Genomic DNA, 138,729 nt, shown 5'->3' on the forward strand with positions numbered 1-138,729 from the left:
CCCACGGGGTTGTTTCTGGTGGGCTAGGAGGGCTGGGGTGGGGGGTGTCTGCTGCTGCAGCCGGTGCGTGTGCGTGAGCGCGCGTGTCTGGGAGTGCGTGTGAGCGCGTGGGCCGGCCCCGAGCGCCCGCTCCAAGCAGACCCAGCCCTGCGCTCCCTGCCCGGGCCGGCGGGCCGTGCGCCCGGGTGTCTGTCCACCGCCGCCGGGCGGATCGCCAGGGCCCAGCGGGGCGGGGGCGGCGCACGGGGCGGCGCACGGGGCGGTGCCGGACTTCGCGGGCTGCGGGCTCCGGAGAAGCCGCTCCGCCCCGAGGAGCCCGCGGCCAGGCGAGCAGAGCGGCGGCCCCGACTGCGGCCCGGAGGTAAAGCTGCGCGCGCCGTGGAGCGGGGTCTGCGCCGGAGGGTCGCGGGGCAGAAGCGGGGCCTGCGGAAGAGCAGGAGGTCTACACCCGGGACGGTGGCGACGGGAGCGGGGAGGGAGGGTCTACAAGGGAGGGTTCCCGGCAGGAGCAGGGACAAGGGGGCGCGGCACGGGGGACAGGTCTACACTGGAGTCTCTCCGGGCCAGAGCGGGGCGGGGGGCGGGGGTGTCTACACCGAAGGGGCCGGGGCGGAGCACGGCAAGGGGGTGCAGGCGCCCGTCCCCACGCGGCGCTGCTCCCGCGCGCACAGTTGCTCCTCGGTTGCGCCGTGGAGGTGGGGGCGGTTGAAGCGCCCTCCGGACGCCCGGGCCACCCGAGGCGGGGCGGGGCTGTGCGGGGCGCCGCCCGCAGCCCCCCGCCGAGATCCGAGACCCCCGCAGGCCGGCGGGCGCCCTGGGGGAGGCGCGCTCGGGCCGCTCGGTGCGCTTCCGCGGAGGTCGGGGCGGCGGCGGCCAGAGCCTTCCTGCCTCCGACCGTCCGTCCGCGTCGGGTCTGCGGGAGCCCGGGTGAGAGGAGGCGCGGGAGGGCCAAAGCGGCGACCAACCCGCGGGGGTGACCCGGGCTCCCCGTGCGCTCGTCCCTGCTTGGCCCGTGGGCGCACCCGGCTCGCGCGAGAAGGAGGCGGGACCGGCGAGTGCCGGCTCGTGGGGGCCCTTCCCTCGCCGCCCCTCACGCACCCCTGCGCACGCACCTGGCGCGCATACACCTTCCACGGGCACCGCCCTCCTCCCCGCCGGCCTTCCCGGCTCCCGGGCGCAGACCTGACCGGTGAGGGGGTCCCGGCGCCGTCAGCCGCGAGTTCTGCAAACTCGGGAGCCGCCGAGGGGCCTCCCACACCGGCGCGGGGAGAGCAGAGCCCGGGAGGGGGAGGGGACGGGGGGGGCGCGGGGGAGCCACGCGGGGTCCCTCTGACCAGCAGCGCCGGGGAGGGGAGTTCCGGAGAGTTCCCTGCGCCTGGGCGTGGTTGTGCTCTGGCGGTTTGGGGGTCACGGTGGAGCCCCCCTCCCCGACTGCCTTGTTCCACAGGGTTCGGTTTCTGGTTTCTGGCTGTGGGAGTGGGGCCACTGTCGGGACGCTTACTCCCTTTGTCACCTGGACGGAAACCCCAGCCCAGAGCTGGGCCCCTGTGAATTCTTGGTCTTTAGGATTCCAGAAAGTACTTCTTTTACCTGTCCCAGGCCTCCCTTTCTCCTCCTCCTTCCCTGGGCTATAAAAACAGATGGTTTCCTCGAGTGTGTGCTCCAGGCCAGCGTCTGGACCAAGTAGCAGGTGCGAGAGGGGTTCTGACTCCGCGGGTGTGAGTCAGAATGGCTGGCTTCCCCCAAGGCGCAGCGCAAGAGGGGTTGGGTCCCAGCCCTGACGAGGGGCGGCTGCTGGAAAGGTTAGTTGGGTGAGCCCTCCGAGGTCGTCCTGTGCACAAGGCACAAGGCGTGAACGCGCAGTGGAGGGAGTCATGAGATCCCTGAAACCCAGGAGGGATCCCACGAACCCCGCACTGGCTGAAGCAGAAGAGAGGCGTCTGGCCAGGGGTGGAGGACCCCGCCGCGGCTCGGCTGCCCTCCGGAGCATTCATAATTCCCAGCTGGTCAAGGATGCTCTGGCTCTGGGTACTTTTCAACTGGGAATTGGGGGAGGGGTGCATTAGGGCCCATTCGGGGGACGAAATCCCCTTGACTGTGGTTCCCTGGTGCGTACCGGCCACAAACATACAAAGAATGATGCGCTACGGCTAAGGAAAGACACGTTTGTTTCTGTCGGAGACAGGTTAGGAGAACAGTTTTGAGATTCTTTCCAAGGCCAGTGCCGTCCAGTGTTCTGGTCTCTTTCCTTTTACAATGTATATATTCCCCTTGGCAAAAGTTTTTTTAATACCTTGAGATTTCCATAATTCAAGAAAAATTGCGAGTTTTTGCATGGGAAGAAAAGAAGAGGACACGCGTTGTCAGCAGCTCCGAAGCGGGAGGCTGTGTGGATTTTCTCTTCCGTGCTTGGCACCGAGGCCCGTGCGTGGCAGATGCTCCGAGGACATGAGCTGGCTGTGGGTCGTTGGCGCTCTAGCGAGGAGTTTGTACCCAGTGTGTGGTGGGCGCTGCATGGTTGCAGGTGCACGCCCCGACCCGCAGTCCGCGTGGAGCGCAGCGGCCGGGAGCCGACGGTGAAACGCCGGGGTTTGCCCGGCAGAAGCAGGTGGGGTCTGAGTGCCTTGGGGGGGTTCGGCAGCCTCTTCCTCCTCTTCCTCCTCCTGTCCCACGTTCCACGGCTCTTCCGCAAGCCCCGCCGCTCGCTCAGGCGCTGGGAGGGTGTCCTCAGCGCGGCTGCGAGCACGGATACGTGCGGGTGGGAGGGAAGGGGAGCAGATGGGTGCGACCAGGGTGTGTGTGTGCGCGCCAGCCCTCAGCTCGGCCTCCCTCGGACAAGCTGCACCGTGAGGAAGGCAGATGTTGGCCGGAGCCCAGGATGACAGTTCCTGGAATTTAATGAAATTCCTGAGTATTTTTAGCCTTTTCAGATGTTTGAACAAGGAGGGTGAAGTCTCAGACTCGAGTGGTGTTGGGCACAGGAAATCGAAGGCGAGGGCCTTCCGGGGCCCCCGCAGAAGCTCAGAGGCCGTCGGGCTGATCTGAACAGCACAGTGGTTCTCACTCAGTTCTGTCCCGAAGAGGCCGATTTGTTTCCGCCCACGATTAGTGCTGGCGGAGAGGCTGTGTGATGCGCAGGCGCCTGCCTGGCCCTAGTGGGACTCGGGGTGCGGGGCATGAACAGAGGTCCGCCCCTGGCTGGCTGTCCCCATACGTGCCCTTGCCCCTCGGCTGCTGTGAAATCAAGGCCTTGGGTTGACCCCTGATCCGGGCCACACCCCCATGGGTTTGGTTTGGTGGGTCGGGTGGGGCCCAGGGATCCGCAAGTCTCTTCGTTTTGAAGGTTGGAAATGCTGTTTTGGGTTGGAACTGGCATCAGTGTGGCAAGCAGAGAAGAGAAAGGATCAGGGTTTCCTGTCTCACCTTCATTTGACTGGTTTACATTTCCTTCAAGAAGTGGACAGTTTCTGACTGTGACCAAATTCCCTGATTATTTCCGCCAGAAGAAAAAGGCATCTTTTAGGCGAGGACGGTAGTAAATACAGGGACGGCTTCTCCATTACGCGACACACTACGAGTTGAAGAACCCAGGTCTGGAGAAGACGCAGGCGTCAGAGCTGGCGGGGCGGCATCAGGACCCGCGAGTCCTTGCTTCTCCTCCGGGCGGTCGCGACCTATCGTTTTCCCAAGGATCCCACAACACTGGTGGGCGTGCGGAGTGTGGGGCTTCTGTGGGGCCCTCCGACCCGGCTGGAGGCCGAGACGGGCCACGACCCCCATGCTCCGTGCCCGGCACTGCCCTGGGGCCGAGCTGCGATCAGACGCCCCAGCTGGTGGGAGAGCCACGTCCCGGGTCTGGCGGGAGTGTAAGGACAGGGCCACCCTTCCAGCGGGGCTGGCCCGTGGGTCACGTCTGGGCTGACGCCCGTTTCCGGGGCTGTGAGGACATGACTTCGCAGCAAAGGGCATGTGGCATGGGAAACCGCCGGCGCTGAGCCCAACGGACATGAGGAAGGTGGTTTCTCGTGTTTCCAGAAGCAACACGTGCAATTTGAAAATCCCTGTGATTGCTTCTCCCTCGTTATTAAGCGAGTCCACGGCTACCATGGCAGACTGGGGGACGAGGTTAAAGAGAGGCACAGATTTTTAGGATCCTGTGTGATTTCCACACTCTGGACGTGGTGGCTCCGGATTCACTCGGACGTGTTCTCTGTCGCTCCGTGTCGGACACGCCTGTCGCTCCGTGTCCCACGCATCGGCACGGACGCCCGCAGTCACGCACACACTGGCAATCGCTGTATGTCCTCACACTTTCTTATGTTCTACTGAGAAGATTTTGCATGGAATTGTCAGTCTGTCCACGTGTCCTTCTGTGGTTGGCCACGTGGATCGTTTCTAAGTCTAAATACCACTCTTTATCTTTGTAGGTAAATGCTTGAAAACTTGGCGTTTGGTCAAAAGGGATGAACGCTTGAAGCTCTTGATACGCAATGTCAAGTAGTTTCACGGGAGAACCTGGGGGGCGCGGTCGGTTGGCGCCCCACCCTTGGTCTCGGCTCAGGTCGTGATCTCGGGGTCGTGGGATCAAGCTCTGCACTGGGCTCCATGCTCAAGGTGGAGTCTGCTCGAACGTCTCTCTCTCTCGCCCTCACCGCTCCCCCACGCTCTCAAACAAAAAAATAAATTTTAAAGAATCAAATCGCTTCTTGGGGAAGTTGTGGGGCTGGTCCCCGTCATAGCCTCCTCGTCGTCACAGTGGGTGTCTTCACCGTCCTCTCTCTACAGATTTCCAAAGTGTCCTTTTGTTGTAAAAGCAGTACGTGGTGGTCATGAACCATTCTTGCAGGAGGGAGTTGTGAGTGAGAATATGTGCCGCTGGCCGGCCTTCGGCCACGTGTGCGCACGGGAGCGTCGGCCGTGAGCCGGGTCTGCGGGAGGTGAGACTGTGTCTCTGAAGACCGAGGCGTGGTCACGGGGCAGGAGGAGCTGTGGACAGAGACAGAGGGACACGCGTCATACGCACACACACACGCAGGCATGGGTGCACGTGTCTGCAGACGCACACGTGGGTGCGTGAAACGTGTGCACACGTGCACGGACACGCAAGGGTGCGCGCATGGATAATGTGCATGTACACCCGAGTGCACATCGGCACACACGTGCGTGGACACAGACACGTGTGTGAACACGTGTGTGCACGAACACATTGTGCACGTATGCCTGCACCACATAATGCAAGAACGCACACACATGCACACGGGTGCACGCACGTACACGTAATGCGCGTGTGAACAGACGTGTGCATTTGCACATGCGAACGTTTGTGTGTGTACACGCGCACACACACAATGCACGCACGAATGCACACACGTACGATGCGCACATGAATAGATGCATAGATGTGCACACTGCGTGTTTGCACGCACGAACACGCGCACACGGGTGCACACACAATGCACGCACGAACACGCGCACACGGGTGCACACAGGTGGCATGCGTGCGAGCACAGGCGTGTGGGCACCTGTGTGTCTCTTCGAGCGCGTGCGTGTATACCCATGTGCACACAAGCCTGGTGGCCAGGGAGAGCTTCGAAGAGTCACCAGGCATATCCTGTCAAGCCAATGCTGATCCAGAGCTGACTCGGGGCTGAGGAGACGCCTGGATGATGGTCTGCGTGTTGGTGTCTCGCTCACACCCCTCTTCCAGATGTCTGTGTGACAGAGGGACGTAAGGGCCCTGAGAACACCTCCCAGGGTGACTTCAGGCCTTGTCTCCGCTGAGTGGCAGGAGCCTGTCTCCCAGGACACAGCTGCCTCTGCAGGCTCAGCCGGCTCCCGAGATGAAGGGCGGCCTGAGGAAGCTGTCCATCGGAGCTCAGAGGGCCTGGTGGCCTCTCCCGGATGCTGCCCGTGGTGGCTGTGCCCCAAGCCAGTGTGGCCGGCGGCCTGGCCCACCTCATTCGTGGGCCGGGCCTGTCGCCCTTTCATGACCTCAGGGGAGTCTCCTGATATGGGTTCTGCCAGCCCCTCTCTCGTTGCCCACAGCCCTGGGCAAGGGGCATTGTTGTGGGGACCTTCAGATGTGCCCTGTGCCCGCAGTCAGGCCTGGAGAAGAGCCCCTTTGGAGTCGGGGCCGTCTGTTAGCTCTCGGAACACGGGGCTGCTGGGGAGAGGCTCCGGGACGTGGGTTCTGACTGGTCCTTATGGCGTTTCCAGCCACCCGTGGAGTGACCTCTGGCTCCACTTTCTGGGGCCAGCACCTCCCCTGGGACTGCGTGGTGACCCCCGTTCAGGCTGTGGCCAGAAACGAGGGCATGGGAGCCTCCTGAGGCAAATGCGGATGAGAACCGCGCTCTTTTCTCGTCACCAGCCGACTGACAGGTCCCCACGCGTGTGCTGCTTCGGGTCTGGAGTTAGAAATTCGTAATAAATGGGGGGTCTTGCGCCATTTACTTTTCTCTCGTCCCTCCCCACGGCCCGATCCTCCGTGTGGGAAGCCCCCAGAGCTGCCTCCCTCGTCTGTTTTTTTTTTTTTAAGATTTTTATTTTTTATTTATTTATTTGACAGACAGAGATCACAAGTAGGCAGAGAGGCAGGCAGAGAGAGAAACAGATGGATAGAGAGAGTCAGGCTCCCCGCCGAGCAGAGAGCCCGATGTGGGACTCGATCCCAGGACCCTGAGACCATGACCTGAGCCACAGGCAGAGGCTTAACCCACTGAGCCACCCAGGCGCCCCTCCCTTGTCTGTTTTTAAGTGTAACATCAGGATTAGCCCCAGACCTGGGCCACCTGGAAGGGACTTTGGAGAGACTGTCCCAGCTTGCGTTTTAAGGCTGGGGAAGACAAGGAGAGCAGCTCAGAGCCCTCCGCCTCACCCGGCTTCCTCTGTGCGGCGGCTCCTAGGCAGACACAGAGGCACGGGCTCTCGGTCCATATTCTTCCTCAAGAAGGGCCTCCGAGAGGTGTGTTTTGTAGGGACTCTATGCATGGGGGCTTCCAATGGGCCCCCGGTCTTCCCTCACATCCCGTGGGACACTTCTAGAACTTCCCCAGCATCTCCATTTGCCCACAGGCGTAGTCACCTGCATGAGCACGGGTCTCCCTCGCCAGGGACCCATTACGGGGCTTCTGAGCCTTATAGCCTCTTTGCACATGTCACACACTTAATGTGAAGCAGTTGTGTTCACATCTTGAGTGATGAGCTCAAGGACACACTCTCCTAAGCAAATGACTAGGACACATTCCCTGACTCAGTATCCCTTCCCCAGCTTGCCCCAGGCCCAGACAGCCCCCTTCCCTCCGACTGTTCTCCATCTTCTCCTCCGTGGCAGCACTTGGGGTGTCGGGGCCACAGCCCCTCACGTGGCTGGCCCTCCTCACATCACACCTAGAAAAGCTGATCCTGGTTGCGGTGCCCCAGATCGAGTCCTGAGCTGCACGGGAGAGCCTGGGGTCATCAGCCTTCAGCTGCACGCGGATTCCGTTCTGCCAATCTATGACGTTCTGTCCTAAGCCTCAGCCCAGCAGGGAGGGTACTTGTGTCCACTGAGTCATCCTCTTCAGACAGCACTCCAGGGCACCCAACCTGAGAAGAGAGGCTGTTCACCTCTTCTAGAAAACACAAGATCTTCACCCAAGGATACTAATGGCTCTGGCCCACCCAGGTCATGGGATTTCACCAAAGCCTTCCTCCCTGTCTCCTTCACTACTCTGGGTTTCAGACTTCTCCTCTGCCACTGTGGGGACCCAGCCTGCAGGGCTGGCAGGGCCCTGAGCCCGTGGCCAGTGTCTGTGCCCCAGGCCAGCACGGGCATTCCGGCCAACCCTGTCCTATGATGCCGGCTCAGTCAGCCTCACATGCTGTCCTGTTCCTGGGCTGAAACAAGCCCCCACCAGTCTCAAATCAATAGAACTTAGAAAATGTATTAATTCTTTTAAAACTCCTAAGAAAAGAAATCTCCAGGCTGAGGCAATTTCACTAGAAAATTCTACCAAGCATTCAAAGAAGAGTTAATCCAACCAAACATTCAACAGAAAGGAGGGAACTCCTAACTCACTTTATGAGGTTAGCTTTACCTGGAGACCACACTGGAAAGCACAAAAAGGAACTACAGATCAAAATTTTTGTGAACGTAGACAGAAAATCCTAAATAAAAAATTAGCAAATTGAATCCAGTGATGTATAGACTTGCAGACCAAGTGAGATTGACTCCAGGCGTGCAAGTCCGGCTCAACATTAAAAAATCTATCAATATGATCCACATCCACAGAACAGGCATAGCGTCATACCAACTGATGCAAAAAAAAAAAAAAAAAGCACTTGATAAGATCCAACACCCACCCATATGAAAACTCTCAGAAAACTAGAAATAGATATTCAACTAGACAAAGAGCATCTACAAAAAACCTCAAACTACTGACCCATATCAGTGAAAGACTGAATGTTTTCCCCCTAAGATCAGGAATAAGACAAAGCTGTCCACCCTCATTGCTGTTACTCAACCTAGTACTAGAAGTTAGATAAAACCAGGGAAGGACATAAAAGAGGTACAGGTCAGGAAGGAAGAAGTACAGCTGCCCTATATGCAGATAGCATGAATAGCTATGGGAGAGTCCAAGGAACGTACCCCAAACGTCCGAAACAAACGGAAAGACATACCATGTTCATGGATTGGAAGACTCCATGTAGCTTAGCTGTTTTTTCTCCTCAAATTGATCTGTGGATTTAATAAAATGTCTATCAAAATCCCAACAAGAATATTTGTGGATACAGACAGCTTATTCTGAAACTCATATGGAAAGGCATGACCTGTAACATAGCTAAGACGATCTTGAAAAACAAGAATAAATCGTGAGGTCTCACAACCCGGTATTCGTGTTCATTATAGAGATCCAGGAGCCGGGACCCCATGATGCTGGCAGGAGGATAGACAGATGCACAGAACAATGGAACAGAACACAGATCCACACCAGTATATCCAACTATTTTTTTTAAGGTTTATTTACTTATTTGACAGAGATCACAAATGGGCAGAGAGGCAGGCTCCCTGCTGAGCAGAGAGCCTGACGCGGGGCTCGATCCCAGGACTCTGAGATCATGACCCGAGCTGAAGGCAGAGGCTTAACCCACTGAGCCACCCAGGTGCCCCTCCAACTAATTTTTAACAAATTTGCAAAACCAGTTCGGTGGAGGAAGCAGAGCCTCTACAACAAATGACATTTGAGCAACTGGTCATCCATAAGTGGGAAAAAAAGAACCTTATCCTTAACCTCACACCTTGTGTAAAAATTGAATTAAAAATGGATCACATTTTACGTGCAAAATGCACAGCTGTAAAACTTTAAGGAAAAAAAAGAGAAACCCCTTTGGATTTGGGGTTAAGCAAATAGTTCTTAGACTTAACACCAAAAGTATGATCCATAATATCTGGCTTGACAAATTTGAGCTCATCAGAATTAAAACCTGCTCTTCAAAGGACCATTTAACAGCATGAAGGGAAAAGCTGAAGTGAGAGAATGTGTTAAGACACTGACAGTTTGGAGGAATCTTCAGGGACTTGTTCTGTGTCAAATAAGCCAATCTCTAGGTCATCATCCTAATCTAATCTCTAGGTAACCATTCTATGTAATATTCTGAAATGACAAAAACACAGACTGTTCTGTTTCTGTGACCCTGAATCACCCCCAGGAGGGTGAGCACGGCCCGGACGTGCTGAGTCACCCCCGAGAGGCAGACGTTCGTTAATGAGGAGGACACGTCCCAGGCACCGACTGCCCAGACCGCTGGCTCTGGAGGGGCGGGCAGATCGCCGGGGCTGGTGGCTGTGTCCCTAACGGGGTCTCGGTCGCCCGGGTCCTCTCACAGCTGCGAGGGGTCCGCCAGGGCGGGCCACGGCTCGTCGGAGCCAGACGGTCGTCTTGCCGGTGGGGACGCTTGCAGGGGGATGGCGGAACGGCCAGGAGCAGAGCCACAGGGGCCGTCCTGGCCTGCTGAGCCCGACTCCGTCTTCCTGGGCCTGCGCTTCAGGACTCGGGGTCCAGCCATAGTTGGCTCCGGCCGATTCTTCAGGGGAAATCATGTGGCCCCCGACCAGTTGCACCAGAAACCTCCTATGTGCTGGGCCACGGGCCAGACCACACGCCCACCGTGCTCATGCCGGCCGTGCCACCATTCGGGGACACACGACGTGTGGGGCAGACAGGCTGGCGGCATCCGGGGCCCGTCTGAGGCTCATTCGTCCCCAGCTTGTCCCTTCGGTGAGGACTTCCTGACCACCCGCCACACTCCGGGGACCGTGTTGGGGTGTTTGATACATCTGCGGGCACGAGATGGCAGCCATTCCCTCGTGGAGCCCCCGTCCCAGCAGGAGCAGAAAGAAGACAATCGGTCGATCAAACAAGCGAGCCCACGGCCTGCGCGCCTAGGAGCAGAGCGCTAGGCCGGAGGGAAGCCCGCCGCAGGCAGAGGCTGGGGAAGGCGGGGAGTTCGCCGTGGTGAGAGCTGAGGGCCGGAGGCAGATCTCAAGGGAGGAGAGGGGCCGGAGGTCGGTGGCAGGTGGCGAGGACACTGCACGGGCCAGACCTCCGTCCGGGAAGCAGACACCAGAGCAGATGTGGTCGGAGGGACGACTGCCAGGCCTCGGGAGCCTCCCTGGTTGCAGCGCTGGGTGCAGGGGACAAGCAGGGAGACAGGCCAGTGAGGATGAGGCTCAGACCAGAGGCATTCAGCGGTGGACCCTGCCCCCATCCACACGAGCCGGGAATTCCCCAGAACATCAGACATGGGCGTCAGCCTGGAGGGGTTCAGAATTTGCAAGATTGGCACCACCGGCCGGCGCAGAGCTGCTGCGGGCTCTGTGCCGACGGCAAGGAGGTCGGGGACAAGTGTGCACTCGTTCCCTTCTGCGCCCAGATGTGGCATTCCTTCAGGGACACTGCTCCGGGGTAAGCCGGGCTGGCCTCGCTGTGAGCCTCCTGACAGATGGGGGGCCCGGTGTCCTCTTCATCCAGCTCCCGACCTTGTGTGTCTGGTCATACAAAATGCCCTAAGAGGACGACTCAGACCTCATTCCTCGGGAATCTGTGAGCTGCACACAGTGAGCAAACGGCATCCGGTTCCAAAGTCAGTCTTGGGAGTGTGTGTGTGGACATGGGCGGAAAGTCGCGGGTGCTGGTTCTTCGCGTGACATCGCAGAGCGCCGCACCAGCACCAGGGTTAGGGTTAGGGTGTGGCAGAGCGCCCCTGACCAAGCACCTCCCGAGGATGGCCACCGAGCACCCCAGCAGCGCCCGCCATCTGGGCCTCACCCAGAGCCCAGCCCCCACTGTCCCGTGGCCCCAGACGCACCAGCTAGGAGCCCTGTGATGCGGGATCCGAAATACACGTGGACTTCAAGGTGAGGAGGTAGAGGTCGTCTTACCCGTCCCACGACACACACAGAAAGCCAGGGGCGCGCTCTCCGGTCTCAGAAGCACTCAAATGAGGAGTCAGATTCCCATCACCTCGAGGAACACCGGTGGGAGCCTCGAGGACGGTCGGGCTCTCTAGGTCCGGGAGGAACCCGAGGTGTCTGCCTGCCAAGCCACCGCGAGCAGCAGGCACACCCCGGCCGGAGAGGAGGGCTTGCGGCTGCACGAGGGGACGGTGGCGAGCGAAGCCCCTGTGAACACAGAAGTGCCAGGACCCCGAGAACGGGGCTCTCCCTCGCATCCCGATGGTGCTTTGGGGAGACATGGCTCTGCCTGCTGGCGCTGTGGGCTCCCACTTCACCCAAGGAGCACAGCCCAGCCAAACACCGTCCCAGACCGGCTGATCCGGCAAACGGATGGAGGCAGACAGGTTAGCAGGACCTATGATGTCCTGGGTGAATCAGCAGGAATTGGAAGGGAAGGGGTGCGGGGGACTGGCAAGCACCCCGGCTCCTTGACCCCGCAGCACAGCCACACCCTGCCCTGGGATACGCGGTTTGCAATCTGCAAAGTGAGCCCGAACCTGCCCCCGAGGGTCGGCGTCACCCGTGACAGAGGAATCCTGGCAACCCTGGACCCCGCAGGCCCTTGGACGGTCCCCGAGCGGCTGTCCAGTCCGCAGACACCCCGCCCCAGCGCCTAGTGCCCCCGGTCAGGCTTCCTCCCCCTTCCGCACCCCACCCTGCTCTTCTGTTCCTGGTTTCTGTTGGCCAGGAAAGGTGCTTAGGGACTCTGAGAGCCGTCACGCCGGCTGTCCCCGGATGAGCTGGGAGACGGACCGCGGGGGCGTGAAGGCCAGTGGGTGCCAGCCCCCCACTCAGGGCCCCCTGCGGGACCCCGCTTCTGCCCTTCTGGGGCAGGATAACGTCCCTCTCAGTTGACTCTGGTCCCCTGTCCTCATTCACAGCAACCTGTGCCTTCTCAGAGTCCCAGTTTGGATGACAAGTTACGTGGGGGAGGAAGGTGACCGCCAGGGCAGAAGTGGGCCCTGTGAGGTTCAGAGACCAGTCAAGGGACGTCTGGGGGGCGCGGTCGGTGAAGTGTCTGCCTTGGATCTCAGGGTCCTGGGAACGAGTCCCACATGGGGCTCTGCTCGGCAGGGAGCCTGCTCCTGCCTCTGCACCGTCTCCTGCTTGCGCTCACTCTCTGTCCCTCTCCAGCAAATAACATCTTTTTTAAAAAAAGAAAGAAAAACTCAGTCAAGCAGCCCAAGATAATGGCTCTACGTCCTTTTTCTCCCTACAGGAAGCAGGCGGCTCCGTTCTAGAATTAAGAGCCTGATGCGTCAGAGGCTTTGAGTAATCGTGGTGACACGGACGTGCACTCACGCGTGAAGCCGCCGACAACGTTCTCTGCTAGGCCCTGTTCCTTGCATCTTCCTGTCTCTTTAAAGTCCCAGGAACCGCGGGTTCCACACACAGAGCCTCACGGTCCCCAGATGTCTGAGCTCAGTTCCTCGGGCACATCAGAGGAAGGGATGCGGAAGCCTCCCCAGGAGCACCAGCCCGAGAGAGGAGAGGAGAGCGAGCGGGTCAGCCAGGGAGGCCCCTCGCAGGACTGGAGAGCTCTGGGGGCCTCTCACCCCGGCCTCTCTGCCCTAGCGAGAGGTGCCCCTGCAGATGCTGAGCCTCAAGCATCTTTGGTCTGCGCTGGGCAGGCAGGGCGGCCAGGGGGACGCAGGCACAGAGACCCAGGCAGGGGCAGCTAGAAGTCCACCCAGCGTGGGCACAGACCCGTGGGAGGTGGGGTCCAGGCGAACATGAGACCAGGGAGACCCAGGGCCCAGGGGAACATGGGTCCCCAGGGATGTGGGCCCAGGGAGACTTGGGGACCAGGAGAGAGAGGTCCAGGGGGATGTGGGCCCAGGGCGGCTGTTTCTTGTTCCGCTCCGCCAGGCCTCTTTGAGGAGGTCTTTTCTCCGTGACGTGTCTAAGCCCTTCCTTCACGTCTTTGTGTGTCTGGAAGCTCCATCCTCTAAACACCTTGGGCCCTCCCTGACCCCTAATGCGCCTGCTGCTCCTTGCTCTGGCGGCCATAGCCCTGTGTGTTTCAGAAGTTTGCTTTGTGACTTCATCGTCACTGGGGCTCCCTCTGTAGGAATCCCACAAGGCTGGACGTGAGAGCTGGTCCCACCAGAGCCATGGACTGTGCACATCTGGGTTCTGCGGACGTCCCGTGCATCCCAGGGTCAGCAGCCCGCATGCTCTTGGCCCGCGGCTGTCCGTCACCCCCACAAACAGCGGCCACAGCCCCTCCAAACACCGCCCGTGTCAGGTTGAGAACCGCGGCTGTGGACGGAGGGTGTGCGGCTCTAACACGGGCCGCGGGGACAGTGCCGACCCGAAGCCACCTTCTGTGAGCGATCGTGTCTGCGCTTCGAGTTTCACAGACCGAAATCCCAGCCGCAAACCACTATGACGGCGGGTGTTGAGATCCACGCTCTCAGTCCGCACCCAGAGCCAGGCCAGGAAATCTCGTGGTCTTCCCACGGCAGCAAATGGGTTTTTTCTAGTTTACCCTTTTCCTGAGCGTGTGGCCCAGCTAAGGTCCCCGGAGTTCACACCGTCCGCTGCCGCCGTAACAGTGGGACCAAGTGACGGTCCGTGAGAAGGGAACGAGTCTGACGGACCCCACACCTTGACAGCAGAGAGATCAGACTTCATCCGTTCCCACACGCTGCCTCGTGGGGACCGGACGGCTCTCGGCGGTGTCATGAATGAAGCTGCATCTCTTCACATGTGGCTCTTTTCCCCTTTCCTGTACACTTTGTGACTTTTGCTCACTTTTCTGTTGAGCCGTCCGTCCTCTTAAAACCAGCCGCGCTGACAGGACTCTTGCATTTGTGTTGGGAGTGGGGATGTGTTCCCGGTGCTGGGAAGTGACCGTGTGGCCTCCTGAGCGAGCAAGAAGTCGACTGAGAACACTTTCGAAGCGAGGGGTGATTTATACTTCTATGTCTACACATACGTTCTGGAGGGGACATGTTCTGTAGCACGTGTGTTCTGTGGAGCATGCGTGTTCTGGAAACACGGTTTCCAGAGTCCCGGGGCCTGGCGGATTACCCAGTTCTTTCAACGACTGCGCATGCCCTGACGGACACTTGGGAGCACGCACCTGATTTAGCTACAAAAGGACTCCCTCATCCCGTTCATCCCATTCCCTGGACTTAGTGTGTGACTCAAAAGGGTTGTGGGGGGGTGAAGGGGAGGGACCGAAGCCCCGGGCAGCCCAGACAGGCTTCTGCACGTGCGTGTCACGTAAGCCGGGTTAGTTCTCTGTCCCTCGTGGTGAGACCCGACGCCGGTATTCCCAGCAGAAACTGCCGTCCCGTCTTCGGGTTCCGCAGCCCGGGGGGAGGGTGTGCGGTGCTTCCCCCCGGAGTGTGGGACCTTCAGCGCCTTCCCAGGAGCTGCAGCCTCTGGTCCTCGCCCGTCAGCCTCACAGGGCTCCGGGCACTCGGGACGGTGACTCCGTGAGGGCCACACGCCGCCCCTGCAAGTCTTCCCTGACAAATGCTGCTGTTTCCTGCCATTTCGAGTGCAGATGCCTTGTGACCTCATGAAGGAGGTTCTGTCTGTGAGCCCGGCGGGGGGGGGGGACGGGGGGGAGGTGCGACCGGGAACTCTCAGAGCTCCGCACCCCTCTGAGTCTTCGGATCTGAGGGAGCAGCAGGAAATCTTGGCAGCAAGTGGCCGTGACTCAGACGACGACTGCTTTCCGGGGGGGGGGGGGGGGGAGTCTCAGACGACGACTGCTTTCCGGGGGGGGAAGTCTCGCTCCTTCAGCTCAACTGCCACCTTTGCCCCAACTCTTTGCTTCCGAGAGGCTCCCCGGCTCTCCCAGACCTTTCGGGTGCCCTCCAGAGCACCGTCTTGTTTCTCCTATAGACCTCGCCTTGCAGCTGGGGTGCTGGGCTCCCTGTCCCCCAAACTGGAGCTCCGAGGAGCCACGTCCTCCGTGTCAGGTGTCGGGCACACGTGCTCCCCCCGTGCCCCTGATGGCCGGCCCGAGCACACCCAAGATTCGACCTCGGTCACTGTCTCCCTTCCAGCCACCAGCTCACCTTCCAGAGCCCAAGAGCTCCACGAAAACTCATTCCCGGGGTGCCTGGGTGGCTCAGTTGGTTGAGCCTCTGCCTTCGGTTCAGGTCATGATCTCAGGGTCCTGGGATCGAGTCCCGCATCGGGCTCCCTGCTCAGCAGGGAGCCTGCTTCTCCCTCTCTCTCTGCCTGCCTCTCTGCCTACTTCTGATCTGTCTGCCAAATAAATAAATAAAATCTTTAAAATAAATAAATAAATAAAACTCATTCCCTCCGTCTTTCCCCCTCGACCTTTATTCGAGCAGCCCGTGAGCCTGGCCAGGGTCCCCTGCGGGGCATCAGCTCGGTGGCGCACCCTTGGCCGCTGCCCTCCTCCGGGGCGGTGCACTGACCGTAGGGCACCACCTCAGCGGGGCTGCGGGGGCTGAAGGGGCCGGCTGTGGGGTTCGTGCAGGGGGACAACCGGCTTCTTCCCAGGCCGGATCCCCACACGTCCTGACCCTCTGTTCCTTCGCAGGCGCTGCATCCAGAACCCGCCGGGCGCCCGGGGCCATGGCACGGCTCCCCGAACCTGCGGGCGACCGGCGCGTGGTCATCATCAACGTGGGCGGCTGCAGGGTGCGCCTGGCCTGGGCGGCGCTGGCACGCTGTCCCCTTGCGCGCCTGGAGCGCCTGCGGGCCTGCCGCGGCCGCGACGAGGTCCTGCGCGTGTGCGACGACTACGACGCGGGCCGCGACGAGTTCTTCTTCGACCGCAGCCCGTGCGCCTTCCGCGCCATCGTGGCGCTGCTGCGAGCCGGCAAGCTGCGGCTGCTGTGCGGCCCGTGCGCCCTGGCCTTCCGCGACGAGCTGGCCTACTGGGGCATCGACGAGGCCCGGCTGGAGCGCTGCTGCCTGCGCCGTCTGCGCCGCCGCGAGGAGGAGGCGGCCGAGGCGCGCGCGGGGCCGGGGAGCCCGGGGGGCGCGGGGCCCCGCCAGCGCCTGCGGGACCTGCTGGACGACCCGCGCTCCGGCCCGGCCGGCAAGCTCTTCGCCTGCGTGTCCGTCGCCTTCGTGGCTGCCACGGCGGTCGGCCTCTGCCTGAGCACCATGCCGGACGTCCGCGCGGAGGAGGAGCGGGTAAGCGGGGCGGCCGCGGGGACAGCGGTGCGGGATGGGGGCGCGGGGAGGGTGCAGTGGGGATGGGGCGGGGCGGGGGCAGACTCCGAGGCTGCGGGGCGTGGGGGCGGAGCTGGGCCTGAGCAGGGGCTGCTGGCCCCCGCGGAGCTGGTTGTGGCCAGGCAGAGGGTGGGGACAGCTGGGACCTGGAGGCAGCGAGGCCAAGGGGGAGCCAGCCGAGTGCTGGTCTCGGAGCCCCTCCCCCGTCGGGGGCTGACCCCGATCCGATCGGGGCCCACCGCCTCCTGCTCTGGTCCAGAGCCCCAGTGAGCCTTCCGGAGGAGGCTCTGGCAGCAGCCACATGGCACCAGCCGCGTGGCCGGGCCCGGATCAGACGGCCAGAGAGCGTCAGGCTGCGTCTCCTCTGCGGCAGCCCCTCCAGCCCGCGGGCCAGCAGCCCCCAGACGACTCACTGCCAAACGCGCCGCATCATGATGGTCTAGGGAGTCGCATGCTCTAATCTCTGGTCCTGGGTCTTGAACCAAGGGGACACGACCTCATTCAGGAGGGACACCAGAGCCAGGCCCGGCATCTGCACAGACAGACTTGGGGTTGGCTGTGTTGAGGGGCTGGGCGCATGGTACGCTGTCCCTGTTTGGTCCCTGAGAACGCCCGCCCCTGTGACCAGAAATGTTCCCAGTCTGGATGTTGCCCACCACGCGTCAGCATTTATGCACTGAATGCACCGTGGAAGACCCAGGGGACATTCCGGAAAGGCCCAGAGCGTGTGCTGTCTGGGGCCGCAGGGCCAGGAGACGAGAGGATCCTGCCATGTTTGGAGGGCGGAGCCGAGCATTCCAGCCTTCCTCCTCGGGGCTGTAACCCTCCACAGTCTCCTGCTTCCCCATGGCAGGGCTGGGCCGAGGCTTCGGAGCACCTTCCTTGGGCAGAGAGCTCGAGATCGAAGCCTCGGAGCCCCTCGGAGGTCAGGAGGTCAGCCTGGAGCACAGGTGGTGGGGTCACCCCTTATCCAGAGGCAGTGACGAGCTGAAGGCCAAGGTGCTTCCCCCCGAACCAGTAGCCGGCTGACCGGGAGCGTGGCGACCCTGACGGCAGAGTCCGTTTCACTGTGAGTTTTAGGAGGTCGGTTCCCTTGGCCGTTGCGCGTCTGATCCCCGAGCCGTCGTTTCCAGAGGTCTTAGCTCCGGTTTCGGATTCTGCTTCAAAAAGCCACTTGCCGCGTTTGGATTTTCTAAACCGTAGTAACACCAGGCAGTACGCAGACGGGAACCACATATACAGTAGAGTCGGGACACCGGAGAGGTCGGGGTTGCCTCGTTCCTGACGTCTCTCGGGAGTCAAGCTGGCCCCCGCGCAGTCTTCGAGCGCCTGCCGGCCCCCCACGTCCTGGGCACCACCCCGTCCCGTCAGTTGTGGGATTACAGGGGAAGAACCCCAGCGTTGGTGAGCACATGCCGGACTGTGTTGTGTGCGCCCCTTGCCTGGGGACAGACACCTGGGGGGCGCCGGGTCCCCCGCACAGACCAGGAGCCGAGTCAAGAGCAGGTGTCGCTCATCGCCATCTCAGGTGAAACCTGCCCGGAGCCGACCAGCATCTCGCCGAAGTGCGCGCACATTGTCATGACCGCCGCCGCCGCATCCGGAACCTTTTCTCTTCCCAAACTGGAAGTCTGCCCCGGTAAACGGGACCCCTCCTCCCCCAGCGCCCAGCACCCACCGTCTACCCTCTGTCTTTATGACTGCGGCTCCTTCAGGACCTCCAAGCGGAATGGAACCGGATTTGTGCTTGTGGCCGACTCACGTCACCGAGCAGACGTCCTTCAGGTGTGCCCGTGTGCCAGCGGGTGCAGAATTTCCTTCCTGCTTGAGGCTGAGTGGATTTCACTGTTACGCACACACATTTTCTCATTCGTCCGTCTGTCTGTGGACGCTCGGGTTGCTAACCCTCCGGGCTATGGCGCAGGATGCTGGCGTGACCCATATCAAAACCCCTGCTCGAGTCCTTGTCCTTCGTTATTTTGGGTAAACATCCAGGCTTGCAGGATCATACGGTAACTCTGTTTGGGAAACCTCCTCTCTGGTTTCTGCGCTGGCTACACCACTGACTCTTTCCAGGAACGAGGCAGATGGGGTGGAGAGCAGAGGGAAAGAAACTTGGGAGCCTTTTAGTGCTTCCTTGTTGGGGTTTTTCCAGTAGAATTTGACTTGAAAGTCACAGGGCTGCGGTATTTGCTGTACGTGATTTCCGATTTTACAAGTGGCTAAAAGATTTCTTTTTGAGTTTGAGTATCGTTCTCCCCACGGGGTGTGCCCCCACCTGACCCCCCGGGCTGTGAATGCCCTCAGGGACCCGAGGGCCGTTCTCTGGCCCCTCCAGCATGGAGCCGTGGGGCTGGAGCACCCTCAGGGCTGAGCGCAGGCCACGGAAACCCGCCCCTCTGAGGGTCACCGTGTGCATGGTTAGGCCGCTCGCAGGAGCCTGGCAGGTGCCGTCCCCGTGAGCTCCTGACCGCTGACTCCGGCGGGAGCAGCTTCGTGGGTCACTGTGTTCCCGGCGCCACTGGAACAAACGCCACGGACTGCCTGGTGCAGGCTCCCACGCGTCTGCCTGCACAATCCCGGCGCCGGGCCCCCGGGAGGGCACCGTGCTCTGCCTGCCAGCCGTCAGGGCTCCCAGCCCTGGTGTTCTGCCCTCCCTGTGGCTCCTTCCTCTGCCCACAGCTCTCCAGCCTCCCTCTCCCGAGGACACAGATGACTATGGGCCCCTGGTCCAGGGCCGTCCCCAGGGGACTGGGAGCCTGTGTGCCACGATCTCAGGCCAACCCGTCGTAAGACGTCTCCTCCTGTGAGGGGATCCCCCTCCTGTGAGGGCTTCTGGGCCTGAAACCGTGAGACGTGGCATGTCGGCGCCGTATCGGCACACCTGCCCCCCGCGGCGTCTCCAGGGAGGAACCGTGGTCGCGCTCGGGGGGTGACGGTCCGCATGTAGGGAGTGGAGACCTTGTGTCGGGCGCCTGTGTCTGTAACGGGAAGACAGAGCTGCCTAGAACACTGGGGAACACGCTCCAGTCCGCAATCGTCCGTGGGCAGCACGTGCCCTGTGTCTCCAGCAGCTCTCGAGAACCCAAGAAAGGAGCTTCCCTGCTTCCAGGCGTCTCAGGGTGCGCCGGCCCCCTCCCCTCCGTGCCCCCTCAGGCCCATGGCTGCCAGCTTCTTGGTCCCCACCTGCAGGACCCACACTGCCTGGTCCCAGGAGGCCTGCTCCTCACAGTCGGCTCCCCCGAGCTCCCACCGTGAGCCGGGCTCATCCCAGCACCGCGTCTCGGTGGCATCCCGAACCCCAAACTTCTTGTGGCCAGGCCTCAGGCCAATCTGCTCAGTGGTCCCAGCTTGCCTGCAGGGACAAACGTTAACGATGTAGCCAACTGTGGCCACAGAAAGGTACAGTGAATTCTCTCATGACCAAAAAGTACTTTCTGAGCCAGAACACACCCAGGCACACCCGCTTCACCTCGGCTCCCGGAATGGTAACCAGCGGAGCCCCCGCCGCTTTGTGACCACGCCAGAGGGGCTCCACGCAGCAGATGGGTTGATGTCCGAATGCCAGGTGCTCGGACAGAGTGTGGGGTGTGTGCCCCACGGAGTGAGACGGGATCACCACTGTTTAGGGTGGAGACTCCCAGGCCCCCGGCGGGGGGTCATCTCCAAGCTCCCACTCCGTGTCGCTGTAGGAGCCCTGAGCCGGAGGCCAACTGTGGCCTTCACCTTTGGGGTGGGGGGGCTCTGGGAAGGAGAGGACAGCCCCTCGCTGCCCGGCCTCGCCCCTTGTCAGGCCCCAAGTGAGCACACGCCCCAGGTATTGTGGGATCATTAGGGCTCACCGGATCTGGAGCAAACAAGGCCACCACGGCCGCATGGCGTGTCCCTGGGGCCCAGCACCCTTGAGGTGGCCGGGAGAGGCCAAGGCCGTGCCCAGCTGCTGGCTGGTGTCTGACACCGAAGGGAGACATCCGTTCTAGCGACTCCGTGCTTCGTGGCGGGAGGACGGGGACAGGAACCATCTGCTGCATCCCTTCTGTGCGGCCGCCACTGGGGTGTTGCTGGGAGAAGGCGCTAGCAGCCACCCCACGGCTAGCAGCGGGGCCAGGTCTCACACACGGACTGTTGGAGGACAGGGTGTCCCAGGGAGGCTGCGCTTGTCACAGCCATCGCTTCCCCAAACGCGGGGCTGGTCCTGGCCTCAGTCAGTTTTTCTCCTCCAAGCCCGCAGGCCCGAATCGAGACCCGCATGATCAGCTCCAGATTTCGCCACTGTGAGCTCCGCCTGGAGTCCTCTAGGAACGCGTTGGGGACAGCATCACAAGCTGGGGAGCGAGCTTCTGCGGCATTTGGCCCCCGCACAAGGGTGGGGTCTCGCAGTTCTCAGAGCAAGAGCTTCGCTCGGGGGCTAGGCTTTTCCGGAGAAACAGAATCAGAACCGACGAAAGTGGGGGGCCCGTCTCCTGCTGGACAGAAATGTCTGTCCTGTGTCCAGCCCTCCACTGTACTTGGGGGAACACAACAGGTCCGGTTCCCTGGCTCACAGCGAGGCGACTTTGCCTCTGACGGGTCACACCAGGAGTATCACCCACGTCTCCTTCGTCAAGGTTCAGCGAGACTTTGGCCTTGGACGTCAGAGCTGCTGCTAGAACGTGTGGCATTTGGGCTGCGGATGGATGTGTCCTGCACGTCAGAAGGACAAGAATTGGGGTTGTCCCCCCAGATTCCCAAGTTGAAATGGAGGTGACGATGTTAGGAGGTCAGACCTTGGACGGTGATGAGGTCACAAGGGCGGAGCCCCTGTGAGGGGATCACGTCCTCATAGAAGAGACCCAGAGGAACCCTCAGGCCCTGGGCTGGGAGGACTCGGTGAGAAGACGCTGTCTGTGAACCAGGAGGCAGGTCCTCGCCACAGGCCAAAGCTGCTGGCTTGGACGTGCGGCCAGAGCTATGAGGGGTAACATGCACGGTTTCAGCCGCCACTGTGGGGTCCCTTGTGACAGCAAGTAGAGGTGTCCCCGGCCTGAGCACGGGCCTCACACACAGACAGCAGGTAAGGGTCCCCAGGTCTGAGCAGGGGACTTAGGTTCTCATCTTGAGCTCCTGGAGGAGCTTCTCCAGTCCATGGTGGCAGGAGAAAGCAGCATTGGTTAGGGCCGCGGAGCAGGAGTGGTCGGCAGGGGCCGCAGGCTACTGGGCACCTTGCACACGCAGTGTTCACCTCACCCCTGCAGGGCACAGCCGGGCTCCCTCTGGAAACAGTGAGCAGCCTGTGTTGCACCTGCCATGGCTCCCGCGGCTGCAGGGGCTGGGACAGCTCCCAAGCAGGCGGCCACAGGCCCAAGGGAAGCTTTGCTCGCTCCTTGCTGGAAGGAAGAAGGAGAGACAGTGCTCAGCAGGCTGACCTGACAACCGTTGGGGGCTTCCCCAGGGCTGCAGGGAAGATCAGGGGCTTCCAGGACCCCCCAAAAAGAGAATGGCTTTGGTTGGTTTATGTTCCTGTTCGCAAAGATGTGATCCAGTCATCAGCAAAATCCAGTGGCAAATTTTGTGCAGTAAGCCAAGCCTCATCCGGGAGCCAGCCGTGCCTGCCGCTCAGGCTCTCACTGCGTCCCCTTCCTCTCCTGCCGCTCAGGCTCTCACTGCGTCCCCTTCCTCTCCTGCCGCTCAGGCTCTCACTGCGTCCCCTTCCTCTCCTGTGAGATGAGGATGTCATTGCCCAGGACTGCTAGGAAGGGCCAGGTGAACCTCTGTGTGGGACGGGCACTCCAACGGGTTCGTCAGCAATGTGGCGGAGCTCCTCCCATCCCCCAGCCCGGCACCGGGCTCCGCCCCTCTGCCCGGAACAGCAGTCCAAGCCCCACGTCTGCGAGACCCTTTGGTGAGGCCATCACAGGCGCTGGAACAGCCAGCACGGCCAAGGGAGGAACTTAAAGGTCAGGATGTTCTCCCTCCGTTTCTGCACGGATTGGGCACGGAAAAAATGCCGGGGGTGTGTTTTAGATTTGTGTTTCAGTCTGAAAAAAAAGAAAAAAAGAGTTGTACTCAAATGGCCAGAATAGAGGCTACAGATTCTTCTTTTTTTAAGACCAGTTTTTAGAGTAGTTTCGGGTTCGCAGAAAAACTGGGAGGAAGGTGCAGAGATTTCCGTAGACCCCTGTCCTGACACGCACAGCCTCCGCCGGCCCCCGCGTGGTGCCCTTGTCTCTGTCGGTGAACTGACACGGACACGGCATCGTCAACCAAAGCCACAGCGGCATAAGGACTTGCTCTCGGTGCCGTCTGTTCTGTGGCTTGGGACAAGTGTGGGATGACGTGTCCACATTGGCGTCTTATGGTGCGGTTTCACTGCCCGGAAACTCCTGTGGTCCGCCACGCGGTCCACCTAGTCGTCCGATCCCCAGGTCCCGGCCACCACGGGTCTGTGCTGTGTCCGCGATTCTGCCTTTCCCGGAGCGCCGCACGCCTGGAGCCACGCAGGACGTAGCCTTTTCAGACTGGCTCCTTCTCTTTAGTGACACACAGTCAAGGTTTCTTTGTCTTCTCTTGGCTCGACCACGTGTTCCTTTTCACCGCGGAGGGCTGTCCCGTTGTCTGGGCCGACCAGTTTGTCCTTCGCCTCCTGGAGGGCACCGGCTGGCTTCGAGCTCTGGCGATTATGAGTCCAGCCGCTCTGTGTGTGCAGGCCTGTGAGATGGAAGGTTCCGGTCACGTGGATACGTAATGAGCAGGACTGTGAGATGGAACGATGGTACATTTGGTTTGTGAAGGACCGTCCAACGGTCCCCGTTCTGCGCCCCCACCCACGGCCGTCAGTAACCGTTTCTGCGGTTTCGCGTCCAGAACGTGGCGCTGTCGGCATGTTGGAGTTTGGTCTTCGGGTCGGTGCGCGGTGGGTCTGGTTGTTGCCTCAGTGTGCGTCTCCCTGAAGGCGGCAGAGTCGCGGAGCATCCGACGCGTGGTTCCAGCTCAGGGTTGCGGGATCGAGCCCCACATCGGGCCTCAGCTCAGCGGGGAGTCTGCTTGGATTCTCTCTCCCGCTGCCCCTCCCCTCACGCACTCACTCTCTCTCCGTCTCTCAACGACACAGATCTTTTTTCAAAAGTAGATTAGCATTTCCCGGTGACATAGAACTTGAGACATCCCGTCCTCGGCTTTTGGCCATCTGCGTGTCTTCTGGAGGACGCAGTCGAGCTCCTGGCGGTAAACCTGGACAGATGTTGGGGCCACACCATGGCTGGACCCTCTGGAATTTTACATCTCAGATGTGTCCACACCGAGCGTCCAGCAAGTGATCGACACAGTCCGGAATTTCCTGCCCCGGCGCTCGTTCCCAGCGCAGACGTGCTCCCGTTGGGGGGCTGCTGGGTCCGTGGTCCTTCCCACCTTGGGGGCAGCACGTGGCTGCGTCGTCCCCTCTCAGACTGGAGGAGAGTGGCTGGTTCTCAGTCTGTTCGGAGGCAGTGCTGACTCCCAAGCCCTTTGGTGCAGACCTGAGACCCGGTCCCAGGGTTCTGTTTGCCATCGTCTCTCCAAGGGCGCCGAAAGAGGCCAAACGGGGTGTTCGTTAAGTCCGCAACACTGCACACAGAGCAGGGCCCGGGGCCCGCCGCCTGCAGGACAGCCACAGGCCTGGAAACCCTCCTGTCTGCGCTCCCAGCCCGTTACCGCCTCTAGTGAAGGCAGACGCTTCAGAGCCGTTGAGAAGAAACTGGGCCATTCGAGTAAATTACTCTGGACGGTGCTTTGCCCTCGGAAGTCAATAAGCGGCGGCTCTTTTCACCTTCTTGCGCATGAGGAGGAAGCCGACATCGTGCAGGACGCGCCGGGTGGCGGGAGCGCAGTCGGGGGCTGAGGGCAACAGCCGGTGGGTTCTCCAAAACCCAGTTTCCGCAAACGGACGGCAGGGAAGCAGGGAGCGCCCGTCCAAAGAGGCCATTAGAGTCGGACGCCCGCCTCGCGTGCCGTCAGCAGAGACCGTGCCGTGCCGGATGCGGCCTCGGCCTCTGCCTCCCCTCGGAGTCCTCGGGGGACGGAGGCCACACCGCCGCGGGGAAGCCGCTGGCACGAGAAGCAGCCTCCCCCTCCCCCCTCGCCCTGCGGATCCGCGGGCCTGCTGCGGCGGGGGCACAGCTCGCGCAGGAGCCCCTCCAGCCTGCAGATGGGAGGCCGCCCCACGCGACACAAATGCCAACACGACACGTGCACACACGCGCCTGCACACGCACACGGACGCGCTCGTGCACGCGGGAGCACACACGTGCACACGCGCCCATGCGCCGCAGCCTGAGAAGGCTCCAGCAGAGAGGGAGAATGTGGGCTTCGTTCTTTGCGTTACTGTGAGCACATCCCGAAGGGTCCGGCTGTCCCTTCCTCCCCCCGAAGCCGCCTGTGTGGGAGCAGCTCTGAGAACAGTGAAGGTTGACGGAAGTAGTGGAGACAGGACGGTCTCCGCGTGTCCGCGTGTATGACCCCACGCCTCCCAGCATTTCCGTCCTAGGACGGAGCTATTTGACTGACAAGCGGTTTTTTAAGGGACCTAAATCCATCCAAGCACAAATTCATCAGGCACCACCCTGCCTGGGGGAAGAGACCTGAGATTCAGGTGATTTTAGGGTCCACGTAAGCCTGAAATATTAAGTAGTAATATTAGTATTACTAATAGTAATTAGTAATAGTAGTAGTAAGTAACCTGAAGGGACGTTTTCGGTAGTAAGACGTTAACTATCCCAACTCGGCAAACGGGCTTGTGCCATTTATTTTACCAAAGGGTTAGTTTGCGGGCACATGGGAATAGTTCGGGAGGGTTTGGAGTTAGGACACGGGCAGGAAATACATTATGAAATCCGTACGCTGAAGGGTCCTGGGCGCTCCAACGGGCGACAGCAACGTCCCGCGCCACCTGGGCTCGGCAGGGCTTCCGTGGAGGACTCATGGGGGTGGAGAGCTGCTCTTTTCCAAGCCGGCCTGGGAATGTCCATCCGGAGAAGAAGCTGGGTGCTTCCCTGAGAACGGGTTTGTGGCCTCGGCGTGCTGCAGAGCTGGGGGACGTACCCTCCAGCCTCGTGTCCAGGGGTGGGGTCAGCTCGGGCCCCCCCAACCCTGCCTCCCGCCAGCTGCCCCCCAGCCTCACCGGTCCAACGCCACCTGTCCCTCTGCCCCCAGCCAGCCCGGACGACATGCACGTCTTCAAAAGTGTCTTCCCAACCGTGAGTGGGACACTTGCTCCTTGGGAGCGGCACGCGCCATCCTGCCTGGCTTCCTGACGTGTCTCCATGACACCGCAAAGCCACGTGCCCTCTCCAGACCCTCGCGGCATCTAACCAACAGGCTCTTTCTAGCTTGAAGTCGTCCCTCCTCCTGCTGTGTTTGCGCTCCTGGCAGTGAGCCAGGCTGAGACGAACCCTCCTGCTCTGGATTATCTCCCGGGGTACGTCCACCCGGCGTGCGGCGGCGTCACCGGCCCCCTTCTGTGCCCAGAGGAGGCCGTGCGATCCACGTGAGCACAGACAGTCACAGACTGTCCCCGGCCATGGGCCATGTCCTTATAACAGTTTGCTCGACTCTTTTCTTTTTTTAAGACTATTTATTTGAAAGAGAGAGAATGAGAGAGAGAGAGCATGAGAAGGGGAGCGTGAGAAGGAGAAGCAGATGCCTGCCGAGCAGGGAGCCCATCAGACTCCATCCCAGGACTCCAGGGTCACAACCGGAGCCAAAGGCCGTCGCCCAACTAACTGAGCCACCCCGGCACCCCAGTCTGCCCGATTCTAACAGAAAGCCGTCTCCTGGCCTCCGATTCCACACCCTGTCAGCAGGAGGCTGACGTCTCTCCGCGTCGTCCTCGGCCGCTCGTCCCTCTGAGGACTTTCTTCCTCGGCCGCGTTCACTGGGCGGCTGCCCTGCCCTTCATCTGGGCGTCCAGCATTTTCCCAGACACTGCTCGAGGGGACCCACCGCCAGTATCGGCCCCACGAGGGTCCCGGCAGGGGCCTCACGCAGCCCCCTGCGTCCTCTGCTGCCCACATGTGTTCCCCTGCTGGCCCTCGGCAGCCCCAGGCTCAGCCTCCGTCGTCCTGCCCCTCCGTCGTCCTGCCCCTCCGTCGTCCTGCCCCTCTGTCGTCCTGCCCGTCCGTCCTCCTGCCCCTCCGTCCTCCTGCCCCTCCGTCCTCCTGCCCCTCCGTCGTCCTGCCCGTCCGTCCTCCTGCCCCTCCGTCCTCCTGCCCCTCCGTCGTCCTGCCCCTCCGTCCTCCTGCCCCTCCGTCCTCCTGCCCGTCTGTCCTTTGCTCTGTTGCTGCCTGTGCCCGAGGTGTCCTCTCCGTGGGGCTCCTGCTGCTCCCGCCAAGCCCCCACGGCCCCCTCCGTGCACGCCCTCCCACGCTGTCCCTGTCGGCCGCAGCCTCTTGTTCCGCAGCTGTTCGATGGCCTCGGGCGCTGGGTCTTGCCTGACGTGTGGCTGTGCCTCCCTCACACGGGGCCCCCGTGAAGAGGCGTTGCTGCACCCGTGGTGAGTACGACGCCCGGTGGGCCGTGCCGGGTGCTGCCGAGTTCCAGCTGCAGGAGGTCGCTGCAGAGTGAGCGAGAGAGAGAGAGCAGAGCCGCCGCCGTCCTCACCCAGCGGTCAGCCTGGGAATCTGCAAGCGGGCGTTTAGCCCAAGGAAACACACGGCCTGGGCAGGCAACGGCAAACCGCACCGCCGCGGCCCCAACAGACACAGAAGCGGCTGCAGGACGCGTTCGTGGGTCCCCGCCTCCAGGCGGTGCCCACGGTCCCACGTGCAGGGGCAGGGGAGGCGGGGCCAGCCCCTCAGCCAGGCGCACCGTGGGGGCAAGGCCCGGTGTGTGCTCCCGGCCTCTCGTGCCCCGTCGTCTGCGCGGCTCGTCTGACTTCCGGCTCTGCTCTCTGGCTTTGCCAGTCGCCGAGGTCACCTGTGGGTGCTGCCCCGCCCGGGCTCCCCAAGGCCTGGGTCCTTCCCGTCACCAGGCCCGGGCGTGCGGATTCTGTTCTTGTTCTCAGGTGACAGAAGGAAAACCGCAGAAGCCGTCTTCAAAATTTAGCATTTGGTTCCAAGAAGCTTTTGGTAAAACGGGCATCAACAAGTTCTTCATTTAAAAAATGGAAAATGTGAGTGAGAAAATAAATGCAGCAAGTCCGTAGGGCGTGCCGACCCCCTGAGGTCAGGAGTGGACTAGAAGCATTTCTGCTCCTGTAGCAAAGAGTTGGCACAGAACTCCGACCCCAGACCCGGACCACCTGGGGGCAGGGGCCTCCAGGAGCAACGAGCCCCAGGGCTGTGAGCTCCGGTTGCCATGGACGCCGTCGTGGGGGGACCGACAGACCAATGGGACAAGCAGACTCGGCCGCCGTCAGGCCGGAAGCTGCCATGCGCTGAGCTCTGCTCCCAGGTCTCCTAGGACACCAGCCCTAAGGAAATCAGCGGGAGCTGGCCTGGTCCCAAGGAACCTTCCAGAAGGAGGAGGGGCAGACGTCCCTGCTGCGCTTCTGCTGCCCAACTGCTGCCTCCCTGGCCGCGCACGGTCCTGTCGCCAGGCCTCGCCCTCAGGAGCCCTCCTGCTCGGCTCTGTGACCCGCCGGATGCCCCGGGGTGTGCGGAGCCGGCCCTCACAGTGGCCTCCACAGGGCCTGTCCCACGAAGAGCCGGGTGGGTGATGGCCCCATGTCACCAGCATTCCCCAGGGAACCCGGATTGGGAGGGGCGAGGGCAGGTGGGAAGAGGCCCAGGTAGCCCCGAGGGCACAGGTTGGGCAGGAGCCCAGAGTGCTCTGCGCACAGCAGCTCCTAACCCTTTGGGGACCCGGAGCCAGCTCTGGGACCGAGGGACAAAGGCACAGACTGGACACGCTCGGGACCCCAGGCCATGCCGCAGACCGGGCCCCTCTAATCAGGCTGCAGCCCCTGCTTGTCTGGGCATCGAGGGTAGCAGCGAGACCCCGGACTTTCTAGAACAGTCGCACCGCTGGGACCTGCAGCTGGGTGGGCTGGGTGACTGCTTCTGGACTGACCACACCACCCCCGACCCTGGGGGCATCGGGCCTTGTGGGAAGACGGGCCACTGAAGACTGTACAGCGGGTCGTGCGCAAGCCCCGGCAGAGGGTCTGGAGACCCTGGGCGGCGGCACCACGGCCTTTGTCCGGGGACAGACCTGCCGCCTTGTGTCCGGAGACCTGCAGCCGGGCCGCACGTGAGCACGTGGGATAAGCAGTGGCGCCTGCCCACTACTTCCAGGCACACAGCGGGCGATGGCCACTGCAGCCGAGGTCCTGGGCCCCAACGGCTCCTTTGTGGGGAGGCGCCACCGGACGGCGGCGCACGGTGGAGACAGGTCACGGGAGCCCCAGAGGCCCGGGCTCCTGAAGACCGAGATAAGTCAGCGTCTGGACATGCAGGACACACTTGGGGAGAAGCTCTGCGGGAGCAAACACTGACCGTAGTGCCGCGGTCGAAGCACCAGGCAGGTCTTTCAGCTGCTGTCCATGGGGATGGAGATGCAGCGCTGCCGGCCCCTCCCCAGAGCAGGCTCGGGAGCTGGGCAGGCGTGAGGGTCTGTCCCCACAGGCCAAGAGGGACGTGAGCACGGGGTGGGCCGTGCAAGGCCCCCAGGTCATCTCCCCTCCAGCGAGACAGGGTCTGCGAGGGCACGCCAGCGTCCGCTGAGTCTGGGGAGTTCGCTGAGCCCCCGGGAGGTTCAGGCCAGGTGGGTGCTCGGGGTCAAAGGCCGGACCAGGACTCGCCGGCAGCTAGGCACATGGAGGAGCCCGCATGTCCCACTCTCTTCCGTGGGTCGCTGCCCCCAAACGGCCCCGCATGGGGTTTCCCGCCGGCCGCTCGATTCGTCCCCCGCATGTCCCACTCTCTTCCGTGGGTCGCTGCCCCCAAACGGCCCCGCACTGGGGTTTCCCGCCGGCCGCTCGATTCGTCCCCCGCGTCAGACGGCGACGCTCACAGACGGGCCTGGAGAGTCCGTTAAAGTAGCTGCACCGATCTCTAGTTCACGTACCGGACAATCTGTCCGTTCAGAGTGAAGAGTCAGTGGTTTTTCGCATAATTACACGGTGGTGTGACCGGCACATTCCCTCCCCTGAGAGAGACTGTGCCGTTCACCCTCCCCCCCACCGGCCCTGTCCCCACCCCGTGCCCGCCAGGTGCGCGTTACACATCCCGGTGTTCGGGACGGTGAGAACGGGGCTGTGCGGCGGGCCCCCTGGGGCATCCTCCTCTCCGCGCCCAAACCGGCACTTTGTTCCTTTTCATGGCCCCGTGAGACCCCGCAGTGTGCATTTTTGCAAACCTGTGCTGATCCCTTAGCCCGTTAGCGGACACGTGGGGTGTTCCCAGCTTTCATTGTGAGCGTCTCGCGTGGTGAGCCCACGGGGCAGGTTTCCGTGGGGACGGCTGTGTTCGCTCCTCTCGGGTGCACCCCCGGGAGTGGGTCCCTGGGACGTGTGAGGAGCCGCCCAGCTCTCCTCCTACGCGGCCGGAGGGCCCAGCAGCTGTGGGCGAGGGTCCCACTTCTCCACACCCTCCCGCACTCCACTCCAGCCGCCCAGCGTGGGTGCGACGCAGCTCCTCTCGGTGGCTTGAGCCTGTGTTTCCCTGATGAATGAGGTTGGGCAGTCTCTTTCCATGGGCTTCTCGGCATTTGTGTATCTTTTTCACAGAAATGTCTCCTCCTTGCCCGTCTTTTCATGGGGTTTTAACTGCTGAGCTGTAGGAGTTCTATATATGTTCCAGATACAAGTCCCTTAGCAGATCGACAACTGCCGGTATCCCCATCCTGTGGACTGTCTTTTCCTTTCCCGATGCTGTCTGTATTAGTTCATCAGGGCTCCCACAACAAAGGGCCACAGACTGCGTGGCCTGAAGTTGAAATTTATTTTCTCAGGGTTCTGGAGACCACAAGTCGGAAGTAAGGCGTCAGGAGGGTCGGTTTCGCCCAAGACCTCTGTCTGCCGTACCGACGCCCTTGCCCTCATGCCTGTGTGTGTCTGTCTTGACACCCCAGTCCTGTTGGACCAGGGCCACCGTGTGACCTCACTGGGCCTGCGCCACCCCTTTAAACCCTGTCCAAACACTGTCCCCTTCTGAGGGGTCGCGGGTCAGGGCTCGAGTGTACGATTTTGAAGAAAAACAATTCAGACCTTACAGGGTCCTTTGAAGCACAGAAGTCTTAAATCTTGATTGAATTTATCTAGTTTATCTTGCATGTTTTTGGTGTCATCTCTAAGAATGTTTTGCCAAATCCGAGGTCAGGAAGATTCTGGGATCACTGCTTCCACCAAAGAGCTTCCTCTGGAACTTTTTGCAAGGCAGCTGCCCCGGAAACCAGTTCTTTCAGGTCTTGTTTCTCCGGGAAAGCGCTTCACCTTCCTGCGGGAACGATGGCTTTGCTGGAGACGGGATTCTCGGGAGACGTTTCTCTGACGTTCTGAGTCCGTGCCCCACAGCATTCTGGCCCATGCCGCTTCTGCTCGGGCGCATCCCTTCTCCGGCCGTGGGCCGTTCCCGCCTGTGGCACTTAGACCCTTCCTCGCCACCACGCACCTGAGTCTGCATTTGCCCTGCGCCCCCGGCTGAGCAGGTGACTGTGCGCCCGGCGATTTGGTGAGTTTCCGGCCATTGTTGCTCCGAACGTGTTTCTCCTCCTCCCTCTCCGGGCACCCCTGGCCCCGCTGCTTCACAAACACACCCCACATTCCGCTCAGACTCCTCGGCCTCCGTCTCTGGCCTCCTCACAGGATCGGCCTCTGGTCCCGCTCACCGGCTCGTGCTTCTGGCGGCATGGCTCCGCTGCAGAGCTCCCCCGGGGCTTCACTGGTTCTCAGTGACGTTTCAACTCCAAAAGCTCCATGTTTTAAAATGTTCTCTTTACTGCCCCTCCCCATCTGTGCAACGGGCTGCAGCCCCGAGTCTGCTCCTTCGGTCTTCCTCTGGTCTGTGAGCGCATTTCCACAGCGGTGCCTCTCCAGACTCCGGTATCTGGTCCTCGCAGACGTCGCTTCCGTTTCCTGATTCTTTTCTGAGGTCGGGACGTACTTTGCGGTTTCCGCGCCGCTCCAGGTTTCTTACTGGAAAGATGCAGGGCAGCCACGCTGGGTCATGGGGATCTTTCCTCCGAGCTTCGCTACTGTCCCCTGTTCCAGCGCAGGGGTCCTCGCTCTCCGTGCGCCGCACACATGTACACATACGTGCACACACACGTGCGCGCACACAGACACATGCGTGTGTACACACGCACATGCCTACACGTGTGCACGCGGACACACACGTGCACGCGCATGTACTCATGTGCACGCACACGCGCACCGGCAGACGCACGCACACATACGTGCGTGCACACACGCCTGCACGCACACATACACGGATACACACGTGCAGACACACACGTGCGCACCCACATCCGTACACCGGAATTAGCCCCGATGCTGCCCCTCAGGGACCCACAGCTTGGGCACACCCACAGTCGTCCTGGAACCGACTCCATGACCCCTCCCAGTTCCCTTCAGGACAGCCTCCAAGGCCGGGAACACCTTGAGGCTGAACAACTCCGAACTTAGTTACAAATGAACTCAGTTTCTTTGGCAAGAAACGAGCTATTCTAGGAGCCTGCTTCCCCCTCCCCCGGGGAAAACCTCGCCCCACGGGTTGTGGAACTGGGGGTGGGGACCGTGCCCGGCTTCTCTGGTGACCCCCGTTCTCTGAGCTGGCTGGGGGAAGGGGTCAGAGCAGCAGCTCAGGTCCTCTGGGTTGCCTCTCCTGGCGTGAAACCACCATAGGAGCCAGGGCCCGGGCGAGGCGGGGGCCCCAGTGATCTCAGAGCAGCGAGAGGCAGAGCCTCCAGCACGCGGCAGTGGGGACTGGGCAGGAGAAGGCGCCGCCCTTCTGAGCCGCAGTGTCCCGCGGAGCTGGGGGACGCGGCCTGGGTTCTGGAGCAGGGTCTCCTCGCCGAGCTGGGGGTGGTATTTCTCTCGCCTTTTTAAATGAATTTCGATAGCTTTTCTGAGTAGACGTCCGTTGGCCGCTTGCCCTTAGGCCTGCCTCCAGAGGCTTTACCGGCTGTTTTTAGTGACCTTCACCCGGTGCGCTGGAGCCCGGGGCTGCTCAGCTGAGCTCCCGGCTCCCAGGCAGAAACCAGACTCGGAGGGAAACGGGCCCCTGCAGTCGCGCATGGGGGAGGAGGGCGGGCGCGCGGGGAAGGGCAGCGCGGGCGTGACCCCACCCCAGCCCTCTCCTCCGCAGGGCGAGTGCTCCCGCAAGTGCCGTGGCCTCTTCGTGCTGGAGACGCTGTGCGTGGCCTGGTTCTCCTTCGAGTTCCTGCTGCGCTCGCTGCGCGCCGAGAGCAAGTGTGCCTTCCTGCGGACGCCGCTCAACGTCATCGACGTCCTGGCCATCCTGCCCTTCTACGTGTCGCTGCTCGCGGGGCTGGCGGCGGGGGGCGCGGGCGCGGGGGGCGCGGCGCTGCTGGAGCGCGCGGGGCTGGCGCTGCGGCTGCTGCGGGCGCTGCGCGTCCTCTACGTGATGCGCCTGGCGCGCCACTCGCTGGGGCTGCGCTCGCTCGGCCTGACCGTGCGCCGCTGCGCGCGCGAGTTCGGGCTCCTGCTGCTCTTCCTCTGCGTGGCCGCCGCGCTCTTCGCCCCGCTGGTGCACCTGGCCGAGCGCGAGCTGGGCGCGCGCCGCGACTTCTCCAGCGTGCCCGCCTGCTACTGGTGGGCCGTCATCTCCATGACCACCGTGGGCTACGGCGACATGGTGCCGCGCAGCCTGCCCGGGCAGGTGGTGGCGCTCGGCAGCATCCTCAGCGGCATCCTGCTCGTGGCCTTCCCGGTCACGTCCATCTTCCACACCTTCTCGCGCTCCTACTCCGAGCTCAGGGAGCAGCAGCGGCGGCGCGTCCCCGAACCGGCCCTGCGCGAGGACAGCGCGCGCTCGGCCCCGGCCACCGAGGACAGCCTGCAGGGGCCTGCCGCAGCCGCCCAAGCCGGGGGCCCCGCGCCTGGGCGTGGCCGCGACTGTGGCCCCCAAGAGGCCGCTCCTCCCGAGCTTCCTCGGGAATAGAAGCCCCCCGTCCCACGGGCAACCTCGGCGTGGGGGGGCCTGGATCCCTTGCGGTACCCACTGCATGTGCCTCCGGCGGCGCAGCCCTGACTCGGAGGGGCGGGGGTGGGGGGCTGGGGGGACTGCTCTTCCGCTTCCAGTCATTCCTCCCCTTTCCTCCTCCTCCACTTCGGAGTTCGGATTCCCTGGCCCAGAAATTCCAAGGCCGTAGCAAATGCCGGGAGGCCACCTGTGTCCGCGGGCCGCACCCTCTGCTTCCCTGCTCCTTGGCAGGGCAGCTCCTGGAGGAGCCTCTGCCGTAGGCAGTCTGGGGGGGGGGGGCTCCTGCTTCTGCAGGGTCATCCGTGGGCGTCCCACTGCGACATGCACGCAGGCACACATGCACACAGTTTCTTCTTGCCCAGCTGGAGACGGGCCAGCACAGGCAGCTCCGGCGTCACTGACAGCCTCCCATGGGCTCCAAGTTCTCGGAGGCTCCGCGGAGGGAGCCGCACCATCACTCACACCAGCAGCCAGGGCAGTCGCGCCACTATCCTGCTGAGGGGAAAAGCCACACAGCTTTATCGGAGGTCTAAGCCTGCGGAAAGGGACCTTCATCTACTCTGATTAGAGCCCGGGCCCCCCCGGCCGGTGTGACGACGGGGCCCCAGCTCCTTCCCACACCCCCGGCGGCTGTGAGTGGAACCAAAGAAAGAGGCTACAGGTGACTGTTCGAGAACCGAGATGGGCTCACGGAGAAAGACGCCTCTGCGTGTTTTACTGTTCGTTTCGCCCTCGGGATTTTCACTGCATGCAGAATTAGCAGCTAATTTTAATGAACTGATTATCAGAAAGAAAGTAAAAATCCACCCCCAGAGCAAGACAAGAGTCCAGGCTGGGGCTGCCGGAGAGATCGCGTGGGTGTCACCGACATGGAGCAGCTCTGGGTCAGACTCTCGGACCCTGGGGCCAGTGCGGGAGGGCGTGGGGGGTCATCCCAAAATGTAAAATATCACTTTCATGTATTTTCACTGTATCTGATATTTCTGGTACCTTGCCCCCAAATGTAAATTGTCTTCATGAAGAAAAATGCTCAGTACGCACAGCTCCATTCCTACAGGCTCGACAGAACTGTCCACGTTCCTTCCAACACTTCCCCTGGCCTTCTTTAAACAAGACACTTCTCACCCTTTCAAGGCATTCGGTGGTCAGGGCCTCCCCTGGCCTGGTCCTGCTGGCCTGTCTGGGGAGCTGGTCTGCCCCTAGGGGCCGGTCTGTCCTGGGGCACTGGTCTGTCTAGGGGGCTGGTCTTTCCTGGGGGATTGGTCTGTCGGGAAGGGGTTGGTCTGGTCTGTCCTGGGGAACTGGTCTGTGCTGAGGGGCTGATCTGGCCCAGGCTGGTCTGTCCCGGGAGACTAGTCTGTTTGGGGAGCTGGTCTGTCCTGGGGCGCTGGTCTGTGCTGAGGGGCTAGTCTGGTCTGTCCGGGGGGACTGGTCTGTCCAGGGGGCTGGTCTTTCCTAGCGAACTGGTCTGTCTGGGGGGAGGGGGTGGTCTGCCCTGTCCAGGGAGCTATTCTGCTAGTCTGGGTTAAGGTGTTGGTCTGGTCTGTCCTAGGGGACTGGTCTGTGCTGAGGAGGTGGTCTGGTCTTTCCCAGGGGACTGGTCTGTCTGGGGGGCTGGTATGTCCGTGTGGGGGGACCAAGAGAGCAGCCTGGTCTCACACGGGCAGAGCTGGACCCCAAGAAGAGGACACCCGTCCTTCCCTGAAGACCCGCACAGCGAAGGAAGGATGGGGACCCGTGGTCACTGTGTCCTGCGCGCCCGCTCGGACCTCATTCACGAGGCCACACGGATCCACAAGCAGTTTATTGGGTTAAAGTCAGAGCTCGGACAACCCCGAGGGCTCCCCCCACTGGGCACATGCCGCCACGGCCGCAGTCAGAGGGAGACACTTTAATCTGGCGGCAATTACGGCTACTGACATCCCCCGTGTTTAAAAATAAACATTTTCAAAGCATCTCACAGCCCAAGTGACTAAGCAGGACCTTCACTCAAACATTCGGGCGTTTGTGAGCAAAGCTCGGGAGGAGGCGGCCGCTGGAACAGCAGGACAAGCCGCGCCGCCCCCGCACAGCCGCCCCAGGGCCGGCCCTCCACCCCGCAGAGGGGAAGCCCCATGGCTGCTGGGACACTCGGCGCCGGGGCCTGGGGGCTCGCCCAGGGCTGCTGGCCACAGCGGAGATGCTCCTGTAAAACTGAGAGGGGGAAAACCAGGTGGCCAGGGACGCCCCGCCCTGGCACGTCCCCCCACGCCCAAGGAGCGTGGGGACACCTGCATCACACGTCCCCGCACCTGACTCGCAGGCCTTCCCCGTCCTGGAACACGGACGTCCAGGGCGGCAGGCTGCAAGCGCGTGCAATTCCCAGAACCCAGAGGGAACGCCCGTAAGTTACAGCCTGTCCTCGGCGGAGGGTGCGTTGCCCCCAGACCTGGTCCCAGGCCCCCAGCTTTCCTGGGGGCACACATAGGCCACCTGCCCCCCCCCCAGGACTCGTGGGGACTCCAGGTTCTGGTGCCAACACCCCTGAGCTCACTCTGGCAGCGTCCAGCCGGCACAGACACAGGCTCGCCCGCTCGCTGCCAGCGGCGTCCACACGGGCATCTCCCAGGAGGCGGCCAATGCAGAAATGAGGCACGTGGGCACACGGAACACTCTGGGCCCCGCTGCCAAGCTGAGGGCCAAGTCCGGAGTCCCGTGACCCGGCTGCACTGGAGGTGACCCTCCAGGGCCGACTCCGGCAGTCACCAAGAGCACCGGGAACGTGCGTCCCCGCGGCTTCCTTCCCACAAGCATCAGCTGTGTACAAACCCCAGGCCCTACTCGGAGTCACGCTCGCGCGCACGCTGTCACCAGGATGTCCACGTTTGGGCCGTTCTGAGACCAGGCTCTGGGCGCCGGGTGCGCGGGCTCTCCTGGTGCCACTGCTCACTCCTGCTCCCCAACCCGCCCAGGCCGAGGGTGGCCGAGAGCCCGGCTGCAGACCCCGGGGGCTCCCGGCAGGTCTGCGACCCAGAGGGGCTTCCTGGCGCCCTGTCCCGTAGCAGCCCGAGGTCAGCCATTTCCTGGGTCTGTGAGCACGTTCCGAGTTCCGGACAGGTGTTTCTTGAGAGGAAGGAAGAGAGCACTGGCTTCCCCATCACCTGCAAAACAGCCTCAGCCCAGCCCTCGGCTCCGGTACCCACTCACACTCGTCCTCAGGCTGGAGAACCATGTTGGCACCCAGGCCCCCGGCAGCCCACCCGCGACCCACGGAGCTGAGCGACACCCCCTGGGGCCCCGGTGCCCGCCTGCCCCACGACAGGTACCCCTGCAGGGATGACAGGTGGCCGGGCCACACAGCCGCGTCCTCCCCCGCCGCCTCAGAGGGCCTTGGCGCTGGCCGGGTGTGCCACGTGGGGGGCTGGCTTCTGGGGGTGCCGGGCGAAGGCGCAGGCCTGTCCCAGGATGGCCAGGTCCACCAGCACCTGCAGCAGGCCGCACACGGAGAACTGCAGGGGCGCGCCGTTGAGCAGGAAGTAGGCCGTCTTGAAGGTGTCGCCGCTGGTCCACATGAGCACCATCTTGATGCTGCGGAGACACACGCCAGCGGTCAGCGGCCACCCGGCCTCCCCGTCCCCCCGCCCTCCCGTCCTCACCGCGAGGCCACGGCGTGCACAGCCGTAGGGACAGGCAGGCCCTGCCGCGGCCAGGCAGGGACGCAGACATTGTGGCACGGCTCACGTGGCCTCACGAGCGTTCCGTCCCTTCTGACGGCAGGTGTGCGGCTGTGTCCCTCAAGAGATGCGCTGTGGCCTCCGACGGGACAGGAGAGACCACCCAGGGACCAGCAGGCAGGTGGGGACTGCAGGAGAACAGCACCTGGCCGTGGGGACGGGCAGGCTGGGCCGGGCTGGCCACGGGAGCCTTGCCCAAGGGGGAGGCCCTGTCGCCAGGAGCTTCCTCTTCCTGGCCGGGCTGCCCCCATCTGCACCCAGGCTGCTGAGGACGAAACCGGAGGCCGCAAGCAGCAGCAGAGCGAACCCTGGTCATGGGAGCCCCTGCCTGGCCAGACCCCCTCCCCGAAAACGTAACTGGAGGTGATCCCGTTTCTGGTCGCCGTCGCCAACCCCTCCAACGTTTCAGATCAGTCCCCAGGGAGGCAGGGACACTCAGTCCTCCATGGGTGACGAGGGAGCACCTGTCACTGCCCACCCCCCCCACCACATCGCCCACCCACGTCTCTCCCGGCAGCTTCGCACGCCCGGGCTTCCCAAGGCACAGGCAGGAGCACTGGTGTGTTTGCCGGTAACTTGCCGGAAGCTTGAATCAGACCCGCTTCCAGCAGCGCTTCAACCTCCCCCAGCTAAGGGAGCCCGACCAGAGTCTGGGGGGCTGCTGCCAGGCAGGGGAGTGAAGGGGCAGGAGGGGGCGGGGCGATCCCCAAGCAGACCCGGTGCCCTCTGCTGCCAGAGCCGCCAGCACCAGACCGAGGGCCACGCACCCAGGCACTGAGCTTGCAGACGACACGGTCCTCTGAGCCCCAGGCTGGCTCTCACTCCTAAAAGCAGGGTGAGGACCCCCATCTCCGGAACTCCCGCCTGAGGACGTGGCTCTGCTCCCCTCCTCCGCCGCGGCCGCACAGAGCGCAGACAGACACGGGGAGGCCTCCCAACCTGCTGCATAGGGCGGCCTGAGGCTTCTCGGGTGGTCACGGGGGAATGGCCCGCAGCCTGGCCGGCCCCGTGCAGCCTCTCCGTGGACGGGCGCCCCACGACCGGAAAGGCCCCCAGATGTGTCCCCTTCGGCCTGTGATTCTGGCTCACACGGTATTCTAAGGTTTTGTTGTGAGGGAGCTGGGAACGAATTCTACATTTTAAAAAACCACACGGTGTAGGACAGACCCTCTTTTCCTGGTTGCTTTCAACATCTGACTTCGGCTTTAGCAGACCGTGACGGGATCCGTGTTTAGGATCTGAGGAACTTCTCGCATCTGTAAGTTTATCTAACATCAAAGCTGGAAAGTTTTCAGACATTTTGTCAGTATTTTGTCTGCTCCACACCCCTTCTCTCCTCCGGACCCGGACGACATCAATGTTAGATTTTCTGGTACTTTCTCTGAAGCTTTTTTTCCCCGGTTTTTCTCTGCGGTTGAGAACGTTTTTTATTATCTGTCTTCAAGTTCACAGGCTCATTCCCGGGCCATCCGCGTTCCACTCCTGAACTCACGGAGTAAAAATATGGCTTACTGTGTTTTTTAATTTAAAATGTTCTGTTTGGTTCTTTTTAATTTTACAGCTTCCACGACTTCACTGAGATGTCCCGTTTTCCATTCATTTCGAGCGTGTTTCCTCTCCTCCCTGGACCAGTTTCCCAGGGGCCGCTCCCAGGCCCGGGTGCCCGCGCTGGTGGTGCATCGTCTGCTGGCCGGCTCCTCCTCTGAGCTGCAGAGCGGCTGATGCTCCCTCCGCTGTGTCCTGGGCACGGTCAGTGTTACGTAACGAGCCTCCGGGTCTCACCAAACCCCTTGGGAACGCCGGGTTTCTGCTGCAACAGGCACGGTCGCCGTCAAGCGGCACGTGGGTTGCAATGCGGTTCGGCTCCTGAAGACTGCGGCTTCAGGCCCGGGGCCTGCCTAGGATCCACGGCGGAAGGGCAAGGCCGGAACACCAACAGCCGTGTCCCGAGCTCACACTTCCCCACACACAGGAGCGCGTCCTGCTCGGCCCCGGGCACAGCGCTAAGCTCCAGGCAGGCGGGTCGGAAGGGAGACCAGCACCACCCACATCCGTCGTTCCCGGGCTCCTCCTGCTGCCGGGCGGCTCCGGTCCAGGCTCTCTGTGCCCCTCGAGGGCAGAGATGGGCTGGCCCCCGCGGCCCCGAACACACACCTGGCATGGGTGGTCTGGGTCAGCGTTCCACCACTGGCCACCCCAGACCGGCCCCTGGGGATAGCTGGCCTGGTCTGCCCCAGACGGGGCAGGAGAGACGGTGATTGTCGCTGTGATGTCCCCCAGGATCCGCTGCCTGCGGTGACCGAAAACCCCGCACTTGCCAAGCCTCTGCCTCCAGTTCGGTCCGGACCGCCTGGTCTGGGGCAGCAGCGGGGGACCTCGGCGCGTGGCAGAAGGGCCCGCGGGGGCTGGACAGCACGGGCTGTGGGAGCACGGGCAGGAGCTGGTGGGGGCCGCAGGAAGGACGCAGCAGAGCGACGAGTGGAGGGAAGGAAGCAGCTCAACCAGGGGACCTGGCCGGGGCCCCTACAGGCTGCAGGCACCACCGGGCCGAGATGGCCTGAACCGCCCCGCGGAGGGGCCCGCCTGCCTGAGGGGCTGCTCGCAGCTCCCACGCCCACCCGCTGCGCCCTTCCAAGGAAAGCCCACACCCACACAGCAAGCATTTCAAGGAGAAGCTCCGAGAGCAGCCCAGGTTTCTGAAAAAGGCATGAGGACAAGGAGAGAAGCAACAGGGCCCAGCAGAAGAGTCTGGTTCCGTCGAACAGAACTAACGGCGCAGGACACGGTCTGCCGGAGGCACCCACATTCTAGCAGGAGGTGGAGGGACGTCCCTCAAAACACAAAACCCAACAAGCCCCAGCGATGGTTCCAGGCCTGGCAGCAGGGTCTGTGAGGGGCCGGGCTGGAGCCTTCGCAGCGGACCTGGGCGGAACCAGCCAGCCTGGAAACGTCCTGCCTGTGTCTCCAGCTCCCCGGGGCCGGGCCGCTCCTGGGGTAAGGGTGCTCCCGGCCCCCCTGGAATGGCCACCTCGCAGGAAGCTGGCCCCTCCACGCAAGGTAGCACTCCACAGGAAGGCCTGGAGACAGCCAGGACCCCCGCCCGGTGCCCGGTCACAGCCCCTCCCCCCGGCCCTGAATGCACACGTGGCCTCTGCTCAGGGTCACAAATGTGACAGCCTCATATCAGGGGGCGGGCAGCTCGGGGCTGGGGCACGGCGGCCGGATCAAATACTAGCCAAGCGCAGGAAACCAACACCACCCTGCGTGGTCAGCTCGTCAGGAAGGAGCGCTCTAGTGCAGGAACAAGGGCGCGGGATATGCGAGCGCGAGCTGTGAATCCCCATCACCTGCGACAACTATGGGAGGGAGGAACGAGCCCCAGAAGCTGCGCCAGGGATGTCCTGGAGTCCCCACCCCAAGGGGGACCAGGATGGGGGAATCTTCTTTTTTTAGATTTTTTATTTATTCGACAGAGAGAGAGAGATCACAAGCAGGCAGAGAGGCAGGCAGAGAGAGGAGGAAGCAGGCTCCCTGCTGAGCAGAGAGCCCAATGCGGGGCTCGATCCCAGGACCCTGAGATCATGACCTGAGCCGAAGGCAGAGGCTTTAACCCACTGAGCTGCCCAGGCGCCCCTGGGATGGAAGAATCTTCACAGTCCAGAGCTCCAGCCCCACGGGAAGCCCCGACCACCCCTCCCAGGCCCCAGCTGTGGCTTCCTGGTCAGGCTGGCGGGCTGGGAGCTGGCTCCCTCTGCCCATCGCCAATCCAGCCGCTGCCTCCCGCACGCCCCGCCCCACCCTCCTCTACCGTTTCCGTCCAGGGTCCTATTTCCTCATTCCTGACTTCTGCATTTTTCCTCCCAAACTCTTCCTAAGATTCCTCTCACCGCCTCCTTGCCCTGTCCTGCGGTCCAGAACGCGTCTTTCCAGCTGGTGCCCAAGAAATGACGGCCACGCTCCTGTGCCCGCCTAGCCTCCTCCAGAGCCCAACTGGGCCGACTCCTGTGGACTCCCCGGCCCCCCTCACTGCTGCCCTCAGCCTAGACCTAGACCTTCTCCCTTCCACGAATCCAAGCTCTCCTGTAATTCAAAATCCACCCAAAACACATACCAAAGGAACAGGTTTTTGTGACCTTGGGTCAGACAGGGGTTTCGGGTATGACGACAAAGGCATGAGCAACAACCCCCCCTCTGCCACACACACAAATTCATTAACTTCAGCAAATTTAAAACCTTTTTTGCTGAAAAGGAAAATGTCAGGAAAGTGAAAAGACAGCCCACCGAATGGGAGAAAAAAATTAGGAATCATACGCCGGATAAGGCTGCAACGGCCCAGTGCACACAAGGAAGGCTCCAACTCAGTGGTAAAAAGACGGGCCACCGAGGACCGGAACAGACGTTTCTCCAAAGACACACGGATGGCCAAAAAGCACGTGAAAAGATGCTCAACCTCATTATCAGCGGGAAATGCAAACCGAAACCACATGGAGACCGGAGAGCCCACGTGACACCGCGAGGACGGCTAGAATCAACAGCCACAGGGTAACAGGTGTCGATGAGAGGCCGGGTCGGAACCCTCACGCCACTGTGGACCCAGCATGGCTGCGCCTCAAATCATTAAGCCCAGAGCCGCCGTGCGACCCAACAGTGCCCCTGCTGGTCTGCTCCAGAGAAAGGAGAGCCAGTGTCCAGCAGAAACTTGTACGTGACCTTCATTACCTGCATCACCTGTAACAGCCGAAAGATGCTGAACACCGGATGTCCGCCGACTGAAGAACAGACGCTGGTACACCCACAGGACCAGACCGTGGTCCAGCCTCCGGAGCCGAGCACCGATCTGTCATGCACGGCAGAGCCTGGGAGCGCCGTCCGCTTTCCCGCGGCTCCGTTTACATCCAGCGTCCTAGAGACAGCCGGTCCGGGGAGCCGAGGGCCGGAGGCGGGGGAGGCTGGGAGTGGATGAAGGGTGATGACCAGCGGGTGCGAAGTTCCTCTGTGGGGTGAGGAAAACGTTCTGACGTGACACGGAGGTGGCGGTCGCACGGCTCTGTGGGCACCGAACTCCCTCCCGGAGGTCCCGTGCCCTCTCCAGGCGCACCGCTCTCCCCACGTCTGCGTGTCTCCACTGGCCTGAAGCTCTCTGAAGAGCTCGTCTGAACGACCAAACAGATGTTTCCTGTAAATCATTACATTGCAATTCATTTATCCGGTTTTGCTGATCCACCCGTCCACATGGGGGCTGCTTCCAGTCACAGCTGCTGTGAACGGTCTGCGAGCAGCTCAGGACCCTGCTGTCCGCTCTCCTGGGTCGAGTCCCACAAGCAGAACTGCCGGATCACATGGTGATTCTCACCGTGCACTGCTCTGCACGGTGGCTGCACCAGGGCGCCAGCCCGGCCACAGGGCACAAGGGCTCATCTCCGCCCCCCCCCCCACCTGCTGCTCTTCGTCTTCTGGGAGCCGCCGCGCTCCTGGCATGAGGGGGCCTCAGTGTGGTTTGATCTGCAGGTCCCTGAGGGTCAGCGACGCTGAGCACCTTTCCTCACGCTTGTCACCCACTTGTACGTCGGCCTTGGGAAACGTTCTTCCGGGCTTGGCTCGTTTTTCAGTTGGGTTGTTTGGGTTTTTTGTCGTTGAGTTTTAGAAGCTCTTTTGTAGTCCTAATGTCAATCCCTCACTGGACGAGGCTCCGCGCGTATTTCCTCCCACTCTGTAGGCGGCTCGTGGACAACCTCCCGACGCGTGAGGCTCGTGGTTTTTAAGTCCAATTTGCCTTTTTGGTTTTCTTGTGCCTTCGGTGTCGTATCCAAGAAGAATCACTGCCAAGCCCAACGTCGCGATGCTTTTCTCCCACGTTTTCTCCTAAGAATCTTACTGTTCTAGGTGTTACATTTAGGTCTTTGTTCCATGTTGAGTTAATTTCTACGCATGGTGCCAGGGAAGGGTCTAACTTGGTTCTCTTGCACGTGGACGTCCCGTTTCCACAGCCCCACATGCTGAGAACACTTCTTTCTCCACTGAACGGTCTTGGCACCCCGCTGAAAGCCACTGGACCATACACGTGAGGGTCGTTTCTGGGCTCTCTGCTCTACCGCACGGGTCTGTCTGTACACCAGTGACGATGACTGACAACACCGAGGGACAGCACAGCCGCGACGGCACCTGCGCCGTCATTTCTGAAGGTATGTCCTCTAGTTTTGTTCTTTTTTGAGACTGTTGTGACTATTTCAGGTCCCTCAATGTTCCAGGTGAATTTTAGGACAGGTTTTTCTGCAAAGAAAAAAATCACTGGGATTTTGATAGGATCACTAAACCCGAGGTTGCCTTGGGTATGTTGACATTTTAACAATACTGAATCTTCCAGGCCGCGAACGTGGACGTGGAATGTCTTCCCATCTACTCCTGTCTTCAAGTTCCTTCAACAGTGCTCTCGTTTCCACTGCACAAGTCTCTGCCTCCTCGGTTAGTCTCCATAGAACCACGAACGGGATTGTTTTTGTCACTTCCTGACTGCCCTGCAGTCTGCTCGGTCTCAGGGGATTGAGCTGTTGCGTCATTTCCTACATTAATGAGGCTTGAATCCTGGGGCACCCGGGTGGCTCGGTCCGTTGAGGTCCAACTGTTGATTTTGGTTCAGGTCATGCTCAGAGGGTCAGGGATGGAGCCCCGTGCCGGGTTCTGTGCTCAGTGGGGATCTGCTTGACATTCTCCCTCCCTCGGCACCCCCACTCTCTAAAATAAATCTTAAAAGAAAAACCTTGAATCTCTGCCTTCTAGAGATGTCTGTGACCTCGGCTTCCCATCCGTGGGCCATCGTCTCCAGCCAGAGGCATCAGCAGTCTCTACTCTGACCCCCGGACAGTCCTTTCCCATCACAGCAGCTCAGACTTGGAAAACTGAGACAATGTCCGATTCAACTGCCAGGGCGTCCCCTATGTGCTGGACATACTGAGAGCGGCCACAGGACCTAACCAGTGAACGGCGGCAGCCCGGGTGCCGCTGCACACACAGGCGGTCAGCTGCAGTGAGTCTGCGGGTGCCAAGGGTCCCCAGGGAGCGGATACCCTGCCCCGGTCCCTGCACAGGCCTCACACAGCACATTCAGATCTGAGCTGCGCACTAGTCTCCTGGCCTGCGTCACTCGAACAGACCCAGCAGGGAGACCTGGATAAGGAAGGGGCTGTTGGCCATCACGGGACGGATGGCCGACAGACCGAGGGAGAGAAGCACAGACCGAGGCCCCCAGGGGAGTGGGGTCACGAGGCTGCCTTCACACACACAGGACCACCCTGGGAGGGGCTGAGGGGCTGCATGGATCTCAGGGGAAGCATGAGAGATTCAGTGCTACTACGGGGCCTTGAACAGAGCCTCGTGCAGGGCTCCTCACGCCTGGGAGGAAGCTCCCCATCACAGGAGCAAGCAAGTGCTAGAGAAGCACCTGGCAGGAATGACAAAGGTTCAGAGCAAGTCCATCCACGGCGGCCCTGGAATTCCCGTAGACACCTCGTTTCAATGCCACAGGTGACTTTCACAGGCCAGTGGAGGGCTCCACCCAGTGCCTTCGAGACCCGGTCCCCACCGGCCTCCCGTGGCCCGGAGGGCATCCGAACACACGGAGGGCTCTGCGGAGACACACAGCTACTGCCAAGAGTGTATCTCGGGACGCGGCCCCCACCGCTGGGCACCAGAGCCGCCTCTGCTCACCTGTGCTCCGCGGGCAGGGCCTTCTCCCTCCGCATCCCCTCTGTGCTCGCACATGCTCCCGCGACAACGCTCCAGGTTCAACCCGGAAGACCCCGTGCCACGCATCTGTTTCACTAGGGGGTCGCGGCGTCCCCTTACGTGCTCCACACAAACACATCTGCTCCCGCATCCGGACCTCTGCTCTCTACCTGGTGTCTCGCATACACAGCAGCCGAGTCTGCACCTGTTAGGTTTTTACCAAACACGCGGCCAGGCTGGTACCGACAGGTGCCGCGGGAGCGACCCAGGCCGACCTACCTCATTCCCTCGGTGGAGCGGTGGCGGTAGTTGCGGTAGAGCTGTGGGACCCCCAGCATGGCCTCGGTCAGCACGGCCAGGAAGCCCAGCGTCTCCACGAACAGGGCCGAGTCAATGGACAGGTACGTGACGTAGCCTGCCACGCCCGTGAAGACCAGCACGCACTGCACGTAGTCCCCAAAGCTGCTCCAGCGCCAGAAGTGGTGAGGCTCAAAGTCTAGGGCAAGAGGGAGAAAGACACGTAAACCAGGCGTACGGGGCCTGGTCAGCATGAGGACGGGAAGTGAGCTGCGTGAGGTCAAGGTCAGTGAACAGAAGACAGAGATGGGCTGTGGGGCTCCATATGCTCTTGACCAAGGCGCTGGCGAGGGAGCCTTGGTACAGACGTGAGTTCGACGCAGAGACGCGAAAATCCTTCGATCCGCTGACGGCAGAGGCAGGGACTGTACTGAGCCTCCGGACGCTCTTCCTGGTGAAACCCTTGCCCCTTCCCTCCTCGACTGCACAGCTGACCACGCGTCTCATTTCTTCAGACGTAGAAGAGGACGAACGTAACCTCCCTCCTAGGGTTGTCTCAGTAGCTGCGCAAGTGAATCTTCTGAACCCTGCAGAGTGCCCGGCCCGTGAGCGCCCAGCAGAGCCGCGTGCCTGTTGTCATGACACACGTCACCGGCAGAACATCGTCTGCTCCGCAGCTGCGTCCCGCAGAGACCGAACTCACAGGCACTCACCATCGGCAAACGACATGAAGCTCCCGGGCTTTGGCGGATAAACACGGGAGGCCCTGGGGACAGACGTGGCTTCAGGGAAGGTCAGGAAAATGGAGACAAATACAGAGAAAACATGGAGGGGCACGATGCGCCCCAGGACTGGCCTGGCCCTCACTGGCAGGGTCTGGGCGTGGGCAAGGGTGCGGGCTAGGGGGCTGCCACCCAGGGGCTGGGTAGTAGCCTGAAGGGAACGTCCGACCCGCGTATAGGTGCCTCTCCTTCCCGCCCCGGGCCCTCCCTCACTCTGTATGAGAACACCGCCCCGAGTCTGAGCTGGAAAGCAGGAGTGTGGGCAGGAGGCCAGAGGAGGGGTGGACGCTGCGTGCAGGTGTGACGACGTGTCCCCGAGCGGGGCACAGTGTGAGCTGTGCTTCCTGAACAAAGCCCGGCTGCCAGGTGGGGGGCCTGAGTGTGCAGGGGAGCCTGGGACCCAGGGCTGGGGGCAGACACTGAGGTCTCCCCTACAGGAAACATGGAATCACGAGACGATGCAGCAAGGACATGTGCCTCAGACCTGGATGTTCCTGCCCTTGTGCCTGGGGAGTGGGGGGCTCAGAGCCGAGAACGGGGGCCACGACTGGGATGAGCTAAGGATGGCGGGAGACGGTTCGGGGGCCCGAGCTGAGCAAGCAAGTCCTGAGCTCAGTCTGTCCGAAGCCTTTCTATTTTCGGTTCTCGAGGAGCACGTCAGTCAGCTTCTGGGAAAAGACGGAAGCTAGACCCTTACCTTCGCACGTATAAAAATCAACTCAAAATGGATCAAAGACCTAAACACGAGAGACAAAACACTGAGAAGAAACTACAGAAAGCTTCAGGGCATCGGATTTTCAATGGTCTCTCCAATGTGGCAGCAAAAGCAAAAATAAATAGGGTGATACCAAAATTTGAGACTTCTGTGTTTCTAAGAAAAAAGCTCTTTGACATTATTGGTGTCAACAATTTTTTGGATGTGACATCAAAAGTACAAGGAATAGGGGTGCCTGGGGGGCACCGTCGTTAAGCCTCTGCCTTCAGCTCAGGTCATGATCCCAGGATCCCGGGATCGAGCCCCAGGTCGGGCTCCATGCTCAGCGGGAAGCCTGCTTCTCCCTCTGCCCCTCCCTCTGCTTGTGTTCCCTCTCTCACTGTGTGTCTGTCAAATGGATAAATAAAATCTTCTAAAAAAAGTGCAAGGAATAAAAGCAAGAGTAACGAGTGGAACTACATCAAACGAGAAGGCAGCTGCACAGCAAACCAGCAAACCAGCAAAACGAAAAGGAGACCCACTGAGCGGGGGAAAGTACGTGCGAACTGCGACTCTTACCGGGGTTACACCAAATCACATATGAAACTCATCCAACACAAAGGGGAAAAGGGTTAAAAACGGTCACAGGACCGACTAGATTAGCAGATTAGGTCTTCTCGCAAGTAGACACTCCGATGGCCGACAGACACTCGAACAGATGCTCACGTCCCTCCAGCCAGGGACATGCAAATCAGAGCCTCGAAGAGAGACGACCCCACACCTGTCGGAAGGCGAGACTCAGGAAGACGAGGGACAGCGGGTGCGGGCAAGGAGCCGGCTGGTGCGGCCGCCGTGGGGCACGGTACAGAGGCTCCTCAAGAAGTCAAAAGCAGGGCTACCCTGTGCTCCGGCGGCTCCCTCTGGAACAGAGCCAGAGGACATGCGACCAGCGTCCAGAAGAGGGATCCGGGCCCCACGTCCGCTGCAGCGTCACCCACGGCAGCCAACAACCTGAGTGACCGTCGAGAGAGCACGGGATGATGATTCACCATTAAAAAGGCAGCGGGGGGTGGAATCTTGCCTTTTGTGACAATATAGACAGAAATGGAGGACGTTACGTGAGTGAGATCCATCAGAGTAGGACAAGCACTGTGTGTTCTCCCTCATATGTGGAATCCAAAATGCCAAACGCAGAGAAGCGGAGAGCAGAACGGTGGCCGCCAGGACTGGGGTGGGGAGATGTCAGTCCCAGGGTACAGACCTCCAGTTTGGGGTCTGATGTGCAGAACGGTAACTGTAAGTAACGCCTGAGCGCGGCTGGGACACCTGGCTGGCTCGGCTCGTGGGGCGACTCCTGGTCTTGGGGTCATGCGTTCACACCCGGTACAGAGTTTTTAAAAAAACTTAAAAAAAAAAAAAAAAAAAAGGCTGGGCACCTGGGAGGCTCAGTAGGTTAAGCAACTAACTGCCTTCGGCTCAGGTCATGATCCCGGGTCCTGGGATCGAGCCCCGCATCGGGTTCCCTGCGCAGCACGGGGCCTGCTTTTCCCTCTCCCTCTCCCTCCGTCTGCTACTCCTGCTTGTACGCTCTCGTGTCAAATAAGTACATAAAATATTTTTAAAAAATAAAAATAAAAATAAAAAATTAAATGTGTTGAGAGCCTACATCTTAAATATAATAAAATAAAAGTAATTATGTGAAGGTGTGGAAGTATTAATCTTACCGTGCACTTAGTTCACAATATCCATGTGTTAAAACATCACACTGTGTCTTCAGTTTAAATGGTTATGTGTCAATAATATCTCAATAAAGCTAAAACATTAAATTTTTAAAACATCTGTGTTTCAAAGGACACAATCCACAGTGGAAGACGACGCAGGGAATGGAAGAAGGTTTCTGCGAATCCCAGGCCCAGTAAGGAACTCGTGTGTGTGGGATATACTGAAGGCTCACGACTCGGAAACCAGCCACCAACCCATTTTCAAAGGGGGCCGAGGAGCACAGGTGTGTCTCTGAGAGGATGCATGGCGACGCACGAGGAGGTCCCCAGGGCCGCCCATGGTTTGGGAAGCGCAAGTCAAAACCACGTGCGCCACCGCTTCACAGTCCCTCCAGCAACAGAGGTCGGCGGGGGCGAGGACGCAGCAAAACGGGCCCTCGCGGGCTGCTGGCCAGGCGCGGAGAGTGGGGCAGGGACTTGGACAGCGGCGCCCGGGGTCACAGCGACGGGGCGCCCGGGAGCGGGACCCGGAAGCCACTTGCTGCCCATCAGCAGGTGGATGGAGAAGCAGACGGTGGTCCACACGGTGACGGAGCCTTCGTCAGCCTGAAAATGGAAGATTCCGCAACATGCGGAAACACGGGTGAGCCTGGAGGGCGTCACATGGAGGGAAACCCGCCGGGACAGGAGAGAAGGGGTAGCCCCCGTGCCTCCACTGCGGCGATTCGGATCTGGAGCGAAGGAAGCAAAAGGCACCGTCCGTCACTGTCGCCGCTGCGGCCGGGAGGGAGGCTGAGGCGTCCTTCCGCGCTGGTGAAGTCTGGGCTGTCGGGGAGGAGGATCCCCGGCGACAGGCGTGTCCACACGCAGCAGCCACGGGAGGCGAGGGGCGCACGAAGGCCCCAAATGTGAAAACGGAGCTTCCACCCCCTTCCCGTCGCCGCAGAGACCAGCCTTACTCCCCACACGACTGAGAAATGGGCAGAATGTGCGTCTGCCGATCACTGGGCACCAGGCAGGGAAGGACAGTGGCCTCTGGCAGTTGGGAAACAGGCGAAGGGAGCCCAGAACTGACTGCCGCAGGCCAGGCTAGAGCGAGTTTCCAGGGGACGCAGGCCGAGCCCCAGAAACCCGGGACTGCGTCCAAGAAACAAGGCAGCTGAGGTCGGCAGGACGGAACTCCGTGAAGCCGGACGGACGGAGAACGCCGGAGGTCTGCGGAGCGCCCTGCCCAGGCCCTCGGCAGAGCACCAACCACCCAGGAAAGAACCATCCGGGCGGGTAAGCGCTCACGGTGCCCAGCATCCACGAAGGGCCAGGAGTGCCTCCCCGCCCGCCAAAAGGGGAACCTCCCGATTATCCCGGCTTTGGGCAGAACGTGCGCCGGGAGTCACCAGCCCAGACTGGGCAACGCTCTGGTCCTAGCTGACTCATCAGAAAAGCAAGACCTGAAAAGATCGAACTGTTTGCAAGCTCCTTAACTGCGTCCCCAGAACAAAACTCACGCACCTGTGCAAACCGAAGACGTCCCAGCCGACAAGGGCCGTCTTCCAGCCACAGAGGAGCAGGCAAAGGAAAGGAAACGTGCCCTACGACGGAGAGCCAGATCGGCTGACTGCAGACACGCACAACCGATGTGAATCCTAACAGCCATTAAAGCGCTATTCCAGGGCGCCTGGGTGGCTCAGTGGGTTAAGCCGCTGCCTTCAGCTCAGGTCATGATTTCAGGGTCCTGGGATCGAGTCCCACATCGGGCTCTCTGCTCAGCGGGGAGCCTGCTTCCCTTCCTCTCTCTCTGCCTGCCTCTCTGCCTCTCTTGTGATTTCTCTCTGTCAAATAAATAAATAAAAATCTTTTAAAAAAAAGCGCTATTCCATATGCTCAAAAGGTCAGAGACAGAAAGTTCTGTATTATACATAACATACGTACACACCAAATATATATTACACACATATACATTTTTTAAGACCTACTCCCACAAAAAAACCCATCTGGGATCTGAGATGGAAACTATATGGATGGATTCACATCAGATCAGACAAAGGAGAAAAGATGAGGAAACCTGAAGACAAAGGAAGAGAAGCTGCAGACTATGAGAGAAAAGAGAATTTTTTAACAAAGCATTAGTAAGCTTGGGACAACTTCGAAGAGCATAGGCGTGTGGTGTGGAGCCCCCGAGTTTTGGGGTGGGGGAGGGCAGAAAAAAGGGGCCCAGATTGTTGAAGAAAAGTAGGCCAAAATTTTCCAAAATTTTACGGACACTGTGAGTCATAAACCGAAGCAGCAGGCGGAAAACCGCGTCACCGTAGCGACACATCTCAGAACGGCAACGATGACAGCGGCAAGAAGACCGCTCACGCGCAGAGGAACGGAGAACGCGACCTCGGGCCGCTCATCTGGCGCAGCCCAGGCAGCGAGAGCTCACCTGCGCCGACCGAGAGAAAACCCATCCACCTAGCCTGTCCGACCTCACGGAAATGTCTCCAACACGAAGGTGGGTAATGAAGACTTTTTCACATTTAAAAGCTTAAACAATCCATCACCAGAGGCCACGGTGCCAGAAATGTCAGGGAGCATCTAACATCTCCCTGGGTAGATGCACACGACATTTCCCCCACAATTTATTTCTCTTTAATAAGTGACTCGAACGAAAATAAGAACAAAGGAGCAGGGGTTCAGCACACGCAAGGCACAGCCGCCCGACAACGGCAGAGACGGGGCGAGCGGACCCAGCCATGGGCCGGGCGTCCCCCCAGGGCCAACGGAGGGAAAGACGACAACGGCCAGCCCCGAGCCAATGCCCATGAATGGACACGGAAAAAGAGAGATTAAAGTCAGCAGAGAGAAATTGGAAAGTATTTTGAACTGAATGTAACGAACTTGGAGGCAACGTCCACGTCCACCGCGCCGCTGTGAAAAGGCTCCTGGCCGCCCGCACGGCCGCAATGCCTGTGCCGGAGAGCAAGGGTGCGGGAGGGCAGGGGAGGAACAAGTTGCACCCACCAGGAACAGGCGCCTGGGCGGCTCAGTCGGTGTGGCGTCCAGCTCTTGGTTTCCGCTCAGGCCGTGAGCTCAGGGTCATGGGATGAGCCCCAGTCCGGCTCTGTGCTCAGCGGGGAGCCTGCTTTGAAGTCTCTCCCTCCCCTCTGCCCCTCCCACTCTCGCTCCCTCCAAAAACAAGTCAATCAATCTTTAAACCCAAAGTGAACAGATAAAAGGAAGTAACAGTGACAGAAACCAATATCCAGAAAACAGGAAAAGAGAGAAAACCAGTGAAACCAAAAACGAGACCCACCATCTCTAACAGGATAAAAGAGAAACTTGTGCAAATGAATAAAACAAGTAACCACACACCCATCGGGAAGCTGAATGGGAATGAAACTTCCCACAAAGGTAACTCTGGGCACAGATGGCTTCACCGAGGAACCTTACGAGCTCGTCGCGTAAACCGACAAGTACAGAGTAACTCCCAGCCCACTCCACGGCGCCGGCATCGCTCCGACACCAACACCAGATAAAGGCATCAAAGCGAACCACAGACCAACAGCTCTCGCGAACGCAGATGTGAGAACCCGGGAGAGGCTGCGTGATGCACTACGTCTCATTAAACTAGAAAAGGAAAACATACGCTCATCCCAACAACTGAAGAAAAAGCATCTGACGAAACCGCACGCAGTCCCGGATAATGATGGAAGAATAAAAGGGAACTTCCGCAACCTGAGGACAAAACACACAAAAACGCTGCGGCTAACCCCACGCTCGTGCGGACACCCTGAGACCGGGGAGCCTGAGACCGGGAACGGGACAGGAGGGCTCACCGGTGCTCTCGGCACCGCCCAGAGTGTGCCACAGCGACGAAGCAGGAGGAATGAGACACAGCTGTCCGCGAAGGAGGGGCCCATCTCGCGTGGCAGGTGACACGATCGTGACCTTATCTTACAAAATACTGAAGATGGAACCAGACCCCAGTAGTTCAGCAAGGTCGCAGATGGTAAGCTCAGCGCACAACAGCCGACTGGGTTTCTATGTACGAGCAGTAACAATGAGAAAGAATTTAAAAAGCAAAACCGTCTAGGAGACCACCGAGTGTGAATCACTCAGGGTCTGTCTGACGTGTGAGACCAGCACACAGCGAAATTCTGGAAGACACACTCGGCGCTCACGGGCCGAAGCCTCGGTGTTCTGTGCGATGACCAGCCCCGGGTCCAGAGATTTTTCTAGAAGGGCTGGCACAGGAGACGCTTAACCCCTCCAGCCACAAACGACTGACAACAGGTGTCAGGCTCCACCACGGAAGCTCCCGGAGACTCAAAGCCCAGAGTTTTCACTGCAAACACCCTGCCTGGCACGTGTCACAATCCCACCTTCCAGAAAGGAAGCAGGTGTCCAGCCCGTCCCCCGCCAAACCCACAGTCTAGGCACAAAGAGCCACTCCCCCGTGCCGGGACGGAGGCAAAGTCTCCTAGAAATCCGGATGCCAGCCCGGGGCCAACTGTGCACACAGGCCTAAGGCTGCTGTGTGACACCTTCTGCATTATTCCCCCAAATTCATCTAAGATTCAAAACAGCCCGCAAATCCTGGCATGTTTTTTGTAGAAATTGACAGACTGATTCTCAAATGCTACAGAAACGCACAGAATCCAGGACAAAGTTGGAAGACAACACCTGATTCCAAGACTGACCGCCAAGACAGCGTGGTCCTGACCGGGTCCGGAGGAACCAGACGCTGATCTTCGATAAACAGCCCAGGCAATTTCGCGGAGAAAAGACAGCGCTGGGACACAGGCTGCAGCCGTACCTCACAGCGTCAGCGAAAAGGAACTCAGAGTGGATCACCGATCTAAACGCAGAACCCAGGGGTGCCGGGGGGCTCCGTGGATGAGGCGTCTGCCTTTGGCTCTGGTCATGATCCCGGGGTCCTGGGACCGAGCCCCGCGTCGGGCTCCTGCTCAGCGGGGGCCTGTGTCTCCCTCGGCCCCTCCCCCTGCTTGTGTGTGCCCACTCTGTCTCACTCTCAAATAAATAAATAAAATCTTTAAAATAAGTAAATAAACGTAAAAGACAGAACTACAGTTATACAAAGGTTTCTGATGCATCAAGAGCGTCACCCGTAAAAGAACAAACTGGTAAAGTGGATTTCATAAAATTAAAAATGTTAAAGAAAAAACACGCCTCGGAACTCGGTGAGAACAGCGTTCCAGCTGGCCGATCGGGTCACCTCACTCGCGAAGACGCAGAGATGACAGCCGGCCTGGGCCAAGGTGCCCGACGTCACCAGGGAGAGGAGAACCACACCGAGTTGCCCGGCACGTCCCTCCAAGGCCTGCAAACAAAAGGAGGCGCAGACTTGGTGTGGGCGGGGTGTCCGCCAGGAGCCCACACGCTGCGGGGGGCGCACTGGGCGGCACTCGGATGCTGTGCACGGTTTCCGAGGAAGCCGAACCCACTTACCGTCGGGTCCGGCCAGTGCACACCCACGTGTACCCGGGAAGAGAAGGCGCACGGTCGTAGAAGGACCCATCCACGGACGTTCTGAGCAGCCTTCTTTGGACCAGCCCCACGGCACAGCTCCAGGGCCCGGAACCACCAACACGGCACAGGTGGACCGCTCCCGCCGCAGCTCAGACACACCACAGGCGGCTCTGCCCTGCGGACAGCGGAGCAGGGGACACGCTGGACGACCCCGTCTGCGCCGACGTCAGTCAATGCAAGTGGACGTGTGGGGGAAGCGATCAGTGGTGCCCGCTGTGGGGAGGCAGCTGGTGACAGAGGGAACTCGCTGGGGGGCAGGCACGCTTGGCTCTCAGACCGCACTGGGGAGGGTGTCGCAGGCACGCGTCCACACTCACCCAAACCGCACACCTTAATACAGGCTCGCCGTGTGCTGTGTCTCAGCAACATGGGCGGCCCACAGGGACTGGGTTGCCACGGAGCCACGCAGTGGAAGGGGCCCCAGCGCTCAGGAGCCACCCCGGGCCCGTCCACGCCGCCAGACCACAGGCTCCCGAGCTACATCCAGGGGCGACGACACAGGCCGGCAGCGTACTAGGGATTTCCACAAAAGCGGAGAAGAGCCCCTTCCCGGCTGAGACCCCTGCTGCTGCCCAGGGACTGGGGCCTGATCCCCAACCCCGGCGGCTGGAGGGACATGCCTCCCCCCGCAGCACAGCCCGTGGGCACTCTGTCCAGGCGGGCCGTCACCGCTCACACACCCCGCACGTGCCGCGAGCTTCCCGCCCTCCCAGCCAGGCCTCCATGCTCGCCCCAGGCCACCCGGCTGCCCACTGGGGGAGCCCAGCAGCCTCCGTGATCCAGGCTTTTCCCGTTTGCTGCTCTCTGGCCACACCGGGCTCTCAGGAGTACACACTCCCCAGACCACGGGACAGACGTCCACTCCTGTGGGAAACGACCCTCGGTTCACACGTTCCTTCTCTTCCCTCAGACTGGGGACCCCACCTTTTCTGGGGGGAGATGTTCCTGGGTCTCTGGGGTTACGGGGTGGGGAGGGTAGCCCCGTGGCCACGCGCAAGAGGTACCCCAAGTTACACGGGCCTCAGCCGGCAAAGCTGGGGACGCGGCAAGCTGCCCGGTTTCCCAGCTCTGCACTCATGGGCACGGCACAGTGGAAAGTGTGTCCACAGAGCAGAAGCCACGTCTGGCCCGACCCCGAAGACAGCACCACCGACGCCACGCCCATCACCAAACTCCCTGTGCCCACCTGGCACCCTTCTTCCCAATTCCTCCCCGACCAGAAATTCGGGGGGGGGGGGGCGGTGCCGCTCGTGACTGCCAGCGTCCTTTGCCGGGGTAGGAAGTGACTGTCCCACACGCAGAAGTCCCGGGAGCCGCAGGGGTCCATGGCGCAGGGACCCCATGGGACAGTCCTCACCAGTGACACGTCTCCGCGAACAGCACCTTCGCAGAACACCAAATACCATGGACCCGTCCTGGATTCTCCCACTTTAACAAGGAAACAGCAGCATACACGGGACCCAGCCATGCCCTGTCAGTGACGAGAGGCTGGATTCCCACAAAGTCCCAGTCTGGAGCCGAACTGCAGCTCGGAAGTTCACAGACCTCAGCCCCGAGTCCAGCCTTCCCGGACGAATGCCCCTCCCCCAAAAGGCCTGCTCTACTCTGCCCCGGCGGGGGGTGACCACCCAATGGGAAGAAAGGCTCTACCTCCCGTCCGTGACAGAAGCTACCCAAGGACAGTTTTAAACCTGGTAATTTTACCCAAGAACACAGGACAAATATTCTTGAATATCGTTAAGAAAACACACAGACCAAGCCCGAAAGAGCCCTAGACACGGCACCCGGGCACCCAGCACCCACGCTCATGGCGCTCCCACCACCCTGAACACCCCCCCCCCCACGGCCTGGCCCAGCTTCTCGGGGCAGCCTCGCCCGCCCACAGGCCCGCACCCGCGCAGTGGCCAAGGGCTGGCTGGGCCGCGCTCGTGGGCATGCGACGGTCGGGCCGCCGCGGGGTCAGCCGGCCCGGGCTGAAGACCAGCTCGGCGCGAAGGCAGGGGCCACGCACTGGCGTCAGGCTCCGGAGCTCACGGGGGGCCCAGCTGCCCGACAAGGGACCTGAGGTCAGACCGGCTCCCTCCAGGCCCCCTCCGCCACCGCCTCTGCCTCCTGGACTCCAGAGTCAAGCAACACCCCCACCTCGGCTCCTCCTCAGTACCACGGCCAGAATCAGGGACCCAGACAGTCGCCCCTGAGGGGTCCCCAGGACCTGGTTGGTCCCCACCACCTGACTCGTCCCCACACCAAGCTGGTCAGTTCTCCTGCGGCCGCTGTGGGGAAGACGACGCACGTCCGGGTCCATGCCTAGGACAGCAGGGCCACGAGAAATGAAACACTTTCCGCGTTTAGAATTCCTGGGACCGTGAAGAAGCAATGTTCTTCTTGACTATATATGATTTACAGTAAAATGACAACCCAATTAAAAAATGGGCAAGGGACCCGAACACTTCTCCAAAGTCACACAAATGACCGAGAAGCATGGGAAAAGACGCCCAACAGCACCAGTCTTCGGAGAAAGGCCAACCACAGCCGCACCGAGGCCCCACTTTGCAGCGACCACGACGGTGAGCAGAAAGACCGACGTTTTGGTGCAGACGTGGGCAAACTGGAAGGTGGGTGTGCAGCCGGCAGGAAGGCGGAACGGTGCACCACGGGAACCCGTCGGGAGTCCCTCAGTGACTGCACGCGGGGGAGCTGCCCCGCCGGCCCCACCCCATGGATGTCCCCGAAGGACTGGAAACACACGTCGCATAGACTTGTACACGAACATCCACAGCTATGGGAGTCACGAAGGTTCATCGATGGATGAGGGCGAACGTGGTGTGACGGACCAGTCAGCCACGGAAAGTCCCCCGGCCTTGGAAGGCAGAAGGGGCCACGGATGAACCTGGAAAACATGGTGCTGAGTGGAAGGAGCCAGAGACGGGTCACTCCCTCGCAGACGGGTCACTCCCTGACAGGAAACATCCAGACCAAGCAAATCTGGAGACAGATCACAGACAAGTGGTTTCCCAGGGTTTGGGTAACAGAGAAGTTGGGAGGTAAAGGGCTCCTTTTTGGGGGGACGGAAGTGTTCTATAATTAAACATTTTTTTAATGTAAACAATCTCTACACCCAACAAGGGGCTTGAACTCACAACCCCAAGAGTCTCATGGTCTTCTGACTAAGCCAGCAAGGTGTCCCAAGAAATGCTCTGTAATTAGATAGCAGTGGTGATTATACAACATGGTGAATGTACTAAAAACCACGAAGCCATATACTTCAAGGTGATTAAAATGGTGAATTTGATGCAAAATTTATCTCAAAAGGACTTCAAGGGTAAAGTTTAGGGTGTGTGAATTACACCTCAAAAAAGAAATTTTAGTATCTAGAAGAAGACAACGGTTTCAACGTGTATAATGTTTTCTACAGAGATACAGACACAAACATCCACTTCTGTAACTTTCTAATGCTAAAGTCAAAAGTACTTTTTTTTTAAAGATTTTATTTATTTATTTGACAGAGAGAGATCACAAGTAGGCAGAGAGAGAGGAGGAAGCAGGCTCCCCGCTGAGCAGAGAGCCCGATGCGGGGCTCCATCCCAGGACCCTGAGATCATGACCTGAGCCGAAGGCAGAGGCTTAAACCCACGGAGCCACCCAGGCGCCCCCAAAAATACTTCTCTTAAACTTCAAGTAGAAGGTGCTATCGTTTTTCTCCCGGACAATTTAAAATAAACTCAGCGACCCTTCACCTGAGTCTGATACCCCGCACTGAATTAAGCAGTAGGGAAAGAAAAGTGGAAATCATGGAAGCAAGGTGTCAGCTGAGGAAAACACTGGATGAACCCAGAAAGAGGACCGAGACGATGCTTCGTAAGGAGCACAGGCCCGGTCTGTGTCGGAACCAACTTCCAGCTGCGGAGAGACTCCTACGTCGGAAGATTTTTCATTAAATATTTCTTGAAAAAACTGAGAGAAGGGAGAGCCTGGCTTCCCTCCCAGAAACACTGGCACTACACCCGGGCACAGGAGCCCCAGGGTGACACGGGCCCTGCCCCAGGCCGTGCCCCAGAGAGTGGCAGGCGGCTGTGAAGGAGGCGACCCTCCGGGAACAGAAGGGCGAGGACAGGGACACATGCCCCAGGTGCCCAACAGGGTCACCTGACCTTGCATCTCAGTATTTTCACGACCCACGCCCCAAACTCAGACGCGGCGTGTTTTCCAGACAAGACTTGAAAACAAGGCGTTTAGCCCTGAGCAGATGTTTCCAGGACTGGGGGACCCACCAGGTCCCTCCGGACACTTTCAACTCTTTCTGCTCTTTCACCGCCTCTTAGAGGGGACAGACAGCTTCCTCGTCACTTACACGTCCGAAAACCCTACTCGTCGGAAGGCAATGGCTGCCCCGGATTCCCAAACTCCTTCCCTTGCCACCAGCCCCCCAAGGCTTCACGCTCAGTCCACTGCCGTCCAGACTCAGAAGCACCTTCACCGTCTGGGGAACGGGCACAGGGAGTCTGCACCCGCGTGCAGGGGATGGTCCCCCGTGGGCGGGAAAGACCCAAGCTCTGATCAGAGGCACAGCCTCCGGGCCTCGTGGGACTGCAGAGGGCCTGGCCGGGCAGGGAGTGAGGCCGAGTCCAGTCCGGGCACTGCCCCAGCCGCTGTGGGGGGGACCGGCCGGCCCCCAGCTCTGCAGCCTGACCCCTAGGGCAGCAGCTCCGTGGGCCCCTAAAAGACCCCGTCCCCGGCCTCCCCTGAGGAGCAGGAGTCACAGAGACCCTGGTCCTCCCCAAGGACGAGGACACCCTGGCCCTCACAGGTCACTTCCTGGCTGGCTTGTCCTTATCAGGGCTACACCCGGACCCCCTCGGGGACGGACCGGTTCCCTAACCCCGGGCGGTTTCTGCTTCTGCAATTTCCACCAACTCCCGGACCCTCCCTTCCCCAGGGGCAGGGTCCACGCTGCTGGGGCAGAGGCTGCCCCAGACACACCCGTGTCTTCCTGAGGTGACAGGATGCGAGGAAGCACCCCAAGAATCATGGCAGGACACAGGGACCCACCGGCAACCCAACCAGACATGGGTTTAGTCACTGAATGAGGCAGGAAGCCATGAAACCCTGCCCTTATCATCAAATGTGGGGGTGTGTGGAGGTCTGAGGAGGAGTGGGATCTTCACAAGCTTTCAAGAGTCCCCCAGAAATAGGTTCAAACCACAGAGAGAGAGGCATGGGAGCCGGAGCAACAGCCAGGAATGGCGCCACGCAGCCCCCGGTGGAAGGGAAGCACAGGGGGCCATGAGCGAGGTGCCCCAGGGCCCTCAGTACCCCCGAGGAGCCCCCAGGAACCCCCAGGACTGCCCAGGGCCCTTCATGACCTTCCAGGACCCCCAGGATCCCCAGGACTCTGGGACAAAGGTCTGGAACTGACCCCTGCGAGCACAGGACAGGAGCATGGGACGGCTGAGCACACGCGCAGCTCTGGGGACCCGTCCCTGCACCGGTGAGCACACGGCGGGGCTGGTGGGCTGGTCTGAGCAGAACCGCACGTGCCGCAGACACTGGACTCTGGCTTTCCAGAGCCAGCACTGGGGGGTCTGGGCGTCACCAGGCAGCAAGTCAGACACTTCCTCGCAAACAGCTGAGAAAAAGCTGTGCACTCCCACCCTGGATCAGACTAACACGCGGCTCTGGTTACATGCCCGCGCCCAGGCACGACTGCTCATCTGTGTGACGCTGAGTGCTCCGTCTGGGGATACCATCCCGCTCTCCGACCCCACGTCCCTGGGCTCACGCTCTGACAAGGAAGACGGGGTGCCCGGCCCCATGGGGGAGCACGTGGTGCCTCGGGGGTCACCAGAGGAAGCCCAGGGTGGGTGGCCTGCAGGGCTCCTGCTGGTCAGGAGGCAGCCGGCTGTCCAAGGTGGGGTACGGCCACTCCGTCCAACCCTCCAGGCCCACCCAGCTTTAACTCTGCCCGACAGGGACGCGGTGGGTTAGCAAAGGGCAGCGCAGTCCGACTGCAGGACTAGAGAACTGTGGGCCCCAGGGCTCACGCACTGACCCGCCCTTCCCTGCCCACCCCCATACCACCCTTGCCGGGCAGGCCTGCCGACCGACCGGCCTCCGCTGTGAGGGGGCGATCCAGGGACCCAAAGGCCCCAGAGCGCCCCCCCCTACCGGGAGCGGAGTTTGACTAACCAGTGAGCAGGAACACCTGCCCTTGTTCAAAAACACTGTCCTGGGGGGCCCACCGTGTCCCCGAGGCTGACCCCCCAGCAGACGGGCTGGCCTTTGGCACCCCCAAACTGCAGGATCCTTCCCTCTTACTCTGTTGGCTTTCAGGGCCTTCGTGCTGATGACTTGTGCTCAGCGGGGCTCCCGGCACGGGGCGACGGGAGGGCCCTGGCTGAGAGGCCCGCACTGGCCTCCGCCGCAGGCTGCTCGCTCAAGCCCACGGAGCCGCCGGCAGCGCTCGAGGCCCCAGTGCCGAGCGCCGGGCGGACTGGGAAGCGCAGCTTCTCCCCAGATCAAAACAGCACTTCAGCTCGAGTTTTAAGGCTGCTTCTAAAACCTTACCGGAGGACATGACCTTCTGTTCGGTGAACATCCCGCCCTGTCCCCCACCGGACAGAAAACCAACCGTGACCGGGCAGGTGCGCCTTCAGGCGGCTCTAAGCACAACCGGAAAAGCTCCCTGTTCTCCTAGCCCGAAACCTCCTCTGCGAGGGACGGCGGTCGCTCTCCCCAGCAAAACAACACAGCCGACCGCGTGCGTCTGTGACGTGTCCTAACATCTGCTTAACAGAAGGGCCTCTGAGACGCGGCCCGCGGCCTCCACCACTCCAGGGGAGCGGCCACTACGCACCCCAGCCCCGCAGTACCTCGGCAGAGGAGCAGCCGGGAGCGGACAGCTCAGCACAGCTGCTCGCGAGCCAGCACACCTGCTCCGCATCCGACAGAAACAGCCCTCCTGGGGCACCGCAGCCTTCGAGACTGCCCTCGAGATCCCCCTGCCTGATGAGCCACTCGTGCCCCCCGGGCGTCACCCACCCAACAGAGCCATCGAACGCCCAGGGCAGCCGATCTACTAGCCATGGGCAGAGGCGCCGAGGGGAGTGTGACTCCGGCGGAGGCGGCCACCCAGAAGCTCCACAGGGGGACCCAGGAGGGTCAAAGGCAGCTAGACCCACAGCCCCGCCTGGGGGAGGACAGGTTCAGAGACGGCACCCGGCGAGCCCGACACATCAGCAAACAAGCCCCCACCAAGGTGGGGGCGGGGGGGCCCAGAGTCCGTTGCTACAGTATTTCACAATACACGGTTTCCAACAAAATATTTGAGAAATGCAAAGAAATGGGAAAGTGGTCCATACAGAGAAAAAAAATAAAAGGAAACAAAACTCTTTTTGAAGGGGCACAGCCTCTGGACTTAGCAGAAATGACTTCAAAACAGTCACTATAAATATTTCAAGGAACCAAAGAAAATCATAAAGAAGTAGAGAAGAGCTTAATGACAGTGTCTCGTCACACAGAAAACCAGTGCAGGGGCATGTGCATGGCTCAGTAGGTTAAGTGTCTGCCTTCCGCCCGGGTCATGAGCCCAGGGTCCTGGGATCCAGCGCCTTGCATCGGGCCCCCCGCTGGGCGGGAAGTCTGCTCCCCCCCCACACCCCGCTTGTGCTCCCTCTCGCCCTCTCTCTCCGTCAAATAAATAAATAAAATCTTAAAAAAAAAAAAGAAAGAAAAGATAAGCAGTACAAGATAGAAATTATAAAAAAGAACCAAATGAAAATTCAGAAATTGAAAAGTACAATAACTGAAATAAAAATTTCACGACAGAAGCTTAACACTAGATTTTTTTTAAAAGATTTTATTTATTTGACAGAGAGAGAGAGAGAATACAAGCAGGAGGAGTGGCAGAGAGAGAAGCAGGCTTCCCGCTGAGCAGGGAGCCGGATGCGGGGCTCGATCCCAGGATGCCCGTGCTGGGCGGGGAGTCTGCTTCTCCCTCTGCCCCTGCTGTGCTCTCTCACGTGCTCTCTCTCTCAAAATAAATACATAAAATCTTTTTAAAAAAATCACTAAAAGAATTAATATACTAGGAAACATCTGTTTAATCCAGAAGCAAGCAGGAAAGAAGGAGAAGGTATACAGAAGGTATACAGAAAACAGAAAAGGCGAACAGCAGATGCGAATCCAAACACATCAAAATAACATTCAACACGAATGAATTAAATAACACAAATCAAAGGGCATAATTGCCAGAATGAATTTTTTCTAAGTTCCACTATGTGCCGTCTTTGGGAAACACACTTTAGATTCAAAGATACAAGTCAGTTTGAAGTAAAAGAATGGAGAGGCGCCTGGGTGGCTCAGCTGGTTAAGCATCTACCTTTAGCTCAGGTCACGACCTCAGGGTCCTGGGATGGAGCCCCACGTCAGGCTCTCTGCTCAGCGGGGAGCCCGCTTCTCCCTCTCCCCCTCCCTCTGGCCCTCGCCCCACTCATGTATGATGTATCCTCCCTCTCTCTCTCTCTCAAATAAACAAATAAAATCCTTTTTTTTTTTTAAAGTGAAATAAGGGAAAAAATTTCATCAAACAACAGCAACCATAGGAGGTCTGCAGTAGCTATACTAAGATCAGAAAAAAAAAAGAGACTTTAAAACAAAAAAAATGACTAGAAATGGGGGACAATTTATAATAAAGGGCCAATCCATCAGTCAGATGATAGCATAAACATATAAACAAACACAGACACGCCTAACAACAGTCCTCCAAAACAGAGGAGGCAAAACCCAACAGAAGTGGGAAAAAAAACCAAATAACTCAAAAATAGTGGAAGATTTCAAGATACACTCTCGTCATGGGTGTGACAACCAGAAAGGGCGAAGGAAGGACGTGAGCTCTACGAAACTGAGCCTCTCTGCACTTCCACCCAGCAAAGGGTGTCGTGCACGTGGGACATTTCCAGGACAGACCTTCTGCGACCCCGTGAAACCAACCTCAGCTTAAAATGACCGGAATGATATAAGGTATATTCTCCAACTACATGGGTTAAGTTAGAAATCAGTCACAGATGAAAATCTGGGGATTTCACAAAATGTGCAAATGAAAACATACATAAATAATAAAACGGGTCAAAGAAGTAATCTCAAAGGAAGTTAGAAAGTATTTAAGACCAATAAAAATGAAAACACCACATGCCAAAACTTTCAGGGTTCACTGAAACCATTTATTAGAAGTTTATGATTACACATGCTGTACTGAAAAAGAAAAAAGTATCTCAAATCAATAATCTCACCTTCCACTCTTAGGAAACTAGAAAAAGCAAACTAAACCCAAAGCTGTAAGCAGGAGAGAAGGAAATACTAGAATCAAAATAAACACAGGAGAGAAGAGAAACACAATGGAGAAAATCAACAAAACCAAAATTTGGTTCTTTGGGGGGAAAATCAATAAAATTGACAAACCTTTAGCTAGAACAACCAAAAGAAAGACAGACAGAAGGGGACTCACACTATTCACGTCAAGGACGAAAGAGAAACCACCTGCCAGAAACAAAAATAAGACAAAAGTCCACATCAGCAGATTAGACTCAGTGGACACATTCCAAGCAACTAAGAAAAGTAACTAAGTGACTCAGTAAAAGTCACTAAGAAAAGTAACTAAGTGACTAAGAAAAGTCACTAAGAACACAAGTCCTAGATGATGGCACTTACAGGTGGGACCTAAGGAAACAAATGACCGTCAGCACAATGACGGATGCTAGACTTACTACATACCCGAACCAGATGTTACAGGTCAATCACACCTCAATAAATTTTCTTTAATTAATAAGGAATTGATACCAATCCTTCATGAACTTAAAATAGAAAAGGAAAGGGGCGCCTGGGTGGCTCAGTGGGTTAAGCCTCTGCCTTCGGCTTGGGTCAAGCCTCTGCCTTCGGCTCGGGTCATGATCTCAGGGTCCTGGGATCGAGCCCCGCATCAGGCTCTCTGCTCGGTGGGGAGCCCCCCCCCCCGCCTGCCTCTCTGTCTACTTGTGATCTTTGTCTGACAAATAAATAAATAAATAATCTTAAAAAAAATACTAGCAAACAGAATCCAGCAACTTATAAAAAGGATTACACATCATGATCAGATTTATCCCAAGAATGCTATGTTGGTTCAACATACAAAAATCAATCAATGTAGAATAAAGGACAAAACCACATGATCATCTCAAACGACTCAGAAAAGCATTAGACAAACTTCAGCATCGTGTCATGATTAAAAAAACCACTCAATAAACTCGGAGCAGAAAGGTTCTTGCTTCATCTACTTGAGGCGCCGCTGTAAACCGCACAGCTTCACCAGGCCCGATGCGACAGAATGCCTTCTCCCTGAGACCGCACGAGACAAGCACACCGTGCCCACCAGTCCGAGCCATTCCTAATTCTAGGGTACTTAGGCAAGAGAAAGAGAGAGCATTCAGATTGGAAAGGAAAAAGTAAAACTACCTCTACTTGCAGATGACATAATCGTACAGGGAGAAACCCTAAAGAATGCACTAGAAGGCTATTAGAACTAAAGAATGAGACCAGCAAAGCTGCAGCTTATAAGATTAATATGTGAAAACCAATTTTATTTCTACAACATAGCAATGAACCATCCAAAATGAAATTAAGAAAACAATTCCATGTACCATAGCATCAAAAATAGAACACTTTGTAACAAATTTAACAAAAGCATTCCAAAACTTGTACTCTGATCATCTGTCCCCCCAACATGCGCGCGCACACACACACACACTCACACACACAAAATGGGCAGGTTTCTAGGGACTAGTTCATGCTCGAAAACAGCAGGCTATGGGCTGGTTAGTCCGCGGGAGACACGGCCGCCTTAGTAAAGTGAGTCACACACGGAGCAGCAGGCGGTGAGCACTGGGCGGGCACAGAGCTGCACACAATGAATGAAGCAGAGGGTCCGGGGGCCGCCTTGTGCGGTGTGGTACGTACCCAGATATGACCGCCTGGGGGGGGCCTTGATTTCTTCATCCTTATTATCTGCAGCTACAGTGAAAGAGAGAAACAGGAGGAAGAGACAGACGGGCTGGTTTGAGCACTGGTCAGCAGCCGTGCCTTCCAGCCCTCCTTGCGCTCCTTTACAAACAAAAACAAAAACAAAAGACATTGGAACAGAAGGACAGATTTTGGTTTCTGTGTTTCCTGAACTATTTTACCCCCACCTACCCTCTTCCCGTAGAAGTGCCTGGGGCAGGAGGAGGAAATCGTGGGCGAAAAATGAAAAGTCACCACATTTTCAATTTTCACTTAATTTGTAAGGTCGGGGGTGCCATGAAGGCCACCGCACGGCGGCGAGGCTGAGAGAAAGAGAAAGCAGAGGCCACTTCTGTTTTCCCCTAAAAACTCACAGCTTGGACTGCTGTTGACCCTGGGTCACACCCTGCAGAAGGCGACTGCAGAAAGCTGTTTTCGGGGCACGCTCGACCAAATGCCCGCTGGGAACGGGCAGCCAGTTCAGCCTGCGAACCTAACGAGCGTGTAGCCCAGAGACAACGCGGCGTCCGGCCGGCCGGGGAGGAACCGGAGGAGTCAGGGCAGCTGCAGTGACGCAGCAGAGGATGACTGTGCTGGGGGAACCCGCTCCTCCGGCAGCCCAGCCCCACCGCAGACCCCCCAACGTGGAGCGGCCGGCCGGACGCCCACAGCCCTTGAACACACAGCCAGAGTCCCCGCAGGGTGGAGCCCAGGACAAGGTCTGAAAGACGGAGGGAAGAGTCGTGGGCCCAGTTCCCTGTCCCCCACCCCAAGTACCGAGGCTCCTCCCATAAAAGGACAGACTGCGAGCAAACAGCTGGGAGAAGATGCCAGACTGGCTCCAGCGTGGGGACAGCAGATGCCCACAGACCCTGCTTACAAGGAGTGGCTGCACGCACGGCCCACATGAGGGCTCCCTGGGGCCAGCAGCAGCGGCCACAGGCCTCACCCCGCACCCACGCCCTCCCAGCTCCTGCCCTCAAACACCAGGCTCTGCGGGGTTCCTCAGCTTCATGATTCTATTTCTCTCCTGAGACCGATGTCACCACTCACTGAGACTTCCTCTAAGGATCAACTGCCAAAGTGCAAGGGGAAGGGGACGAAGGGGACACAGGACACACTGCTTGGGTTGGCTCTGGGCGCAGGCCGGACCCCCCACACCATCTGCCCTCTCGACTCAGGCCACATCAAGCCCAGCGGACAGGCAGAGCTCAGAAGCATGCCAGGGAGCAGGGTGCGGCTGGGGGGAGCGGAGTGGGAGGACACGGCCCATCGGGCTCTCTAGGCAGCACCGTGGGGGAAGGAAAAGCAGCAGCCGGTAGGGAGTCATGGGTCAGGGTGGGGAGACTCACCCCAAAGACAGAGTCAAGCCGCCCAAGGTTTCCTGGCTACAAAGCAGAGAAACGTCCCTGCACAGGACGGACTGCAGGTGAGCCAGTCCTGAGGCCAAGAGCCCAGGTAGGGACCCACGGTCCACGCTGCCCACGTGGTCCAGGCCTCCCAGCAGCGTGCCCACGGTGACGTCAGAGCCTCACCACTCCCCGCCGGGTGGAACCCTGAGTTCCTGAGGACCGTGACCGCTCCAGGCTGCAGAGATGATGCTGAACGGGCCCCAAGTCCAGACGATAAGAAAGACACAGCTCCCACCCGGTTCTCTCCCAGACCCACCCCCTGAAGCCTGGCTGCCGCGTCACGAGAAAGCCTGGGCCACGTGGGGAGGCCACATGACCATGTCCCAGCAGACTCCCCAGGCACGTGAGAAGCTGAGAGGAACAGAGGGAAGGAGGGACACAGAGAGGGAAGGAGACCCGAGCCACAGAGAGTCCCGCAGGAGCTCAGGCAGGAGAACTGGCCATCTGAGTGCCAGAGGACAGCTAGGGGTGGCAGGCGGGAAGCCTGGGAGCTGCCACGGGCCAGGGCACATGCGGTTTCCAGGGGCTTCGGGTCCCCGTTGTGGTGTGAAAGCCACTGTGGTAGGCACGCGGAGACCCGCTGGGAGGAGCAGAGCGTGGGGGCCATGGAGGGCGAGGGTTCCATGGACAGGATGACCTGGAGACCAGGGGACCAGGGGGGTCCAGGCAAAATGGAGATGCGACGGACATGTTAGGGCTGTAGGCAGGGGAGACACAGGACGCGTGACCCGTGCCAAGGAGGACACCAATTAACCCTTAGAAATGCAGAATGGCTCACAGACAAACATATTCCCGGGGCTTTGGGGGGGGGGGGGGTCCTCAGCTTTCATTCTCAGGATGGTATGTGACCCTCCCCCACCCACTTCCGCAGCCAATTCCATCCTGGAGCTTGGAGTGCCGAGATCTGGGGCCAAGTCAGATGAAGGCAAGCACCTGCCTTTGAGCCAGACACGATGGTCTTTCTCCAATAAAAAGGAACTAAGAAGCCAGCTGTGTGTGCCCATCCCTAAGGAGCCACTCTTCCCAGCGACTCTGAACAAGGTCATCGATGGTAAGAATCATCCTGGGACCCCCAAGAAAACAATGTTCCAGGAGGCTCCTGACGGAGAGCACCGCGAGCAGAGGGAAGCAAGTCTGGCCATTCTCTCGCTCCTGGGTCCTTGGGAAGCCCGTGGAAGATGGGAGACAAGACGGAAGCTCGGCAGAGTCGGCTACAGGTCTCACCGCAGCATCTGCCACAGAACCTGCCACCCGCTGAGAAAGCCAAACCACCCCAGTCCCACAGCTGTCCCCGGGACCAGAGTGCAGTCTCCAAACGCCACGCGCGCGTAGCACACAGGCTCCTTGGAGAGACGGCCGGCTCTGGGCCTGCGGCAAAAACAGAAAACAAGCATCTGGAGCATCTCGTCACAAGATCACGGGTCCCAGGGACACTCGTCTACGCCAGAAGGTCAGGAGCCAACCGCCGAGGCTCCCAGTGGCAGACAGGAGTCAATGGGGCCTTCACCAAATATAATAATGGCAATCCAGAGAAACACATCAAATATGGGATTTGAAACCCACACACTCAGAACAGAAAAACAACGTGATCACTGTTCCAAGATGCCAGGGAACCAATTCTGAAAACCGGCAAATAAAGAGAAAGAAGAGAAGCAATGACCTGCTTTTCATTTATAAATGATACCACTGGGTAACTGAACAGCATTACAGGGGCAGTTTTTCTCCAGAGAAGCCCTCCAGCGAACAGGTGAGCAGAGACGGACAGAACATCAGCGCTCTGCAGCCTCACGGCCCACGGGTTAGGCACCGGACACCCACCACCACTGACCACTGATCTCCACCACTGACCTCCGACAAGAGACAAGCCGACAATACGTGCGTCCTTGTAGAACACAACAGTTGGCAAAAACTAGAAAGAACCCAACCTAGATCTGACCAGACCCCCAGACCCAAAGATCTCTTTCCAGTGTCCTTCCACACGGCACTCCAGAGACAAGAAGACGCGATCAGCCACCACGGGTGTGGCCAGCAGAAGCCAGGCTGGGACCACCTCTGTGCAGGGCGGCTCGACGTCCCCTGTGGCAGCAGGAACCTCGTCCTGGCTCGGATGTGGCTTAGCTCTCGACTCTGCATTCCCCGCACACTCCTGGGCTGTCAGCCCCCGGCCAAGCCTGGGGTCGCACCACCCACGAGCCCGCAGACCAAGCTACCTGTTGTAATGGCACACAGGCCACACGGAAGGACAGGAGGGAGGGAGAGCCTGCAGATGAGAAACAGAACCAGGGGCGCCTGGGCAGCTCTGCTGGGTAAGTGTCTGACTTTGGCTCAGGTCATGATCCTGGGGTTGTGGGATCAAGCCCCATGTCGGGCTCCGTGCTCTGCGGGGAGCCTATTTCTCCCTATGCTGCTTAAACATTCTAACAAACCAAAATAATCTCAAAAAAAAAGGAAAGAAAGAAAGAGACCATCAGCTGATCGCAGTGCGCAGCCTGTAACCTGACCCCAGCTCCAGGAGATAAATCAGCCCGAAATGAGGAAGTGACGAGGCGGCCAGAAACTTGCACAGCAACTGTGTCCTAGGTCATTAAGGAACTCATTTCTTACGGCTGATGATGGCATGACGGTAGTTTTTTAAAGTCCTTCTCTTTTAGAGATACATTGTGAACTATTCACAAACAGGGTATGTCAGGAATTTCCTTCAAAAACTGCAGGCAGGCGCCGAGAACAGGGCCTCGGGCAGCAGCCGGCGGTGGGCACGACCACACCTCTCCCGAGTCTGTCCACGTCTCACGTTCTCCAAACAAAACACGACAGGTGAGAAGGAAAAACACAGCACAGAAGACACACGGAACTTCACTCCCGCGGTGGGTAAACAGCGTCTCCGGAAGACTGACACGCGTGCGTCCGGCTGCCCTCGGAGGCCGAAGTCACCTCCAGGACCCATACCGTGGCCCAACCAGAGTCTGAACAAGGGCACAGAAGGAACCCCCAGTGGAAGGAGACATTTTTAAAAATTTGAGCCTCATTTTGAAATACTCCCAGTTTTGTGATGGGAGACCAAGTGCAGAAGCGTCCTCAGAGTTCAGACGTCACCTCTGGGTGGCTGGATGGAAAGCTACTTGCTTTCACTTCATACGCCTCTCTCCTCCCCAAAATGTCGACTACGAGCATGTACAGCTCCTTCGAAGCAGAAATTACATCTTTCATTGTGTGAGTAACCCTGCTCCTCCTCCTTTGATTCCAAGATGAACCAGTACCTTCAAAACTAAAACCCTCTATAAAAGACAGGTATAAAACATTGAAGTTGTTATTATCTGTTTAGGCTTTCTATCCTCTGAGAAGGCTGAAACAGGGCTATTAAAGATTTCCTTCCTGAAAAACTTGAGGGGTGCATGGCCAGCCTCCTCAGGCAACCCCAACGCCCCAGCAGAAAACCGCCAGGAAGTGGGGGCCGCCTGCCTTCCACGGGGAGGCCCCCGGCACTGTGGTCAGGGGACCTTGGGCTTCCAGCCTGAACTAGTCGGTGTTTCCGTCCCCCACCTTCCCACGTCCGGCAGAGGACAGGAGAGAAAACCACGCGGCATCAAAAAGTTTCCCTTAGGAGTGTGCTGTGTATCTCATACATAGGAGACAGAAAAATATGTAAATCTCGTTGGATTCAAGAATTAGAGATGCACCTCACTAACCCTCAAACACATCCTGCCGTGTTCTGCCATGCGGGGTTTGGGGACGGGCTCTCCCCGCGAGGAGCCCAGGGCTCATGAGGCACGGTCCGTCCTCCGCCAGCGCGGAACTGCAGCAGGGAGGCCAGCCAGGCCGGGACAGGCGGGGGGCGGGGGGGCACTGCCATTCTGAGACGCAGGTCAAAGCCCACCGCAGCCACAGCCGTGAGGTTGGGGGAGGAGCAGAGGGAGAAGCAGACTCCCCACAGAGCAGGGAGCCTGACGCGGGCGGGACCCAGGACCCCGGGGATCATGACCTCAGCCGAAGGCAGACGACGCCAGGGTCCCTCCGTTCTTTCACTTTTAACTTACTTGTACCCGAATCTAAAGTGTGTCTCCTGCACACCGCATCCAGCAGAACTCAAAACAAACTCATTCTGGCAATTACGCCCTTCGATTTGGGTTAATTCATTCAGCTTTAATGTTATTTTGATGTGTTTCGATGTGTGTCTGCTGTTCTCCTTTTCTGTTTTCTGTGTCCCTGAGGCTGTCCCCATGTCCCTGCCCTGCCAGCCTCTGAGGTACTTTCCGCGCCTGCCCCTCCCCCACGGCCACAGCCAGAACCACTTCTTCCTCAAGTCCCTCCTGGCCGTGTGCTCTCTCCTCTTCTGCTCTAAGGGCCGCTGCCGACATCAGGTCTGCCCAGGCAGTCCAGGGCAACCCCCGGAAGGCCTCAGCGCTCATCCCCCCTGCAGCCCCCACACCACCTGACGAGGCCCCTCGCAGGCTCCCAGGGGTGGACGTGCGTGGGCTCCGTTCACCTGCTCATCCCAGAGAGGCCTCTTGTTAAAGTTCGCAGTGTGGCCCCGTCCCTGGAAGTTGGGATTCACTACTTTAACTCGCCCATCCTGATGAACCAGAATTAAAGACAGTCCTTGTGGTAGAAGTTACACATAACACTAGCTGTCAAGACAGAACGAGAGAGAACTGGGGCGCCAAAGGCCGTGGGAAGAGCCCCCCCCCGCTCCCGAGGTCTGCCCCTGCCCTCAGCCGCTCCTGTGCCTCTGGCCACATGCTGGTGACTCCGGGAGGTGAGACAGCAGGCGCGGGCAGCCAACAGCCTGTCCTTCAAGCAGGGCACAGAGGGTAACTCCAGGACTGCTCCACGGCCGGAGGCCCACGCCCCTGCTGTATCCGGCACCTACTCAGCACAGCCGCACACGATTTCCAACAAGATCGTGAAACCTGGTCTCACGTTTCAGAGCGACGTGTAGGACACTGAGCGACCGTGGGCCCCAAGCGTCTTCTCCTGCCTTTCGTCCTTCCCTGGGGGAGCGGAAACACCACTGACCAGCCCCCACCCAACCCCCACGCAACCCCCACAAGGGTGAGCGCAGACCCTGGGCCACACTGAAGGCGAGGTTCGCAGATCAGCGTTGGGGGCAGAAGCCGGGCCAGGCCCTCACCCCCTAAGGGCTGGGTGGCCGGAGAAGCCCTGCTCTTAGGCAGGACCCGCAGTACAACGAGCGCAGCCTCAGCTGTGAACAGGGAGAGCCGAGAACAGATTGCAAAGACGTTACTGGGGGACAGAGAACAAAGCCACAGCAGAAGCAGACCGTGGGGGCCACTTGAGTGACAGGAGCCGGTCGGGGCCGCCCATCAGCGCTGGAGGCTGACCTACTTAAAGACTGAACCTGGCAAACCTTCATCTCTAAAAACAGAAGCGACCAGGGCGCAGGATCCGCTCCGATGGAGAGAAAGTAACCTTCAGGACAAACACAGGAGCAGAACCTCAAGTCCTCAGGAGCCGAACACAGTCCCGCAAAAACGCTTCGCTAAGCAACAGCTGAGATGAAACACGCTTCAGACAGAGTCAATGGAAGGAGACCAGAAGCACGGACAACGCTCCCGTATGTTCACACACACAACATCCGCCCAGAAGGAGCTTTTTCCAAGGAAAAGGCAAAAGCAAGAAGTATTTTCTATTCTCTGAGCCACAAAGTCACGAAGCAGCGTGGGCTGAGCGTGTAATTCGTCCTGCCTGACGCGCAGACCCACGGGCCCGCTTCAGGTGACCCCCTGCCGACCCCACAGGAGCGGGACTCGGGTGAATGGTTACCAGGCACGAGGACGCTCCCGGTGTTAGCACCGAGCCGCAGCCACACGGTAACCGAACGGGCATGCAGGAGGCGCCGGGCCCACACGGAGAGAAAACCGCCGTCGGGCAAATCCCCCTCTGACCCGACAGTGCCAGAGAAGATACCGAAACGTACGTCCTACCCCAATCACAACCCTCGGGTAACAGCCACGGTGCAGAGGAACACGTCAAGATTGCTTCGTAACTTGCCCACCTTCCAGGGAAAGAACGGCCCCACATTAAGGGAACATGCGGCACGTGGGAAACACGGGACGTCAGGCACTCGTCGCCGTGCCCAGGGTGGACCGAGCATGGCCCCGGCAACACAGAGCGGCCCCTGCCTCGCCCGCGCACATGGGGTGAGTTCTGCTTGTCGACCGAGTGCTTTGTTCCCAAAGCAGCAGACCAGATCACCAACCTGCAAAGAAACGGCGTTTTACGTTCAGCTCGTTTGCGACGCGGACTTCGGTGCAGAGCTTCAACATCAGTAACATGGTCAAGATCATGACTATGCTCTGCCAGAGAAGCGGTGACTCAAAGTGCCTTCCAAACCTGGGGAGGGAAAGAGACCGCGGCGTCAGGAGGGCCCCCGGGCACCAGGGGCCTCACCGCCTCTCCCTGCCTGGCCCCCGCCACGGCCCCCGGGGGCCACCTCCCGAGCAACCCCAGACAGACTCGCAAGGGTGTCACGGCCGCGGGCCCGAACGCCTGGGCTGCCAGGCTCCGCGGAGACACACAGCAGGGTGGGCAGGGGCTAGGAGCACTCGGGGACAGCAGGACCAGGGGCCACGATGCCCCCTCTGCAGGGCCACGTCTCAGAACGACGGGCAGGGCTGCCACGCTCCCCTCCCCGGGGCCCACGATGAGGGTGGGATGGGCCTCCCTGTTCCCTCCCTGCACAGCCAGAAGTCCCTCAGTCAGAGGCCCCTGCCACCCACAAAGCCCGGTTTCTAGACCACCTGATTCCCTGGGAAGACTCACCCCAGAGTCCAGGAATGAAAGAAGTCCCGCCTCCTGCCTGGGTTGAGTGGGGTCAGCAGGCCAGAGCCGTGGCGGACCGGGGAACCCCCCGTGCCCCCCACCAGAGAAGAGGAGGTGGCAGCTGAGGGTACAACCTCCCACTCCTAACCTGAGGCCCTGACTCCCCACATCCAGGCCTCGCTGCACGCGATCCCTCCCCGCTCAGGCCTCGCTGCCCACTCTCCTCTAACCCCAGCCTGCCCGGCTCTCATGCCCTTCCTGTCGATGTCTTCCTGGTGGCGAAGTGTTACCAAGTGAGCCATAAGCTCCCGGAGGTAAGACCCTCGATCTAGTGACCAGCACGAGCTGGGCCCGTCAGCAGACCCCAAACCCCAGGGGCGGAGAACAGCAGCACCCCACTCCGGGCACTGGCTAGGGGGTCTCTGCCGTGGCCATGAGGATCAGTGTTGATCCAGGCCCATCTCTAAGGCCAGGCCTGGACAGGGCACCCCTTGAAGCCCCAACCCCAACTCCAGCCCAGCTATCGGGGAGCAGGAATCCCACTAGGTCTGGCTGCATCAGGCCTGAGGGCAGCGTTGGCGCTTTGGGTCAAGAGACCCTGCACGGCAGCCTGACTTCCCCGCCGGCCGTGAAAAGAAGACGCGGAGAGAACCACCGCCCCCTCCGCACCACCCTCTCCCTCACTCTGGCCTGAGCCAACACCGTGGTCCCCGCAGAGAGGGACGGTCACCGAGAGCTGACCACTGAAGCCTGGCGGGGGCGCCCCCACGACACAGAGCTGGGTCAGAGCTCCCGGCGGGGCACAGGCCTGGGCTCTACCACACCCGCCAACACCAAACCAATGAGAAATCAAGACAAAAACTCAGCTCTGGGCTGGTCGTGAAGGCCAAGTTAGCTCTCCTGGCCGAGGAGCACGCCTTTGAGAGGTGTGCCTACACAGCAAGAAAATCGCCCTACACGGTCGAAAAAACACGATGCTCCTCCGCACAGAGACACTGACTCCCGCCCCTGCTCCAGCACGAGTCAGCTCCTCCAAGACCGAGTCTGGGGCACACACCGCCCTGCCGGCGTCCTAGCCAACGCACGCGCCTCTCCGGAGAGGACGCTTCTGCCCAGGGTCTGCCCCGCCAGCGTGAGTCGGCCCAGCAGCGGAGAGCAGGCCACCAGCCACCAGGAATAGCCAGATAGTCCCTGGGAAGCGGGGAACCATCACACCAGTTCCAGCACCGGCTTTCTGCACGGTTTCTAAGGTTAAGGCCTGGCCCGTGTCCTCGGAGCAAAGGGCAGAGCAATCTGGGGTCACAAAGCCTCAGGCCCGCACCCCTTGGGCCCCAGAGGAACCAGGACACAGATAGGACAACTCCACCACCACGAGATTACTCCTGCCTCCCCAGGAAATGTCACCTGGGCTCACCTGGGATCCTGCTGTTTCGTCTGGACCCCTCCTTCAGGAGAGGAGCTGAAATGCTAAACGGTCAGAGCAAGAAAGGGCTGATGAGCAGACCTGAGGAAAGAGAAGGTGCAGCAAGAAAGGGCCGATGGGCCCTGGAGCTTTCGAAGCCCACAGCACAGACCGGGGGAGCCCACAGACGCCACCCAGGCAGGTTCCACAGCCCTCACACCTGGACCCACCACCTCCGGGCCTTGTCTCTTCCGTAAAGGGCAGCCTTTACCCCGAAGGCCATTAAGGACATTTCTAGTCCTTTCCAGTCCAGGAACTGGATCCCACTGGTTACCCAGCTGACCCCAGGGGTGAACTCCTCTATAGGTGGAGATCAGACAAGGGGACAGCAAAAAGTTCAATGTCAGCCTAAGGAGACAGGAAATGCTTCCTTCCTGAGCAGGTGGAAGAAGCCCAGTAAAGCAAGGTGTTCTGGGGCTCCTCGCACAGAGCTAACAGCCAGTTATGAGGCTGAAGATGTGCAGTTTTGGCCAGTATGTGAGAAAGGCCACTTTTATTTTTTAAATTCTCAACAGAAACGACTAGAAAAACTGTGGGCAAAGAAATCAAGGTTTGCACTTCCCCTTAAACGCTAGAGCAAAAACTGAATCCAGATGAACTCAGTATTTACAATAAAAACAAGACCATCTAAAGTGAAGTGCGAGGGAGCAGAGGTGAATATTTAACTGATTTTGGAAAGACAGGCCAAGCAAGATACAAAATTTCAAAAAGCATAACTTTCGACAAGCAATATACAAAAAACAAAGTAAATATGAAATGAGATTCAATGTCCTTAGTAACTTTTAGAGGCTAATTAAAATAGAAAGATACCATTTGTTACTTATCAAATTGGTTAAGCTTTTTCTTCCTTTAAAGCTAAGAACTAGGCTGACAGATTTCAGCACTCTGTCCTCTCCTGCCTGAGAATGGGTGTCCGCACAACTTCTTCTCCAGGTAGAGGATGGGACGGCCCACCCGCTGAGAGAAGGGCGTGCTGCTCAGATCAGCCAGTCTGAAGGGTTTGTCTTTCCCCCAGGAAGATACACACTACAGAGGAGAGGCCATGTTTCACCAAGTCTGAGCAAAAGTTTCTACATGGGACACGTTCTCATGTCTTCCAGGTAACAGAAAAGCTCCACTAGAAAGCAGTTGTCTATCTCCTTCCCTGTGTCACACTGACTGCTACCCCCTTAGCTGAATGTTACTGTGTGCCCAACAGGGCGACATCTCTGATACAATGTGGACACGACTCCGTGTGAGGCTCCCTGCATCTCTGATACAATGTTACCGTATGTAATACAGACTTAGGACATCTCTGACAGGGTGTTGCCCCCTCTCTAGTGTTCCCTTATTTCTGATACAATGTCACTGCATCTCTGATACAAGGTTATTAAACATCTAACATGTTACCATCTCTGTTACAGTGTTTTCACCCAGTAGGAAGGCTGGGGCTGGAAGGTCCTGGGATACCAGCCCTGCACCCTGGCCTCCCGCACCTCCTTCTGCCCTTCTCTACCAAATCACAAGTCTGCAAACATCAGTCATGAGGCATCATTTAGCCCTTCACCGGGTTTCTCCTGACACCACTCTTCTGAGTCAAAATACTACCCATAAACATTTCATAGAATATAATCTGCTGAATGCTAGTTTTGCGAAAGGATGATAAGAATTGTAAGAAATAAAGGTGCTAGAGGGGGCACCTGGGTGACTCAGTCCGTTAAGGATCTGCCTTTGGCTCAGGTCATGATCTCGGAGTCCCGGGATTGAGTCCCACATCAGAGGGGGAACTCAGCTTGGAGTTCTCCTTCTCTCTCCCCTCTGCACTCATGCTCTCTCTCAAATTCTTTAAGAAAAAAATTTTTTTTTTTAATTAAAAAAAAGAAAGAAAGAAAGAAAGGCACTAGGGTTCCACAAGTTTTAGAAAACCAGGGTTGGGGCATGTGAGTGGCTCAGTGGGTTAAAGCCTCTCCTTCGGCTCAGGTCATGATCCCAGGGTCCTGGGATCGAGCCCCACATCGGGCTCTCTGCTCGACAGGGAGCCTGCTTCCCTCTCTGTCTCTGCTGGCCTCTCTGCCAGCTTGTGATCTCTCTCTCTATATATAAAATAAATAAATAAAATCTTAAAATAAAAAAAGTTTAAAAAAGAAAAAGAAAAAAAAAGAAAACCCAGGGTTTACCCAGCTCAGTCCACCTCTGCCGCGCAACTGCAAGCCACTCACAACCCTCACACCACAAATCTGCAGGGGTCTTCCCAGACCAGAGTTCCGAGGACTGTGGTCTCAGCCGGCTTTGGGAAACACACTCTTCAGTTCTAAGTCCAGTCCTGGTCTAGTACAGACACACCTTCCGTCTCACCTGGAGCCTGCCACAACCCATGTTGTGTACAAGGCACACCCCACACAGCACTTCTGCTAACGTGCAAACCCCATGGCATCCGGACCAGGGTCTGGAACGCAGGAAACCCTCCAGCACCTGCTAACCCATGGGCTGCTGCTAACCCATAAAGGCTGGAGGACCCAGGAGTGGGGGCTTCAGAGGCTCCACAGAAGAACAAAAGGGAGGATGTGCACCCCCCTCCGAGGAGAGGGGCCTAGGACTTGGTGGGCAGAGAAGCCCACGTGAGTCCAAGTCCTGGACAGAGCTCAGCCCGTCTGCCAGGCTTCACTGTGAACACAAGGACTGTCCTGCGTGAAATGCAGGAAAAGCACATGCCTGGGCCAGAGACACTCTGGAGGAGGGACCAGCGCCTTGGCCAGCCCTCCTTCCCCCCGCACACTGCTGCAGTCTCCTGGAACGTGGGCTGAGGGCAGCCCTGTGTGTTCACATGTCGCCACAGAACCGCTCCGGGGACCCAGGACAGCGAGGGGGCTGACTCTGGCAAAGGACCAGGTGGATGGATAGAAACAGACTTGCCAGTGAATGAAGTTTAGAAGCCCATGGTTGAGAAGCCCAGTGGCCCATCAGGAGAGCTCCAGACTCTGCTTCCCAAAGTCTCAGGCCCTGGAGTGGGGACAGGACTCCCAGCCCAAATGCCAGTTAAACCCAGAAGCCCTGAGACTTGGCATTCAAGAAATTAGTGTAATTTCTGACTTCTCCAAACCAGCTATTTGGATGTTCATTAGCTCTTCTATCCTCTTTTTGCGATTGTGAAGGAGAAGCATACTAGGAAGAGATCTCTTGACTGATCTTTTTCCCCCATGAGGCAAGCCAATGTCAGCCGCCTCCCCCCACGCCAGAGAAAACTTGTTCCACAACCTAAGCCTGGGAGACCCTGAATGACCCTCCAGTGCACTCGGGATTAAAATGGTGTCAGATACAAATTACATTTCAGGACCTGCTTCTGTTCAACCTCAGGCTTGATTAAAGCCATTTTTTTTTTATCTTTTTAAGAATTTATTTATTTATTTGACAGACAGAGATCACAAGTAGGCAGAGAGGGAAAGGAGGAAGCAGACTCCCTGCCGAGCAAAGAGCCCGACATGGAGCTCGAGCCCAGGACCCTGGGATCATGACCTGAGCTGAAGGCAGAGGCTGGGGATGTGGCAAGTTCTCCCGGGAGGAGCTGACTTACTGGCTCACCTTGTAAAAGCCCCAGACAAGGGCAAAACTAACACACAGTAAAAATAAATCAAAGGTAGCCTGGGGCCTGGCACCCCTGGATGGCCCCATCCTGGATGGAACACAGAGGAGAGAGCAAACCTCTGGGCTCAGAAAACTCCTGTCTGGGTTGTGATGATGATGGGAAGGGGACGTTGTCAAAACTCGTCAAACTGTGAACTTAGAATGAGCAGCTTTATTTAATGTAAATCATACCTCCATAAAGTTGACCTAAAAATGAATTAGCAGGGGCGCCTGGGTGGCTCAGTCAGTTAAGCGGCTGCCTTCAGCTCGGGTCATGATCCCAGGGTCCTGGGATCGAGCCCCACGTCAGGCTCCCTGCTCCGCTGAGAGCCTGCTTCCCCCTCTCCCTCTGCCTGCCTCTCTGCCTGCTTGTATTCTGTCTGTCAAATAAATAAAATCTTTAAAAAAAGAGAGAGAATTAGCAAACGACGTGGTTAGTCCACGACCAGAAGCCAACAGGAGGAAGCGGAGGCAGCGCTCTGGACACCAGCTGCCTGGAGCCCTTGTCCCACCTCTGCACTCAGCCGTCCTCCTGAGCAGCCTGAGTAACCTGTCTCACGACATGTGCGGACAGTCAAGAAGAAAGTTCCAGACCTCTTCCGTCTTAGAATGAGGCTGTAATGGGGCACCTGGGTGGCTCTGTCTGTTAAGCATCTGACTGCACTCGGGTCATGAGATCAAGCCCCATACCGGGCTCCACGCTGGTCACGCAGCTTAATAGTCTCCTGTCCCTCTGCCCCTTCTCCAACTGCTCCCTCGTCCTCTCTTTAAAAAAAAAAAAAAAAAAAAGGCGGTCGTAAGACACCATTTCATTTCCGCTAAAAGTGCCCCCTTCCAAGACATGCCTGGCTTTAGCAACTCTTAAAATTAGCTTCGGACTTCCTCACCAGAACGCAAAGATAGTCAGAGCAAGCGGCACCGGGACTGGCAAGAAAACAGTCTTTCGAGTAGTGCCCAGAAAGTCGCCTTTCCTATGGGAGCAGAGCAGAACTGCACACACAGCAGACTCGGCTGAGGGGACGGCCTTCCCCGCACCCAGCCCCAGCTCTTCCCTGCCGGGCTCTGACGTGCCCTCCTGAGGGGCTCCGTGGTCAGCCCTTCCTACAGCTCGTCACGTTTGCTTAGTCTTCGTTTCTTCTTCGTTCCCTCTTTCCTCTCTCCTGCCCCCACGCAGCTCCCAGGGGAGAACCGAGTGCAAGGACCCGGCCCGCACCCAGTCGTCTGCGGGAAAGTCTCTCACCAGGTGTGAGAGCCACGCAATGCAGACGAAGGCTGAGACTCTCCACTCCAATGCCCCACTTTCCCGGGGAAGTGACCGCAGGCGACCGGCCAGCGCTGGCCACCGCCGCCACCCGACTCCGGAACCGCAGGGAGGGAAAGCCCCAACCTACCAGAAGAGGATCCGGAGAATATTAGCCACCAGGAGCACCAGACACACGTACGTGGAGAAGCCCTCGGCGTTCTGAGTCCTCCGGATGTCCCTGTACTGGGGGACATACGGCACGACCCCTCCGAAGACCATGGCCCCGGCGGCCCCCCAGGACACCAGCTGGTGCAAGGGGCCCAAGAGCCAGTCCAGGCCGTCCGCTTCCATCCCGTCCGGCCGGCGCTGCGCCGCTGCTCTCCCGGGCTCCGGGCCGCCGCCGCCGGTCACCCCCGCATCGCGGCTGCTGCGCGGGCGACCCTCCGCCTCGGGCCTGGCGGGAGAGAAGACGTGAGAGCTCGGCGGCCGGGGCGCCCCGCCGACCCCGGAGCCCCGCGAGCCCTCCGCGCCGGCGACCCGCGGGGACAGAGGCGCGCGGCGGGGCCGGGGGGACGCGCGGGGCGGGGCGGGGGCGCGCTCGGTCCCGGGGCTCCGTCCCGGCCCCCGCCGCCCGCGCCGACCCCAGCCGCGACCCCGGGGCGGCGGCCCTCGCGCTGCGTCCGCGTCCACGCGCGGCCTGCGGACCCGGAGGCCGATCCTTACCCGCGGCGGCCCCGCCCGGTCTGTCCTGCGGCCTCCGTCCGTCGGTCCGTCCCGGCGCCGCAGCCCCGCCCGCGTGACGTCACAACGCAGGAGCCCCGCCCCCGGGCGGCGGGCCACGCGCTGGGTCCTAGAGCGCACCGCGCGGGTCCTGGAGCGCCCGGCGCGGGGTCCTGGAGCGCCCGGCGCGGGGTCCTGGAGCGCACCGCGCGGCCGGGGCGGGGGCGGACGTCGGGGCGCGGGGCGACGTTGCTCCGCCGGGGCTGGGTCAGGGAGCGCCTCCCCCGCGAGGCCGCGCCTCCGGAGCCCGGGACCCACGTGGGCGCGTCCGCACCTGCGCCGGGTCAACGGCCGTGTGGACGCGCCCCGGGGCGGAGGACCCGCTCCAGCCCCTGGCCGAGGTCTGCGCGAGGCCCGGAGCCCTCCTCGCCTGGGGACCCCCGCTCGTGGGGACGGGCAGCGTCCGCGCCCCGCAGGTCGTGCCTCAGCGCCCCCAGGGGACCCCCGCGGTCCTTCCACGGCCGCGTATTCTGACAGGGGTGGGGGGCGCTCCCCTTCCCGAGGCGCAGGCCGAGCCGAGCAGCAGGTGTCAGAGGCTAACCTGGCCCCGGGGGCGGCCCTTCCGGGGAACCAGGCCCAGGATGAGCCTTAGGGCGGGAGCCGGGGCTGCCGCAGGGTGTCTCCTCCCCTAACTTGCTAAGCGCTCCGGGAGGGGAACTCACAGGTGCCGCTGACAGATAAAGGAACAGCAATTCCAGAGTCCCTGACCAAGGGGAGCCCCGGGGGCCTCCTGAAGGACAAAGATGCTGTGGACTGGGCCTGCGTGAGGCCCGCGGCCAGGTGGGATGGGGGGGGGGCACTGAGGACGCTTGTGAGAAGCCAGCCGGCCGGTGTGCCCAGCACCCTCGCAGGTGGGACTCGGGGTGGAGAAGACCAACCCCAGGGCCCCAGGACTCTGTCCACAGCACAGCTCCCCTCAGGGCTCCTATCTCCACAACGGCAGACCTGGAACACCCCGAAAGGGAATGAGTGGGTGAGAAAGGGTGGTCCTGGGGCCACACACCTGGCTGGCCAGCTTCCCGCTCCAAGGTGTGGCCTGCCCTCCTTCCTACCAGGTAGGTCTCAGAGAAATCATGGAATAGCTCCAACCTCCCCAAGACTAAGTCCCAGACAAGTCTGGTGCACTGAGCAGGAAAAACAGGCTCATTCTCAATCCCCTCCGATCTCCGAGGTTGATGTTAGGGATCTCTGAGTCATGGCTACTCAGAGTAACCCCAGGAAACAAGCATCAGGAATGTGTAGGGGGGAGAAAAAAAACACACAACCACAACCACGGACAAGGCTGCTGTGGCAGGGCAAGGAGGGAAAAGTGGGTGTTCCCACCCAGCCCCCTCCTCCCCGAGCTCCAGGGGCCCTGGAGGCTTCACTCTGTCCTGGGGGTTGGAGTGAAGCTTCCTCCTGACTCTCGGGGGAGCGTCCGGAGTCACAGCTGCTGATCCTGTTCATGCAGGCGTACTCGAGCCCATCATCGCCATCATGGCCGTTTCGGAGGCGTGAGGGCTGTCAGGAGAAGCATCCACACCAGACAGTACCTACAGAGTCCAGCTACGTGGGTACAGTCTGGCGTCCTTGGTTCAGGACTTCACCCCACAAAGGTCTCCGGTAAGGCCAGCTGATGACTGGAGAGTTCGGTGTTAAGTCCTTTTGAACACCAACCATCTGGGACCCGAGGTGCACTCGCTGGCCTAGACCCATCCGTCAGTCAAGCAGAAGGGAGCGCAGCTCATCCAAGATGCTGCCCCTGTCCCAAGGCTTCCTGGAGTCCCAAACGGAAGGAGCCAGCCAGGCCGTGCTGGGGCAGGAAACAGTCCCCGAATGTATCGTCCTCATCCCCAGGGCCTGGGAGTGTTACCTTATTTAAAAAAAAAAAAAAAAAAAAATGCAGGGCCCTGGCTGATTCGGTCCGTGGAACGAGCAACCCCTGCTCCAAGGTTGTACGTGTGAGCCCCACATGGAGTGCAGAGGTTACTTAAAAATAAAATCTTCTAAGAAATAAAAATAAAATACTTTTTAAAATACAGGTGTGATTAAGTTCAGGGTCTTGAATAGGGAAATGGTCCAGGGTTATCTGGCTGGGCCCTGTGCAGAGACAGAAGGAAGGAAGGAAGGAAGAAGAGAGGAAACTTGACGCATGGAGGAGACTGCGTGAAGCTGGAGCAGAGAGAGATGTGGACAAGTGGCCCTGAAGACTGGATTGCGCCACGATGGTGGGAGCTGTGCCCAAAGAGGCAGGACCACCCTGTCACGGCTGCTGGGGAAGACCACGCCACTAGGCTCTGCCCCACGTGGGAGGGTGCCACCGAAAGCCACCAACTCCTCCAGGAGCCCTGGCAGAAGCTGCCTAACCAATGGCATTTCTTTTTTTTTTAAATTTTTTAAAGAAACTTTATGTATTGGAGGTAGGCAGAGAGGCAGGCAGAGGGAGAGAGGAGGAAGCAGGCCCCCCGCTGAGCGGAGAGCCCAATGTGGGGCTGGATCCCAGCACCCTGGGATCACGACCTGAGCCGTAGGCAGAGGCTTAACCCACTGAGCCACCCAGGCACCCCACCAATGGCATTTCTAAAATGAAACATGAACCAGGGTGACCTTGGTCCTAGGAGTCGGGACATCTGGGGCCGACCCCAGGAGGCTGTCACCCCATCTCAGGAAGCTGCAAGGAGACTGGACAGAGGCTTTGCTCTGGAACTTGGGTGGCAAAGTGCGGGACTACGGGACTTCCAGAGTCTGCTCCAAAGCCCGCGTAGTCATCCCTGCTGACCCTCCCCCCCCCACCCCACCCCCCGCCACCAGAGCTTTCTTCACGGGCCCAGCCACAGCCTCTGCCTCGTAGAGTGGGTGTGACAGACGTGTATTTCTGTGCATTCTGAGCTCACGCGTTCCCTCGGGCAGGCCGACCAGCTGCGGCCGAGGCCCGGCCCCACTGGCCCCCAGTCCCAAACCCCTCGTCTTGGAGCAGCCAAGTGGCTGAGCGCCAGTCAGTAAAGGCAGATGGATTCGACGTCTGCCACTTCAGGCCTGTCCCCCCCGACCCGGGTCTCCGCCGGCCCTTCATGCTCACTGGCACCTGCTGACCAGGTGCAAACAGGCAGTGGAGAATCCACCGGGACGTGGCCTGGCATGTGGTCCCCCGCTGGGTGGCCCCGGAGGCTTGACTGAAAGCATAGGGCGGAGCCCCCATGGCAGCGTCAGGCCCTGACATCCACGAGAACGTCACCGGGCTCAGCCCCCGGAATGGGTTTGTTCCTTACAGACGAGCGTTTCTTCCTGTGACGCACAGTCCGGTTCTGAAACGCCCACCACCTCCCCTCACCACCTCCCCGGTGGCCTTTCACCACACTCAGACACACTGCACACGCCCCACACTGCGGCCCCGACGAACCCAGTGCAGGCCCACTTCTGCTCTTTCCAACCAACGCACCGGTGGTGTTCCCGGTAGAGGAGGCTCCGTGAGAATCCGGGACTGCTGCGCGGCTACACGGAGCAAACGCAGAGCAGACATCAAGGACACCCTTCGTTAACGCTCCATATGAATTCCCTGAAAACAGGAGCTGCACGTTCGGTTCCATCAATGACGGTCCTTAGGATGAAGACCGCCTGCGGGACAGCAGACCTGCGCCCCAGCACCAGGGCCCACAGCACGCCCCTGTCCCCCTGCCTGAGGAACAGAGATCCATCCTTCCAGGCCTTTCTCTGGCCTCTTCTGGACGCAGGAAAGGCCCCAGCTGTGTCTTCAGAGGTCATGGATATTCCCATCCTTTTCAGCCCTCCTCCTGCCTTTGAGAGCCTGGAGGGTGGGGTCCCTGCTCAGACCGCTGAGACCCTGCGCAGGAACACTGCTGGCCCTTCAGATCTTGAGTGACAAAATCACAAAAATCGGTAAAAGACGACAAAATGGAGGACATATTCAGAACAACAGGAAAGAAGGGGGTGGACCTACGTGCTCCTGTCTAGCTCCTGCCCCAGCAGCGCACGGGTTTTCCCCATGAGAAGGAGCTGTGGGGGTGGGGGGCAGCTCACCCCGTCCAGGCAGAGCCCCCAGCCCCGCAAGGACTGCCCCTCCCCCAAAAGCCCTGTAAGTGAAAGGCAAGTCGTCCTGCAGTGAGACCCAGAGGGAGCAGAGACTGAGCGGCAGAGCTGGTGGGCGGCCAGCGCCAGGCAGTGTAGACGAGTTCCTGGCATGAGCCAAGGCAAGCTGAGGCCCAGGTGGCGGGAGAGCCCAGACAGTGTGTGTCCCGGGGCCCCCAGACTGCAAAAATGAAACCCCTAGGCAAAGTGGACAGGCTGGTGCTGAGAACATTCCGGAACTACCGAAGGCCCCATCCGTCGAGGGCACCTGGGCAGCTCCATCCGCTGAGCATCCGACTCTTGGTGCCGGCTCCGGTGGTGACGGAGCCCCCCGACGGCGGGAGTCTGCTTGTCTCTCCCTCGGACCCTCCTCCACTCGCCTCGCTTGCGCACTCTCTAAAATAAATAAATAATAATAACTCAAAATAATTAAAGTAAAATAAATAAATAAATAAGATCTTTTTTAAAAAGCTCCATCAGTCAACCAAGAGAAAATAGAAAACAACTGTAAGAGGGGCCTGGGGGGGCTCAGTCTGTGAAGCCTCTGCCTTCGGCTCAGGTCATGGTCCGGGAGTCCTGGGATCGAGTCCCACCTTGGGCTCCCTGCTTAGCGGGAGCCTGCTTCTCCCTCGGCCTCTGGGCTCGCCTCCCCCCCCCCCCCAAATAAATAAAATCTTAAAAAGGGAGAGAGAGAGAAAGAAAACAACAGCACGAAACACTCCCTGCGTGAATCTATCTCCGAAGCCTCGGGAAGCCTGACTGGGAGAGGAGCGGGTGCTGCCCCGCGATTCCCGCCATGCTGCCCAGGGATCAGGCAGGAGCCTGGTTTCCACCGGCCCCGGAGGGTTAGAGCACGACTGCCTTGCCCCGAGCCGAGTGCTTTCCGCTTTTCTTCTGGACACTATCCAGAAAGTGTGAAAGGTGTCAGTGACTGAACAACGGAGTGTGTGTGAAGTTTTAAAATCTCTTTAGAGAAATACATGCAATTCGTAAAATTTGCCAGACACTAACAGTATTTGGGAGAGGAAGGAGGGAGGGAGAGAGGAAGAAAGGGAGGGAAGGGAAGGGAGGGGAGGGGAGGAAGACAGGAAGGAAGAAAGACTCTCTACCTGGGAAGATTGGTGAACCGTGAATGACAATGACGTCTGCCGGCAGCTAAGGGCACAGCACAGTGTCCGGTGCTGACCGAACCCTGCAGTTAGAGGACGTTGTCCCTGGGTGAAGGACAAGGAACCGCATACAAAACCGGGCTCTCTGTGAAAACGCCGGCAAGCTGAGGGCTCGTAACTGCGTGGGAAGAAACTGAACCAGAGCCGCGGGGACTCTCCTGAGCCCGGGACCAGAGAAAAGTCTGTGGGACTCTTACAGGATTTTAACTACTACACATTTTTCGAGGAATGATTTATAACACATTCAGAGAGAAAACCCACAATGAAACTACACTGAGTAAAGAGAAGACGAAGTTTGAATTTGAGCAAATCTAGACAGAAAATACCAGAATGAGCCCAGCGTTAGCCAGCAGAAGCAGGGCCCAGACACGGCAACGGGCAGAGCTCGGAGGACGGCCGACCTCACACCAGAGAACTCCAAGTCCTCGGAAAGATTTCACTCACTTTTCACAAAGCGAAATGGACGTTCTGGCTGAGTGGTTTGTTCTGCGGCCTGGGTGGCAGGTGGTGTGCAGGACGGGCGAGAGGTAAGAGGAGGCAAATGAGGCCGTCTCTTGCTCAAGACTCTTCGCGAACCGTCGGAATAGAGACCGTTTCCAATCCCAGCTGAGTCTGAGATGCCAGCTACACAAGACGAAAAACGCCGGAACACGACCCGTTTACTCTGATAAAAACCCTGAAAAAAGGAAGGCAAGATCTTGCAGAGTGAAGAGGAGAGTTTGGAATGAGCTCTCGGTGCAGAAACACGCGACGCCCCAAAGCGGAGTGTTTCAGGAGGAGCAGCAGTGACGGCAGAACGAGCCGAGGGCTCCTTAGCAACAAAGGAAGCGGAGCTCACAGACAGAACTCACGGAGCCGAGGAGGGCCTGCGGAAGCCGTCGGTACGGGCTCTGCCGTCACCGGCACGAGAAAGCTCACGACTGCCGGCCTCCCCGCCCACTGCTCCCACCGCAGGAACTCTTCCTGGAGAAAACATGCAGGCGTGCGGGCTGCGTTCACCCCGGTGAGGCAGACGAAGGCAACGCTTCATGCTGAACCAAGTAGTACACACGTGCCTGCACGCGCACGCGGGCGCACACTGCCTGCAGAGACTCGCGTGCGCGCGCGCGGGCACACACGCACACGGCCTGCACAGACACGTGCACGCACCTGCACCCATGCACACACTGCGTGCACAGACACGCATGCACACACGAGTGCACAGACATGCACACCTGCACACGGCCTGCACAGACACGTGCACAGACACACACGCACTGGGCTCTCCATCTCCAGAAATACACACTTTTGTTTATGAAGCTCTCCCTTTTCTTATATTCTTTAAATTGAGGCAAAATTCATACAGCACAAAATTCATACTACGCAAATTCAGCACTGTCGAAGTGAACGATTCCGAGATATTTGGTACATTTGCAAGCTGGGCCAGCCCCTCTCCTGTCTGGCTCCCAGACATTTCTCTACCCCCCAAAGAAAACTACAACCCTCCCCTGCTCCCCTCCCTCTCTGGAACCACCCATCTGCTCTCTGCTTTTAGGAATTTACCTATTCTGGATATTTCCTGTGCATGGAACCCTACGACGAGGGGCCCTGTGCATACGGTTTCTTCTGCTGGTCTCACGCCCACACTGAAACTTCAGGGAGCAGAGGGGACGGACACCCATTCTAAGCCCAGCAGAAGCCCGGCTCCAGGCCCTCAGAGATCCTCTTCCTCCTGGGTGGGCTACTTGTTAAAGGGTAATTACTGGGCTCCAGAAATGCTCCAGGCAACCTTAGTTTTCCGTTTTTATTCACATTCCTTCAGGTATTTTAGATTTTATGATATTGTCCTGAGTGTGACAAAAAGTAGCAGAGTTTTTTCATTTGCAAAACCATATGGTAAAAGGAAAGTAAGTTATACTAAAGAGATTTTTTAAAAGATTTTATTTATTTGAGGGGCGCCTGGGTGGCTCAGTGGTTTAAGCCTCTGCCTTCAGCTCAGGTCATGATCTCAGGGTCCTGGGATCAAGCCCCATGTCGGGCTCTCTGCTCAGCGGGGAGCCTGCTTCCTCCTCTCTCTCTCTGCCTATTTGTGGTCTCTGTCTGTCAAATAAATAAATAAAAATCTTTTAAAAAAAGATTTTATTTGAGATAGAGAGTGAGAGAGGGAACACAAGCAGGGGGAGTGGAAGAGGGGGATGCTGACTTCCCACTGAGCAGAGAGCCTGATGCGGGGCTCCATTCCAGGACCCTGAGAGCCGGAGCGTTGGTGGTATAGTGGTTAGCATAGCTGCCTTCCAGGACCCTGAGACCATGACCTGAGCCTAAGGCAGAGCCTTTATCTTACTGAGTCACCCAGGTGCCCCCTGTCCCCATACTTTAATAAGATCACCTTTTTGCACCAAAGTTGTCTGAAGAATTCTTGCTTGGCTGTTGTCTTTGAACCCTAATGTTCTTTCCTACATCCCATGGTGTCTGAATGTGGGGCTTTGAGTCCAGAGTCTCTCAGGTGGACTCACGTGGACTCGAGCTGCGGCGCGAACTTGGCTCATACTTTCTCTCCTCTTCCTTCCCCTCCTTCCCGGGGCCCTTCAAAGAGCTTGGTCTTACTGGGAAACCTTCCTGTCGATTGCTCAGGCTGTAATCCTCTAGCCCATGGCTACTCTACAGGGAGGAGAAGGTCTGCCGTTTGGCTGGAAGTATGCCCTGGCCAGAATGGTACAAACCCAGAAACTTCAAGCCCTCTCTTTATTGCTGTTCTTACACAAAGCTGTCTGTTTGGGCATGGGGCACCACCTAAGTCACGAGGACGGCTGCCAGTCTTCAGACTCCCGTGTGAGGTCTCCTCCTGACTGATCTAATGTGACCCCCTCCACACCCCTCATCCAGCGGCTTCTGGCCGCGGGACCCCCACTCGGTGCCGGCTGAAACCTGTACCCGATGGAATGAAAACCCAGCTGGGGACCGTTTTCCAGGGAAGCTGTAAGGACCACGTGTCAACGTGTCGCTTAAAACCATGGTGGATTTCCATCTTTGCTGGTTTCCTTTACTGTTTCCCTAACTACTTAAATCACAAAATCAGCTCATTTCCCTAAGACTTTCCTAGTGTTCTCCCTGATTTGGAAATGGCAGGTTCTTCAGGGCAAGGTAAAATAAGGTGTGACCTTCATGGCATGACCTTTAAGGCTCGGTATTTCAGTCCATATACCGGTATTTCAGTCCATATACCGGCACAGTCTGGAATGTGACGGGGAAGTGGGGGCAGGGCAGGCCTCCCTCCTGCAGGGGCCTTTATGAGCCACGGTGGTCACAGCGATTTTGTTCAGGGGGACGCCTCGGGCCGCTCGGAGGAATCTCGGCACGGGGGTCGGGGGGGTCTTGCGGGTAACCAACTTCCTCTTCCTCAGGTCCCATGGCTCCCCTTGGGGTGCCCTTTAAACCCACTGGAAACAATTCGGATTGCAAAATTTAGGAAAGGACTGAGTGCTGTGACCCTGCGTGGCCTTGGTGGGGTCTGTCAGTGAGAGCCCCTCTCTAGGGTGCCGTCACTGCTCTGCACCAGGACCCCAACCTGAGGGCCTCTTGCAGACGGTGTCTGCCCAGTGTGCAGCTGGTGAACTCCCTCCCAACACGTGGGAGGGTAATGATCTAAACAGGCTTCCTCCAGTAGACCCGCGTTGCTGGAGGACACACGGGCCGTCCCTAGCAAAGGGGACTCCGTCTCGCTGCTCTCCTAATCCATGTGGGGGCTTCTCCCTCATTTCATGGGTTGATGGCTGTAATCACAGCCCGCTGTGGCCAGTCTTCCTCCGGACGGGGAATCTAGGGAATATTCCTAAGCAGCTGCCAAAATTCCATTTGCTTCAGGGAAATTCCCCGTCCCAACACGGACTGCCTAGTCCCCCTTGCTGGCGGGAAAACAGGACATCTGCTCTTCACCGGAGCTCCTGAGCACCGGAACCAGGAACCTCCCCCACCTTCCCGCCCGCTTGGCCTCTTCGGACTCCCCCTCCCCCTCCTCCTGTTTGGGCACCGGCTTGGGTGTGGCCTAACTGGCTTGGACTGTCCTGAGCGCCCCAGGCACCATGGCCCCTGCTCCCCTCACCATCAAGGAGCGCCCCCTGCACCCCACTCCGCCCACTCCAGATTTCCCCCACCAGGCTGTCGGGTAGAAACTGATCCTGGGGAGGATCCAGGAGCAACATAATTCAGTATTTGAACTAAGTTAAGTTTGTTTTAATTGAGATAGACTTTTTTTTTTGTCTTTAATGTTATCAGCACTAAACGTGGAACTTAAGTCCACCGAGGTTTATTGAAGGTCAAAGAGAAGCTCCCGTTATCTCTATAGCAGTTTGTTAGCAAAAAGAGGACTTAAAATGATGGTTAATCTTGTTAAGCTTATTAATCGTTTAGAGTTTTCAAAGTCTTTGGTAACCTGAAGCTTCAAAGCTTTGCTTGGATGATAAATGGGATTAAATTCGTCGCCCCAGTAGGTCTTTTCCAAGTAGGATACAGTGCAAAGACTGGTTACTGGACGTAGGCTTGTGCCTTTGACTTCTTACTGCCGAGAAACCAAGAATATTTGGGTCTGTTGGTATGCTTTGCACTTAATCGGTTCATAAATTTGCCGTCAAAAGAATTCTGGCTTAACAGTTCACAACTGGTTACTACTTAGTTTTTACTGGAGACTAAGACTTCCAAAGAACGCAACAGTCTACTACATGTAATTAAGATGGATGGAAATAAGGGAAACAACTCTGTATGTACAAAAGAAGGAGACATGTAAGAAAGATATAAGAAATGGGAATGCATTTTTGTTGAAAGTGAAAGAAGGTAATTTTGTCCTACATAACAGCTTGGGACAAAATCTCAATGCAAAGCACGTTGGAGGCTCGTGACGGGAAACCCTTGGAAAGGAATTTTAGGTGTGGTCAGGAGGGACTAAGATTGAAATGAATGGATTTGGGGGCACCTGGGTGGCTCAGTCTTTAAGCCTCCACCTTCAGCTCAGGTCATGATCCCGGGGTCCTGGGATAGGGCCCCGCATCGGGCTCCTTGCTCAGCAGGGAGCCTACTTCCCTTCCTCTCTCTCTGCCTGCCTCTCTACCTACTTGTGATCTCTGTCTGTCAAATAAATAAATAAAATCTTTTTTAAAAAGATGTCTATGACTTACAGAACCATAACAAAGTATTCATTTGTGAACAAATCGAAGCATTTAACTTCTCTCTCTCCCGAGCCCCCTGAAATTCAAAAGGTCTCAGTAAGTATTCTCTCTTCATGGCAATCATAGTCATTTGCATAAGTTCTAAGAATCTGTTCTTCTTGTAATGGGACGTCAGTGGAAACGTGGGTCATTTTACTAAGGCTTTGACTGGAATGCCGTATTTGAGAGACATGCATAGACTCAGATATGACCAAGCAGCTTTAAGGAACTAAAGTTGACTTTATGAAACCTGGGGCCATAAAGCCCCTTGCAACTGTTGGCCTGATACCTGTTTCCAGAGTCCCCAGCAGCCTCACCAGGTGAGTCAAGAATGTCACTTCCTGGCAGGTGCAGGATCCCCCCAGGTGCTGTCCTGGAGACCTTGTGGAGAGGAATCCACCACATCTACAGGTACGGCAGGCATGTCGGACAGCAAGTACGGGGCTTGGCTCCAGGCCTGTAGAGGCTACTGAAAGTTCAACCTAGAGATTCCCTATAACGTTCCAGCAAAGCCTATAGATCTAAAGATCTATAGGATCACTCACCGTTTTTGCTGAGCTTATGGAAATGATTAGGCCAAGTTTGTTAAAACTGCACTTGTTTTTAAAATAAATTAGTCCTGAATTGGCTATCTCTGATTTAAAGATGAGGGTTATCTTAGAGAGAAAAATTATGTTTCAATAACACACGTTTGCGGGTGTTAAATTCCAGATCTGATGCTCTGTCAATGTTTGCTGTTTGCCTAAGCTAGACAGCGTGAGGTAAAGCTCCGGGGAGCTGGCGCGTAGCTCATGCACAGACCGCCGCTCTGCTCGTTCTGTGGGGAGAGCGGCAGGACCCCGTGGGCACAGGGTTATTTGAACAACGGTAACTGGGACAGATTCCCCAACAGCTGTACAAGTCAGCGATCGCCGTGACCGGTTCTTTGTGCTGGGATGACAAAGGCGCTCCGTAGAAGCTGGAGCGCACCCCACTCTATGGGGCCAGCTACGGGCTTGTGGAGATAATGGACGACCCCACTCTCTTTATGACTGGATAGGGTATCGCCCTTGGGGATGCCCTTGTCTCTTGAGACAAGTTTTCTCCCACTTGCCTGTGACTCACTGTAATTAGGATATTGCTGACGCAGGACCGCAAAAACAGACGGCTTCTCGATGGCTTCATCCCTTAGTCACACTGATCGCCGCCTCTACTGGGTTGCAGCGGCAAGCAAAGGCTTGAGCCAAGCACACAGCAGTCTCCCGGGCAGGAGCCTCCAGGCTCACTCTGCGACGGTCCTTGGCTGCAATGACTTCACATCAGGTCCACGTCTTGGAGACAAAGACCAGCGACAGATGATGGAGATGCACTTATGAAACACCGGGCTATGCTTACAGATACGCCTGGAGTAATGCTTGACCCTGCCGGATGTGAGACCCACTACGCTCATGCCTGAGCCTGACCGTCGTCCTTCTCCAGAGCATAACTCTCCAGAGGCTACTTACTGGTCTTGCTTACGCTTGTCAATGAGATTTAAAAGGTGCCCCTGCTGAAAATAGAGATGACGGTTGACTGATGGCGATGGTGTCCTGAAAAAGGGAGTAAGAAAGGCTGGTGCTCACTCGTGCTTTGCAATTCCCACAGCATTAAAAATTAGTATTTCTGGGCACCTGGGTGGCTCAGTTGGTTAAGCAACTGCCTTCGGCTCAGGTCATGATCCCGGAGGCCTGGGAACGTGTCCCACATCAGGCTCCCAGCTCCACAGGGAGTCTGCTTCTCCCTCTGACCTCCTCACTCCTGCGCTCTCCCGCTGTCTCTCTCTCAAAAATAAATAAAATGTCTTTAAAAAATAAAAAAAATAAGTATTTCTGCTGATTCCAAATATATCTTCCCAAATTGCTCATGGAGCAATTTGGAAGAAAGGGGGACTTCTTTCAAGCCATGATTCCCCGGTCAAATACGGGCCCGAAATTAGGACTGTTCCTATGGCTGCTCACCTACCTGAGGAGGCAGCTGTCAAGGACATCAAGGGACATGACCTTAGAATCTGAAGGCGACAATTCACGAGACTGTGCAGCCAAGTTGGCAGCACAAAATAAACAAACAGTAAGTCTCTGACCGGCCAGTAAAGTCCACAAGTCCAACCTACTCAGACCAAGAAAGACAGAGGACTGGCTTGTGAATAATGAAGGAAAAATCTTTATACCCAAGAATAACCGGTGGAAGGCGATACAGGCTCTCCTGCAGGTAACACACCAGGCTACGTACTCGGGTAGAAAGGCCGCAGACGTGGCAAAAACTTCGCTAAGAGAAATTGTCCCTAGATTTGGACTCCCTTGGTCCCTACAAAGTGACAAAGGCCTGTCTCTCACGACGCATTCACAACATGGCCCTCCAAACCCGAACAGCCTTGGGTATCTCGATGGAGTTAAAGGGTCCAGGATGAGGTGACGGTCTCCTAACAGGACCCACTGGCTATGTGGCTCTAACCCGTGTCACGGCTTCCCCCAGGCCGGAGACACCACCGGACTCTGGGTTTTGCCTGGATGCAGCGACACGTGACCAACCCGGCCAACCTTCCAAATTTACAACGGTGGACACGTTCTGTGTCTCGTTGGTCTGAGCACCCAACACCCCTCTTTGTTCCCTCTTTGGGATGGGAGGGAGGCACACGGAAGCACTTAATAAGAACACGGTCACAGCCCTAAGTGAGACTCAAAGTTCCATCTCTCCACTCAACGCCGAAGTACACGGATGCTGACGGCAGTTTTGGGAGGCGCAACGGTGTGGCCTGCGCACCAGGGGGGCGAGCGGGGTCCTACAGCCGGAATACGATGCGCACCACGTTCCAGATGGCCACAAAGTGGGTTTCTGACATGGATACTCGAATTGGCGCTTTAAAAGACCCCCTCTGTCCTTTAACGACTGGTGAAACGTCTGGCCCAGAACAGGATTTTTGTCAACTGTCAAAGGACTCTGTGCTGGGCTTGTCTTTTTGCTCCACTAATCGTGTTCGGCTATTTTCTCCCGTCTCTCCACTCGGTGCTGAGACTCCTTCGCGGACATGACTTCCGCCAACAGGGGATCCCATGTGCGGAAGAGCCGCACGTGCGGTCTCTCCTGGATGCCGGTGCCTCTGCCTTCCGTAAGTCCCCTCTGTACGGACCGACCGATGGGGACCCACCTCCATGCCCCCACTCAGCAGGAAGATGAGACCTTCCACCCGCAGCAACCTTGGCGATTTAAGGGTCGACATTGTTCAGGGAGGACTGATGCAGGAAACAAATGCAGAAGAAAAACCATTAAATTTCCTTGCTACCTACAGCCCATTGACAAGTCCCTGAAACAGGCAGTGACCCTCCTCTAGGGGTTCAGCTGCCTCGATGCTGACACTTCGCTGAGGGCAAAAGGCAATCTTAGTCCAACCCCCAGAATCCTGTGAGCTACTTTAACACATAAAACTTCTTTTGGAAACTAACTTTATCTCTAAATCCCCAACATACATGTTGGTAATCATCCCCCAAGCATATGTATGGTCCATTGATACACATCTATCTGACGGGCCTCATGACGAAGGTTTTACTAGAGGGTAAAAATGACATTTTCCCAACACTGGCGAGCCCTCCCAAGGTCCTGCAAACCTGCTTCCCAAATTCCTTGGAGACTTACGCTCTCCTGACCCCCTCCCAACCCCGAAGTATACAGTGGCCTCTCCTCAGGACCCCCGTACAGCTCTTTCTGTCCATGGGTCCTGTCCCCGTGCTTTAATAAAATCTCCTTTTTGCACCAAAAAATGGCTCAAGAATTCTTTCTTGGCCATCATCTTCAAACCCTAACGTTCTTTCCAACATCACTTGTAACCTTGGAGAGGACCCTGGGACGAGGGCAGCGCAGGGAGCACCAGGAATCTCTCCCCACCCAAGCAACGACCGCAGGGGCAGACTGTCTGATGAGACTCTCTGGGGACCGTGGGGTCTGCCGAAGGCCTGCAGCTGTCCAGGGGACGTCGTCAGTCTGGGTCTCTCCTAGCTCTCAGCACGGTCGCAGCCCCCCGGCCACACCGCAGGCAGCTGTGCACGTGTTTCTGGAACAGCCCGCAGACGCCAGTGGGCAAGGACCTATCCTCCAGTAGCAGGGTCTACGCTCTGATCACTGACGGCGGCTTCCCGTCTCACAGGTGCCGACACCGAGCCTGGCGGCCATCGCTGTCACCCCTCCGGCTCCAGCTCTAGCGACGCCAAGGGCATTGAAAGGGCAAGGGCCCCCTTGGCCCCCTTTTGGGAGCCACACATTAGGACATTCAGAAACAGCTGCAGAGGTGGGAATTAGGAAGGGGCTGTGCGTGCCCAAGGAAAGGCTCAGACAAGACCCGAGGAGACAGCAGCTTACACCTCAGGCTGGTCCTCGGCACAGAGGCAGCCCGCCGACAACCCAAAGAACTTGGACAGCAAAACAGCAAACCCTGGGGAAGGGGAGAATCTGATTTCTAGAGTCACCACATCATGAGACCTGAATGTCCAGTGGTCAGGACAGGAGAGGCAACAGGAGAGTCTGACCCACTGAAAGGAAAGAGAATTCAACAGAATCGGTCCCTGAAAAAGACCTGAGTCAGATCTGCTAGACGGGCTTTAGAGCAACCGTCTTTTTTTTTTTTTTTTTTTCAAGAGAGAGACAGAAAGAAACACAAGCAGGGGCAGCGGGAGAGGGAGAAGCAGGCTTCCCGCTGAGCAGGGAGCCTGATGTGGGGCTCAATCCCAGGACCCTGAGACTATGACCTGAGCCAAAGGCAGATGCTTAACGACTGAGCCACCCAGGCATCCCCTTGGAGCAACTGTCTTAAAGATGCTGAAAGAAAGGCGTCTGGGTGGCTCAGTCAGTGAAGCATCTGCCTTTGGCTCAGGTCATGGTCCTGGGGTCCCGGGATCAAGCCCCATGTCGGGCTCCCTGCTCTGCAGGAAGCCTGCTTCTCCCTCTCCCACTGCCCCTCCTTGTGTTCCCCCTCTCGCTGTGTCTCTCTCTGTCAAGTAAATAAATAAAATCTTTTAAAAAGTTAAAATAAAATTGCGAAAACATTGCAACTATTTTAGAATAAAAAGCAAAAAATTCTATACTCAAATCTGTGTACCCAAGTCTATACCCCCAAAGAACACTTCTTTTCTTACATATTTTTAATAAATATTTTACTTATTTACTTATTTAAGGGGCAGAGGGAGGGCGAATCTCAAGCAGACCCCCCACCGAGTCCAGAGTCTGCCGTGGGGGCTCCACCCCACAGCCCTGAGAACGGGACTGGAGACAAAACCAAGAATCAGGCACTCAACCGACGGTACCACCCAGGCACCCCTGAAGCTGGCAAAATGTACCGCCAAGAAAAATTGTGGTAAAATATATATAATGTCAAATGTTACTATTTTCACCATCTTCAAGTGCTCAGTCCATTAGCTGGAAGGACAGTCACACTGCTGGGCGGCCATCACCCCCGTCTGTCTCCAGAACTTCATCTTCCCAAACTGAAGTGCGGTCCAGAGTGAGCGCCAGCTCCCGTTTCTCCCTCTTGCTGGCCCCTGGCACCCGCCACTCTGCTTTCTGTCCGTCAGAACGGGAACCGTCTGTGGGCTTCACGGAGGGGGACGCCTATGGTGCCAAGCCCTGTGGTGATGGCTCCTTTCACTGAGCACACGCCCTCCAGGTTCATCCACATGGCCCCTGTGTCAGAGTTCCCTTCCTTTTCAGGGCCGCATAATATTCCCAGATGTGTCTCACATTTTATGTATCCACTCATCCATGGACACGTGGGCTGGTTTCTGTCTTTGCTAATTGCCATTACAATGCTTGTGAAATGGACCTCACCGGGGTTTTGATTTGCATTTCCCTCTGACCAGGAATGTGGAGCACCTTTTCACGTGCACATCTCTGTTGGAGAGACGTCTGCTCGAGTCTTTGCCCGTGTCTGTTGGGGCTTGTTTCTTGCTGAGTTTTAGGAACCATGTAAATATTCTGGCATTGACTCCTTATCTGATACCTGACTTGCCAATATCTCCAACCATTCTGTAGGTTGCCCTTTCATGCTGTTGGTGTGTCCTCAGTGCAGACGCCCTGCTCCTGACCACGCGCTACGATCCCAAACAGCTTAGTGAAGTTTAGGGTCATGTGTGAAATGGGTAACAATATTTGCCTTGCATGGGTTATCGGGGAAATGAACAAAAGTGGAAATAACAAGTATTATTACTTATTATATATTATATTTATTTTATATTGCTAATTAAATTATATTATGTATTAAATATACTATATTTATTCTACATTCTATAGTATCTCTTCCAGGAAGAGTTGGGCTACTCCCCCTTCGATGACGCTTCTCCTATCTTCCTAGTCCGCAGACACAGCTTTGTCTCCCAGTTGGGTCCTGCTGACACCCGAGAGCAGCAGGGGACTTTGTAGAATTTAGGACGCCCTCCCCCCAAGACTAAGCCTTCCTGTTCATCTCCCCGAAAGTCCCGGAGCTGTGGAGGCTGCTCAGATCCTGGCCCGACACCACACACATCACGGGTTCACGGAGGAATTACTGATGTGTTTGCCAAAACGCAGACTCCTGGGCTCAGGCAGGGCACCACGGGCCGTGGTGCTGTGGCTGGAGGGCCACATGAGAGCGTGCTCTGAACGCCCACCCCCCCATTCCTCCTGCCTCGATTCCCGGCCACCTGCCCCCCTACCAGCTCCGCTTCTAGAACCTTCCCACTACTCTACGGATTCTCTGTCCTGGAGACCTCACACCTTTTCTCACCATTCCCAGCTCAGTGAGGAGACTGGTTCCCAGGCCTAAGACCTTGGACTCTCATGGGAGTTTCTGAGGCTCTGCCTCCTGCAGGGGGGGTCCCGGGCCACCTGTAACAGGTGCACCTGCCCCCCAGACCTCCAGCCACCGTCAGGCAGGGGACCCCTCCCCCGTCTTTGTTTCCCCAGGGGCCTGCCGGGCACACGGATGCTAACTGCCTCGGTCAGCCGGTTCTGGAAGCTTAGACTGAAAGACAAGCTAAGGCCCAGCTGGGCAGACTCACAGACGGGCTCCTTGAGGAAGAGAAGCGCATGCCGGGTAGAGACAGGCCAGTGGCTTCGGAGACAAGAGCCTCTGCTTGTCTGCGTCTCCATCCCAGGCTCCCGTGGGTCAGGCCAAGCTCACTGCCTTCTGTCTACTGCCGGTAACTAAAAGCAAGGAAGGCACAGCCAGCGTGGGGTGCTCAGGAACACGAACCTCAGCTAGGACTGGTTATGAGCATCCAGAGCCCCCCCCAATCCACGCTCCCAGGATGCTCAAGAGGCCTGTCCCCCCCCCCCCCCCCGCCCCAGGTCAGCCGGCCAGGGTGTCAGCAGTGCCCAGGGCGCACAGCCCGGCCCCACGTGGCCATCCGCCTGCACCAGGGGACGCGCCCTTGCATGGGAGGCGTGTCCTGTCTTCCAGAAGGCCGGGCTGGCCCCGCCGGCCTAGCAGGTTTTCGCCGGATGCGCAGTGGCCGCGAGAGAAGGCAGATCACGCTGCAGGAGGCCTTCCTTCTGCAGGCAGTTCCCCACCTCTGCCTTCTTCCAAGAGAACCCGGAGGCCGGAAGAGGTAGATCCCTCACCCAGGCTTCGCCCTCCACCCGCCCCGCCCCACCCTCTATTCCCCTGCAGTAGCCCCGACGGTGCCCCCCATCCATCTCCCACACCCAGTGTTCACACTGCACACCTTTCCTCTCAGAAGGAAGATGCTTGAAAAGACATGAAAAAGAGCAAAACGGCCATGCTTTTAAAAAGCTATTATTTTAATAACTGCTTTACTGAGATATGATTCACATACCATAAAACCCACCCATTTAATGGACACAACTCAGTGAGCTGTAGCTGATTGCAAGGGTGATGCGCCCAGCACTGTCTGCTAATTTTGGATTATCCCCCCCAAGATATCCCTTAACTTCCGAGCCGTGTCTCCCATGCCTGTCCTCTCCCGCCCTCTGCAACCACCTGCACCCTTGGACTCACTGATTCCGGACATTTCATAGAATTGGAACCCTACAGTGCATGACCTTTTGTGGCTGGTTCCTGTCACTCAGCACACCGTTCCCAACCTTCATCCCTGCTTACCACCCAGCCCCCTTCTCATGGCTCAGTAACAGCCCATTGGACGATGGACCACATTCCGCTTGTCCGTGCATCATCTATTGGTGGACATTTGGGCTGTTTCTTTTCTTTCTTTCTTTCTTTTTTTTAAGATTTTATGCTTAAATTTCTGCACTGAATTGGGGCTCGAACTCACAACCCTGAGATCAAGAGTCCCATGCTTCACGGCCTGAGCCAGCCAGGCGCCCGTTCCCACTTTTTAGCTGACAGTGCTGCTGTGAACTTCCGTGTTACGCGGATGCTGCCATTTCCCTGTGCACATACCCAGAGGCGGAGTTCAAGCTCCACGGTAACTCTAACCCCACACCGGCTGCCACCCATCAGCAACCTGTAAGGGCTCGAACTTTCCACGGCTGCCCACACCTGTCGTCGTTTCAGTTCTAGCCCAGCAGTGGGTGTGGCGTGGGATCTCACCGTGGTTTGATGGGCATTCTCCCGGTGATTAATGGCTTCGGGCATCTTTGCACGCCATGTCTCACACACACACTCAACAACCCGGGTGTTCAACTATTGTTGAGGGAGCGGCTAAAAACAGAGTCCTGGCGGAGGGCGGTCACCCAGGAAGTGACCCATGAGCCACAGTCCAGACAGGCCTGACGGGAGCTGGAAGGAGGAAATGGGTCATGAGATCTTCCTTCCACCCCCTCAGTCATACCAGAACAGGGATGCAGCGTTGGCAGAGTGCCAGGACTTGGTCAGGTCAGTTTCAGGGCTGACCACAGGAATGGCAGAGACGTCAAGAGATGGCTGTCCCCTGGAGGGGGATCATGGGCTGGGGGGGCACTCGGGCCGTGCGTGGGCAGCAGCGGAGTTACCCCAGCATCTCCACGAGCTCCTGGGAAAGGGGACCAGGAGACATAAAGGCAGAAGGGAGGATGGTGGGTGCCAGGGGTCGGGCAGGCGGACACGGAGGTCACCTGCAGTGGGGGCCGAGTTCCACTCCGCGGAGATGAAGGGGTCCTGCAGGCGGGTGGTGCGGACCATGGCACAACCCTACGACCTGGATGTGCTCAGGGCCGCCCCACCAGACCCCAGTCGGACCGCAGTCGGACCCTCAGTCAGACCCCCGTGGGACCGGTTCAGATGGTAAAGTTGATGCTGTGTGCATTTTACCATAGTAATGAGATGGAGCTCCCTCGGCTTCCTCTTTCATCTCTGATGCATGAAAACAAAGCAAACAGTCCTGGGCAGGGGGAGCAAGGCCTGCCCCGCCCAGGTCAGCAGGCCAGGGTGTCAGCAGTGCCCAGGGCGCACAGCGGCCCCGCGTGGCCGACCGCCTGCACCAGGGGACGCGCCCTTGCACTGTCTTCCAGAAGGCCCGGCCGCCCGGCCGAGCAGGTGCACAGCCCCTCCCTGCACAGGGCGGCCCCTCCCTCCCCGGCCTGCAGGAGCCCGCACCTCCCCCGCCTCCGTTTGGTTTGCCTGTCCCCGCGCCCGCCCCGAATTCCCTTCTGGGGACCCGAGCGGCTGCGCGGCCTCCCACATCGGGCTCCTCCAGGTCCCCCCACCTCCGCAGCCTGAGCAGCTGGCGACCGGCCGCCCAGGCAGCCCTGCCCGCCGCGGGGACGCACCCGGCCCCCTGGACCCACGGGGACACTGGGACCCCCTGGACATGGACGCGCGGGGACCCAAAACCCCCGGCGGGGACGCGCTGGGCCACGCGGTGAGCGGGGTCCCTCCCTTCCCTCCTCCGCGTGCCCCGCACCCGCCCCGCGCGGGACTGACGGCGCGTCCTGGGTGGGCGGGGCGGGGCTTCCTCGGGCGGCCCCCCCCACCCGCCCCTGCGAGCCTGTCGCGCCGCACCCCTTCCCGCCGGGACGCCAGGCTGACGGCCGGGGCTGGTCCTCCGCTCCCGACCCGCCAGGAAGGACGAGCCCGGCCGCAGGGAAGGCGGGTGCGGAGTCCAGACGGGCCCCCGGGCCTTCCCGTCCCCGCGCGGAGCTCGCGCGCGCCCCGCACCGGAGCCCGCAGGCCTGGGGCTCGCCCCGGTCACCGCACCCGCGCCTCTGCGGCCGGTGGACACGGGCCAGGGAGGCCGCGGCAGGTGCTCCGTCCGGCCGCCGCCGCCGCGCTCCTGGGGACGTTCTCCCGCGTCCCCGCCGCCCGCCCAGGTTGCGGCGCCCGAGGCAGCTCTCGCGGGGTGGGAGCAGGGCAGGTCGCTTGGCCTTGCTTCGCGCTGGGCGCTGCTCGTCCCGGCCGGTCCGCACAGGTTTTCCCGAGCCCAAAGTCCTGGGCACCGTGTCAGAACCCAACTATCGGAGGACGATTCTACTCCAGGACGCTACAATGTCCTCCATCGAGGGCAAATGCCTTTAGAGAAGGCAGGCGGTAGATCTACTTTAATTCAGACGTCGAGATGCAGTCCGTGTTCCGGTTCATTTTTCCAGGCAGAACATCTATTTCAGGAACTTCAGGAACATTTTCAAGCTCTGGCTGCAACACTAACCCTCAGAAATATCCTTTTCTATCTTGTAACAAATACCGTGATGCTTTTGAACTCTAAAGTTATCGTGGAACAGCTTTTGTCTGCTACTAGTGGATAACTGACCCACGTTTCCTGGTGTTTACATTTGCGCCTCTCCCTGGTATCCTGATTAGCCATCACCACTCACAGGTAATTTCTTCCTGCCTGACCAGCAAAACAGGGCATCTTCTATGACAATGATAAAACACAAGGACACAACGCAATGGAAAAGGGGCTTTTCCACCAAGCCCTAAATAAATCTGAATGACATTTGTACTCCACCAGTCAGAAACTTGCACACATAATACGGAATGTCAGCTTACTGCTTTCAGACGTGAATTCAAACAGAATTAGGATACAAAGTTTGTTTCCACTTCAAGCAAACCTAGATAATGGTATCTTCTGCCCTAAGACTTGGGGAGCTAGAGATCACTTTATAATATTAAGGTCATTCGTTAGAAATTATATGTGAAGTATTTGCATATGGAACCATTTACTTGAACTTCTGATTCTGTAGATGGGTTCTCTAGGGAAAAAATATCCTTAAACAGTAAAATTAAACTGTAGGAAAGTTGGTTTTAAACAGAATTAGTTTCCATTATATATACAAACTCATTAGAGTTTGGTTAAAACATAGTTAAACCTACAGGACCATCTCATGTGTCTGAATCTGTGTCCACACAAAGGGAGCCAAGTTTTCAGAACCGAACTCACATTTCGAAGGGTAAAGACACACTGTGAAACCCTCAGGGAAATGGTTAATTTGCACTGACCCAGAGGTGATTCCCTTGCTTTAAAAGGTGCATCAGTAGCCCTGATGAGCAGGTGTGGTTTGAATTCTCCTTGACGTTGTACTGGAAGAAATGGGAAATCGCATTGAGGATTTACAGAAGAGTGTCAGTGACCTAATGATGCAAGCTGGGATCGAAGATTCTGTTAAAGAACAAATGGTCAGGCCATCGTCAGGAACGTAAATATGTTTGCCTTTGCATTATCTTCTGATTGCTTTCATCTTGAAAAATACGATCCCATATTTGTTCACTGTGGGGATTACTGCATTTATCCTACATAGAAAATCTTCAGGAATAATAAAAGACATTTACAAGTGCTCTTTTCTAAACAGACCAACTGGAATGCTCCTCGTCATAATTCCTTAAAAAGTGTATTTTTGAGTGACAGGCTCTATTACTTAGCAGTTGGCTTTTATTACAGTACTCTTCCCTGCTACTGCTCAGAGCACACGATAGGACGGAGCAGAGGTTGGGGCGTAGAACTAGTAGTTTCTGTTGGGACAATATATTTCTATGGCCATTTAAAGAAAATGCGTGTGCATTGAGCCCTCAGTTTCATGGTGGTTCCTGAGGGTCCCACGCCGGCCCCCACAATGCAAACGTTTCTTTTCCAGTGAAACGTCGCACTTAATCCTGCAGATCCAAACACGTGCTTGACTTCAGGGCTCAGACTGGATTTATGTCCATGTGACATGGGGACAGACACAGCCTTATTTTATGAAGATACTGACCCATATTTTGTTTCCGAAATATTCTGATTAATTAAGCCAATTTTGAATAGTTAAGGTGCCTTGGGTTTCCCATTTTCTGTTACAACTGTTACCCTCAATCAGCTGGCAAACGGGCCATACTGTACCTGCTAAAGCAGGGCCGGTTCACCTCCCAGTGACTTAGAAATACCTGTGTCTGTTTTCTGGGGAAAACGGTAACCCAAGGCTGTGCCCTGCTGCCCAGGGCTGCAAAACACTGCCGGGGGCGCTCAGTGTGCGGGTGCGCTCAGGGTGCATCTGGCCCCCCAGCCTCCCAGCCAAGCCCTTCTCCCGTGGGGCTGAGTTGGTGGTAGGACAGGGCGTGAGGACACCGCCCGCTGCAGGCTGGGGGCGGCGGCCCAGGAAGCGGGTCCTTCCCTTCGTCACCTAGATCCAGCTGCTGTTTTAAATTTAGTCAAAACCACGAACCATTAGGCACCAAGTTAAATGATTGAGTAGATGTGGAAACCTCCCTGTTGGAGGCGCTGGCGGCCTGAGAGGTCAGACACCCAAGTTTGTTCCCAAGTCCTGCTGCTGAGACCAACAGGAAGACCTAAATAGAGATGTTTGGGTAAATCTGGGTCTGCTGGTTGCACTAGGTCAGGGTTCACAGAGGGCTTGTGCTGGGGGCCTGGGGGGACTCTGCACACCTCTGAAACCCGTGTTGCTGTCCTGGGGAGGGGTGATGGGAGGAGGCAGAGTCGTGAACCCAAAATGTCGGAGACGTTCTCAGTTTGTCAGTGTCCCCATTGCACGACACCATGGCCCCTTTCATGCAGTTAATTCCATGCAGAGACACAGTGTACCTCACGGGGGTTCTGTGCGGGCTGCCTGGGAGGGTCGGTCACAGCGGCGGGACACCGATGAGAAGCAGTGTTTTGTATTTTCAGGAGTACACGCTGTTTCCTCACCTTCCGTTGTGAACCCGCACTGACTCCACCGGTGGAAAAGGAAAAGCATTTAACATGTATATGTATGTTCTTCTATACACTGAATTTTTCTCATCCACAAATCCTTTAATGATTATAGGAAATTAAGGTATTTTTCTTGAAAGCTTCGGCTCCCTGTTTATCTAACTGGACAATAATTTGCATGAGTTCTGACTTTTACTAATGAATTTAAAAATTCATTCTAATAGGGGCGCCTGAGTGGCTCAGTGGGTTAAAACCTCTGCTTTTGGCTCGGGTCATGATCCCGGGGTCCTGGGATGGAGCCCCGCATCGGGCTCTCTGCTCAGCGGGGAGCCTGCTTCCTCCTCTCTCTCTGGCTGCCTCTCTGTCTACTTGTGATCTCTGTCTGTCAAATAAATAAATAAAATCTTTTTTAAAAAAATTCATTCTAGGGGCGCCTGGGTGGCTCAGTGGGTTAAAGCCTCTGCCTTCGGCTCGGGTCATGATCTCAGGGTCCTGGGATCGAGCCCTGCATCGGGCTCTCTGCTCCGCAGGGAGCCTGCTTCCTCCTCTCCCTCTGCCTGCCTCTCTGCCTGCTTGTGATCTCTCTCTTTCTCTCTCTCTCTGTCAAATCAATAAAATATTAAAAAAAATTCATTCTAATAAAAAGGAAGATTAAAAGAACAAACAATCCAGTAAGAACATAATTCAGAAAATGATTAACAAAGATGGTTGTAAATTTTTTCAATACACACCTTGTATTTATAAATCATGGGAGAAAAGCATAAGCTACATTAGGTCAATGTTTCTTCCTGAATTAAGTTCTATATAGATCTTTTTAAAAAGCGTCATAAGCTGTTTTCTGATTGAGATGGTTTTTAAGTAACTGCATTCCAACACAGCTTTTCCACTCCCCGGTGTTTGGGAAGACTCATTTTAATCTGTCCAGTCCAAACAGATTCGGACGGCTGTGTTCTCCAGACCCAACCCAACCCACGAGAACAGCTTGTCAGGGAGCTCCGCTGGCCTCGCCCGCCCTGCTCCTGGAGGGGAGTTACCCAGGGGAAGGAGGCGCACTTCAGCGCACTCTGTAGGTAATACAGAGACAATCAAGTAATTGTGATTTGCCTCTCTAAGCCAAAGTAAAATAGAGCTATGATTATCTAAAAAGGGGTTGACAGGTGGTAACTATGCAAACAACACCAGCTTCTCAATCATTTTTTGGAAGTAGTTCTTTTTCAGGGTCCCTGGGTGGCTCAGTCGGTTAAGCATCTGCCTTCAGCTCAGGTCATGATCCCAGGCTCCTCGGCGGGGAGCCTGCTTCTCCTTCTCCCTCTACTGCTCCCCGTTTGTGCTCTGTCAAATAAATTTTTAAAATCTTTTTTTTTAAGATTTTATTTATTTGACAGAGAGAGAGAGAGAAAGAGAGAGATCACAAGCAGGCAGAGAGGCAGGCAGAGGGAGAGGAGGAAGCAGGCTCCCCGCAGAGCAGAGAGCCCAACGTAGGGCTCGATCCCAGGACCCGGAGACCATGACCTGAGCTGAAGGCAGAGGCCCAACCCACCGAGCCACTCAGGTGCCCTTATAAAAATTCTTAAAAAAAAAAAAAAATTAAGGGCACCTGGGTGGCTTGGTGGGTTAAAGTCTCTGCCTTTTTGTGCAAAAAGCGATGTTTCTAGGAAGAAGTTGCTGCGGCTGAGGACGAAGAGGTTGCTGCCTGTGTTCTCCTCAAGGATTTTGATGGATTCCTTTCTCACATTGAGGTCTCGCATTCATTTTGAGTCTATTTTTGTGTATGGTGTCAGGAAATGGTCCAGTTTCATTCTTGTGCATGTGGCTGTCCAATTTTCCCAACACCATTTGTTGAAGAGACTGTCTTTTTTCCATTGGACATTCTTTCCTGATTTGTTGAAGATTAGTTGCCCATAGAGTTGAGGATCCATTTCTGGGCTCTCTAGTCTGTTCCACTGATCTGTGTGTCTGTTTTTGTGCCAGTACCGTACTGTCTTGATGATGACAGTTTTGTCATAGAGCTCGAAGTCCACAATTGTGATGCTCCCAGCTTTGCTTTTCTTTATCAACATGCGTCTGGCTATTCGGGGTCGTTTTTGGTTCCCTACATATTTTAGGATTATATGTTCCATTTCTGTGGGAAAAAAATTGATGGTATTTTGATAGGGATTGCATTAAATGTTCACATTGCTCTAGGTACATTAGACATTTTAACAACATTTATTCTTCCCATCCATGAGCATGGAATGGTTTTTCATTTCTTTGTATTTTCCTCAATTTCTTTCATGAATATTCTCTAGTTTTCCGAGTACAGATTCTTTGCCTCTTTGGTTAGGTTTTTTCCTAGGTATCTTATGGTTTTGGGTGCCATTGTAAATGGGATCAACTCCTTACTCTTTCTTCTGTCTTGCTGTTGGTGTATAGAAATGCAACTGATTTCAATGCATTGATTTTAAATCCTGCCACTTTACTGAATTCCTGTATGAATTCTAGCAGATTTGGAGTGGAGTCTTTTGGGTTTTCCACAGTATCGTATCATCTACAAAGAGTCAGAGTTTGACTTCTTCTCTGCCCATTTGGATGCTTTTATTTCTTTTTGTTGTCTGATTGCCGAAGCTAGGACTTCTAGTACTATGTTGAATAGCAGTGGTGATAGTGGATATTCCTGCCATGTTCCTGACCTTAGGAGAAAAGCTCTCAGTTTTTCCCCATTGAGAGTGATATTCATGGTGGGTTTTTCATAGATGGCTTTGATGATATTGAGGTATGTTTCCTCTTTCCCTGCACTGTGAAGAGTTTTGATCAAAAAATGATACTGTAATTTGTCAGATACTTTTTCTGCATCTATTGAAAGGATCCTATTGTTCTTGTTCTTTATTAATGTATTGTATCACATTGATTGATTTGCAGATGTTGAACCAAACTTGCAGCCCTGGAATAAATCCCACTTGGTTGTGGTGAATAGTCCTTTTAATGTACTGTTGGATCCCACTGGCTAGTATTTTCGTGAGAATTTTTGCATCCATGTACATCAGGGATATTGGTCTGTAACTTTCCTTTTTGATGGGTCTTTTTCTGGTTTGGGGATCAAGGTAATGCTGGCCTCATAAAATGAGTGTGGAAATTTTCCTTCCGTTTCTATTTTTTGGAACAGTTTCAGAAGAATAGGTATTAATTCTTCTTTAAACGTTTGGTAGAATTCCCCTGGGAAGTCATCTGGCCCTGGGCTCTTGTTTCTTGGAAGATTTTTGATGACTGCTTCAATTTTCTTGTTGGTTATGGCTCCATTCAGGTTTTCTAGTTCTTTCTGGTTCAGTTTTGGTAGTTTACAGGTCTCTAGGAATGCATCCATTTCTTCCAGATTACTTAATTTGTTGGCATATAGTTGCTCATAAAATGTTCGTGTAATTGTTTGTATTTCTTTGGTGTTGGTTGTGATCTCTCCCCTTTCATTCATGATTTTATTACTTTAGGTCCTTTCTTTCTTGATAAGTCTGGCCAGGATTTTATCAATCTTATTAATTCTTTCAAAGAACTAGCTCCTAGTTTCGTTGATCTGTTCTATTGTTCTTTCAGTTTCTATTTCATTGATTTCTGCTCTGATCTTTATTTCTCTTCTCCTGTTGGGGTTGGCTTTCTTTGCTGTTCTTTCTCCAACTCTTTTAGGTGTAGGGTTAGGTTGTGTACTTGAGACCTTGCTTGTTTCTTGAGAAAGGCTTGTATCGCTATATACTTTCTTCTCAGGACTGCCTTTGCTGCATCCCACAGATTTTGAACCGTTGTGTTTTCATTATCATTTGTTTCCATTAATTTTTTCAATTCTTCTTTAGTTTCCTGGTTGACCCATTTTTTTTAAAGATTTTATTTATTTATTTGACAGACAGAGATCACAAGTAGGCAGAGAGGCAGGCAAAGAGAGGAAGAAGCACGTCCCCTGCTGAGGGGTTCAATCCCAGGACCCTGAGATCATGACCTGAGCTGAACACAGAGGCTTAACCCACTGAACCACCCAGGGGCCCCGACCCATTCATTCTTTAGAAGGATGCTCTTTAGCCTCCATGTATTTGGATTCTTTCCAACTTTCCTCTTGTGACTGAGTTCTAGCTTCAGAGCACTGTGGTCTAAAAATATGCAGGGAATGATCCCAATCTTTTGGCACCAGACCTGATTTGGGAACCAGGATGTGATCTGGAGAATGTTCCATGTGCAGAAGAGAAGAATGTGTATTTTGGGATGGAATGTTCTGAATGTATCTGCGAGGTCCCTCTGATCCAGTGTGTCATTCAAAGCCCTTCTTTCCTTTTTGGTCCTTAGCTTAGATGATCTGTCCATTGCAGTGAAGGGTGTGTTAATGTCCCCTACTATTGTATTATTGTCAGTGTGTTTCTTTGATTTTGTTATTAGTTGGCTTATATAATTGACTCCTCCCATGTTAGGGGCATAAATATTTACAATTGTTAGACATTCTTGTTGGATAGACCCTTTAATTATGATATAGTGTCCTTCTCCATCTTTTTTTATAGTCTTTGGTTGAAAATCTAATTTGTCTAATAGAAGGATTGCCACCCCAGCTTTCTCTTTCTTTTTAAGATTTTATTTGTTTGACAGAGAGAGACGCAGCAAGAGAGGGAACAGAAGCAGGGGGAGAGAGAGGGAGAAGCAGGCACCCCGCTGAGCAGGGAGCCCAATGCAGGGCTCAATCTCACGGCCCTGGGATCATGACTTGAGCCAAAGGCAAAAGCTTAACAACTGAGCCACCCGGGTGCACCCCAGCTTTTTTTTTTGATGTCCATTAGCATGATAAATTGCTTTCTACTCCCCTCATTTTCAAGCTGGAGATATCTTTCAGTCTAAAAAGAGTCTCTTGCACACAGCATATCGATGGGTCTTTTTTTTTTTTAAGATTTATTTATTTGACAGAGAGAGAGAGAGAGAGAGAGAGAGATCACAAGTAGGCAGAGAGGCAGGAGGAGAGAGAGGGGGAAGCAGGCTCCCCGCTGAGCAGAGAGCCCAATGCGGGGCTCAATCCCAGGATCCTAAGATCATGACCTGAGCTGAAGGCAGAGGCTTAATCCACTGAGCCACCCAGGTGTCCCTTGATGGGTCTTGTTTTTCATCCAATCTGATACCCTGTGTCTTCTGATTGGGGCATTTACGCCATTTACGTGCAGGGTAACTATCGAAAGATATGAATTTAGTGACACTGTATTGCCTGTAAAGTGACGGTTACTGTGTATTGTCTCTGTTTCTTTCTGGTCTATGTTACTTTTAGGCTCTCTCTTTGCTTAGAGGACCCCTTTCAGTAGTTCTTGTGGGGCTGGTTTGGTGATCGCAAATTCTTTTAGTTTTTGTTTGTCCTGGAAGTTTTTCTCTCTCCTTCTACTTTAAGTGACAGCCTAGCTGGATATAATATTCTTGGCTGCATATTTTTCTCATCTAGTGCCCTAACATATTCCTAAAGGATTGGCATTTTCCAGTTCCATGTTACATATATTTAAATGAAATCAAAATGCTTCCATAAGGAAAGGGGGGAAAGTAGTAGATGGAGTTACATGTGCTTAAACTTGGTCAAACATAAACTAGACAAACATGATTTAGCAGCAAGCAATCTACTCACAGAATACTTAAGTAAATGTTGTGAATTCAATATCAAATGCTATATTCATAAACTTGTAACTTAAAACTTATTTACCTCAAAATTAGGGAACTTATGAAAACCTCAAGTTTAATAATAAAGGCCTAAATCTGTCAGTCAGCCCCTCTAGAAGCAGTTGTGAGAAGTTCAAAATTTAAATTTAATTTCCGTTCTTTACAGTCTCTTGCCTATCACTATAGACTTTCAACTCTCTTCCCAATCCCCTTTTAGCTCTTCCAAGGGGACAGAAAGATTTCAGAACTAAGATCTGATCATGTTACACCTGGTTCCCAAGGCAAAGCGTCCCACCTGGCCTGTGCCCACTCCACCTAAGCCACCACAGTTCTCAGATGAGCCCGCCTCCCTCCCACCATGGGCCTTTGTTCCTGCAGGTTCCCTTCTGGAATGCAATTACCCTTACACCCACTTAGATAGCTTTTTAATATCTGACATCAGCTTTAAAATAATCTCCTCAGAGAGTCTCTCCCTGAATCCCTATCTGGGTCAGATCTACTTGGTACGTGATCTCCTGGCACTCTGCTGTTGACTATCACAGTCATAATTTCATTTTTTATATGATCATTTGGTTATCTTCACAAGGCAGCAAGCAACCAGACTGATTTTGCTCAGTCCTGGGGCCCAGGAGCTACTCAAAAATTTTTTAAAATAAATTAATAATTGAATTGCTAGAGTTTCAAAATAATTTTGCAATCCTTTATATGGTGCTTTTTATCCATGGAGATGTGTGAGAGCTTAATTACTCTACTAAACAAGAAAATCAAAGCCCAGTTGGAGGATGGGGTTAGAGCAGTGGCTGGGGAGACTAGGGGATGCCACCCCAACGCAGTGTGCAAGACAGTACAAGTCTCATTAAGACACCATTGGTGTTCCTTGTATAGCTTTTGAAGATGAATGTAAAAATGCTACAAAAGAATACTAAAACCAGATGTATTTTAAAAGCCATTAGTAAAGATGAAGAAAAACTATTCAAAATGGCAACCATATAAGTGAGTTCTCCCAAAGTTCCCCATTCTGATTTGCAAGATATCAGACTTTCTGAACTAGCACCTCAACTTTCAGATCAGAAACCTGATCTGAAATGGATCAGGACCATGGACACATCCTATATTTTGTTTCCTTTTTATTTATTTGACACAGAGAGAGAGAGAGAGAACAAACGGGGTAGCTGCACGCAGAGGCAGAGGGAGAAGCAGACTCCCTGTTGAGCAGGGAGCCCGATGCAGGGCTCCATCCTTGCATGATCCCTCAGGATCATGACCTGAGCTGAAGGCAGATGCTTCACCCCCTGAGCCCCCCAAGGTGCCTCGATGTCCTGCATTTTAACTGAGCCACCCGAGGAACCAAACTCCAGAGCAGTTTTTGTTAAAATCCAGGCACAGTTTTTAGGGTTGTTGTAGCTCTGACTCCGTCAGTGACCCCAACGCCTTGCTTCTCTGCTCACAACGGTAGGAAAGAGGTGGTCCACCCCAGGGACCCACACCGAACAATGTACTGCAAACACACGCGGTTTCTGGTTATTTCAGTGTTGCAGAGCTGTGTTTCGGATATCTGAAAGCTGTAAGTGGATGCGTCATGCTGTGGGGCCCTGCTATACCTAGCGGCTCTGTTTTGGGACAGTTGTCTATGCTGGTGTGTAGCTCTGCTTGTCACTGACATCTGTGTGGTAACCCTTTTGAGTTCTGTTTTCCATTTGACTGTTTCCAGTAATGCTGCAATAACCAGTGTGTCCGTTTTCTCGGGGTACTTGATTACTTACTCCCCCCTGAATACATGCTGTACCTTCTAGGCTTGTTGCCTCTGTGTAAGCTGCCAAGACTAACTCCTGGACTTTGCACAAGCTGCCCTGAGGAGGATGAGAAACAAATCATCCGGTGCTCAGGGAACCGGGGGTACCGGTGCACCTTCTGCACTAGTTAATTTCCACTAGAATAAAGCAACGCGGGCAGCAATGAGGCAGGTCCAGTAGCCGCACAGATCCAGCCTTCAAGCCACGCCCTCTGGATGAGATGGGACTCTGCGCAACCTAACCTTTACTTTCCTTCTCTGCACACTAGTTACTGGCAGGTGGTTGGAAGGATTTGAGAAAATTGCTTGTAAATCACTTAATTCAGGCTGAGGTAGACAGTAGGTACAAAATAAGACATAAACTTATAAATACAACACATTCACAGCACTACTACAGGGTAAGTTTACAGATGTGGGATGCAATTTTCTTTGTGTATTTTTTGGCAGCTAATACAGCTTTATCAAGAAGATGTAATTCACATGCTACAGAATTAACCAATTAACACAATTCAGTGGTTTCTGGAATATCTACGAATGTGTGCCACCACACCAGTCTTCGACTGTTTTCATTGTCTCAGGAAGAAACCCCATACCCATCAGCTATCACCTCCCTCTGCCCCCTCCCCCAACCACTGATCTACTTTGTCTCTATGAATTGCGTATTCTGGGCATTTCATAAAAATGGGGATCATATGACATGTGGTGCCTAGTCTCTCACTTACCCTCATGTTTTCAAGGTTCAACATACCATACATCAGTACTTCATGTCTTAGCACCAAGTAACATCGCATTGTACAGACGGACCACATTCCCTTTACCCATTCTGCAGCTGGTGGACATGCGAGTTAACGCCTCGTTTTCCAAAGGGTTGCCCGCACTCCTCTCCCCCAGCAGGGTCTGAGTGATCCAGTTTCTCTGTGTCCTTGACTCTTGTAATAATCAGACCCTTTAGGGGCGCCTGGGTGGCTCAGTGGGTTAAAGTCTCTGCCTTCAGCTCAGGTCATGATCTCAGGGTCCTGGGATCGAGCCCCGCATCGGGCTCTCTGCTCAGCGGGGAGCCTGCTTCCTCCTGTCTTTGCCTGCCTCTCTATTTGTGATCTCTGTCTGTCAAATAAATAAAATCTTATAAAAAGAAAACCAGACCCCTTGGATCTAGTCACATCACCCCGATGGGTGGGAAGTGGCATCTGTGCGTTTTGACTTGCATTTCCTTGATGACAAATAACGGTGAGTTTGTCATGGGATCCTCGGCTGCTCTCGCGGAGAAACGGCAGAAGTGGAACACGGAGTGTCTGTTACGTGCCAGGTGCTTGGGGTCACGATGAGTTTTCCACTCGCCCCTCATCTGTCAGGGCACTGCACTCCCTATGTCGTAGGTGGGAAAACTAAGGCTGGAGCAATGCAGTACATCTGGTTGGAGTTTCGAATCCACTTCAAGCGCGCCTCGTGCGCACTTGCTGGCCTGCACTCGTGTCTCAGCCAGTCAGTCTGGCCGCGGCTTTCGCGCACCGAAGCCCCCGGGCGCCGAGACACACACGGGGCAGCAGATGCGCCTCCTCACCCGAGAGAAAACGGAGTTGTCACAGCAGAGCCTGTACGGACGAGATGTGCCTGGGAAGTTCCCGACCACCACCCACCGCCGAGCTGTGGGGCAGGAGAGACGCAAGCCTGAGCGGAGGACACCAGCAGCACGTGCGGCAGGACCGCGGTTTCCACAGAAGATGCCGCCTGCCTGAGCACGTGCGATACCATCTACAGAGGAAGGAGGAACAACTCTTACTCTTCATATTCAAAAGGACTCCCAGAATCATCATCTTATTGCGCTGCTTTTATAACCAGAATAAAAGACACTTTCTTCCCCAAGTGTATCCTTTCTCAACACAAGCCTTCGGATTCTGCTGTGGGTTGAATTGTGCCTCCTCGTAAATTCCGATGTTGGGAGTTTTTAAAATAGATTTTATTTGTTTGACAGAGAGAGCACAAGCAGGGGGAGGGGCAGAGGGAGAGGGAGAAGCAGGCTCTTGCTGAGCAGGGAGCCTGATGCGGGGCTTGATCTCAGGACTCTGGGATCATGACCTGAGCCAAAGGCGGACACGTCACATCAACATACACTCGAATTCCACTCCAATGGGAAAGAAGGCCAGTAATTCGGGACTGCCAAAATCGGTAATCTGTACGGCAACTTTTTAAAAAAAGATTTTTTTATTTATTTGACAAAGATCACAAGTAGGCAGAGAGGCAGGCAGAGAGAGAGGAAGGGAAGCAGACTCCCTGCTGAGCAGAAAGGCCGACGTGGGGCTCGATCCCAGGACCCTGAGATCATGACCTGAGCCGAAGGCAGAGGCTCAACCTACTGAGCTGCCAGGCAACCCTGCATGGCAAATTTGTAAGAAACAACCAATTACAACTTCCCACCACTGAGTATTTTATTTATTTCAGCTAGATATTTTCAGATATTTGCTAATATAAAACTACAACGGCCAGGGGCACCAGGGTGCCTCAGTGGGTTAAGTGCCTGCCTTCAGCTCAGGTCATGATCCTGGGGTCCTGGAATCGAGCCCCACATCAGGCTCTCTACCAGTGGGGAGCCTGCTTCTCCCTCTCTCTCTGCCTGCCTCCCTGCCTGCTTGTGATCTCTCCCTCTCTCTCTGTGTCAAGTAAATAAACAAAATCTTAAAAAAAAAAAATTACAATGGCCAGGCAGGTGGAGAGTGGAGGCCATGCAACCCCTACAGCAAGGACCCTCCAACCAACCCTGTGATCTTCATATTCTCTTCCAAACGCTTGCCCTAAGGCTTTAAATAGTTTCCAATATTTCCAAATGAAAACGACTCCACGCCACTTCTGTGCACGGAGACTGGGCCGAGCTCAGTATCTGTATTTTGTGGAGTAATCCTTTGGAGACACGACCAGGCCGCGGCCTTTCCGGGCACCTCGGTACACAGTCTCGATGATGTCTATCATTTCCTGTTTGTCTTCCATGGCCCAGTTGATCTTGTTGTTGTTGCCGGTGCCCAGGTCAATCATGATGTGCTTGTTCCTACAAAGAGGAGACGGGGTCAACGTTCACTAACAGTCTTCTAAGAGTTCCATGAAAAAAATGCTTTCTGTTTCCCACCATCACAAGCTCTTGTCAAACATCAGTTAAGGGCGCCTGGGTGGCTCAGTGGGTTAAGCCTCTGCTTTTGGCTCGGGTCATGGTCTCAGGGTCCTGGGATTGAGCCCCACGTCAGCCTTTCTGCTTAGCAGGGAGTCTGCTTCCCTTCCTCTCTCTCTGCCTGCCTCTCTGCCTACTTGTGATCTCTGTCAAATAAATAAAATCTTTAAAAAAAAAATCCATTAAGACAAAAACATACAGAGTTGGGAGGACCTACCACGGTTTAGAAGATGAGAACCAGACGAGCGCTAGTGTAAAGCACACGTCCCGCTGGGCACAAGCTCCCCCTGCATGGCTTAGCCACCCCCTCGGGACAAGTGTCCTAAAGGACACTAAGGGAGTCACTTGGAAAGTGACACTGTTTCCCAAAGGGCTGTACCAATTTACCTAGGAAACACAATACCCTAACCCTAGCGTACATTTTTATTCAAAGTCCTAATTGTGAAATTAGGACGGTCTGCACTTCTATAATTAGGGAAGTCGGTGATACTTTACAAATGTAAGAGGCTACTTTCAACAATGAATTGATAGGTGCGCTTTCCAGAGATATTAACCCTTGCTGTCATTGGCGCACTGGTTTCTCCAAGTTCGTTGGAGATAGTTTTCATTTATTCAAGTTTTCACTTCTACAGGAATGAAGAGCGGCACCTCAAGTCTCCGTCTGTCCAGCCACAGGGAGCATCTGAAAGGCAGATGCGACATTTCTCCTTTGCTGCAAACATCTACTTCCAGGGTAACTCTCCACATCCGCACTCGGGCCCAGGAATCTGGGGGTCTGGACCCTTCCCTCTCTGTCCCATCACCTGTCAGCCTCTCAGTCTCCCCAACATGGCCTGACCGTCTGCGCCCGTGCGCCTGCCCCCCGCGAAGGCACGAGCTCATTCCAGACCTCCTCCAGCTGTCCTCCAGCTCCCACCCCCCCACCGGGCACTCATGTCTCTACGAACACCTGCGCCTCCGCTCGTCGACTCTGCTGCTGCCAACCCGCCAAGTCCGGGGACGGCAGGAACACTGTCTTGTCTGACTTAACGTCGGGGTGCTAGACCACGAAACCTGGCAGGACCCAGTACACGCACTTGGTGAAGACGTTAACTCAAGCAGAGGGGCGCCCCGTCTCGGATTCCGGCGTCGCAGGAAGAGCGGAGGGCACTGCGTCTTCTCTTCCATCTAGCGCCCCGGCGTCCACCCACCGTCCCCCTCTCCACGGCCCCCCGTCCGCCACAGCGTCCTCTGGACCTTGGTCGGGCAGGCCACCGGCGGTGGGAGGCTGGCCCTAAGACAGCCCTCATGAGTCGCACCCTAAGGGTGTGGGAACTGGGAGCTGCACGACAGGAAAGCCCGGACCGCCTCACAGAGCCTGTTTGTGCACCCGTGGACTCGAGGAGCACAGCTGGCCCAGGTGCCGGAGGAAGGAAGGAGCCGGGGTGGAGGGAAGGGCCCTTGTTCCTCGGAGACACGGTCCTGCAGAAGTCGTCAGGATGCGCCTGGACGTGCCCCTGAGGAGCTGCTGAGCCCTGGAGCGGCCACCTGCTTTCTCCCTGCCACGGAGTTAGAGCCGCTGAAAGAGAGAAGGAATTCTTGGCCCCTCCGGACGGCAGAAGACGCTGCAGTGCAGAAGGGCGCGGGGACACCAAGAGGCCCCCACGACCTGGTGCCGCGGCCCAGGAGAGCTCCGAAGGTCGGAATGTTCTGTGGCTAGTGAGGAACGGTGTGCCTCCTGGGTCTTCGTGGGCGCCCAGGACAGGCACCCGGGCTGCAGAGGACGACGGTGCACAGAAAAGCAGCAGAGAACCCAAATGCTACTTGCTGAAGTCGTCTGAAGATGGCCTGCGGCACACGCCGTTCCCAGAAAAGGCAGGAAAGCCTGGCAGACCTTCCCAGGGCTGGGGAGTCAGCCCCTTCCTCCTCGCGTCCCCCTGAGAAACCAGACCTGTTTGCTGTCCCATGATGTGTGCCGGGACAGCTGGGGCCACAGGTAAGGGTGTCCGCCAGTCTAAGCAGCCTCACACACTCCTGCTGTTGTACGCCCGAAGGATGTGAGTCTGTGGAGCCAGAGGGCAGCCGGTGGAAGACAAAACCCGAAACTCAACCCTGTGACGTTCCTGCCTCGGCCCCGGGACTGTGCGGTGATGAGACGCCACAGCCACCAGTGACGCTGCAGACGGTGGAGACCAGCAGAGGCCCCGACGGTGACTCATCAACTGACTTTAAGTAAGGAGACGACCCTGGATTTTTGGCGAGTCTCTTCCGTTCACAGCTCGGGGAAGCAGAGCAGGGAACTGCAGAGACGGTGCAGGCTGGGCACACAGAAGGGCCTCAGGCGGCGGGGAGGGCCCGGCACACCGCCGGCCGGGGTCAGCGGCCGCAGCCCATGACCACAGGGAACGGGATTTGGCCAACGCCGCAATGAGCCAGTGGCTTCTTCCCCGACTGACGGCCCCAAAAAGGCCCAGCCCGTGACTGTGGCCCTGGGAGACCCCGGGAGGAAACCCACTGAGCCGGCCCGAATCTGGAGCAACAGAACACGGAGCTCATCAACGTGGCTCTTCGCTACTCACACAGCGTTACCTGCTGCCCAGGATGTAAAGCCAACGCCCGCCCCATACAACCCCCCAGACATGCCCCACCAGCCAGGCACGGGGTGTCTAAGGCTTAATACTGCCATTTACCAACCTTTCTACTAACAATGAACAGAGATTTTGACAAGTAGAAACAACACCAAATGGTGATTTCTTTCCGAATTAAATCTCCACAACTTTTTTTTGAGTCACGTTACCCAACTTTATTACAGAAATGCCATGGGATGTGACCACATCAAACTTCCAGACCAACGACCTCCAACGGAGACGAGAGCTTTAAGAGCACGTACCTGAAGAAAAACATGACAGTACACGGGTCGTACAACTCGTACATCTTGTTGAAGTCGGGCACTTCGGTGATATCCACAAGATAAATAACCGCGAAATTTTTAACCTAAAAGTAAGAGATTGAAAAACCCTATGAAGTAACACATCACTTTTTTATTCCGTAAAAGCACACTGGAAAGGCACGAAGGTCCGTGTGGAAGAGGACAATTCCCACACCAACGCCCCCACGTCGTTCCGCAGTGACACTAACACACGGGCGCCGACCCCTGGCTCCCACCCCGCTGCACCCCTTCCGGAGGAGCAGGTTGCGCCACCCCTGCAGCGAAGGCCCATCTGGCAACCACTTACACCAGCTTCTCCCAACAGAACAGCGCACCGTCGAGCGCGGCGGGGAAAAGGCCTTGAGAAGTCGGCCGGTCACTCCTCCCGCGTGGCCCCGCGTACTCGGCGGTGCTCAGAGCCCGGCGCCGTGACACCGTCCTCTCTCTCCCTGATTCCGAGTCATCAGAGGATTCAGAAAATGGTCAATAAAACAGAATCACTAGATAAATAAATAGAATCACCTCCAATCCCAACGACCAGAGTTAATTGCTACAAGTAGATTTTCAGTAAATTCTTTACCACTTTTTCTGTTACACACATACACACACGTGTCTATGCTGTTCAAGTAAAATGTGATCATACCATTGTAATTTATATCCTGCTTTAATTATGGACAGTCTCTTATACAAATTACACACTTCCCCAAACACAATTTTTATGGCTACATAATTGCTTTATCAAACGATTAGGTCATTATTTTACTTTTTCTACTATGTTCTGATTTTTCATGAAAATAATTCAGATTTTTTTCATCAATACTGATTATTCACCTATGAATATTGCTACCCTTAAGTTTGTGTACATGTTTCATTATTTCCAAAGATAAACTCCTCAGATGTAATCTCTACAACAAAGGACATGACGTTTTAAGCGCTTATAAGCGCTGTCTCGGTGCCTTCCGGGAAGCCAGACAACCCTGTATGTTACGGGCTGAGTTACTTCCCCCCAGGAAGAGGTACGCTGCAGTCCTAACCCCCAGTGCTCAGAATGGGGCCTTATTTGGCAGAGGGTCCTTGCAGATGTCATTGCTAGGATGAGACTGGCCATTCCAGACGGCACCCAGAAGGGGCCACGGCTGACTTTCAGGGCGGGAGACACCCACAAGACAAGGGCACCAAAGACGGCAGACGACCTCAGAGCAGGAAGATGCGCCAGGCGGTCTCCCTAGGTTTCAGAGGCTGCATGGTCCTGCAGACACCCTGGCTTGGGACTCTCGGCCCCGACTGTGAGATGACAGACTTCTGTTCCTTTCTCTGGCCAGTCTGTGGGCTCTGTTACTGCAGCCCCAGGAAATGCATATAAAACTAATTCTAAAATTCTGAATATAATTTGCAGATGAAATGAGGTGGTATCTGGGATTTGCTTTAAATACTGCAGCATAAAACATGTCCGGGGCCAGCTGGCGGAAGACTGAAAGGTACTGGGGCTGCTGGACCTGAGCGAGAGGCTCAGAGGGGTCACTGCAACCCTCCTCTCTGCTTGGGGAACTATTAACACACAGAAAATTAAGCTACCGACACCAAACAGAGCTGGCATCTCACAAGGACTCCTCTTGGCCCCAGCGCTGGTCGGGAGAGACCCTGAACACCATCACAACCCGGCTCTCTGCCCGAGCGCTCGGACGCTGCCGTGCTGTGGTCTACACGCCGCGTCCCGAAAGCAGCACCTTCGTGTGGCCGAGCCCGGTCCTGAAACTCTGGTCTCCTGGGCCAACAGCGGGAACGGGCTGGTCAGGTCACCAGAACCCAGCTTTACTTTCCGGGTTAACTCATCAACCGTATTCTGATTTTATTTAAAAATAAAACAGAAACTGCAGCACAGAAGTCCAGACTATAAAACAGTCAGTGTGTATAAATACACACAAGGTAGTCAGGCAGTAACCCTGACCCGTTTTTATCCCTTCAATGCCTTGCTCTGTTGACTGATACGCAGAACAGATACCAGTGACAGTGAGTAAATATTAACCCAGGGAATCGCCATGTAAATATTCAGTTAGTCTAAAAATCAGATGGGCAGGGCTATAAATTATTTACTTTAGAGAAAAGTAAAATCATAAATTTGTCCTTTTTATTGTATGCAAAAAATTTTGTTTTGTTTTGCTTTACTGATAATTCTCCAGAAACCAAGCATCGTAAAAGATTAGTAACAATTTACAAATTATTACTGCCGTCCACTTCACAGCCCCCAAAACTTTTCCTCCAAGATCACTCTGGCATCTGTGTCCCATGGATCCGCGTTGCCACTTTGCAAATTGCAGCTTCCTCTTCCCTGCCCCTCCCAGAGGCCTCAAACTGCACTTCCCCGGCCAGCACCCAAGTACCCAAGGACGGGAACTTTGGCTACTGTCTGCTTTTTACTGACTTCCCAGGATTGTGTGTGGACTCCAAGTCCCGCTCGCGACACAACGGGCTTCCCAAGTCACGACGTAAACTACGGCAAACTTCAAGGTTCTCTTGCCTCATGTGCTGGGTGCTGTTTTAGGTGCTTGAGGCAAATCCACAAGCCACAACAAAATGCTCTACTCAAAATTCTAAAAACATAAGGACTCGCATCAATGGACATTTCGTAGTCAGAAGGCTACTAATAAAAGTAACTTGTTTAAAGGTACAAGTCTCGGGGCATCTGCGTGGCTCAGTCGTTAAGCGTCTGCCTTTGGCTCAGGTCATATCCCAGGGTCCTGGGATCGAGCCCCGCATCGGGTTCTCTGCTTGGCGGAAAGCCTGCTTCTCCCTCTCCCACTCCCCCCACTTGTGTTTCCTCCCTCGCTGTGTCTCTCTGTCAAATAAATGAAAATCTTTAAAAGAAAAAAAAAAGATACAAGTCCTGATCCCCTCTGCCTTCTTGTTGTGTCTGGTCTGTGCAACCCCCACTCTGAATTCTAGCAGAAGCGAAGTATGTCAAGTTCACTTACAAGGTACGCCTCACTCCTTAATCTAACTCTTTAACCCCCAAATAAAGACACAGTTAATGTTTTGTCTACAATGAAAGTGAGACTCGGAAAGACAGAGTGACTCTAAGAAATGAGTCAGAAAGACTGTAAGCTACACGGGAAGCACGCGGCAAAGCTGAGACTCACCCCGTCTGGCTCCAGAGCGCAACCTCTGGATGGGTTCCTACCCATCTCCAAGGAATTAGGCTGCGCAAAGGGGGCAGGAGGCCCTGAGGGGCGGGGAACGGGCCAGGCTAGAAAAGCAGCGTTGCGAGATGAAGATGCCGGAGAGGACAAGGCAAGGGCAGCAGCAGCGCCCGGGATGCGCGGTTAGAGGTGGAACGTGAGCCTGGAAGCATAGACAGGGCCCTTCGAGGCCCAAGTTCATGTCATTTACTTGTTTGTCTCCAAGCAAGGAGGGGTTGGGGACCTGGGACAACTGAGGAGCATCTAGAGAGAAGGACTTACCCACAAGGAACGCTGGCATGGCTGTGCTCTGGGCACCCATGCCGTCTGCATCCAACAGCGGCCAGTCCAGCCACCCCACGGGAGGGCCAAGGGCAGCAGGGGGTGGCCAGAGAGGCACATTCACTAACCAAGTCAAGGGACCCACCCAACAGGGAGCTGGGAGCTCATGTCAGACGAAGCCTGTGGTTCTGCGACTCTGGCTACTGGAAGGTCATCAGTGACCATGCAAGACCCATACAAGGCACGAAAGATGGACAGGCCCCGCAGAGAGCCTGGCTGTGAAAAGAGGGAAGTCACCGAGGGTCTCAGGTGGAGAGGCAGGTCCCCCCCGGCCACTGCCAATCCCCGCGTTTCCGGGTGAAAGAGAAGGTGTCTGTGCGGTGACGTGCACCGTGCGGCACCGGTCCAAACAGCCTCTGCGCGAGATGGCTCCCTCCACGTCCCCGCGGCCCCCCGGGCAGCAGCGCTCCTTGCAGAGCTGTCCCAGCAAACGTGACGTGCGAGTTCCGAACCTGCCGCCTACACCTGCATTCCACCAAGCAGGGACACCTCCTTTTTTACTTTTCACTTACAGACAAAGGCACTGTAACTTACAGGGAACGGTATTCACGGTATTTACGTTCCGGTGTAACCCAGCGCACAGATGCCCACCTGCCTCCTGCGGCACAAGCTGCCGAGCCAGCGCCTGCCCCGGTGCTTTTCCGGCTCGATGTGGATTCTTCAGCCAACGTGTTCCGGTTCCTGGAACCTCCAAACCTCCCACGTTAGAGCAGAGACTGACACCAGAAACCCCATCCTCCTGAAAGTGATCAAGATACAGCGCATCTGTTTTACGTATGAGGACGTTCGACGACCCCAACTCGATGAGACAACTTCCACACTGGAAATGCTGGTCTTTACGGTGAGACTTTAAGAGAGGCCCAATTTCCTGTTGCCTCCCGTGATGAGTGAGAAAACTGTAGCTCCGTCAGAAGTAAAAGGGACAGGGACACCTTGGTGGCACAGTTGGGCCAAGCCTCCAACTCCTGATCTCACTCAGGCTGTGAGCCCCGCGGCGGGCTCGGGACTCAGCAGGGTCTGCCCGAGAATGCCCCGTCCCTCCCCTCGCTCACAGGCCCTCTCAAAAGTAGGCAACCAAGTGGTGCCTGGTACTTCGTTCTTCTCTCCCCCGGGGGGACTACACGACGGCCCTGCAGAACCGTGTCTGTCTTTACTGACGTGTCCTCAGACGCAGAGCCCAACTCACAAACACTAGTCATGTCCGCCGCACGAACCTCTAACAAGAAACTTGTATTTCGAAATGCAAGGAACACATTATTGTCACTAAAAATGTGTTCTGGGACAGCATGAGCTTCATTTCGTAGCCCTGGGCTCGGAGATACCGGCCTTCAGAGCCGCCTCCTGACCCAGGCTGGCAAGGAATCGCCGCGGTCCAGCCAGGCGGCACCCAGCGGCCTTCTGCCAACCCCCTGCCTCCCTGCGGCCTCTCTCTAGAAAAGCCTTCACTTGTCCGAGCTTCTCCTAACATGGGCCACGTGGCTTCTGCCCTGACGCCTTCCACACGGTCTGAACTATTTCGCCTCAACATTTCACACCCATGAAGGAATCCGTGCTTAACGACAACCCTGTGTTATTTTTTAGAAAACTGAAAAGGAGCTAGGTGTCTACGACATTCTCTCCATTTAAAAAATGCTCACTTTCAAAATATAGGGAAGGAAGGGAAAATCCACTGCCGTGTGACCAGCCCAGTTTTGTCTGATTTTAAGTAAAGTCTGCCCCCAGCATGGGACTCACACTCACGACCCCAAGATTGAGAGCCGCATGCTCTTCTGACTGAGCCAACCAGGTGCCCCAGCCCAGTGTTCTTTAAACAAGTTATATAACGTAAAATATATGACAAATAAAATTAACAGAGTATGAGTGTTTTACGGTAAAAAGTGTTTCCCTTCCCCAGACCCACATGTTCACTCATGAGGAAATCACATACGTTCTGCTTTCTCGAGCTGACATCATCGACAAATGCCCAGGATTTAAAAAGCTTAGAAAATCATTTTTAATGGCCACACAATATTCCATCCAGTGAAGAGGACATTCCCCGTTCAAATCCCAACTCTCCATTTCCGAGTCTGGACAAATGACTCGGCACACCTACTTCATGGGTTGTCACGACGACTACGCTGAGGTCTGTTTCCCACCGGACAAGGTGACTGGTCTACATGTTCAAAAACCAGAGATTACAGTCATCACCACGCTCTCCTACCATTAGACACGGTCGCTGCTCCCAGTTTTGCTAGAAATGATACCAAAAGTCCTGTGGAGCACAAAACTTTGCCTACTGAAGAAGGAGGATGACTGACTTCTTAAGGCTCTTCAAACAAGGCCAAGCTGCTTTCCCAAAGGCTATCAGTATTAATGTTCTCCACGCCACAGTGAATACCTTCTCATCTCTGCAAGTCTAAGTAGCAGTGAGTACTATTTTCATGTGCATGGCTCTAAAGTTCACTTAACCATTAGAATTTCCTTTTTTTAAAGTTCTTTGCCTCTCTACCCATGGGAGTTATCTTTTTTAAATGGTACTTCAAACTTATTTGCATAAGCCTTCCAGATCTAAAATACTATTTTGCCTGCTATATTTGTAGTAATTTTAATTGGTTGTTACTAGCATTTTTTAAAAGCTAAGAACTCTACAAATTTCATTTCTACTATCAAGTTGTTTCTTAATGTATATATTCTGCTGATCGTTTGTAACAGTAAACATCCTTTCCGGCCCTGTTGCCCGCACATCTCCTTCTCCTCCAGCAGGTCACTGACTAGGCTGTCCAGCAGCCCTTCTGCAGGATGTGTCTCCAAGTGAAAGTCACTCATTCGAATCCGTGAGACCGAAGGCCCGCACAGGGGACCAACCACCCTTCCAGCCTTCTAAGAGAGCTCCTCCTCCAGCTAAGAACCCACGTAAGATGCTGGAAAAACTTGTTCTAGACTGTCAACTGCCACTCTGCATTTTATTTCCGAGGAACCAATTTTTAGGTCATTCGTGTAGAAGCCATCAAAAACCTGCACGATAACTTTATTTTCCCCAACTATTTGCCTGATGAGCTCTATCACGGCCACTCCTGCAAGTGTTGTGACGTGCACGATGATGCCGGCGAGAGCGGCTAACGATTACTGAGTATGTGACCGGCTGTGTGACAACAATGGTCCAGAATGTGTTCTATGAATTCTATCCTCGCGACTACCCTACTCAGACACTCCTGTCCCTCTCGTACAGACGAGTAAAACGAGGCACAGAGACAAGTTATTTACAGCCCCGCAGGGAGTAAGCAGCAGGAGCCAGCTAGGTCCCTGCTCTCAACCAGCACTCCACGCCGCCCTCAGGACTTGCTGCCAGCTTCAAGGCTGTCATACCCAGACACGCAAATCCACAGCAAACATATGCTTCTTCCTGACTCATAAGATCTCTCATTTGACTGAACATTAACTTCCAGTGAGGTTCAATTTTCTTTATGCTACGCTCAAGAGTGATCCCTTAAAATCATTTCTTAAAGTTCCATACATATATTTGTCTCATTTACAACTTTAAGAAAATGTATGATCATGAATCAATGATATCACTGAGGTTTTGCATATTTTAAACTCATTTGTACAAGTTGTTTTAACACAAAAAATCTAAATGTCCCATCATGGGATGAGCTGTGACAAACTGTTAGTACAAAATGGCGAGACAGCACAGAGGCACACAAAACAGTCTCTCTTTGAGGCTGTGCATAAAATCAGCTGAACAGGGGCACCTGGGTGGCTCAGTGGGTTAAGCCGCTGCCTTCGGCTCAGGTCATGATCCCAGGGTCCTTGGATCGAGTCCCGCATCGGGTTCTCTGCTCAGCAGGGTGTCTGCTTCTCTCTCTGCCTCTGCCTGCCGCTCTGCCTGCTTGTGCACTGACAAATAAATAAATAAAATCTTAAAGGAAAAAAACCCCAGCTGAACAGGAAACTTTGTTATTCCCACTCTACCAAATTCCAGATGTCTGTGAAACCGTCACGCAGATCTTGTTTTCAGTGCAGCTCAAAACTAACCCACCTTGAGGTGGGGGGCGGGAAGTCAATGCACCACATTCCAGGAGAAACGATCGCATCAAGTCCAGGCTAAACAGTGGAACTTTTACTCACTCTACAACAGCTGGGGTATCCAAACAGGGCTTGTAACAATATGAGGAATATCCCCCACTATACGCCATTTCTGCAGAGGGAGATTTTTTTTTTTTAAGATTTATTTATTTATTTATTTATTTGACAGAGATCACAAGCAGGCAGAGAGGCAGGCAGAGGGGCAGGGGGAAGCAGGCTCTAAGCTGAGCAGGGAGCCCGACGGGGGGCTCAATCCCAGGACGCTGAGATCATGACCCGAGCCAAAGGCGGAGGCTTAACCCACTGAGCCACCCAGGCAGCCCCCAGAGGGAGATTTTTAAATGGAGAATTAAGTTGTTCTTTGTACTATAACCTTAAATTTCAAAAATTCCCCTTGAGCTTCCCCCAAAAGGGCTTCCAGAATCATAAACTCCTGTTTTGCCTTTATACTAAGAAGAAAGTAAAGCAATAACCTTGGGATGCATTTCAAGTTTGCATTTTTCCTAACTGTACTATGTAATATTCTACTAAAACGTCATTAAAACAGAAATCCAAATTTCTGGACAAAAAAAAAATCTTAAAAAAAAACAAGGAAAAACACTCAAAGTGAGCGCAGTCAAGCTGTTCTTACCGACAGGTTCAATCCCAACAAGAGGGCACCCGCTGCTACAGGGTTCGGTCTCTAACCGACAGGAGGGGTGGGAAAATAGCTCTGGAAGTCCCTGAGAGCTCGTGTGAACACACAAAATCTGTCTCCGAGCTAAGAGCATTTTGCTGGTTTTGCTCAGATGTGACAACGACCCTGCCGTCTCTGAGTACCCTGACCTTGTGCTGAGGGCAGCAGGAGCTGGTCACTGCCTGGTGCTCACACCACCAGCTGCCACGCGGCACTCAGAACACACAGTCTAGCTACTGCAGAGTCAGCGGAGCAGCCACGTGCCCCTCAGAGAGGTGCTCTCAGGCAGCACTGACCTCGGCTGTGTCTGCCCTTGACCACCACAACCTAAGCAAAGGCATAAGAGAGATGTCCTGGCATCACCTCATTGACGACTTCGGACCCCAGCCGGGAGGATCCCCACGTCAGGAGACTGCTGCTCTCCCGAGTTCCCCAGGCAGGCTCTCAAGCTGCTGGGGCACGAGGAAGGGAGCGGCTGGCCACCACAGCACACCTACTCTGATCCTGATCGCCGCCGAGGGGTTTTCAAAGTCCCATCAGAACAGCCAGGACAGCTTCTGAAAAGGGCTGTTTCTGCACCTCACCCCAGACCAGCAGAATGGGAACCTCGGAGATGCACTTCAGCAAGTGTTCCAAGTGATGCTCGTGATGACTGACACAGAACGGTCTTAGTGTCCCTGGTGCCACCAGCCCTGCCGCGATCTACCTCTCCTACCAAGTAAGAGAGTAAGTTAGCCGTGGAAGGTCAGGTGCTTGTTTTTCAGTAAACCAACCCAACGTGGGGCTGGAACGCAGGACTGCAAGGATCTCACACTCTGGGGACTGAGCCCGCCAGATATCCCAGGTCAGACAGGCTTCCCCTCCTCAATGCACGATATACCCTTACGTCCATTGCCGCTACCAAAGGACGTTACTCTAACCCCTTGTCCTCTGAAAGAAAACCCGGGTTCAACGTTCCCATCACTTTTACTCCTCGCTGAAGTGGCCTCTCAAATTATTTTGGAATATCGGTAAGTTAGGTATCTCATTAACACCGTAACATTGGCTCTTTGTCCTGTTGCTACAATTGCAAAAATCCAAATTAAAGTCACCTCCAAACCAGCATGAAGAAGCTACAGAAAAGCACGCAGCCCGGGTCACAGAATGGGGCCGAGACCCGCCCTCTGGTCAGCAAAGCGCCGCCACCAGGACCCAGTCCTGATCGGAAACACCAGGAGCCCGATTCTCTCGGCGCCTGCCGCCTCCTGCACCAGAAGCCAAGTGACCTCCAGAGTGCGGGGTGGAGGGGAAGGGCCGGAAGCAGGGCCAGGGTTCCCGCTCCGGCAGGGCGGGGGGCTCCCCACACCAGCAAACAAGGCACCAGGAACGCACAGTCCTTGTCCACGAAGCTACCTAGCTCACTAGTCCCCAAGTGTGTCCTTTCGCGGCCCTGCGGCGAGCAACCGTCCCCCCTGCGACACCGGCAAACCACCAAGCTTCTCCCAGGAAAGGCGGAGGCTCGCGCGGGCAACCTCGGGGCCGCAGGGTAAGCTCGCGCCCGGGAACCCGCCCGCCCTCTGCGGACCGCGCCCGGGCGTGCGGCGTGAGCGAGCCCACCGCACCTCCAAGCCCCCCTGCCTGCGGGCCAAGCGGGGTCCCAGGCCGCCCGGGGCGCCGCGCTACCTTCTCGGCGATGCTGTAGAGCACCTCGTCCATCTTCATGCAGGTGGGGTCCCAGTCGTGCCCGAAGCGGATGACCACCACGCGGTCCTCCTCCGAGAGGATGGCCTGGTCCACCTGCCAGCCGTTGTGCAGGTGCGGGAGCATGTACGACATCTCGGCGCGGTCCGGGGCCTGCGACGAGAACTGCGCGCACCCGCTCCTTCCCGCGGGCTGCCGGGGTCGGGGGCGCGGGGCCTAGCGACACCCCGCCCGCGGCCCCCCCCGCGGCCCCCAGCCCGGCGCGAAGACCTACGGGGGCTGCCCCCGCTCGGCTCCCGCCCCCTCCCTCGCCGCCCCACCGCCCTCCCGGCCCCAACTCCGGCCGCTCGCACCTCTGCCTCCTGGAGCGTCCCGCGCGGCGGTCCTTCCGGGCGTAGACGCGTTCCGGACGCTGCGTGCGCGCCGACGTGAGCGTGCGCGTGTCCGCCGACGCGGGGCGCGCGCCCGGCGCTGGGAGGCGCGCGACACCCGAGGCCCAGGGTTCCAGGCGGCGTGCGTGCGGTAGGTGGTCTGGGAGCGGCCCCCGCGGGCTCGCTTTTCCGAGGCGCCGCGGTGGTCACGAGGGGCCCGGCTTTACCCGACCTGTCGTCGGCCCCAGGCAGGCCCCGTCGGGCGGACCCAGCCTCACCGCGGCGCCACGGGGCCCCAGGGGTGCGGAGGGGGCAGCTGGCTGGCGGACCAAGGAGGTGGGGGTTCGCGTCCGAACTGAGAGGACCCCTGGGACTTGGGGGGAGGGGGGCTGGACAGAGGATTCCTGGGACGGGGTGGGGACCGGACAGAGGGGACCCCTGGGATGGGGGGGACCGGACAGAGGGGACCCCTGGGACGGGGGGAGACTGGACAGAGGGGACCCTGGCACTGGGGTGGGGACGTCCTTGGTCCGCCCAGCCAGCTGCCCCCTCCGCACCCCGTGGACACCGTGGCGCCGCGGTGAGGCTGGGTCTGTCCGAGGGGGTCTGACTGGGACTGACGACTGGGTAAAGCCCCTGGTGACCTCCACGCTGACCCCGGGGGAGAGGCTGTGTAAGGGCCTATTCAAGCTTTGCTTGACCTTTGCTTTGTATCAGTCTCGCTGCTTTAATCACGGACCCATTTTGGGGGGACCCAGCAGCTGGAGGTTGACTCAGCCGAGGGCCAGTGATCTCATGAATCCCGGCCCGCAGTGAAGCCTCCATAAAGCCCCAGGAGGTCAGCTTTCCGGTCCTTTCTGGAGACGGTCCACGCTTAGGGAACCAGAACGCTTCCACGGGGAGGCGGCCCCAGGCTCCACAGGGACAGAAGCTGGGTGGTCGGCATCTCCCTCTCCGTCCTCTGTCACAGCCCCCGAGGAACTGGGAAGCAGGAGGCCGTGTCCCTGAGTTCTGGGAGCCGCTCTCCGAGTTCCAAGAACGGGAGGAGGAGGTGGTTGGAAACTGCCGGAGCCCAGGGAGCCGCCTGGGGCCCCACGGGCGTCAGGGGTGGGGGGGGGGGGGCAGCCGTGGAGGACGCAGCCCTTCGCCCGCGGGATCTGATCAGTCTGTCACCGTGGAGCTGCGCCCTTGGACGCTCACACACTCAGCGGGTACCCTGAGGACGGCGTGCAATTGTGGGGGGAGTCACCATGGCGGGAACTGGGTGCTCAGAACCCTAAAAGGGCCGTCGAGGAGCACTGACTGTTACAGACGCGCTGACGGCGGGCCACGGGGGTCAGGACTTGCGGGGCGTGTCGGCGTCTGCACTAGAGGATTTACGGTGTAAAGACCGCGTGGACGTCTGCAGAAACACTCTGATCTCATCGCCTGGCAAGAATTTTTGGAAAATGAAATGCAGTTTGGCCCAAAGATCCAGGCTGTGTATATCTGGGGCGGAGGTGCGCGGAGTAGGTCTCCGTCACCTGGACCTGAAACTCGCCGCCAGCTTGGTGTGAAGTGTCCGACACACCACAGGCCGCGTCCAGCCCCTCGCCCACATGGGGATGGCGTTACTGCTGGCGGCGGCTTGCAGAGTCGCGGCAGGGAAGCGGCCACTGGAGTTGCGGGTTTCCCCAGGAGTGTGCATGACAGACGCTTAACACCAGCCACGATAACGTGCTTGTGTCTCCAAACTGCCAGTCCTCGCTGGGCCCTGACTTCTTCACACCGTACTTAGGGCTTCGCGGCAGCCCACGCGGGGCTCAAGCCCAGCTTGCCGGCACCTGTCCCACAGCCGCCACGTCCGCCCCACGCTACGCGTCCCCTTGACGGCTGAAGTAATTTCAGCATCTCTGTGGAAACGCCCTTGGGGTCATTCCTTGGTCCGTCAGCTCCCCTGGGGTGAAGGCCTCCAAGTGAGAAGGCAGCACCGGGCCTCCCCACGCCCTGGCCATCTCTGGGAGGGTCCCCCATCCTCCTGGTCAGCTTGGGTACGCAGGCGCTCCAGGAAGGAGGAAGCGAGAACCAGGCTCTTCGCGTGCACACACACGCCGACCGTCACACTTCGACCAGGAGGCCTTCCTTGACGTAGAAGTTGGTGTTCCACAGCTCTGTCCCGGGCGCTGTTATGCGGAAACTTCACCTGCCCCTCCCTTCAGCCTTGCAGAAGCCTTCGTCGTGGTGTGGGACGGGTGTGGGCGTGGCTTCTGCGTGTGGTGCCCTCCCCGCTGGTCACTCTGTCCCGTGTCAGCATCGCTGACAACTAATGCGAAGTGTGTTGCTGTCCTGATACTTTTTTATTCTCCAATACAATAAATGTTGACAGATAAAACCCGTAAAACCAATGTTTTTTGTGGTTCTCAGTCTTAAGAAGGGTGCCTGGGTGGCTCAGTCAGGTAAGCATCTGCCTCCCGGGATCGGGCCCCGTGGGGCTCCCTGCTCAGTGGGGAGTCGCTTCTCCCTCTTCCCCTTACCTGCTCTCTCTCAAATAAACAAATCTTAAAAAACTTAAAGAAGGGTGTAAGAAGTCCTGGGGTACACGGCTGGCTCAGTTGGTAGTGTGTGCAATTCTTGACCTCAGGGTTGTGAGTTCAGGCCCCACGCTGGGCATGCAGACTACTTAAAAGAAAAGAAAATTTAACGAAGAAAAGATTGACCTAAGGGTGTACCTGAGACCAAATGTTTGAGAACCACTAATGCAGAACAAAAGTGTCAGTATCCGCTAAGGAGCACGAGCATTCTGGACAGCTGTCAACTTACTCAGAAACCTAGAAGCCCTGGGCTCACCTGCTGCCCGGTAAGCTTTTTTGGTGGCTTCACTACCAAGTCGCAGGGCAAGTCCAGGGGTCCACCCTACCTCAATACCAACGACGCTGCTGTTGCGAAGTTGTGCTGGTGCAGTTCAGGTTCGTCTGGCCTGGACACCAAATTCTGTGGGCAGGGTCATTGCAGTCGGCCAGGACTCGTTATTCCTGAGTCGTGGGGACCACCTCCCGCTGAGACCGGTGTCCCGCGTGTGCTGCCGGACGGCAGGGCCCACCTCCTTGCTCGCAGGCCAGGAGCTGCTTCCGAATAGTTCGACCCTTGCTAAGGGTGTTACAGGCTCTGCCTCACTCGGATAGCCCTGGGGGCAAGGACATAGCACACTGGCATAAATTACAAGTGTCCCCAGAGAATTTCTGCAGGTTTGGGGTCCCTAAGATTCCTAGAGGATGGAGGCTGACTGCTGCGTGTGGGCTTTGGCCTTTGTATTACAACAGTCAAGAGGTGGGTGCCTGGGGGCTCAGTGGGATAAGCCTCTGCCTTTGGCTCAGGTCATGATCTCAGGGTCCTGGGATGGAGGCCGGGGTCAGGCTCTCTGCTCAGCGGGCAGCCTGTTCCCCCCCCACCCCCGCCTGCCTCTCTGCCTCCTTGTGATCTCTGTCAGATAAATAAATATTTTAAAAATCTGAAAAAAAAAGTCAAGAGGCTCTGCGGGGTCGGGCTGCTGCCCTCTCCTCGTGCGCGTGGCTAGGGTCACCGTCCGTGTTTGAGTCCCCGCTGCCCTTCCAACACTTCCTTCTTTCTCTGGGCGGACTCCCCTCCTCTCCCCTCTCCCCCCCTGGTTCCAGGTAACGAGCCCCCCCCCCCCCACGGCTCCCCGTTACAGGGAGCCCGGCCCGTGATGCGGGGACGAGCACCTGCATCGCCCGGAACCCCGAGAGCCCGGCTGCGGCGGGGACGCTCGGGCCGCGCCCCCACGTGCTGGGGTTGGAGGCGGGGCGGTGCCCGGAGACCACCACAGCCTCCCCTGCGACCGGAACGCGGAGCCGGAGACACCGGCGAAGCGGGGACGCGCCCGTGAAGCCGTCCTTCGGTGAAGCCGCACCCCGTGGCCCTCCCGCGCCTGCCGAAGCTCTGCGCGGGCTCGTCAGTGCGGTCCGGGTCACTCTGGGTCACTCCCAGAGCCCGTCGCGCGGCCCGGTTAGACTGTCCAGGCCTCAGGGGGCTCGGTCGGAGGCCGCCGTGGGAGCGGGGGTCACGGAAGCGCACGGGAGCGCGGTCCGCCGAGAGCCCAGCCTGTCGTTCGCGCTCGCGGCGGCCTCCGGGCGGCTCCGAGGGGCGCCCCGCAGAGCCGGCAGCGGGGGTCGCGCCCCCACGCCCGCCTCTGGGTGAACCCCGGGCTGCTCCGCACCTCCCGGGGCCGCCTTCCCTCCTGCCGCGGGCGACCGCGTCCCTGACCCTCCGGCCTGCCGGCGCCTGCGTCCACGCGCCACGTTCCCGCCGGGGTGCGGCCCCGGGGGTGCGGCCGGAGCGGCGCGGGGCGTCGAGCCGGGCGGGGCCCTGCAGGCACGGGGCTGCCTCCCTCCGGCGCGCACGCGCGGCTGCGGAGGCTCCGGGAGGCCCGGCTCGCCCGCACCTCCCTCCCCGCCCTCCGCGTCTGCTGCGGTCCCGCGCGTGGGCCGGACCCGCCGTAGCTGCCGCCTCCCTCCCAGCCTACAGGCCCCGCCCCCCGACGTCACCCCGCGCGCCCCGGCCTCTAGACCCCGCCCCGTCCTGTGCGCACCTCGCGTGAGGGACGTCGCCCCGCCCCGACGTCGCTGCGTACGAGGGTCCCCCGGCGCCGATGACTCCGCGCGCCGCATTCACCTCCCGCCGCGTGCTTCCGCCTAGTCCCACAGCCCCGCCCCCGGCGTCGCGTCGCGCAGCCCCGCCCCGCGCCGCCTCACGTCGCCCCGCCTCACGTCGCCCCGCCCCGCTTCGCGCCGCCTCACGTCGCCCCTTCCGCCTCTGCCGCCGCAGCCATGTCGGGGGTGGCCCTCCGCCGGTGCGGGCCTCGCGAGGGGCTCCGGGCGTTCCTCCGCGGCGGCCACGCGGCTCTCCCTCCGGGCGGGGCGCGGGCCCTCCGCGGCTCGCCGGTCTCCTGCGGCAAGAACCTCCTCAAGAAATTCGCTTCCAAAACCAAGTAATGCGCACCCAGTCCGCGCGGGGGCGCTGGGGGCGGGGGCGGTGCCCTTGTGGCGGAGGGACGCTGACTTCGGGTGGGGGGGCAGGACGCAGCTGCGGGGCCTGTCCACTGTGGAGGGGGACGCTCCGCGGGGCGGGGTCGAGGGCGGGGTCCGCGGTAAGGGGCGGGGTTCTCGGGGGGACCGGTCTGCGGGGGCGTGGTTGGGGGAGGTCCGCGGGGCGGGGCGGGGGCGGGGTCTCTGCGGCCCTGCCGGAGCCCCGGGGCGGCGTCGGGGCGGCGGCAGTGGGCGGCCCCGCGCTCCTGCCGGGCCGGTCGCGGTGGCTGAAGAGCTGCGGGTAGTGGCGCTCGTCGCTGTTGACGCGGTCCGGTTTCCCGCCCCTGCTTCCCGGGAGCAGTTCTCGGGAGGCCTCGTCGGAGGGGAGCCCGGGAGCGGCTCTGTGCGCCGGAGCGCGGCGCGGGCTCGGCCGGTCCCCGGGGAGAGGGTGCCCTGCGCTGCCGTCCGCGGCCCCTTCCCCCGCAGACAGGCTTCCCCGGTGGCCGCGGCGGCGGGGGGATTCCCGGGGCCCCGCGCCCGCTCAGTGGCGGGCATGCGGCAGCTGGCCCCGCGGCGAGCCGGGTCGCACCCGCTTGGTGACTGGAGCCCTGCCCCCGCCGCAGGGCTCCTCCTGGACCGCGTCCCGCCGAGCCGGCTGTCAGGCCCTCCGGACCCGGCTTCGGGGTCCGGCTTCGGCGTCCGGCGGCCCTGGGGGTTGTGCGCGCGCCGCGTGTGCGGTTCCGGGACTGCTCGTGCTCCTGCCGCGGAGCCTGCTTCGGGCGGTCGCTGCGGGCCCAGGCGGCTGCCCGAGGTCGCGTCTGTCCGGCGCGCCCCGTCTGCGCTGGGGGACGCGCCGCGGGCAGCCACACGGGGCGGGGGGCCGTGCTCCGGCGTGTCTACGGGTCTGACCGCGGAGCGGGTCTTGTCCTGCAGGTGCTTACGTGCGCGTGGACTTGGCGCGTCCAGCCAGTAACCCTGCTGCGCTCGCGTTGTCTTTGACCTCTGGGAGCTCTTGTTTAGGTCCTGTACTCTGCCACTCATCGTTTTGGGGTTTTGTAGCTTTAGAGCTTAAAACCTTTTCTTCCCTTAAGGGAAAAGAGACGGAGCGGAGCGGTGGGGAGCAGCGGAGGCAGAAGCAGGCTCCCTGCTGAGCAAGGAGCCCGAGGCGGGGTTCGATCCCAGGACCGGGGATCATGACGGAAGGCAGAAGCTTCCCTAAGCCACCCAGGCGCCCCTAAAAACTTTTTGCCACTTCCTCTCCCAGCCCCGCAGTCAGCAGCTTCTCCGAGAAGCTCTGTTATTGCAGGACGTCGTCAGAAATGATCATCTGGGGGCGCCTGCGTGGCTCAGGTCATGATCTCAGGGTCCTGGGATGGGTCCCGCTTCCCCCCTCTGCCTGCCTTTCTGCCTATTTGTGATCTGTCTGTCGAATAAATAAATAAAATCTTAAATTAAAAAAAATGATAATCTGAGAGCTGGAGTGTCTGTCCATTAGTTCTTGTCAGCTGCCAAAGCAGAAAATGCGTTTTTGTTAACTCTGCACGTACTCGCGCCTGCAGAGGTCTCTGTGTGTGTCAGGTACTCAGGGACGCTGGGGTCCACATGATGTCTAGCCCCAGTCCACAGCACACGGCTCGCGCAGCTAGCTTTCCTTGCTTATCGTAATCTCTCAGCAAAGCAGTGACCGCTCCCCCGGCCCAGCCAGTGCAGGGCCGCGCACCCGGCGTTTGGCGCTCACCTGCGGTTTCGCGGGTGTTCTTTTTTTTTAAAGATTTTATTTATTTATTTGATAGACAGAGATCGCAACTAGTCAGAGAGGCAGGCAGGGAGAGAGAGGAGGAAGCGGAAGCAGGCTCCCTGCTGAGCAGAGAGCCCGATGTGGGGCTCGATCCCAGGATCCTGGGATCATGACCTGAGCCGAAGGCAGAGGCTCCAACCCACTAAGCCACCCAGGCGCCCCTCGCGGGTGTTCTGAGGTGCTCTCTCCGCCTTGGGGCTTGGAGGTGGACCTTGAGTAAACATTAGGAGGTTGAACTAAAATTACCTTCTCTCCCCCACAGCCCTGCTGTTGATTAGAATTCTGAATTTCTTAGTCCTCCGGTAACACCCATTTCTGTGCCCTCGTTTAGCCCTCTAGGAAGGGCGGTGGTTTTGTACTGTTGAGTTGATGCGTATTTTCCTCAGTTTGCCACCGGTGGCATCGCTCCGTTTTCTCCCCATAGGAAGAAGTTTTGGTACGAAGGTCCTTCCCTGGGCTCTCACTTGGTAAGTGCCGGCGGCTGCAGGCTCCGGTGGGCGTGGGCTTCCGGAAGCGGGCAGAGCCCCAGCCCGGCGGGCCTTCCGTGTCCACATCTGAGGACTCACGGTCCGCAGGGGCGGGACTAGAGACACTGCCGTGTGAATTTTTACTTCTTAGAAGCGTTTATTTATTTGACAGAGAGAGAGAGTGTGAGTGAGCAGGGGGCAGGGGCAGAGAGAGAGGGAGAGAATCCCAGACAGACTCCCGGCTAAGCGTTCAAGCCCAACTCGGCTCCATGTCACAACCCTGAGGTCATGACCAGAACCAAAACCAAGAGTCGGACGCTCAGCCAAGTAACCAGGTGCCTTTTCACTTAAAAAAAAAAGGTACTCTGAAGTCTTCCGGAATGCCCTCTGTGTCGTCAAATAGTGATATGGAAACGTCCGTTTGGTTTTAGCGTCCGTACGTGTGGATAAACTGTGAGAGTTTATGTACTCAGTGGCTTTTGTTAGAAAAAGCGCACTGTGTGTTAACCCTGAATTGTTTAAGGAGAATTTATACGACGCGAGATTTTTCAGGTGCAGATACACGCACCGACGGTGCTTCGACTCGGGGGGACGCCAGGTAGCGTCTAGGAGCTGGGTCTGCAGGCTGCGTCGCAGTGGGCTGAGACGGCTTCTCGTTGGTCCCAGTGTGCCGTCCCCCCAGCCCCCTTCGCGTAAGTTAGAGCAAGTTCGTGCACCGTTGTGACGCTGGCCTTTCTGTTCTGCGTGGAGATGTACAAGCCATCCCAGCCGGAGTTCCTAGCAAAGAGCACCTCGAAGAAGACCAGGAGGGACGAGCACGTGCGCCTGCGGGCGCTGAACGGCCTCCTCTACAAAGCGCTCACGGACCTGCTGTGCACCCCGCAAGTGAGCCAGGAGATCTGTGACCTGAACGTGCAGCTCTCCAAGGTAGACTCGGGCCCGAGCGCGTTGACCGGGCGAGGCGGGCAGCCTGGTGCCGGGGGGGAGCCCCGCGTCGGTCCTGAGGTCTTGGAGCTCAGGAGCCCGTTAAGTGTCACCACTTAGCATAGTGTGGACGGGGTGCGCGCGTCCGGCTGTGGGTGCGGGCACCCACAGTGTTGTTAGGTGCGCGGGGTGGCTGCTTCCGCGCCTGCCTTCCTGCAGTCTGAGTTTAGCCAGAGGGACCCCGGAGGCTGAGAAGCCGCAGCTCAGGCATTTCTGATGTGCGCTGTGGGAGTGGGTCGGGGACACCAAGGATTTGTATTCGCGGGGTGGGGGGGCGGCGGGTGCCTGAAAGCTGTTTCTGCTCCCACGTGCCATGTGCGGGCAAGCGTGGCAGCTGGAGGTGACCGACGGCTGCGGTGGGGGGGCTCAGGTGTCTCTGACCGCAGACTTCTCCGCCTGCCGCGTGTACTGGAGGACCGAGGTCCCCGCCGAGCAGAATGCAAGCACGGAGGCCGTCCTGCAGAGGAGCGCCGCACACGTGAGGTGAGGCGCCCTGTCCTCAGCCCGCTCGCTTCTGCTTGCCTCTCCAGTCTCCCCGTGGGGCCCGAGTCTTTCTGCTTTTGAGCAAACTCTGGGAAGCGCACTCTTAAATTTCCAAGCGTAATTTACATTTTCACGCGGGACGTAACCTAGGACAGTGGTTCTCAAGGTGTGGGCCCAGACGCCTAGGGGCTTCCGGCCACCGACGTCCCTCTGGTCCTTGTAGCTTCTGCTGCCTGCGCACGGGGGACAGCAGCACAGTGTTTCGCAAGGACATCCTTGGTGAACGAGCAGAAGTGACTGAGTTCTTTCCGTCCTGACCCTTGGGCACGTGTCATCTTAGCGTCCCGTGTCATGGAGAGAAAGCACCAGCTAGCCTGTGCTGCCATGGCACGGTCGCCTCGGGAAAAGGCGCAGTTGCCCTGAGCTGAAGCAGACGCTCGTTCGCTGGAGGGAACAAGTGAGCTCGCTGCGCGATTTCAGATGTGGGCAGTTGGCAGACATTTCCTCTAAAATGAGCAAAATGAACCTGTCACCTCAGGGAAAACAATGGACTGTTTTTGTCGCCAGTGATAAAATTCAAGCCCCCCCCCCCCCCTTTAAGAGTTACTTATTTGAGGGACGCCTGGGTGGCTCAATTGGTTGAGCCGCTGCCTTCGGCTCAAGTCATGATCCCAGGGTTCTGGGATTGAGCCCCGCCTCGGGCTCCTTGCTCGGCAGGGAGCCTGCTTCTCTCACTGCTTCTGCCTGCCTCTCTGCCTGCTTGTGTGTGCGCGCTCTCTCTCTCTGACAAATAAATACATAAAATCTTTAAAAAAAAATTATTTATTTGAAATGGGTAGGGAAGGGCAGAGGGAGAGAGGATCTCCAGTGGACTCTGCGCCGAGCACAGAGCTGCACATGGGGTTCGATCTCACGACCCTGAGACCACAGCCTGGGCCAAAGCCAAGAGTTGGACACTTAACTAACTGAGCCACCCAGGCGCCCCAGGATTCAAGCTTTCAAATGAAAATTGACTTTAGAAAACATGTCTGCCTCCGCGAGGCTGGTAGCGTTCCAGTACTTGAAGACGCAGGAGGAGACGGGTCGTAGCAGGGATGCTGACAAGGGTAGCTTGGTGTGGTGCAGGGCCAGCATCTGCAAGTCTGGGTACCTTGGGGAGTCCATCACTTCCATGCGAGCAGAACGGGAGGCCACAGAGTCAAGCGTAGGGAAAGCTCGGTTCAAAGCGCAGGAAGACCAGCCGGCTTCAGTGTGACTGCGATGCTGGCCGAGTCAGGGCCCCGGCACGGCCGGCCCTCCGCAAGCCGTCACTCGTGGACTCTGGGAGTACCGGAGAAGACCCTTCTTTTCTGAAGTGCTGGTCACTTATTCCTTCTCCAGTCAGGGATCTGTGTGAGGGCGGGTTTTCCTGTATTTCAGCCAAAATAACAGAGCGGCTGGAATGCAGATGGAGAGATGAGAATCTGGCTAAGCTAGGCTGTGAAGAAGTGTGTGACTATGTAAACAACACCATGCCTGCCTGTCTACTTGTGATCTTTCTCTGTCAAATAAATAAATAAAATCTTTAATAAAAGTCCATGTGAGGAGCATCCGTGTGGCTCAGTGGGTTAAAGCCTCTGCCTTCGGCTCAGGTCATGATCCCAGGATTCTAGGATCGAGCCCCGCATCTGGCTCTCTGCTCGGCGGGGAGCCTGCTTCCTCCTCTCTCTCTGCCTGCCTCTCTGCCTACTTGTGATCTCTCTCTCTCTGTCAAATAAATAAATAAAAATCTTAAAAAAAAATCCATGTGAACACTTAGTAAGTTTGTTATTGAAATGAATTAATGTGTATTTTTCAAATTCTGAGTTTTTTGTTTGTTTTTATTTATTTGTTGGCGAGAGAGAGCGCGCTCGCACAAGTAGATAGAGAGGCAGGCAGAGGCAGAGAAGCAGGCTCCCCGCTGAGCAAGGAGCCTGATGGGGGACTCATCCCGGGACCCTGGGGCCATGACCTGAGCCGAAGGCAGAGGCTTTAACCCACTGAGCCACCCAGGCGCTCCTCAAATTCTGAGTTTTAATTTATAGTGTGCTAGACGTGGACGGATGGAACACACGTTAGCAGAAAGTCCTTGCCATCTGCGGTGATCTTTAACGGTGTGAAGAGGGCTTGAGACCAAACGTC

The 138,729-nt window shown here is 57.1% G+C and overlaps 5 protein-coding genes across 13 annotated transcripts in view; 3 read left to right on the forward strand and 2 right to left on the reverse strand.

Annotated features, from left to right (window-relative positions):
• The first annotated feature begins 309 nt into the window (after window positions 1-309).
• Window positions 310-35,391, forward strand: KCNG2 (potassium voltage-gated channel modifier subfamily G member 2). The gene is given in 4 exon segments (XM_046025134.1): window positions 310-361; window positions 16,029-16,630; window positions 32,926-33,682; window positions 33,685-35,391. Coding segments are annotated over 3 exon segments (1,683 nt in total). The 5' UTR covers window positions 310-361; window positions 16,029-16,063; the 3' UTR covers window positions 34,044-35,391.
• Window positions 35,392-35,569: 178 nt separating this feature from the next.
• On the reverse strand, window positions 35,570-80,601 carry SLC66A2 (solute carrier family 66 member 2). Of its 5 annotated transcripts, none has more exons than XM_046025137.1 (6): window positions 80,493-80,601; window positions 79,918-80,223; window positions 72,902-73,035; window positions 65,231-65,284; window positions 45,498-45,714; window positions 35,570-37,350 (listed from the first exon to the last, which is right to left on the reverse strand). In XM_046025137.1, the coding sequence occupies exons 2-6, from the start codon at window positions 80,118-80,120 to the stop codon at window positions 37,143-37,145; spliced, it is 816 nt and encodes a 271-aa protein (XP_045881093.1). In that variant the 5' UTR covers window positions 80,121-80,223; window positions 80,493-80,601; the 3' UTR covers window positions 35,570-37,142. The 5 variants fall into 5 exon arrangements, with proteins under 5 accessions (XP_045881093.1, XP_045881092.1, XP_045881095.1 ...); XM_046025136.1 differs by having other exon boundaries at window positions 65,231-65,374; XM_046025139.1 differs by lacking the exon at window positions 80,493-80,601 and adding an exon at window positions 74,879-74,968 and having other exon boundaries at window positions 65,231-65,374; window positions 79,918-80,026.
• A 19,965-nt stretch (window positions 80,602-100,566) lies between these two features.
• HSBP1L1 (heat shock factor binding protein 1 like 1) lies at window positions 100,567-104,121 on the forward strand. Its single transcript, XM_046024374.1, has 4 exons — window positions 100,567-100,760; window positions 101,485-101,551; window positions 102,417-102,531; window positions 103,992-104,121. The coding sequence occupies exons 1-4, from the start codon at window positions 100,710-100,712 to the stop codon at window positions 104,119-104,121; spliced, it is 363 nt and encodes a 120-aa protein (XP_045880330.1). The 5' UTR covers window positions 100,567-100,709.
• Window positions 104,122-113,845: 9,724 nt separating this feature from the next.
• Window positions 113,846-128,297, reverse strand: TXNL4A (thioredoxin like 4A). Of its 4 annotated transcripts, XM_046024958.1 has the most exons (6): window positions 127,799-128,088; window positions 127,428-127,610; window positions 121,619-121,766; window positions 117,817-117,958; window positions 117,471-117,574; window positions 113,846-114,484 (listed from the first exon to the last, which is right to left on the reverse strand). In XM_046024958.1, the coding sequence occupies exons 5-6, from the start codon at window positions 117,512-117,514 to the stop codon at window positions 114,313-114,315; spliced, it is 216 nt and encodes a 71-aa protein (XP_045880914.1). In that variant the 5' UTR covers window positions 117,515-117,574; window positions 117,817-117,958; window positions 121,619-121,766; window positions 127,428-127,610; window positions 127,799-128,088; the 3' UTR covers window positions 113,846-114,312. The 4 variants fall into 4 exon arrangements, with proteins under 4 accessions (XP_045880914.1, XP_045880912.1, XP_045880911.1 ...); XM_046024956.1 differs by lacking the exons at window positions 117,817-117,958; window positions 121,619-121,766 and having other exon boundaries at window positions 127,799-128,093; XM_046024955.1 differs by lacking the exons at window positions 113,846-114,484; window positions 117,471-117,574; window positions 117,817-117,958 and adding an exon at window positions 120,309-120,868 and having other exon boundaries at window positions 127,799-128,297.
• Window positions 128,298-132,591: 4,294 nt separating this feature from the next.
• Window positions 132,592-138,729, forward strand: part of RBFA (ribosome binding factor A) — a 13,164-nt gene continuing 7,026 nt past the window's right edge. Inside the window, exons 1-4 of one of the 2 annotated variants that reach the window (XM_046024952.1) lie at window positions 132,592-132,800; window positions 135,060-135,102; window positions 135,853-136,029; window positions 136,457-136,569. In XM_046024952.1, the coding sequence (XP_045880908.1) occupies window positions 132,640-132,800; window positions 135,060-135,102; window positions 135,853-136,029; window positions 136,457-136,569 (494 nt within the window). In that variant the 5' untranslated portion in view covers window positions 132,592-132,639. The remainder of the gene's footprint in view (window positions 132,801-135,059; window positions 135,103-135,852; window positions 136,030-136,456; window positions 136,570-138,729) is intronic. The other variant, XM_046024953.1, reaches the window with a different exon arrangement.

This window comes from Meles meles, chromosome 12 (assembly GCF_922984935.1).
Source record: "Meles meles chromosome 12, mMelMel3.1 paternal haplotype, whole genome shotgun sequence".
Taxonomy (NCBI): Eukaryota; Metazoa; Chordata; class Mammalia; order Carnivora; family Mustelidae; genus Meles; species Meles meles.

What these genes read in the sequence shown, in the direction of transcription:
- HSBP1L1 (XM_046024374.1), top strand. Translation starts at nt 100,710, where the DNA reads ATGGACGCGCGGGGACCCAAAACCCCCGGCGGGGACGCGCTGGGCCAC. An exon ending in TGCAACACTAACCCTCAGAA is followed by an intron (nt 101,552 to 102,416) that starts ATATCCTTTTCT and finishes TTGACGTTGTAC; the next exon opens with TGGAAGAAATGGGAAATCGC. An exon ending in GTCAGGCCATCGTCAGGAAC is followed by an intron (nt 102,532 to 103,991) that starts GTAAATATGTTT and finishes TTGTATTTTCAG; the next exon opens with GAGTACACGCTGTTTCCTCA.
- TXNL4A (XM_046024955.1), bottom strand. Translation starts at nt 127,580, where the DNA reads ATGTCGTACATGCTCCCGCACCTGCACAACGGCTGGCAGGTGGACCAG. An exon ending in TCTACAGCATCGCCGAGAAG is followed by an intron (nt 121,767 to 127,427) that starts GTAGCGCGGCGC and finishes GATCACTTTCAG; the next exon opens with GAGGATGGGGTTTCTGGTGT. An exon ending in GCTTGTGCCGCAGGAGGCAG is followed by an intron (nt 120,869 to 121,618) that starts GTGGGCATCTGT and finishes TGGGCCTCGAAG; the next exon opens with GGCCCTGTCTATGCTTCCAG.
- SLC66A2 (XM_046025135.1), bottom strand. Translation starts at nt 54,613, where the DNA reads ATGTTGCTGAGACACAGCACACGGCGAGCCTGTATTAAGGTGTGCGGT. An exon ending in TGCACTGGCCGGACCCGACG is followed by an intron (nt 54,036 to 54,163) that starts GTAAGTGGGTTC and finishes TTTTGTTTGCAG; the next exon opens with GCCTTGGAGGGACGTGCCGG. An exon ending in CGCTCCACCGAGGGAATGAG is followed by an intron (nt 37,351 to 45,497) that starts GTAGGTCGGCCT and finishes GTGTCTCCGCAG; the next exon opens with CATCAAGATGGTGCTCATGT.